This window comes from Cavia porcellus, unplaced genomic scaffold (assembly GCF_034190915.1).
Source record: "Cavia porcellus strain 051 isolate PalLab524CR breed Dunkin Hartley unplaced genomic scaffold, mCavPor4.1 scaffold_7, whole genome shotgun sequence".
Lineage (NCBI taxonomy): Eukaryota > Metazoa > Chordata > Mammalia > Rodentia > Caviidae > Cavia > Cavia porcellus.
The window spans coordinates 97274709-97417024 of NW_026947490.1; the positions used below are offsets into that span (position 1 = coordinate 97274709).

General features: G+C 43.5%; 5 protein-coding genes across 23 annotated transcripts; 1 reads left to right on the plus strand and 4 right to left on the minus strand.

The window, feature by feature from the left end:
* Window positions 1-6764: 6764 nt before the first annotated feature.
* Window positions 6765-22718, minus strand: Cd164 (CD164 molecule). Its single transcript, XM_003466040.5, has 6 exons — window positions 22432-22718; window positions 20278-20364; window positions 18198-18272; window positions 16758-16796; window positions 10446-10496; window positions 6765-9301 (listed from the first exon to the last, which is right to left on the minus strand). Exons 1-6 carry the CDS (start codon window positions 22619-22621, stop codon window positions 9135-9137), a joined length of 609 nt encoding a protein of 202 aa, XP_003466088.2. The 5' UTR covers window positions 22622-22718; the 3' UTR covers window positions 6765-9134.
* A 3406-nt stretch (window positions 22719-26124) lies between these two features.
* Window positions 26125-54768, minus strand: Ppil6 (peptidylprolyl isomerase like 6). 9 transcript variants are annotated; one of them, XM_023563458.2, is made up of 9 exons: window positions 54574-54768; window positions 51229-51324; window positions 47837-48025; window positions 43988-44050; window positions 43738-43885; window positions 37548-37604; window positions 35366-35448; window positions 33034-33169; window positions 26125-27748 (listed from the first exon to the last, which is right to left on the minus strand). In XM_023563458.2, the coding sequence occupies exons 1-8, from the start codon at window positions 54706-54708 to the stop codon at window positions 33056-33058; spliced, it is 885 nt and encodes a 294-aa protein (XP_023419226.2). In that variant the 5' UTR covers window positions 54709-54768; the 3' UTR covers window positions 26125-27748; window positions 33034-33055. The 9 variants fall into 9 exon arrangements, with proteins under 9 accessions (XP_023419226.2, XP_023419228.2, XP_013003981.2 ...); XM_013148527.3 differs by lacking the exon at window positions 26125-27748 and adding an exon at window positions 27856-28168 and having other exon boundaries at window positions 54574-54766; XM_023563460.2 differs by lacking the exon at window positions 35366-35448 and having other exon boundaries at window positions 54574-54763.
* A 67-nt stretch (window positions 54769-54835) lies between these two features.
* On the plus strand, window positions 54836-57834 carry Smpd2 (sphingomyelin phosphodiesterase 2). The gene is made up of 10 exons (XM_003466041.5): window positions 54836-55245; window positions 55457-55553; window positions 55662-55738; window positions 56040-56133; window positions 56253-56342; window positions 56547-56629; window positions 56728-56860; window positions 56938-57042; window positions 57190-57343; window positions 57432-57834. The coding sequence occupies exons 1-10, from the start codon at window positions 55175-55177 to the stop codon at window positions 57818-57820; spliced, it is 1293 nt and encodes a 430-aa protein (XP_003466089.3). The 5' UTR covers window positions 54836-55174; the 3' UTR covers window positions 57821-57834.
* Window positions 57835-57936: 102 nt separating this feature from the next.
* Mical1 (microtubule associated monooxygenase, calponin and LIM domain containing 1) lies at window positions 57937-66786 on the minus strand. Of its 4 annotated transcripts, none has more exons than XM_023563457.2 (24): window positions 66477-66786; window positions 66184-66391; window positions 65843-65947; window positions 65428-65532; window positions 65167-65322; window positions 64501-64601; window positions 63602-63859; window positions 63284-63399; window positions 62976-63102; window positions 62732-62813; window positions 62090-62237; window positions 61560-61750; window positions 61348-61436; window positions 61168-61209; window positions 60930-61013; window positions 60685-60850; window positions 60317-60393; window positions 59780-60056; window positions 59577-59665; window positions 59194-59307; window positions 58977-59070; window positions 58664-58763; window positions 58498-58571; window positions 57937-58205 (listed from the first exon to the last, which is right to left on the minus strand). In XM_023563457.2, the coding sequence occupies exons 1-24, from the start codon at window positions 66732-66734 to the stop codon at window positions 58078-58080; spliced, it is 3189 nt and encodes a 1062-aa protein (XP_023419225.2). In that variant the 5' UTR covers window positions 66735-66786; the 3' UTR covers window positions 57937-58077. The 4 variants fall into 4 exon arrangements, 2 of the variants coding, with proteins under 2 accessions (XP_023419225.2, XP_013003974.2); XM_013148520.3 differs by having other exon boundaries at window positions 59762-60056; window positions 66477-66734; XR_010048996.1 differs by lacking the exons at window positions 57937-58205; window positions 58498-58571 and having other exon boundaries at window positions 58673-58763; window positions 59570-59665.
* Window positions 66787-76111: 9325 nt separating this feature from the next.
* Zbtb24 (zinc finger and BTB domain containing 24) lies at window positions 76112-90282 on the minus strand. 8 transcript variants are annotated; one of them, XM_023563462.2, is made up of 8 exons: window positions 90151-90278; window positions 88397-89379; window positions 85788-85955; window positions 85213-85296; window positions 84480-84563; window positions 81448-81495; window positions 79344-79425; window positions 76112-78165 (listed from the first exon to the last, which is right to left on the minus strand). In XM_023563462.2, exons 2-8 carry the CDS (start codon window positions 89349-89351, stop codon window positions 77496-77498), a joined length of 2091 nt encoding a protein of 696 aa, XP_023419230.1. In that variant the 5' UTR covers window positions 89352-89379; window positions 90151-90278; the 3' UTR covers window positions 76112-77495. The 8 variants fall into 8 exon arrangements, with proteins under 8 accessions (XP_023419230.1, XP_013003976.1, XP_063110063.1 ...); XM_013148522.2 differs by having other exon boundaries at window positions 76112-78219; window positions 90151-90276; XM_063253993.1 differs by lacking the exon at window positions 90151-90278 and adding an exon at window positions 89480-89583 and having other exon boundaries at window positions 76112-78219.
* Window positions 90283-142316: the final 52034 nt, after the last annotated feature.

The window sequence follows — 142316 nt, forward strand, 5'->3', positions numbered from 1 at the left end:
TATTTTGTCCAGCAACTAGAAAGCTAGTATGAAAAGCTGGTAACAGGAGAGCTGTCACTGCTATCACTGTCCCTGACTACAGGGTTTAGAAGCCTTTGGAGCTCGCTTATGGGAGGCCTTTGGAAGAGTGGTCTGGAGAAGTCGTAAAATACTGTACACACAACTTGATGGGTGATTCTGGTCAAAGTTTAGAAGACCAGCATGCTGACAGGAATATGGATAACAAAGGCAGTCTCAGGAGGTTTCATTTGGGAACAAAGATATCATTGGCAGCTGAACTAGAGGGAATGTGTGTCACATTCTGACAGAAAACTTGTCTACATGGTGCCCACGTCCTGAGACTTCTCAGGACACTGGGACTGGGGGTGGTGTATTAATCTAGTAGAGGAAATCTCAAAACAGCCCAATATACAGGCTGTGGCATGGTTACTGCTGGATGCTTTTAGCCAGATTTATAGAGAATTGGGGCTAAAAGACCGAGCAAAAAAAATTTGGAAAACTTACGTTTTGGCCCAGAAGGAATCATGCATAAAGTGGGGGCTAAAGGATGGTAAGGCTGCCAAAAAGATTAGCACCATTAAGAAGAAAACAAATACTTTGTACAGGGACGGAAATACATTTTGAGGGGATCTTAGGTATCATCACACCCCACCCATGTCAGACTGAACGGTACAAAAGTATCAGTCTTTCACTTTAGAAGAGTATTCCTGGGACCCATGCTTGAGAAGGGTCTCCTGGGTTATTGGTTTCCCGAGACACAGTTTTGTCCTGTCCAGCCACTGCAGTCATGGGCTAAGGAGGCCTGGCTAGGGCCTAACTGCAGACTTTGGAATCATCTGTATGATGCTAGTTTTACTGGCATGCAAACTTCAAGGAATTGTGGGGTCAGGAAGTTTTCATGCAGCCTTCAGAGACCTGGGAGACCAGGTTAGCAGGCCCTATGAGGGCAGTGTGTAACAGTGTGCAAATTAAGTCAAAGGTGCAGTGAAGACTCAAGGTAGGAAATACCATGAATGTGGAATGCCTACCAAGGAAAGCTGCAGCCCAAGAGAAAAGCATGCTCAAGAGGGTCTATTAGGGGCTGGAACCACCCAGGCCCTGTAGAACTCTCGTCAAGTGCCCCAGATGTCAGATACGGAATTTTAGAATTCAACGTTTGCCCTGCTGGGTTTTGGTCTTGCTAATGGTCCAATTCTATTCTGTCTCATTGTATCCTTTGGAATGGAAATGTTTACCCTGTGCCATCGTTATCTTCTGATTATATTACATTATTTTTCCAGAGGTTCACAACTAAGAAAGTTTGCCTGTCTCAAAAGAGATGCGGGCTTCTGATAAATGATAGAACTATTGAGACTTTGAGGAAATGATTATTTTGTTTCTGGTTTTGCACAGGATAGCTGTACAATGTTAGGTAGAATTATGAATTTGACAGTCTATTTGGAGATTAAATATGTGCGAGAAGTTCTGTTTGGCTAAGAAGTTGACAAGAGGTGGATTGTGACTTTTAATCCTGTTTGTCAATTTTGGATTGGATTAATAAATGCTTAGATTAGTAAACCATGCTTCAAGCTGTGTTTGGGTGGGTCACGCGGGCATGATCATGGGTACTGTATAGTGTCCCCAACCCACTGCACTCTGGCTGCTCCTGGCTCTGCACGTGCACCACTATGAACTGAGCAGCCTCTTTGTCACCCTCTTCCACCATGATGTTGCCGCCCTGGAGCCTGTGGTCCACAGACTGAATCTCCTGAAATCAGAAGCTAAATTAAACATTTCATTCTTTAAATTGTACTAGACATTGTGTCCAGTAAACAAAAAAGCTAAAACACAATAACATCACACAGGCTGGCAACCAAGACTGTTGCATATGGGCTTTGGGGATATTTAAAATGTAAGTCATGACAGAGTCCATCTCTAAGTCCTAACTGTTCCAGCATTCCTCTCCAAAGTCCAAATTCAAAGTCTCTTCCAAGCCTCAAGCCAATTCAGTTGTAAGCCCCTACAAAAATCAAAAAGAAAATTACATACTTCTAATATACAATGGTAGGACAAGCACAGGGCAAATATTTCCATTCCAAAATGGAGAACAGCGGCATAGGAAGGAAGGATTAAGCGGGGCATGGTGGCGCACTCCTGTAATCCCAGCATTCGTGAGGCTGAGGCAGGAGGATTGTTGCAAGTTTGAGACCAACCCGGGCTACAAAGTGGGCCCAAGGCCAACCTGAACTGCACAGGAGACCTTGTCTCAAAAAAACAAAACAAAAGGACTGAACATAAGCAAGATCAAAGCCCAACGGGGCACACATTAACTCCTAAGCCCCCATGCCTTGCATCCAGTGACAGAACATGAACTCTTAAGGGCTTGGTTAGCACTGTCCTCACGGCTCTGCTGGCTGCAGCCTACAGGGCCGTCTTGGGCTGGCTCTGACCACCGCCTGCAGCCTCCATTGAAAGATCCCGGCATCTCTAACTTTCTTGAATTTCCACTGCAGTCTTTGCCTTCACTTACACAGCTTCCATTATAGATAGCTGTCAGGGGCTACTTGCAGGGACTCTAAACCTGCCACACACTGCCTGGCACCCCAGGTTTGCTTTGAAGTCTCAGCACAACCCTCCATCACCCCTTAACTCTTGCTTTCTGCCTGGCTACAAAACCAGCCTCATGTAAACAATACCCAGATTGGATGCCAGCATGATCTGTACTGGAGCCTGATTAAACCACAGATGCAATAGTCTGAAAGCCTTGATGGCCAAACACAAAGGACTGATTTCTAGGGAAGTAATTCTCTAATTAGTCCTGTGCTAGCAGGGCGCCCTGGGGTTCTCTTCCCAAATGTTAAGTTTTTGAAGCAAGTTTATACTTTTATATCTATGAGTCTACAAGAGTCACGGTCTTATTAATGATTCCTGAGATACCTTCTATTCCTAATGCCCCATTGCAAAGTAGATGGTTCTTTCTCATGCCCTTGACCTCTCTAGTAACTGCACCGTGTGGCAACACCTTTAAATGTGCTCCTCCTCTTGCCAAACTGTTTTTCCTCTGCTCTTGGTTCTCATAGTAATGGAGCTGTAACACCCAGTAACACCCACGTGACTGCCTGAATGTTGTGCTGCCTTGACATTTTCTCTGCCAGATAAACTAGCCCATCACCTTTAAGCTCAGCCTCCCACAAAGCCTCACGCACAGGCAAAATGTAGTCAGATTTCTTTGCCACACTATAAAAAGGCTGTGCCTTCAATTGAATTCCCTGTTACTTATTTCCCTGTGAAACCTCACAAAAAATAACCTTTACTGCCTTTATAGTTAGCACTCTGGTCCTTGGCCCGACCAGAACTGCCCATTTAGCTCCTTACAGCATCCTAGATTTTCTCTAACCGGCTTCTCCAAACTCCTCCTGCACACCAGACCTGAAGGCTCATCCACATCACCTCAGGCAGGCATGGCAACAGCCCCATTTCTCAGTACCAACTTTGTTTGGCAGCATCGTATTACTCCAGCAAAATACCTGAGCTAATCAAGGTTTAATCCAGGAGGAAGAGGTTCATTCTGGCTCGGTTTCAAATATCTAAGTCCATACTCAGCTGGCTTCATCGCCTTGGGGGCTCTGGTGAGGCAACACTCCATGGCAGAAGCGCTCGGCAGGGCAAGCTCTACACCCCCACGGCAGCCAAAAGATGAGGGCTGGGTGTCCCCGTGTCGCTTTCAGGGACGTGCCTCCCAAGACTGCAGTATGTCAGACCCACCTCTTCAGTTCCGCCACCTCACAACAGCATGAGCTGGGGACCAAGCTTTTAAAGCAATATGCAAACCCAGGAACTAATTCAGTACACACACGAACACTAACTCTGAAAGGTCTCCTAGGAGGAAAGGAGGGAGCAAGGGAGAGTAGGGTGGGCTGGCAGCATTCACAATAGCTAAGGAACAGAGACATTTCCAAACGAAGAGAATACGGTACAGATATAATGGACTATTCAGACATACAGAATGAAATTCTGTCATTTGCAACATGGCTTAGGAGACCATAAAGTTCCAGCAAGTCTGAAGGACGCATGTGGAATCTGAAAGTGGATCTCAGAAGTTGCAAGCAGACTGGTGGTTATCAAGAGGCTGGGGAGAGTGAGGGGCGTAAGGAGGCAAGAAGAAAGCTACTGTCCTGCAGAAGTTGTTCTGGGGCTCCCTCGCACAGCAGGGTGACTATGGGTAGCAATTACAGTGGCACCTCAGTCCACAAACATTGCTGTTTGCAAACAATTTGGCTCACAAACAGAAGGGCTTCCCAACATTTTGTTTTTGTTTGCAAACTCTGCATTGGGTGACAAATACGACCAAGACCACATTTCAAACACAAACTTGGCCATCTTTTCCAAAATCAAAGAATAAATTAAGTTCGTGAACTGAAGTACTACTGCATATTCTGCTCATTTCAAAAAGAATTGAGTGTTCTTGGTATAAATGACAACTATTTAAATAGACTGTTTGATTTAAACATTACAAAACATATACAATCTGCTGAAATGTGAGTCATTAACACGTAAATTTTTTTGTTAAAAAATTATAGATAGGCATGGGGTTGCACGCCTGTAATCTCAATACTCGGGACGCTGAGGCAGGAGGATTGCAGAGTTTAAGGCCAGCCTGAACTGCAAAGTAAAACTTTGTTCAAAAGGATTTTTTTTAAAAAAGCCTAAAATAAAGAAAATATGCACAACTGCTGAATGGATGCTGTATAAAAATCCTTTTTACATATTGTATAAAAGTACATAGCTATGAGCATACAAATTGTTTGAAGAGGCTTGAAGAGCAAGCCAGTTTCTGAGATTATTTCTAAAAGGCAGAAGAGGCAGGAAGTGAAAGAGACTAGGAATGTATAAAAACATGCACCTTGTCTGCAACATTTTTAAAAAGGAAGGTTAAGATGCACTGATGTATTGCTCAAATAACTGAAAACCGAGACATTAGAATTCCTGTTGAACTTTTTCTTCTGGTCAAGATGAAGTGAGGCTACTTTTACTCTGAAGCAACTAAAAAAGACAAAATATATAAAGAGATTCTTCAACACATGGCAAAGAACAAGAAATACTGTCCCCGCTCCCTTCTTTGAATTTCAGGTCATGATGAAAGGGAACCCAGTTCATCATCCAAGGGGCACCGCACCCAGAAGGCCTTATACCTTAGCCCTAAAACAAATGTTACTCTCCCCTCACTGAGGGTCAACGTCCCAAAGGATAGTCTTCATGTAATTATGAACAATGTTCAAGAGTATTTATAAAAATTCAAAAACATCCAGCACCCACCAAAGCAATTTATATCTGGTACCCAATAAAAAAATTATCAGGTGTGCAAAGAAACAAGGAAAATACGATCTATTCTGGACCGAAATAAATCAACCAGCAGAAACTTATCCAGATGCTAGTTTTAGCAGATAGGAGCATTAAAAATTTTTTTCCTAAGCTATAAAATGATTCCGTATGTAAGGACAAAAATGGAAGACTCAGCAAATGAACATAAATGACATTTGAAATGAAACAGCATTTACTGGAAGACAGTGGATCAATCCCATAAGCTGTCTAAATGAAATATTCAGCAGGGCAAAGGGGACAGTCACCCACCCCATCACCACAAACTGAAAATTGGCTAGAAAGTTTCCAAATGTGATGAAAAGGACAGATCCAAGTAGCTCAATGAGCCCCAAGCACAAAAAATAAGGAAAACACTACATCATAATCAATTTCCTTAAAATCAGTAATTAATAGAAAAACCAGAAACAAAGACATGTCTGGTACAGAAGAGCAAAGTCAAAGACAACAGCATGTACGTCACAGCACACAACAGAAGCAAGACGACAATGGATCAGTACCCTTCAAACACTGAAACCAGAAGTCAGTCTAGAACTACAGCCAATGAAAACCTTTCTAAATCCAAGTGCATACCAATGTCTGTAAGGAACAATGGGTTTTGCATTTTAAGACAAATTAGGCAGAGAGAAAACACCTACACATGGAAAAAGAACTCATCAATAGCTGTACCAACAAGCCAACAGTAAACCTTTCTAACTAAAATTGGTAGTGAGAATGCAAGTCCTCCAGAAGGGAAAGTATCAGTAATAATGAGCACACTGAGTAATGTACGGTTAAGGATGGTATACAGGTAAATATACAGGACATCTTATCTGAACAACCTATCTTGTACCCTAATCTTATCACGGTAATTGTCTCTACAATGCTTTAGGACGAAAGCTTGTTACCTTTATACAATGCATACAAACCCCACATAAGGCCAGTGTGAAACGCAAGTGGGCAAGCCATTTAGTTCGCCAGCATCAGGGAGCAGTTTAATGTACCATGTAATTTTACCCAGAACGTGGCCCCAAGACCCAGATTTCATTTACTAGCTCATAGCTTTGTAGTAGATGTGGGTTCCAAGTAATCTAAACAGAGATCCAGTTTTTTCTCATGTATTCCGAATTAAAAATGCAGAAAGTCATATGTAAGATTTTAGAAATATAAAAACAAACAGTATTCTTATAAATTCCCAACGATTTGAGCTTGACTTGTGTCATCAATTTGCAGGTCCCTCCCATCCTCCCTCCAGCTGTCACTAAGTGGGCTGCTCCTCAGTGATTAATTCATACTACTGGCTGTCTTAAGAGAAGCACTAACAGTAGATGCTCCACCCCCCAAATACACCACTGACATAATTCCAGTAGAAGGTTAAAATTCACAATTAAAATACAAGACACTTCAGTCAATAAAGAATAGGCTAATTCAATAAACATGTAGATTTATTTTAAATCAGCTTGGTACATGATACAGATTGGTTTTAAATGAACTGAAATAGAAATTCCTAAATACAGCAGTGTCTGCCTGTGCATTAAGTATCTGTAAGGTAAAGTAAGGTATCTGACAGAACTCTTACCAGCATGAACAAATCAGATGAAAAATCTGAAAAGGTTTCTACATACCTTCTGGATTAAGAAAACCCAAAAATTATTGGCTCAAGATATTACATTGCTAAAAGGAAGGAAAAAATAAGGCTGTGAATTCTGTCGCAAGAGCTCCTCTGCAAACTTGCAAAATCTAACTTCATATAGTTTTGTTGTTAGAGAAGTGCTCAAAATTATAGAAACTTCCAATTATTCCCACAAAATTTCTTACATGTGTTGGCATTAATGTGTGGCAACCAATGCCTATCCAGGTGAGTGATGATTACAGCCCTGCAGCTCACTTTCGTCACCTTGTGAGGATGGAAATTCTGTATTTTCAAATGAAATCTTACAGCACTCACTAAATACTAACAGCCATGGCACCATAAAAAATTTTGTGAAGTACCTTAAATATCACTACTAATGGAAACACAAAGTTGTGAGGTAAGCCTATTTTCCAAAGTATCTTTGAAGCCAGAGATTTAAACAATTAAGGCACTTGAAAACATTAGGTATATGTACAAAGTGCACGTAAAACAAACTTGAGTTGTACCAGCAAGTGACAAAGAAACAGCAACTCTTCATTTTGAGAACCTTTAATATAATCACCTAAATACAAGGAGTTTCGGTTTAAGAAATGAACCAAAGCACTGTGTCAATCCCTACTCTAAAACACGGAAAAGCAACTGCTCAACTCAGCTACTATAGGCTAAGGAGAAAAATAAAATAATGATCAAAAAACCAAAAGCCTATTTTAAACTAAGGCCTCTGAATCCAATGTGTCCAAGGCAAGGGAGGAATAAACATCCTACAACTAAGGAAACTGGGGCTTTATGAGACTAACAGAAATGAAAGTAGCCCTGCCTGTTTCATGGGAACTGAAGTCAAGGAAAGGAAGTGAGAAAGGACAAGTGCGGTCTACACAGGTCAGTCTTCAGGAACTACAGTAACCAGGTCACAAGCGCAGGGCTTTGTGTGTGTGTGTTTGTAGAAAGGGTTTCATTTTGTAGTTCAGGCTGGCCCCGAACTCACAGAGATCTTTCTGTCTCAGTCTCCCAAGCGCTGGGATTTCAGATGTGCGCAACCATGCCTGGCTTAAAACCTATAGGTTTCATGAAATTACACAAGTCATATTTGCTCTGAAAACTTAAGTGATTGTCTCATTTAAAGATAAATCATTCCAAAACTTACTTCCTTTATAGCCTCATAAAAGTTATTTTCTAAGGAAGCTTGGAAGAAATCTTTCCAAGGTACAGTAACATTAGGGTATCTTTTTTGAGTATAAAGATACCTAATTAGTTTCATCTCTCTTCATCCCTAAGAAAAATGTTGGGAGGTTCAAAATACGAAGGCTTTCAACTCTGTAGCTTAACTTTCTCAGCTATGAAAAAAGATGTTTTAAATTAAATATTAACAGTATGGCATCTAGAGGCAGGTTCACTACTGCTCATTTGACAGTACATCCTCAGAACAAGTCATAAACAGTTTACATTACAGCCTACCTTCAATTCGTCTTTTAAGGCACTGTTCTTTATGTTCTCAATGATATAAGGTGCTTTTACAAATATGAACAACCTGCTACACACTAATGGTTGTATCCTTTCCATTCATTAAAGTCTGGAATGTAATTCCCTATTGTGGCAACTTATTTCTAATGTAGAAAAAAATAACATTGAGCACAAAATTTTATTCTAAGGATACAGTTTAGTACTACTAAATAGGTTAATTCCACTTCTGAAATGCTAGTCAAAAATCTACCCTACTGATGCTTGTTTGGCACACTTCTCAATTCTGGCCACTAGGTAACATCTTGAGTTAGTATGAAAATAATGCAGCTTTCAGGCTTTATGATGACTAAATTTAATCCGCCAAGAGTCAAGAGGTTGTCTGCAAAGGACATTTTCCATCACTTACAGAAAGTTATATTTGGCATGTCAAGAAAAGAAACATAATCCCACAGCAGCAGCCATTTAAAATAAAACAAGATAGCCCCAAGGATTCATGCAGAATATTTTATAAATATTCTTTTGAGCAAAATGGTTTAACTGACTTCTCTTCAGAGATGATGCTCCAAAATACCCTAATGTATCCTTTGTAAATTTAAAGTTCCTGGAATAGCATCTTCCACGTGGGACTTCTTGAAAGATAGGATTTTGGTTTCGGTGAGTTACACAAATGAACTGCCAGTCCTTGTTAATTTAGTATGTCCATTTACAGAGTATGGTAATTTCGTTCTTTAGATTTGCAGAATTTATAAAGAAAGAAAATTACAGCCTGAACACCCAAGACAAGGACAATTCCTCCAATGAAACTGGCTGCATCAAAGGTAGACTTCCGCACAGGTCCTAAGGTTGGAGCCAAAGTGGTATTTGCTGCACCTGGTATGATAAAAGGAACAATCCTTAATAAGTCTTGTGATCCTGTATTGCAACTTCAAGACCCACTTGACTTCTATTTTCCCATATGTCAAAGTACTTAAGCATCAAGCCTTTACAGCTAGAATTTATTCACTTAAGAAAGATAACCATTTATCATTCTTCACCTTGCCCAGTGATATGAACTGATCAATGAGGCCAAAACATTTCAAATATTGAGACCATACAGAAAAAGATTTTTCTCATATAAAAATTGTGTTCTAGAAACTTATCAAGCATGTTCAAAATATCTAGTAAGTTTGTTTAACTGTTAATGTACTAAAAATTCATGGTATTAGCCAGATGTGGTGGTGCACACCTGTAACTCAAGCACTCAGAAGGCTGAGGCAGGAGAATCACTGCAAGCTGGAGACCAACCTGGGCTACAAAGTGAGCTCAAGGCCTGCCAGAACAGCATAGCAAGACCCTGTCTCAAAAAGAAAAACAAAACAAAACAAAACATGACATTGAGTTTTACTAGATACTATACAAACAGTCATAATTTTTTAACTTACAAAGCACAGTAAGTCCCTAACTTAACAAACGTTCAAGTTGCAAACTCTCATAGGTGTAGCGTACACGAATCATTTTGTCAAATACGACAGTTCATTAAGTCAGGGACTTACTATAACTTGAAATGCCTATAATTTATAACTTTAACAAGAAAAGTAACTCATAATTAAAGACAACTTAAGTAGCACTATCAATTACTTTTGCATATGAAAAAGTATTACCAAGTCATAAGGAAAAAGAACATGAATTTCTTTCCAAGGAGTAAAAAGTTACTAAAAAAAGCATCAATTTAATAAAAAGAACTTAATAGAAGTATTACATTTTTTCTTAGTAAAATATCAAATAATGACAAACTTCAAAATTAATTATAAGCAGTCTCTCAGTGGTAGACTGTTTATTGTTTGCCTGGCATGTGCTAGTTCAATCCCTAGCTATCACCATTGTAAATAGCTTACTACTCTGATCCCCTACGTATCAAAAATGAGTTTCAGTTTACAATCATTCATGAATAAAATTGGAACCTCATCAAGAAACAGTAAAAGTCAACAATGTACACACATCCCTACATGCTATTAATTTAAAAAGTCTCAATTACCTGTTGTGGTAACTGTGGTGGAGGAAGGGGAAGGCGGAGTTGTGGTTTTAGCTGGAATTAAAAAGGAAAATGTATTTAAAAACCTCAGTCTGTAACTTTCCAATTATCTAACATTGTCTTTTAAAAGTAAGGCTACCAACTTCAATGTGTTTTCAATATTTCAAAGAACAGTATCTATACATCCAAGAATATTGGCCTTTGAATGTATTTTTAAATATTTGGCAACCATAAAATAGTATTTAAGATCTGACTATAAAAATCTATCCAGGCCAGGGATACAGCTCAGTGGCACAGTGTCTGCTTGCCACGTATGAGGTCCTGAGTCTGATTCCTGGTTAATCAACCCCCAAAATTTATGTATATATTCAGATAGTTTGAAAAAAAAAAAGGGCAGAGAAAGGTAAGAATGGTAAGTTCTTTTACAAATAAGCTTACTTCTAAGACAAAAACCATTCAAGTCATATGAGAATCAATTACAACATAGTATTCTCATGTGGGTACCAGATCCATCTGTCTTCTACACTTCAGAACTTGTAAATGTTCCTTTAAGGGGCAGTCAGTAAGTATTTCAGTCTTTGAGTACCGTGCAATGCCAAAGCAGTCAAAGACAAATACATTTTACACAAATAAGTGGGAACAGTGTATTAGGAACCTAAGGGTCGGCTCTAGTGTACCAGTCTAAGGTCAGAATACTATCTGCTGACCTCGGCAAGAAGTAGAACCATGTCTTCCTGTGAACCAGACTCTGCCATGGGGATTGGAAAGACCCTCAGCAAGAAGCAGAAGCTCGCCTTCCCAGGAGCTGGCGGGCGTCCGGGTGGGGAAACCAGAAGAGCATCAGGAGAGCACACATGCCCTCCACACAGCCGGAGTGAGCAACTGGCTGACGCGGGGGCCTCCGGGTTAAGCCGACAGCAACTGGAGTAAAAGGGACAGCCAGATACTGACTGGGCAGGCCTGGGCTGGTGGTCAGGCATCTACTTGGGAGGGCGGTAGTGTGCAAGGACTACAGGAGACAGAGGCTCAAGTTCCTCATCACGCTGCAGGAAATAATTAGGTCATGCTTCAAGGTGCTGGGGCTCCACTACAAAGGTGTGCTGCCTACCAAAGTGGGTGGCTACGAATGATCTGGGGAAAAAGCTTGCATTCTTATAAAAAAAACTGTTACAGTTTTAACACTGTTTCAGAAAACAAGATCTGATGGCCTGAAAGAATCTGACAAGTATTTACCTCTGCTTAAACTATATAACTGGAATAGAAGGCTTTTTGCAATGTTCTTATCTATGTAATTCTTATCTTTGTAAATCTTGCCCTTTGTCTTCGATGAAAAAGTCTGTAAATACCTGAACTCTTTTTGGCACCAGCATTCTACTGTTTGGCACAGAGAGGTAAGGCAGTACCAGGGACTGAATTCATGGCCTTCTCACTGAACTACAAACATCCCAAACTCACTTTTAAGTTTTTATTTTGATAGGGTCTAAATCCCTATAAATTGGCTCAGCCAGTGTGAATCTGTGATCTTCCTGCTTCAACCTAAGTAGCTGGGACTACCGGCTACTGCACCCACCATGATTTCCCATTAGTATTTCTGAGTCTCAGAGCTTTATGACTACTTGTTAGCGACTTAAAACAATCAAAAATAAAACTTCAAACATGCGTCATCCAAATTCTACTAATACAGGAGGTTCTGTGCTACAACAGCAATTATACACCTAAAGCTGGCTGTAAGGCAAAGAATGTCACTACAAGTAGAGCTATCAAGACTAGGGCTCACTTACAGGCAGACAGACAGCTCTTATTCTAACGTTACCAGGATCCTAGGAGGCTAAGGCATTCTTATTTTTACAGAACCATGAATACACAGGGAGCTTACTGCTACTTATGAAAGATCTGCTCAGACTCCTACTAGGGTTGACACTACCAACAGGACACCGATGTTTCACACTTGTAGCTTCTCCATCTTGTGTGGAGCAATGCTGCACGAACTTCATTCATCTTGCTCCTCACTGAACAGTGCTCATTCCTCTAAGCTATAAACTCCTCATTCCCACCTCCGGACTGAAACATACGATTCCTACAGTAGAGTAGTACCATCATTTTAATGCTCATTACTTAAAGTTTCTGTTATTTGTATTAAGTGCATATTCAGTGTGGGCAAAAAACCTAAAAAACTATACACATTAAACATATCAAGTTATTTTTTAATCTTAAAACACTACCAATTTTTAAACATTATGAAGAAAAATTCTGCAACTTTGGTATTTGAGACTCACTATATACTCTCACAGCAAGGTAAAAACTAATTGTTTTTGTAGCCAGGCATGATGGTGTATGCCCATAATCCAGGCACTCAGGGAGGCTGAAGCTATGATCACCAAACTCAAGGACAGCCTGAACAACTTTGTGAGATCTTGTCTCAAATTAAAAAAATAAAAAAGATCTCGAAGTATAGCTCAGTGTGAACGTGCTGGGTTCAATTTCTAGTAATGCAAAGAACAATTATTTTTGCAATCAAGCAAAACAACGTAATTTTGAGAATAGTACTATTTTGAAAATAACACAATAATTAAGGAGTACACATCTATCCACATTGAAGGTTCTTTTCATTAAGAAAAACTCTAAACTGTTGTTGGTACTTGTTTCCTTAACTGTCCCTTTTTCACTTCCTTCTTCCACAAAAGTACTGCGCACAAGACATGGAAAGCAACACCTAAGGTTTCTCTCTCAACTTCTGAATTCCAGTTAATTGATGCATATCCTCCTCCTCCTCCTCTTTTTTTTTTTTTTTTTTTTTTTTATAAGACAGTGGCCAGGCACATTAGGCTGGCCCTCAACTCGCAGCAGTCCTGCTTTAGCCTGCCAAGTGCTGGGACTACACGTGTTGATACATATTCCACAGGCAAAGTGTAGCCTCGTTTCATTTTACAGAAACACAGATTAAGCAATGGAGATGCGAGGCCAGGGATAGAACTCTGACACAGCACTGTGCCTCAAAAGCATGAGGCTTGAGTTTGACTCCTGGTACAAAACAAAACACTGAAGACTCATAGCTAAGTATACTAGCACGTTCCTGTCTTCTCACTACTCTGGAGGCTGAGGCAGAAGGCTAAGAGATGAAAAGCAAAGCAAATTAAAAATGGTTTTAGGCTATGCATCCTCCAATTTCTGCTTACGTTCCATCTTTGGGAAATCAAGTTTTTCTCCCAACACCTCTACTTCACCAATCTTTAATATCCTCCTTAGGCAATGATTCCCAATGAAGGCTAAAAGTTTATAAGCACATTACTGTGCATAACGATACAAAACGGACTGAACCCTAGGAGCACTGAGCCCAGGCCTTTTAATTACTGAGATTCTGTCAGAGAATCTAAGTAGCCCGGGCTTATCTCAAAAGTAAAATCTCTGGCCTCAGCCTCTAGAATAACTGGCCCACAGGCTGTGCCACCATGTGTTTTCAAATTCTGTACTTTGTAGCACTTACAGACTTCTGTGGCTATTTCCACTGTGATGTAAGTTATCAAGATGGAACGCTCAAGAAAGAGCGAGGGCCTGCTGTATGTTGGTACGTATAAGTTCAAGTCCAACCTGGTCAACTCAACAACTGAGGGACACTCTTAGTGGGCCAGCACCAACACAACAATGCCCAACTCCTTTAAGCCTAACTGCATGCATCTATAGCTCTTTCTATTTGTGCTCCAGGGGCTGGGAATTCAGCTCAGTGGTATAAGCGACTGCCTTGCAAGCGTGCGCTCGTGAGTTCCATCCTTAGAACGGATTTAAAAAAAAAAAAAAAAAGGCAATTATCTGTGCTCTGCAATTATCCTAATAGGTATCTCATCTCCATTTCTCTAGTCTTCAAATCTACTCTCCATGTCCAGAAAAAGTCATTTTTATAAACATATGAGTCTGATTGCATGACCTACAAGACTTCTGTGTATACTCACTCTGTTTACTGTTCCTATAGGAGACAAAACGCTGGTTTACTTTTGTCTACATCTTAATCATCTAGCCTAGCACTTGTCCTGGAACAGATGCGCTTCATATATGTAAAAATCTAAGTATTTAACTCTTGTTAAAGAATTAGCAGATTGAGCAGGTGACGGAAAACCTTCCAGTTGTTGATGGAAACAAACATCACAAATCGTTCTGAAAATCACTCCTCACCTTTAGTCACGTCTCCTCTAACCTAAAATTATCTGAATATCCTATCAGCAGTAACAAATATTACCCCACTGTTCAAACAAGGGAATAATGGGTAAACAGTGTGTACCACAATCTTACAATAAGAAAGGAAGTATCTAAAGGTATAATTTCATAAAAAGTACATATCTAGAAATACATATTCAGATCTAGAAATACATATATATGGGAGAGGGGGAGAGCCAAAAACCAGAAAGAAATTAATCACTGAAAATATTCTGAACACCTAGATGACAGAAATTATAATTTCCTTTATGGGCCTATATTTCCTGGAATTCCTACATCCATAAAACACAGTTTATGAGGGCCAGGGATACAGCTCAGTGGCCTAGTGCCTGCCTGGCAAGCTAGAGGTCTTGAGTTTAATTCCTGATACCAAAAAAGGGAACAAAATAGTTTATGAACTCAATGCACAAAGTTGCAGCAAATCTGCTGATATTCAATGACTATGAAATATCGGGGTTATGTGTCAATGCCACATACAATATATACTTAAGTAATTATTGTAGCCCTAATTTTTTTTTTTAATCGGTACTGGGGATTGAACTCATGACCACCTGCTTGCAAGGCAGGTGCTTATGCTGCTGAGCTAAATCCCCAGCCCCCAAGACTAATTTTCTAGAGATCTTTAAAATTATACTAACTCTTAGGTATTAAATAAAAAGAAAGCTTTAAAATCCTGAAAGACAGTACTTTCCAGAATCAATAACTGGGATCACGTCTTATTAAAAAGTTTCTGCATGTCAAAAGAAATCTCTAGCACAGTGAAAAGAAAACTCATAAACTGGGAAAAAAAAATCTTAGTGAACTGTCCCTCAGACAAAGGACTTCTGTCTAAAATATATAAAGAATTAAAAAAAATCAGACCCTTGAAATTCAAAACCCAGTCCAATAATGAGCATCTGAGATGAATACACAGTTCTCAGATGACGAAATACAAATGGCAGATAAATACATGAAAAAAATGTTCATCATCATTAGTCCTTAGAATGCAAATTATAACACTGAGATTCCATTTCACCCCAGAAAGAATGGCCAGGATCAAGAAAACTACCAACAACAAATGCTGGAGAGGCTGTGGGGAAACAGGAATTCTCCTGCACTGTTGGTGGGAGTGTAGACTTGTATAACCACCGTGGAGGTCAGTCTGGAGATTCCTCAAAAAGCTGGGATTGGAAGTCCCATTTGATCCAGCTATTCTGCTTCTAGGCATATTCTCAGAAGAACTGAAAATATCATACCACAGTGATATGTGCGCACCTATGTTTATAGCAGCACAGTTTGTAACAGCCAGATCTTGGAAACAACCTAAGTGTCCATCAACTGAGGAATAGATAAAAAAGCTGTGGTATTTTTATACAATGGAGTAATACTCAGCTATAAGGAATGATCACATTGAGATATAAATGGACACAGCTTGAGACCACACTCATCAGTGAAATAAGTCAAAATCACATGTATAAATAGAGTATAGTCTCCCTAGTGTAAGAAATGGTAAAAGTACGTAAGATTTTATGGTAATCATGATTTTCCACTACATTGCTTTGAAGCCTTTATAATGTTTTCATTCATTAGCTGGAATGGTTTTATTCTGTTTTGTTTGATTTTATTATCTGTGATGTTATGAACAGCTATTTTGAAGAAAACAAGACATTATGATAGCCACTGCTGATTTAATATCATCTTGCTTTTAAGTCCTACCATGCTTTTGTTCTTCTGTTTCCACTGGTTCTATCATGTTATATCTTATTGGATTTTAATATGTGTGATGGTATAAACAAAGTTTTTATGGAAAATGAGATAATATGGTAGCCATTGTTCATTTTCGGTTATTTGGTTCTGAATGCCCTGTAATACTTTCATTCTCTTGAATGGTTTTACACTATTTTGTTATGTTTGATACTATTGTATGTGAAGGTATGCTCAACTATTTCAAAGAAAGACATTATGGTAGCTACTGTTAATATCAGGTTGTCTTGTGGTGAAGTACTGTGTTGCTTACATTGTTCTGTTTTGATCTGTTTTGTTCTGTCCTCTTTTGTCTTAATCTCTTTAAAATAAAAAATTTTTTAAAAAATGCTAAAAGATAAAAGAATCATCATCTTGAATTACCTGTTGCATTGGTTGGCCCTGGAGCAGCAGTAGTGGGCACTATTAAAAACAAAATACACAACAAAGCAGTATAAAATATCACCATCTATAACACTATTTCACAATCTGCAATCATGAGTAAGTACTACTTTCATGACATTTACAATGTAAGAGAAGGACAGTTGCCCCACCAAATACCAGTTTCCCTGCTTCTTTACAAATGGATCCACCAAATTCCAGTGACACTTCTCTTCTCCAGGGAAGGGCTATTTTGTTTTGTTTAGGCAAGGCATTTTTAGCCTCACTGGCAGCTAAGTAGTCACGTGTAACTTCTACCACACATCTTTAAGATAGCTGTGAGCCTCCATTTTTCTGTTCCTACTACTAGGAAAAAAATCAATGTGTTGGCTAAAACATGAGCACCCTCCTCAGAGAGGAAGGTCGAAGCAATTTTTGAGAAATGATAAATGAAAACCTAAAGGTTTGAACCTGTAATGGTTGTAGAGTTACGCCGCTATACCTTTAATTGTACTCTAGCCCAGATTTCTTCACATGAGAAAGAAGTAAATTTATTCACTGCTTCAAAGTAGCTGTAATTTGGGGATTATGTTTTTTATAGCCAAATTCTAACTGGTATATCATCAAAGCAGTGCTACTACCTTTCAATTTTTCTTTAAATAATATTTTAATTTTGTCTCCAAGACATTCATGAAAACAAGCTCTGACAGTTACTAGTTTTTATTAATACTCATTAAAATTACTATTTAAAATGTTTGCTCATCTAAAATCAATGTGGTTTATTATGTATTCTACATACCATAAACTAAAATCTCTAGTTACAAAGTTCATGTTAGGATGTGGAAACCCTTACCAAAACTGAATAGTCAAGTTATAGGTAGTCTGTAAAGGTTACTGATAATCTACAAACTACTTTTACTGTATTCAATTATTATCTGTGTCAAATTAGGAGTCTGACCTTTTCATCTATTATCTCATTAGAAAAATCAATGTTTCAACCAGAAGCTTTAATGATTACGGCAGAGTAATCAAGTCCCCCAAATTAAGTTCCCTAAATTAAAGTAAAAAAGTAGATAAACAGTCGTTTAGCCATAACACAACTGAGGCTAGAGACTAAAACATCACCAAATCATAACGAGAATTTGTCAGAACAAGGTTGTCTAGGCCTGCAACATACAAGTACAGGCCTAAGCACCAGTGTGTTCCTCGAAAGTCAGGAGATGCAAGTATTTACACTTAGAGCACTCCACAGTGTAGTTAAAACACTAGACTAAGTTTCAACATAACACTGTTTATCAATATGAATGTTATTCATACCCAAATTTCTAACAAGATTAGAATTACAGCAATGTTTCAAAGAAAACACTGAAACACAGCTTTGAGGCACTGGTTTTTCTCAGCCCTCTGTGGCTGTTTTCCCCAGCCACCAACATGGAGACTTACCAGAACACAAGGCAGTGTTGTTCACCACGCTACAATTGCTAACCGTTGAATTATCAGAACAGTAGCTCTTACTCGCTATGGAAAACAAGAAACAAACACCAATCACTCGTTTGTATTATCTCTGAATTTGCTGGAACATTTTCTAAAACAGAATCAACTCCAACATAAATTCTTTGTTTTTTGAGATAGGGGCTCACTATGTAACACAGATAGGCCTTGCACTCATGGGACCCTCCTGCCTCAATCTCCTGCGTGCTAGGCTTACAGGTGTGCACTACCACACCTGGCTCAACATAAATTCTTTAGAAGTCCACAAATACAGGTATTCTTCTTTTCCCATTGTCTTGGAGATATCAGATGTCACTCCTCAAATTTTATCCTTCTACTAATAAATCCATTTACCATTTTAGTGTATGTGCTGCCGAAGCAAGCACCAAAAACCAAGTACCAAACAAACCTGAAATAAAATTAAGGTGTCGTAATACCAAGAAAGGCAGCCAGAAATCTATACAAGAAGGTGAGAGTTGCCAAGAAGTGATCAAGATCTTTTCATAAAGGCTTAGTAAACATAGGTGCCCTACAGTGGTTAGGTTACACACGCCTAATCTTCTGCTTCAGGCTTGTGCACTTCATAAAACAGCTCTCCTAGATGGCAAACTAGGAGCAAGCCTGGGGAGAGGCTGGATGTGGTAGTACACACCTATAATCCCAGCACTCTGGGAGGCTGAAGCACAGGGTTACCAATTTGTTCCTGGCCCAGGCCTGGAGTTCAATCTCCTTATACCACTCTCTACGTCTCCCCACAAAAATGTAAGGAAGAACATTCCTCAACTAATCTTAAAACATAGAACATCCAACCTTCAAAACTTGCCAGTTCTTTTATACTACCATATACAGTGAGAATGTGCACCCTATAAATTCCATTTTATGATAAAAAAATAACTTTTTACTGGAGAACATTTTGTTTTGTTTTTTGGTATCAGGGATCGAACTCATGACCTCACGCTTGCCAGGCAAGGCAGGCGCTTATGCCACTGAGCTAAATCTTGGGCCCTAAAAAAATGACTTTTTAAACAAAATGTTAATAAACCCTAAGTTAAAACTTATGTTTTAAAGCGCCTTTTTGAATCTGGGTGTGGTGGCAAAGATCTGTAATTCCAACACTCAGGAAGCTGAGGCAGAATGATCCTTTCAAGTTTGAGACCAGTTTGGGCTACAAAATGAGCTAGCTCAAGGTCAGCCTGAACTGCGTAATAAGATCCTGTCTCAAAAAGACAAATAAATAGCCTTTTAATTTTCTGCAATATAATTTCTAGAACTGTTCAAATTTTCACTGGGGAATAAATTAAACATGCAACTTTTTCTTTATTTTAAAAACCTAAATAAAAGACTTTTGGTGATAAAAAATACAAACACCTTACACAGAAACGAGTAACTTGATGGGATAATCTCATGATTTTAACCATAATCTTTCTTATTCATGCCCTGATGTACCTTCATCTAACTCTTTATCCCTCAATGGTTTAAAACGGAAAAGCACAAGGCCGGGGACTTAGCTCAGCAGCACAAGTGCTTGCCTGGCAAGCTTGAGGTTGTGAGTTCCATACCGGGTAGCCCCCAAAAAACTTAAAAGCACACACAACAGTCAACTTTCTCCCTTCTATTCCTCCACTATATCTGAGTATCCAACAAAATTTCATAAGGTCTCTTTAATACTATAGTTCACTTTGTGAGACAAAAGATAATTAAAATCTGAGTTTTCAAAGGAAAATCACATACTCTTTCACAGCTAATTCAGTATATTAACACAACTTAAACCTTACGAAGATTTACAATCTCTCTTCTCTGAATACTAAGTGAACTTTGATCACTAAGTCTAAGAAATCAAATGAGACTGGATTTACTGGGTAGTGTTAAATGACAAACACTATGACGTACTAGATTTGCAAAAAATATCGCACAGTATCCTAAATAAGCTGCAGAATTGTCAAATGTTCATGAAACCCTGTTAGGTGTTTTCCAAAAACATCACAAGGCAGTTTTGCACACTCAAAATTACAGCAAGCCCAAAATGTCTTACCTTCTTTACAGTCTATCCAATAGCAAGTAGTATTAGCAATACTTGAATTAAAACAGGAAAAACAGCTTTTGTGGTGTTCACAGGTTTCTGGGGAGAAAATGTATGAGATCTATGAATTGGTATCTCATCTGAGTTTAATTACCTCTTTAATAATAAACACATATAGTATCAAAATTAGTAATTCAGAGAAATGACAAAACTTTACAAACTGATTTATTAAGAAACTAATCAGCTATGATCAAGACTACTATCAGGAGAACATTACCCATCAACTGAGACACAAGAATTTTTAAGGCTAAAAGAAATTTTTTTAAAATTAAAGATTAAACTTAAACTGATTGTAGCACCCTGAAAATGAGTTAATATCCCGGAGATTCATTTTCTCCACAACTGGAACCATCTAAAAGGGACACATTTACACATACACATGGGAAGTTTAATAAATAAGCTTGCAAGGTGTTTGCAAATAGTTTACCTAGACCACATGGTCCATAAACAACAACTCAAAACTGGATACTTCTAATATTGTCAATTATTTTCCTCTTGCCTAAAAAAGTTCGGGAGAAATGTTTTACTTCAATAATTTTATTATTAGGATTTACTGAAAACGGGAATGTCTGATACCCTAGGACAGAAAGGGTGTTCACAAAGTGGAAATAATTCTTCAGATCGTACCGCTACCCATTTAATGTCTTTGACACTAGATGAAGGAGGAGAGTGAATGCTATTTACAATGAACTGAACTTGCTAAGTACTTCTCAGACCGCAGCTTATTTAACTACGATTTCCAGAATATACAAATTATCTCCTTTGCATCCCCTTCAAGTACCCAAAGGCAATTATGTGTGTATTTCCAAGCCTCTCTTAAAACAAACCACATACTACAATTCTGAGGAAACTGCGAAATAAGCAGAAGACAAAAACAAAACAAACAAAACTGCTCTATCATCTTAACATGGCGTGGTCGGCATTCCCAGTAATACATTACAACTTACATTCCTCATTGAAAAATATTTACACTTTACTATACCTTTGTGAATCTAACCAAAAATACTAAGTTTATCAAGTATTTTATTTCATTAAAGTTTACAAAATACTAACTAGGGAAGACAGTTCGGTCAGCGCGAGAAAAAAGCCACCGCAAGCCCATACATTTCAGCAATCCTTCAGTTAGGAAATCAAGCTACTTCTTACGCACTCTTAATCAACTTGAGCAATCATACTAACTAAACAGCTAGTATTTCTTCGCTTTATTGCTTCAAGTCTGTCGTCTCTCTTTCGAGTTGCCACAGCATATGCCAACTTCAGGCTTAAAGATTTGAGAAGATCCGAAAAACTTCAGACCTTAACCAACCCCACTCTACTGCACGTCTAACAGAAAGTGTGTTCTTTGATCGCGTTTTTGAAAATCAACAGAGCTGGGTCCCAGCTCCACAGCCTACTGAACACACGGCCTCGACCTGTATCTCCGTCTCTCCCTCTGTCTCCTGGTTTCACCCCCCATCTTGCAGTTTCGCTCTAAGTACTGGAAGATGCACGCGATTAGCGCTGGAAGTTCGGGCGTGGGTACTTTTCTTTCCGCGCACACAGAGAGCAACGTAAAGTTTTCGCTAATCTCAAGTTCAAATCTCAGAAAGATCCCTGCACATCTGCAAAGTCAACATGATGAAATTGCAGGCGACTCCACGCTCAGATCGCGCCCAAGACGCGGGCGCTGCTCCCCCCCCTCCTCCTAAGTTTCTCTTTCCCCCTTCTGCCACTTCCGGGGAGGCCCGGGCCGCGGGGCCACCGGCCCGGGAGGGGAAAGTTCGGTTTCCGCGCCAACTTCGGAGCGCGTCCCTCGTCCCGTCTCTCGGCCCGACGCTGCCACCGCGGAAGGGAACTCCATCGCCACTCGCCAACCTGCAGCGAGCCACCATCTCCCAGGCGCTTGTGAAAGGCGCCCCGGCGCGCAGCGCCACGGGGCGAAAGCGGCCCGAGGCCACCAGGGCTCGCCCTCCCCTCCCCGCCCGGCGCTCCGCGCTGGCCGCGCCGCCATGTTTCAAGAGTCGCCGCCGCCGCCACTCGCCCGGCGGGGCCCGGCCGGTGCGTCCCGGAGGGAGAGGACGGCGGGGGTGGCGCGCGAACGCGAGGGGCCTGTTGGGCCGCGCCTACCTAGCGCAGGGGTGGTGGTCGGCAGAGCGGTCGTCGCGGTCGTTGGGATTACACTGATGGGCTTAGAACTCGAGTTCGCTGGCTCGCTTGGGATCTCGGTGACGTTGGGGCTCACGGAGAGCGCAAGCTGCAGGCACGCCACGGCCAGGCAGGTGGCGGCCCAAAGGAACTGGCGGGAGACCCCCGACATCGTGTCCGCACCGCTGGCGTCCAGGCGAAAGCTGCGGCGCACAACGCTCGGTCAGAGCCTCCGCCCCCTGCGGCGCCGCCTCCCGACTCCGCTGCCCCGCGGGAGCGCGCAGGGGTCACGTGAGGCCGGTCCGGGGCGTGCCAGGCGAGGGTTGGGAGAGGCGGGCGCGGACGAGACCACCGTAGTTCTTTGGGGGGAGCAGGGGCATCCAGAGGGAAACAGGGCGACAGTACGATAGAGAGAACGCGTTCCTTGCGGTGCAGATGGTTTTGTGGCCTTCATATTGCCACACATGATGTGAAGCAATTGTCCTCTTCATTTTTGCGTTAGAGTTGTTCACCCTCGGCTTGATTGGTACGGTCCACATGACGGCGCTGGCGGGGTCCGCAGGAGCCCCCTGCCGGGCGGTCACTCAACGAACCCACGTGACCTACGAGGCCGCGCCTCCAAGGTCGGGCGGAAGTTGCTTGACCGCCGGGCAGCAGCGAGAGTGAGTTAAGTTTGTCCCTCGTTTCCTGATTCCCAGAGTGCCTAAGTCTGTCTTCAGGAGGAGCCGCGGGGTCCTCCTGGAAGATCGGTTTTGTGGGACTCGGGGCAGTGGAACCCGGACCACGCGGCTGGGGAGTTTCTGTTGTGCCGCCCGCCCAGTGCGACTGCTTTGTGGGCCGAGGGCCGACTCGTACTTTCCCGGCCTCCCTCATCTCAACTGTCCTTTCAAACGGCGGCGGGCTCCGTCTCATTCCCCTGCTGTAGTCAGAACCGAAGGTCGTTTCCCGTCCATCTCCCGTTTCCCCCCGCTCGCGGACGTGGAAGTCGAGACTTAGGCAATGGACCGGACCTAGTTAGGAGCTTGCCTCCGGTCGGAGCTGGGCTTAGTGTCAGGTGTTGGGCGCGGCTCAGACTTTTAGCAAGAGTGAGCGCCATCTGATGCCAGTCTCGCAGAACGCTTGATGTGCGTCTATCGGATGGTAAAAAAAAATTAAGATTTTAAAAGCTGTGTTCCTTTCGACTCTTTAATTTTTATGAGTAATTTTAATTATACTTTAATACGAGTATTTTGTAAGGTCTTTTGCTGTGCCACAAACACAAAGAACTAAGCACTTTATAATTTTTTTGCCTAAGAAAGTTTTCATTACTGCCCTAAATCAGTGTGACCCTTCTATGGCTCTATGAACATTTTTACTATTAAGCTATACCATGTAGGGGTTTGGTCAGATGTAAACAAGAAGGGTGGGTTTTGACTGAACGTAAGGTTGGAAACCAATCTTCAAATAGATGAGGTTCCACCAGATGTTTGATAAACCATGTTCAGCACCTAACCACCTGACACCCAGGCTACATGAAGGCATTAGTCAATTTTAGTCTTTCAAGATTGACTATGATAGAAATTCTGTTTTTTGTTTGTTTGTTTTGTTTGCATTCCCCCAATGAATTATCTTGCTTCTACCCTAGGACAAACACAACCCCAGCAGAGACCATTCCTTAATAACTTTTACTCTGGTCCTCAGGTTTTCCATAATCTAGGTGAGGGGACATCTCACTGTTTGTTTTAGTACTATAAAACTGTTGGCTCCTTACATTCTACATAATGTCTACAGGACTCTATCAAGGAAGCATTCCAAAGTCATTTTCACCATTTAAAGTATTGTCATAGTTCACTGAGATTTTAGGCTGGCAATTCTTGCTTGTCCTGTACATTATAATTTACCAGCAAGCCTGACTTCTACCTAGTAGAAGCCAGAACCACCCTCTCACTCAGGTGAGCAAACCCAAAATATCTCTTGATGGTAAGTGTCTCCTGAAATTAAACCAGCCTCAAGCAAGAACCATTGCCCAACAGGCCTCAGTTTGCAAGTTCAGCTACCACTTAAATTACTTGCACAGATATGTCTGCAATTAGATTATTGATTGGATATGGGAGCCACTTTCTCAGTAAGTATTTTTCTTGTAAGCAACAAGACAGTGCTTGGTTCTGTGCATCTACCAGCAGCATGAGCTCCCTCTACTATTTTTTTTTTTTTTTTTTTTTTTTTTTTTTTTTGCTTTTTATTGGTACCGGGGATCGAACTCACGACTGCCTGCTTGCAAGGCAGGCACTTATGCCGCTGAGCTAAATCCCCAGCCCCAAGCTCCCTCTACTTTTTAAATAGAAAATTACAACAGATTCCTTCCTCTGGACACCTTCACCCAAACAGACAAACAGGAATCTGCTGGAAGCTATAACCAGTACTGAATAGTCTATGAATCAGAAGTTTGATTCTATTATTTGATAGCAAAGAATTGAACTAGCTGATGTTAGAGGATTCACTGGATTCTGTACATGCTGAAGATTAAAATTGGACCCATATCTTTCACTAGGCACTAAACTAAATTTGGAATGGGTCCAAGATCTAAATAGTAAACCAGAAACATTAAAACTGCTGCAAGATAGAATAGGCAAAACTCTTGAAGACATTGATGTAGGCAAAAGCTTCATGAATAAAACCCTGATCATCCAGCAACTATCAAAAAGAATCAGCTAGGATCTCATCTTACCAAAAAGCTTTTGCACAGCAAGAGAAACCAACAGAGTGAATCTCTGAAAAAATATTTGCCGGCTATTCTCAAAGGAATACTATCAAGAACATGTAAAAGATCTCAAAAAAAATCAGCTCTCCCAAATTTAAAGACCCAATCTAAAAATGGGATCTGAGATGAATATATATTTCTCAAAGAAACACGAACAGCAAATGTGTGAAAATGGTCATCATCACTGGTCATTGAAAGGTGCAAATTAAAGCTACACTGAGATTCCATCTCACCCCAGAAAGAATGGCTATTACCAAGAAATCAAGAAATAATATATGGGGGCTGGGGATTTAGCTCAGCATAAGGACCTGCCTTGCAAGCAGGCAGTTGTGAGTTCAATCCCCGGTACCAATAAAAAAGAAAAGAAATAATATATGCTGGAGGGGCTGTGAGGAAAAAGGAACCCTTCACTGTTGGTGGGAGTATAGATTGGTGCATGGAGATTCCTCAAAAAACTAGGATTGGAGTTCTGTTTGACCCAGCTAGTCCCCATCTGGGTATCTTCTCAGAAGAATTAAAATCATCACACCACAGTGATATATGTGCACCCATGTTTAAACAGCACAGTGTAATAGTTAAATATTGGAAACAACCTAAATGCCCATCAACCAAAGAATGGATAAAGATGTATTTTTATACAATGGAGTACTACTCAGACATGAAGGAGACAGGTAAATGAATGCAACTAGAGATCATACTCATAAGTGAAATCAGACTCACATGTGTAAACATCATATTGTTTCCTAGTGTAAGAAACTGAAAAAAGTAAACAAGATCCAAAATGTACAATACATATTGTAAAGGGAAGAAACTGCTCAAAAGGAAAGAACAGTTGGGATGGGGGAAAGGAGAAAAGATGGAAAGGAAAAGAAAAAAATATATGTGATAGCTAAGATAATCATACTACTATTATGTTAATTCATTGAAAAGAACAGTTTGTGCTTACATTACTTATCAATTTTAATGCACACTTGAGACCATACTTGTAAGTGAATAAATCAGACAAGCATGTGTAAACATCATATTGTCTCACTAGTGTGAGAAGCTGAAAGAAACATGGATATTTGTATGTATCTGTATATAAAAATAGTTAAGACAGTTACACTACTGATTTCTCTGTGTTCACTCAAGAGAAAGATTTGTGCTGGTATTGTTGGGACAGTTGAATGCAGATATCTTCTGCTCTGGATAAATGATTTGAGGATGACAATGTACAACGTACATACCATTGTTGCCCCAACTGACATGTTTTGAAATTTTTCCTTTTCTTTTTTTCTTTGAAATAAAAGAGATTTTAAAAAATTTTTCTTTCATGCCCTTATCTTGTAGTCTGAGCAACTACTTTGAAGATAACAAAACACAATATATCAATCATTGCTAAACTCCTATTATCTTGTTTTGAAATTCTCTATCATTGTTTTTATTGGTTTTTCTATTTTAAAAAATTGGACTAAAGAGAGATCATCCTTGAAAGGCAAAACAACTTTTGCTCAGGGTGAGCAGAGTACAATGGCTCTGGGAGAAGAAGGCCACATGGGTGGAGGGGTGGCAGGAGCTGAATGAGTTTACCAATAGGAGACTCAAGCACCTGGCTGACAGCTCCGAGGGGACTGGAACTGCACACAGACCTTCTGGCTTACAGTGGACTACTGCTATGCACGTAAACACTGGGAAGCCAAGTATAGTGGCTCATGTCTGTAATCCCAGCATGCAGGGTCTGAAGCACTGTGGCAGGAAGAGCAGGAGTTCGAGGCCAGTGTGGGCTACACAGTGAGTTCAATGCCAGCCTGAATTACGTAGTATAACTCTGTCTCTAAAAACCAACCCCAACACCATGGAGAAGAGCATGAAATGAACACACAATCCCTGTCTCACACCTAGAGATTCCCACAGCTACAGACTCTGACTCAGGAGGTCAAATGCAGACGGCTCAGCCCTCTGTATTTTACAAGCTCCCCAAGCCATGTGTGGGTTGGAGAACCCTACATTAGGCAGCAGCTGATAAAGTGGATCTCTGATGATGTCACATGGGTTAACCACCATGGAGATTGAAACCCACACCCTTGATTTTTATGTGGTTGGTGTGTCCCAGAGAAAAATGGACTATATCATAGAAAAACATTCAAAGTATAAGTACCCTTGTTGATACTATACATAAACAATGGAACATTACACTGAACTTTTCTTTTCTTGCATTACTGCTACTTGGTTAATTTCTTATGGTAGAAACAAGAACATTATTATGTGTGTTTTAGGATTCAAAGACTATTAGAAACTAAGAACATTTTTGTGGCTGTAACAAAATAGCCACCAATAAGTCACACACATAGCAAAGAGTGTATTTATCTCTTGTAGTAAGAAGTCCAAAAGCAGAGAGGTGTGGATGTTAAGGGTCTCCCAGCTCAGGAGAGAGCAGCTGGTGGCTCAGCAGTTCTCTTGGCCTTTCTGTCGTGGTTACAAAGTGACCGATGCAGCTCCAGCCAGCCTGCATTCAAGGCCAGTGGAGGGGAAGGGACGGGTGTTCTGCTCCCCTCACTGCTGTCTTATGGCTCTTTATGGCTGCAAAAGAGTCAGGGAAGTTGAGTATTCTGCTTTTACATCTTCTGTGGTTGAGGGAGGAAAGGAAAAAGGGGAGGGGTCGGGTTCAAATGAGACAAACTACAGTGTCAGCCATAGTCTTCTTTTATGAGAAAAAAAAAACATGGAAAAGATAAACAAGACATCAACAAAAACTACAAGAACAAAAACCCAAAACAACAATAATATAGGCTATCAATTTAAATGTTGTCAAGCACTTGTTTAATTAATCTAGAAGCACCGATCAGATGCAAAGTAGTAAGTCACCAGAGAAAATATTGACATGAAAATCAGGCATAGAGATCTCCACTGTCAGTAATGCTACATGTTTGTACTGGTCTTTCATTCTCTGTTGGGACTAATTCTAGTTGTTTAAGAACTTCTGTGCCTTCAATCAATTGCCTACATAGAAGAAAAAGCAAAAAAAAAAAAAATACGGTCAGTCATCAATTTCCATGTTTACCTTCCATTTCCAAATAGCCGAGGTTAGTACTTCCATACCCAGTTAATGTCAGTCCCAGGTCCTAGGTGCCTCTGGATGTGACCACCTTATCTCACGTGCACCTAGCCCCACCGTGTGGGCTGCAGAAGTCTGCCGCCTGGAGGCTGCCTCTGCAGTAGCTCCTGGCTGGGCTGGCTTCCTCACAACCGCTCTGGCACCTAACCCTTCCCTTGTCACTGCAGTGTGATGGGGCATTTAGAAATACATGATCTTACATCAGATCCCTGCTCTAAGGATGGAATAAAAATTTCCACCATGGCCTGTGAGCGTCAGCATGGCTCCTGCTGCCCCTCGGGGTGTCTTGCACTTGCTTCCAGTTGCTCTCTGCTCCAAACAGGCTGGCTTTCAGGACATCGTGAGCCCTGTGCTCCCTCCTTCCACAGCTGTCCCCATCCCCTACGCTCACCCCTTGGCCTGGTCACCCAGGGGCCTTTCTTCAGCTCTCAGTTCAGTCCGCATTTTCTCAGGGACGTTTTCCAGGTCTCTCTACAAGTAAACTTTCCTCTCACCTTCAGAGCAGTTCCCAGTGAAACTACATTTACTTGTGTGCTGCTTGATTAACTTGTGATTCTCCCGTAAGGACAACGATGGTGCTTTTGCTGATAGGTCAGTGCCTAAGCACAAGGCCTGCCACGCACCAGCTCCTGACAGACAGCCACAGAGGGTGTGACGGAGGCTCACAGCCATGCTAGTCTGGACCTCTGGGGACACCTGCCGGCCATGAGTGGGAACTCTCTGAGGCGTGAAAGTAGACTGTTGATGGTTCTATGTTGGCATGGGGCAGCAAGATGGGCCTTGATGTAGGTCGAACCTATGCCTTCTGCCAGTGCTTGGCTCAGGGGTGTGGCTTGTGCCAACACTTACTATATTCTAGCTTTTTCTTTTCTTTTTTTTTTGGTACTAGGGACTGAACTCACCACTCAGGCTTGCCAGGCAGCAGCTTAATCTGCTGAGCTAAATCCCCAGCCCTCCTCTAGCCTTTTCTTAGTTTGCCTCTGGGGTCTACACTGCCATTTCAACCAGCGCTATAGACAGGATGCCATGGTTTGAATGTCCCAGCCCCGACAGCTAACTCGTGGCAAAATGTAACTGCCACTGTGATGGTAGTAAGAGATGAGCAGGCCTCTTACAAGGTGCTTCATCAGGCAGAGCCCCCATGAACGATTAATGCCATTTTTTAAAGGAGTAAGTTAGTTACCTCTAGAGTGGGCTCCTGATAAAATACTAAGTCCAGCCCCTCCTGTCCTCTTACTGGTTCTTGCTCTCATGCATTTTCTCCCATGCTCTTTCTGGCCATGTGACACTTCCCGCCACATTCTGACACAGCAGGAAGGCCTTCATCAGATACCAGTACTATGCTCTTGGATTCCACAGCCGCTAGAACCATGAACCAAGTAAACCTGTACTGTTTATAAATTAACCAGTCTGTAGTGTTCTCTTATGGCAATAGGAAATAGACTAAGACATGGGGGCTGGGGATTTAGCTCAGCGGCATAAGCACCTGCCATGCAAGCAGGCGGTCGTGAGTTCGATCCTTGGTACCATTAAAAGAAACGAAAAGAAAAGAAAGGTGCCTTAACCTTTCTTGCACCAGGGACAAGTTTTGTGGAAGATAGGTTTCCTGCAGAGCAGAGCAGGAGTGCAGACAGGGATGGTGTTAGATGGATGATGATGATCACAGTGATGGTTTCTGGGTTACATTCTGATAAATAATACACAACCTAGATCCCTCACATGTGCAGTTCACAGTAGGGTTTGTGCTGAGAATTTAATGCCCTCACTAATCTGATGGGAGCCAGGGCTCAGGTGATGATGCAAGCAACAAAGATGAAATTTTGTTCATCGTTCTGCTGTTCAACTTCTGTTTGTGGCTTGGTTCCCACCAGTTCATGGCCTAGGGATTGCGGAACCCCGGACTAAAACGTGTGGGGCATGAAGTCTGTTCTCGAAATAGGTTTCACAAATACTGAATAAGTACTCACTATGTGTACTCATCCACTGTGACAGGGGTTAGGGTATAAGATCAGTGAGACCCAGTTCCTGATTCGTGTTTTTCACACTGTCAGAGGAAAACCAAGAAAATATCTACTTTTGGTAATTAGAAAGGTTTCTGACCTAAGCCTGGAACAGGATTTCAGTCAGCTGGAGAGGAGCAGAAAGGAACAAGATGAACAAAGCCTAGAGACTATACCAGAAGTGGTATTATTATGATCTGGCTACTAACTGCTATCAATCTGAGACACAACCTATCCAGCCTGAACTTCTGATCTTTTTTCTCCAATGATCCTCCTTTCATTGTCTTTCTTAGTGAATATTAACCATCCACTCACTTCCGAAGTCCTAAGGGTTATTACGGACTTGTGCTGGCCAGTATAGCAGCCACTAGCCATATGCAACTATTTACATTTACTTAGAATCACATAAAATATGGTTCCTTCATTGTACAAGTCACATTTCAAGAGTTCAGTGGCCATGGGTGGCCAGGGGCTATCATACTGGACAGTAGAGATTATATGACACTTGCACCAGAATGGAAAATTCTACCGGACAGCACTGACCTGGACTCCTGTCATGCACTCGCTCCCAGCATCTACCCCTGTGAATCTAACTTCTCAACACCACTTGGATTTACCCACTCATCCTGGGGCGCCACTACTGCCAGAGCCCTAGATCAGTACTTCAGTTATGGGCTGTTCTGACCCAGAGCTTCTTAATTAAACTCTGTTTTTTTGCTTTGCTTAGTCATTCTTCATTTATGTTAAACATATTTTTTTCCAAGTGAGATGCTGGTTGTGTTGCCCACAATATAAAGTTCTTTTGTGGCTCTCCATGAGCTTTGGGAGAGGTACTGTGGAGCGGCAGGGTGCCTCTGGCTGCACCTCCCGTCTCCACTCTCCCAAAGCACCAAGCTCTAGGGAGGTCCGAGGCCCAAAGAGGACTCGCAGACATTTCTGTAACTTTTTTTTTTTTCCTGGTACCAGGGATCAAACCCACGACTCACAACTGCGTGCTTTCAAGGCAGGCACTTATACCGCTGAGCTAAATCTCCAGCCCATGTGGGCCTTTCTGCAAGCATTCCTTTATTCTTCCTAAAACAATTTGGCTACATGTGACTTTCACCCTTCTCTGGGTTAAGCTCAACTTCTTAGGAAGTTTAAATGGATCCCCTCCCACCTGAAGTCTGTCTTAAAATGAAATTAATTTCCCCAACATATATTCACTTCTACCTTGTGTATGCTAATGGATATCTTCTAAGAAAGATCTTGCAAGGAGTTTTAAAATCCTTTTTCCGTGAGGCCATGGGCAAAAGACCATGCTCTACCAAAGGGTATTCCCTGAAGCATCCATCTGCAGTGACAGGTTCATCTGCCAGAAAAAGGCAGCTTAGAAAAAGGAAATTCTGTGTCTCTCTAGACCTTGTAGCCATGTCTGAGCTTCCAGAAGCTGAGATGACAGGGTAGCCCATGAGGTGGACCCTGAAGGAGTTATACCTGGTTTAACTGGGTTGGCTATTACCTTATTATCTTTCTGTACTTCCCTTAGCGTTCTGTAATGCTCTATGTATTTCAGCTGAGCTGAAATTGTGGCTTGGAGATTTAAGTACTCAGAGATCATACTTGGGCCAGAGCAATTAAAGGGATGCAGTGCCTCCCTCAGACCAGAATGGTGATGACAACCAAAATTAAATATTTTCCCCAATGAGAATCAGAGTGGAATCATGGAAAATAAAACCAGGCACTCTTTTACTTCCCTGTCATCCTGTAAAGATCTAAGTTGCTTTTACTAAAGAAAGTGCTGGTGTTGTATTACCTTGACCCCAAACAATCCCAGTGCACACTTTACAGACCTCATACAGCTAAGGGCTATCACACACTTGCTCTTTTGTTTTTTAAATGTCTTCCCTAATGTACACACATCTAGGCACATGCCTAGAATCTCAGCTACTCAGGAGACTGAGGCAGGAGGACTTCAAGTTAGTGAAATCCTGTCTCAAAATAAAAAATAAAAAGGGCTGAGGTTGCAGTTTACTAGTAGAGCACATGAAGCATGAGGCCCTGGATCCAGGCCTCCCCAGCCCCCAATTCCCTCATGAGGTGAAGCGTGACTATCCCAACCGAGTGGTTGAAATAATCAAATAGTTATTAGAAAAATCTAACGCTTTATATTACTTCAAGGGAGTTCTACCTCATATTCACTTCAGGAATTAAAAAATATGAAACACTGTGGAGTGGTGAAAAGTGTATCCATCACCAATCTCATGGGCTCATACCTGCAAATATTTGGCTAATCATATTCTCAAAATAATCATCAGCCAACTTTCTGTATTTAAAATTGTTCAGTAAAAGAAAGTTCTGTGTTGACACTGATAGCTTTCATCAGTCCCTTCACAGTGTTCATGGAGAATTACTTCTCACTTCTGCATATAAAGACACATTACAAAGCACTGTGGTATGACTTGGAGTAATTCAGAATCGGCAGTATTTTGGGGGCTACTGACAGATAAAAGGAACAGATGGAGGCCTTAACAAAGAGATCACCATCGTGGCTGTGTCTAAATGGTGCTGTGGTTTTATGGACAGTAAATTTCGTACAGAGTATTTGTAAATATAAGCATATTTATATGCCCATATTTGTACCACATTTTTTACTGTCTCATAGGCTGCTCAGAGACTGTGTGCAATGCTCATCTAAACCTTTTTGAACATGTTGTGAATATTACACACACACACACACACACACACATATATATTTACAAAGTACGTACCCAAATGCCACGTATTTCCTGTCTAAATAGGGAGCTGCTTGCAGTGTAATATAGAATTGTGACCCGTTGCTATGACGGCCTTTGTTGACCATTCCAAGAACTCCTCTCCTATTATGAGGAACTGAAAAGTTTTCATCTAGAAAAGACAATAATCAGTAGATCAATAAAATATTTCTATTACCTCCATTGATTTTTAACAGTGAGGAAGAAACAAGACTTCAGTAATAGACATGATCACACATATCAGGACACTTCAAATTGTAAATATCCTATTTTCTCATATTACTTGCAAACATTCACATGGACTGTTATAAGATATGCTGCAAAATCTTAGAGCTATTTGAGCATTTAGTTCTAGTTTATCTTTATCATAGCTAAAAATAAGTGCTAAAAAGTAATGTAAAAAGTACATACTCAGTTTACCAAGAAATGTCAGAAAGCCTTCTCAGGCTATGTTGGCAGCAGGATCTCATTCAAACTACCAATGCCATTATTAAAGACACTTCTTTTGAATCTTAAATATATACCAATATTTTATTAAATAAAGGCTATTTTAAGAAAACAATAAAACTTGGAGAAATCTTTGCTAGGTCTGCCCCTGGTACCTTCCATTTAACTCTGACGGTCCTGCCAAGGTGTGGCCCTGCACACTGATGATGATGAAATTAATTTATGCTTATTATTACAATCTTCAGACACATTTTACTCTCAAACCTCAGGATTGGCCAAGATTTTGTGGTGTTTTCTTTTAGTGTAAAGTTAACAAATAAAAAGAATTGTACAGTGGTGATCGAGCTACCATTTTCTAGAAATATCATTTCTGGTTTTTCTTCCAAGTTCAATGCACAGGAAGAAGTGATAGGTTAGAAATTCAGGAAGAGTTTTTACTCAGTAACTTCATAACGCTCTAAGAGTAACTGAGAAATATGAATATGAACTGTAAATGAGATTTTATTAATCTGTACTTGCTAACTGCTCCTATCACTTTGAGTTTCCAAACAAAGCAAATTTAACCATGAAGCCATCCTGGAGGTAGTTAATTCTAGTAGTTTTTTTTTTTTTTTTAAACTGGGACTCAAACACAGGACCTCATGCTTGCCAGAGAGAACCAATGCACTTGACTGTGTCTCTGGCTAGCTTGTTAAATGCCATGCTGAATAAGGACCTCTGAAACACTGTAACAATGCAACTTACACATTTTTTATATCACTGAGTCTACATAATTACATCAGTATGCTGCAGTCAATTCAGTGTGATGTAGAAATAAACCCATTTAGGGAATGGAAATCTGCCCAATGCAAAGATTCCCACAATTTTTGAAAAATACTATTTATCATTGCTGTTAGATATTACAATTGGTTTTTTCTTAAATTCTTTAAGCAACAGAAAATGTATAGCATTATACCATTTTTACCAAAAATTCTGTGATTATAGGAGAACTTGAAGAGTTATTGTAGGAGCTAGGGAGTTAGCTCAGCGGCATGAGCGCCTGCCTTGCAAGTGTGTGGTCGTGAGTTTGATCCCTGGTACCAATTAAAAAAAAAAGTTATTGTAATATCTACCATAAACACAATCTGGGAGGAAAGTCTATGTACAGAATAGATTTTGTGTGTGTGTATGTTTGTTACTGGTGACTGAGGTTTCTGCACTGAGCCCATTTTATTTTTTGAGACAGAGTCTCACTAAGTTACTACACTGCCCAGGCTGGACTCGAACTTTCAATCCGTTTGCCTCAGTCTCCCAGTGTACTAGGGTTACAGGGAGGCTGTAAATAGATTTTACACACTTGGCTAAAACAGATTTTCTTAACAAGGGCTACAGTCCACTGGCTGGCTAAAGAGGCCTCTTCTTCAGGACCCAGTATAACTCTTTACAGGGCAATCTGAAAAAGGATATAGCTCAGTGTGGTGACATACACCTGTAGCCCCAGCGCTTAGGAGGCTGAGGTAGGAGGATTCCTGCAAGTTTAAGGCCAGTCTGGGCCACATAGCGAGATTCTGTCTCAAAGACAAAAAGAAACAAACAAAAACCACGGATACAATCAACTCTTCTTTCTTACCATCTCTTTATAGCTCACTCTGAGCTCTCAACTTCAAAAGCCATACATTTAAAAAACATTACTCATTGATATAAAGTTCCCTGGTTTTTATCACATCATTGCTAAATGAAGTTGCTTTCCTTCCCATGACAAAAACGAAGAAACAAACAAAAAACTGGGCCCTGGGGCATTCAGGGCACCGTTGAGGAGCCCAAGCCTCCTCAGATCCTTCCCATGCAGGGGGATGTCCATCCTCTGACAAGGGGTGAGACCACTGTGAGTAGAAAGTCTGACCTGAGCCTGTTGGCCTCGGCGTGTTTCTGCCAGAGAGACAGCAGGAGTGGGAGTCGGCAGACATGACCACAGATGACATCTGCCTACACAAAAAGTGGAACTATTTATTTGGGGCTTTAAAAATTTTGATTCACAATAAAGCAAAACAGCTTTTCCTCAAGTTAAAATAACCAGTTTATTTATTTATTTATTTATTTATTTTTTGTCTTTTTGAGACAGGGTCTCTCTATGCAGTTTAGGCTGGCCTTGAGCTTGCTTTGTAGCTCAGGCTGGTTTCGAATTCGCAATGATCCTCCTGCCTCAGCCTCCCGAGTGCTGGGATTATGGGTTTGAGTCACCATACCCAGCTAATTAACCAGTTTACATACTGTAATTAGGTCATTTATTATTTAGTTCACTTTAATTCATTGAGTTAAGCTTAATTAGAATAAGCTTAGTGATTGTTGTTATCAAGCCCTAAATTTAATTAATCTGAGACAGGGTCTTGCTATGTAGCCCGGACTAGCCTCAAATTTACAGTAATCCTCCTGCCTCAGCCTCTCAAGTGCTAGAACTACAAGTGTGTGCCACCAACCCTGGCTTAAAAATCCTAAATTTTAATTCAATCCCTTTTTTCTCACTCAAAATAGTAATTCCTTAGGCTTTTACAGAACCATACATACACATGCTTCCTTACAGAGTTTTATCATGCAGTTATGCATCCCTCAGCACTAGAGTCTGGCCTTTCCCACATTAAAAGACAAGCCAGGCTGGGGAACAGCTTGCATGTGAAGCCCTGGCTTCGATCCTCCTTACCTGACTGGTGCTCCAGCCCTTAGGGGTGCATCCCTGCCACAGCAGGCACAGAATAGCTATTGTCTCCATTCTTGTAAAATGAATAAACGTTAATGCAGCTGATGCCTATACCAGTGATTGCACCACGGTTGGCAAAACACATGCTACTGTTTATTTATTTGTTAATTGCTATGTTTTTATTCTTTTTTTTTTTTTTTTGCACCAGAATCAAACTCAGAAAGAACCTTGTGGTTTGCCAGGCAGGCACTGTGCCACTGAGCTATATAGCCTTACCCTGAATTGGAATGCTTTAATAGAGATGCTTGTCATCATGGTTTATGTTGGTGGCCCCAGGCCTCATGCGTTTGCATTATGCGTTTGTGATTGGTTCAATGCTTAGAGCAGCTTGGATTGATGGTGTCAGTGCTACACCCACAAGGGGTGGAGCCAGGATACAATGTAATGGCAGGAAGGTGTCTCTCTCTCTCTCTCTTGTCGGTGTCGGCCTTGCTGTTTGCAGACACCATGAATATACAGCCCCGCCATGCCCGCCTGCCTTGGAGCCAACTGAGTATGGACTGAAACCTCCAAAAACTGTAAGAAATAAACCTTTCCTTTCCCAATTTTGGTCATCAGGTATGTTGTCTCAGCAACGAGTAAAAAGTAACTAAGACACTTGTCGTGTGTAATTTGGGATAATTCATGTAGGAAAGGCAGATCAGTGCTTGATTCTTGCTCTGCATGTGTCAGGTATAAGGTAATGACTTGGTTTCCCTATCATTTCCTCAAAGATAGCCAATTAGGCTTTATGTTTTATTTTTTGGTACTGGGAATCAAACTCAAGACCTCATGTTTCCCACAGAAAGTGCTGTGCCACAGAGCTATACCCCTGGCCCTGGCTTCATTTTATAATATCATTATGAATTTACAGATTTAAAATGTTGGTTGAGCTCTGATCAAATGAAATTCTAATCCCCCCCCCCCAGTCTCTTCAAGGTAAGGTCTTGCTATGCAGTTCAGGCTGGACTTGAGCTTACTGCATAGCCCAGGCTGGTCTCAAACTTGCACCAATCCTCCTGCCTCAGCTTCTTGAGTACTGGGATTACAGGTGTGCGTCACCACACCTCACTACTTTGTTGGGTTTTGTTATGTGTGGTGGTGCTGGGGATTGAATTTAGGGCATTGTATATACAAGGCAAGAGCTCTACCAATAAGCCACATCCCCAGCCCCTTCTTTTTGAATGAACCCATGTTCTAGATTGGACCAGGGTGCCTTTCCCCATTTTTAACTTCCACTTTTACTAAACATTTACCCCCAACACCATCTTATTGGAATGCAAAATACCCACTTCTCTTAAAACTCGAATAATCAACTAATACAGGACTGACAAAATTTAAAGATCCATACCTTCAAATGTTGGTCCATAAATAGACTCCCCATCATTTCCTTTTCCAGCTACTATATCTGAGAAATAACAAACAAAATTCGGGTCCAGCAAAGGTGAGAGTAGCAGAATCATGGGGGGAAAGATGCTTTAAATTATGATGCTATGTGTAACAATGACTAAAGTCAGTCACTTATTTGCTTAATATCTACACCATGGAAATATTACTATTTCAGTTGTATTGTATAAAAGTTTTACTTTCATAATTCCGTTTTGTCCTCATAATAACTCTTTTCTTTTGGTACTCATGACCTCATGCTTGCCAAGAAGGCACTTGTGTCACTGAGCTAAACCCCTGGCCTCCTCATAGTAACTCTTATAGGTAGCTTCAATTATATTGCAAACTTCTGAAATACTGAAATATTAAACTATTTTCTAGCTACTATTTTAGGTCACAATTTATTGGGGGAGGGTTGCTTGTTTCATTCTGTGTGTGTTTGTTGTTCTGAGACAGGGTCTCAGCAGTGTAGCCCAGACTGGCCATGATCTCATACTGATCCTCCTGCCTCCGCCTCCCAAGTGCAAGGACTACAAGTATACACCACCACACCTGGCTTTTCTTTTCTGATCCAGTGTGCTAAGCTATGTTTTTAAATTGGCGAGCGGAGGTCAATTAAATCACTGACGTTATCACTGAAAGGTACTGACATACTTCTGTCATTGTGTTCTTTTTCCGTTTTTTGTTTAACTACTCACCTTGCTTGATGCATCATTTGATCTGATTTTTTGGTTTTGTTGTCTCTATCTAAAATACTCTGGGGTATTTTCTTTGGAGTGCTGGTTTGGAGTTCATGTAACTCTTAAAAGTATTCATTTTTGTGTAAAGTCCTTATTTGTCAATCAACTTTGAGAAATAGTCTGGGTTGGAAGTTGTTTTCTTTTAGGATTTGAAATACTTTACTCCAAGCTCTCCATGCCTTTAAACTTGGTGTTGAGACTATTTTACTTAAATGATTATGTTTTGACCTGTGCTATGTCCTCTTTTATCTCAGTCTTTATTATTTACTTTTTTATTTTTATCTTTTTTGTTTGTTTTGTTTTTTGTCTTTTTTCTTTTTATCGGTACTGGGGATCGAACTCATGACTGCCTGCCTGCAAGGCAGGCACTTATGCTGCTGAGCTAAACCTCCAGCCCCTATTTTTATCTTTTTAATTAAGGAAAAAATTAAAAAAGCAGGATATATTATAGTAACCCACTTCTATTTCCTATTAACTTGATTTGAAACCCTGTATTGCTCTCACCATCTTGTTTTGACTGATTTTCCTCTATTGTTTTGCTTGATAGTACCAAGTTTGAAAGTATAGGCAACAACTGTGAAGACAATAAGATTCATTATGATGCCCATTCTGGTTTGACTATTATCTTCCTTTGAAGTCCTGCAATGTCTCCAATGTTTTGGTCTTGCCGGTTTTGTTCTTTACTGTTTTGTTCAATTTTATTATAACTGATGATATAGGCAATTCTTTTTAAGATAGCAAGAGGCATTATGGGAACCAATGTTGATCACCTTGTATTTTGTTTTTACAGTATGTTATTATGTCCATCCTTTTGATTTGACTGACTCTGTTTCGTTATGTCACATTTGGTGTTATTCTTTTCAAAAAAAGTAATAAGAACTGTGGGAGTAAAGAAACCCAAAATGTGTAATTGTCATTGAACAAAAGAGAGGAAAAGAAAGTGCTCTAAAGGATATAACTGCATGTATATTTAAGTGTATTAGATAACCATATTACTGAGTTTTGTTGGATCATTGAACAGAACTGTTTGCAGTCTCACTGTATGAATGTCCACTTTATATGCTTTAATTTTGTAACTTGAACAACTATTTCTAAGATGACAATATGTAATCTATTAACTAGTGATGTCCTGGTACTTTTTCTGAAATTCTGTATAACTTGCACCCTTTGTTTTTTTTTTTCCTCCTTAAATAAAATTTAAAAAAAAAAAACTTGGTGTTGAGAAATCTGCTGTAATCCTTATAGATTTTTGCTTTCTTCTGACAGTTTTTTTTTTTTTTTTTAGGTTTTTGTCTTTTTAAGACAGGGCTTTACTCTGCAGCCCAGGCTGGCTTTAAACAGAGATCCTGTCTGTCTCCCTAATGCTGGGATTACAGGCATGCACCACCATGCCCTCTAACAACTTTTAAGATTTTGTGTTTTTATTGAACACGCAGAATTTTAACTATGATGCATTGTGAGAAGCTTCCTTTTCTTCAGTGATTTGGCATCCTGCAAGCTGCACTTACCTGTAGGTTGAGTTCTTCCCCCATTCGTGGCCATTTCTGTAAACTTCAGCTATTTCTGTAAATGGGTTTTTTATTCCACGTGTGCAATCTTCTAGTTGACGGGTTTTCCCTGGTGTGGTCTTCCCAGTCAACATGGCGCTGCACAGCGCCTCCCTTCAGCACTGACTTCCGCATTCTCTGGCAAACCCCAATCGAAGTGCTTCTTTCACACGCACGCCAAGGCTCCCCCAATCAGCTGTCAACACGTCATCCTGCCCGCCCCCTCAGCTCCACCCCGTTTTCTCTCCCTTGGAGGGTAGGTGCTCGCATCTCTCTGCCAGTCCTCCCGTGCCCACAATAAAGGCTCTCTTCTTTCTTTCTCGGTTTGCCCTCCTTTTCTTTCTCGCCTTTGAGGACCAAACACAAATCTCTAACTACACTTAGTCTTAGAATCCTCTTTTTAGACTTCTTACGTTTCGTAGGTGCTGGGAGAATTTTTCTCGCTCTATCATTTTTGATTTTTTTTTTCAATGGTACCAGGGATCGAACTCACGACCGCCTGCTTGCAAGGCAGGTTCTTACACTGCTGAGCTAAATCCCCAGCCCTCTCCTATCATTTTTAAGGCGTCTCTGAGTGATTCATCACGTATTTCTTTTGTCCTCAACTTCAGACGCCTATCCTCACACTGGTGGTTTCTGCCTTTTATGAATTACATGGAATTCTTTATCTTTGGGATTTCTGTGTGGAACATTTTAGTGGTGTTGTTTACCAGTTATTGGTTTGAACCCTGTCACCCTGCTGTGGCTCCCTAGAAGACTTCAGAGTCCCTCTTCTGTAACTTTATACTTTCTTTTCTTTTCCTTTTTTTTTTTCTTTTTCTGTTTTTTGAGACAGGGTCTCACTATGTAATTGAGGCTGGCTCTGAACTCACTACGTAGCCTAGGCTGGCCTCAAACTCACCATGAGCCTTCTGCTTTGGTCTGCAAAGTGCTGGCATTACAGGTGTGTGTCACCACACCCAGCTGAACTTTTAAGATTAAAAGAATGTATGCTTCCTGTTCAACTATCTCTTCATTTATTTATTCATCCATGCTTTCAACAAATGTTCATCAAGCACCTGCTATATGCCAGGCACTGTCAAGAACATAGGATGCAACACTGAAAAAAAGAAAAACCTCTACCCTCACGAAATTCATATTCTAGTGAAGAGAAAAACAATAAACAAGTTATCATATACCATTGTATCCATGTGATAGTATGTCTTACACATATACAAGAGCAATTCCAAAGGTGAAAAGCAGTATAGCTAGAAATAAAGCAAGGTAAAGGGTTAAGTGAGTATCAAGGCCTACTGAGGAGAGGAACATGGGGCAAAAAGGGGCAGTTTCAAACAGGAAGCCAGGCAGGGCCTGGCAGAGATGCGCTTTTTTTTTTTCTTTCTTTTTTGGTCTGTTTGAGATAAGGTTTACTCTGCAGTTCAGGCTAGCCTTGAACTCACGTTGTAGGCCAGGCTGGATTTGAACTCACAGTGATCCTCCTGCCTCAGCCTCCCAAGTGCTGGGATTACAGGCATGAGCCACCACACCTGGCCCTGACATGCGCTTTGGACAAAAATTAGACCGGTTGGTGGATACCTAGCACGTGACAAAAGCCTCCTGGCCCATATATACTTGACGTGTGTAGTGAAGAGCTGGGAGGCCCACATGTGGGCAAGTGAACAAGCGGGAGGAGGCAGAAGCGACAGGGGGCGGCATGGACAGTGTGGGGCTGGGTGGTCCTAAGGAGAAGCAACGTGTCTGGGAGCATCCCACGCTGTGTACAGAACAACACTCGGCTCCCGTGCTCCAGAGCAGACGGAAATCTCAAGGCAAAGGACAGCGTCCAGAGGATGGCGCTGAAGGCAAGCACGTCACCGAATCCTTACACATCTGTGTACGGTTACAGCCGTGCTTCCTTCAGGGTGAAGAAACTGACTCAGCGATGCCGTGTGGCACAGCCAACCTGTATGTGTCAGAGTTTGGGTTTGACTCTAACATAATCTCACTTTTTCCATGCTGCCCTTAACACTGTTCCCTCGCCGTCTGAAATATGATTCAAAAATCTGTGCACTTTACTATTATTTTACCACAAAGAAATAGACAAATAAGATGACTGCCTTTTTCCAAGCACTGCTCTGGGAGAATTTAATGAGAACCAAAACAGAAAAGAATGTAGCAGCTGAGATCTTGATCATGCGTCATTAGGACTCAGAATTAGAAGGCTCTGGGTCAGGTGTGGTGGTGCCTGCCTTGTGATCCCAGCACTTGGGAGGCTGAGCAGGAGGACTGCCATGAGCTGGAAGGTCAGCCTGGGCCACATAATGAGACACCATCTCAGAAAAACAAAAATAAAAAAGCTCAGATATTGGCCTCCTTGAGGATTGTTATAAACTAACAAAAAAATTCCTCAGTGGGTGATAAAATTGGTTTAGCAATGTTATAAAAAACTTCAAAAAATTCCAAAATATTGTATGTTTATCAATACAGGAAGATAAATATCATATATTAAGTGGAAAAACAATGAGGTTGGATAACAGAATTTGTGAACTGATCTCATTTTGGAATGACTCAGGGTCAAACAGTGGTTCCCCATACAAGATGCCTGGAAGGCATCTGCATTTTCTACCTCATCAGCCTCAGAATATTCCAGATCATGCTAAAAAATTAAAAATCAATTTATGTTTCTGTATATGACATCAAGTTCAAGCAAATCTACCACACTAAACCAATTACTTTTAAATTGCTACCTGATTGTTCCCTATGGAATATCTCCTGGCAGCTCTCCAAAATTTAATTTTGTTATGTTAATCAGACACTTTGTCTGCATAGCCAAAGGACTGACCTGAAAAGAAAACAAAACAAAGACCAAAATCCTTCAGATAATACTTTTCTCTAGTAATAATACAGCATCTCTGGTGAGAGATGTTGTCTTGCCTTCCCTTGGGGCTGGAGAGATGTTGTCTATTCTATTTTCAAATTTCCATCCATGGTATGTTTCTCAAAAGTGCTGCATTTCCAGATAATTTTATGTATTTAGTTGAACATTCAAAATTACTTTTTGATTTAAAACATGTCACTTTACACTCATGTCAACTTTTAATTTGGAATGCTCTTGGTAACTTAAATGTATTTGTTTAGCTAATTAGTTGTAGTACTGGGAAATGGATCTAGGGCCTTTGCATTGAGCCACATCCCAGCTCATTTTTTTTTTTAATTGTGAGATGGGGTTTAACTAAGTTTCTAACTTGCCCAGGCTGGATTCAAATTTTTGATACTCCTGCCTCCGACTCCTAATGTGCTGGGATTATAGGCTTGTGCCACTATGTCTGGCTAAATATATTTACTTTAATAAGGAGGGATTTTAAAAAATGAATATAGGAGCCGGGCATGGTGGCTCACGCCTGTAATCCCAGCACTTGGGAGGCTGAGGGAGGAGGATCATCAGGTGTTGCTGAGACCAGCCTACGCTACAAAATGAGCTCAAGGCCAACCTGGACTGCATAGTGAGACCCTGTCTCAAAAAGACAAAAAAGAAAAAAAAAAAAAAAAGAAAGGAATATAAATAAACCAGACATCCTGACACACACTTGCATTCAGAAAGCTGAGCAGGAGGGTTGCAAGGTTGAGGCCAGCCTGGACAATGTAGCAGAGTCACAAGACCTTATTTCAAAATAAAAAAATAAAAGCGGGCTGGGGATTTAGCTCAGTGCAAGGGGTCTGTAGTAAAAGAAAGTATGAATACCTTAATTGTTATCTGGCCATATAAAATACTCTATATATTAAGTATTAGGAATATATAATTCAATGTTAATTTTATAAAAGTAGACAAATGAAAATTTTGACATTGATTTCATGTTGCAATTAAGTTTATTTAAAATTTTAAACTCACCTCCTCCTTGTATCCAGCCATTCTGTACTACTCGATGAAGAATCGACCCTTTGTAATGCAGCGTTGTGCCTCTTTGGGAAATTCCCGCTTTTCCTGTACACAAGGTCTGAAAATTTTTACATGTTTTGGGACATTTATCACAGTATAGCTACAAAATAAAGACGAAAGATTTCCAAGATTAAATCTTAATATTTCAACAGTTATAGAGGACTCCTAACTGATTAAAAGAAAAATGGTATCAAAATCTTACCTCAAAAATCAATCTTCCAATTGGAAACAAATCAATACTAATGTCCAAGAACACAAAATCATGCTAATAAAATTAGGGAGAAAAAGATAAGACAGGTCAATATCTCACAGGAAACTGTTATTTATGTATTTCAAATCCATTTTATTTCAAAGAGAAAAAAAATAATAAAAATTCATGCCAATCAGGGACAACTTTTAGAAGTGACCAAAAACAGGGCACATATTCTGTTTTTGGTTGATTAGATTTGAACAGAATTACCAATGAATAATGTAATAGCAAAATTAAATGAATGATTTAAGTTTATTTTACCAAGTCTCTACAACCTACATTACATTACGACTTTGTTTCCATTGTGCAGTCTTACAATCCTTCAGCAGTAAAGCTCTGAAGGGTGCTAATTTCCCACGCCTGGCCTGGATGCCCACCACCCACAAGCACAGGGTGGGCAGGGGCGTGGCTGCTTCCTCTTGGGGAAACGGACTGAGAATTCTTTACATCTCCTGCCTTTACCGAGTAGTTCTGGGAAAGGACCCATTGTGATGCCGTGGCTTTGGTTATTACGTGTCCGGGAATTTTGGAGACGGCACTGACCAGTTAGCCACGGACAGGCGTCCTCTGCTCTCAAAGGCCACCACGGCTACCGGCAGTGCAGGGCCAGCAGCAGGGACCAGGAGGACGCTGGGCTCCGGGCACCCTTCAAAACCCCCTCACCTGCACCCTGTGCCCAGCTCGTACTTTCACTGCTGCCCTTTTTAACCCTGCCTCGGTCTACAAAGTGGCACCGAGTGTGAAAACACTGGCTTTCATCACACTGGCACTGAACGCACTTCTAATCCTGGACACCATTCCCAAGTGTCAAAAGCCACTTGATTTAATGAGGTCCATCACTGGCCCTGCCCTCCTCCTTCAGAGTCTGGGAAACATAATCTCATTTTTAATAATTATATTGTTTTATATTACTCTAACCTTCCTTTAAGTCAAAGGATTAAAATACTATCTGACACCTGGTAAGGACGTATTATAATCGATCTGTTTGAGGATCTCAGCTTCTATACTACAAATTCTTAACAAAGAATATTAAAACAGAACAATAATAGGAAGCAGAATATAGTAAACCTCACAGGCATAAGAAGAAAAGGGGGTGCTCCCGGAAAGTGTGATTGACTGAGGAAACAAGTAATGAACTTTACCTGTGCCTCAACAGATTATCCCTGAGTCAGCCGGGGCAGACAGTCCTGGAAGTGCTGACCAAGAGCGATCAAGCGAAAGCACCACAGGCTGACCTCGCTGTCACTAACAGCAGACCCACAGCCATACTAAGCGAGCACATGGCTCTGTCCTGCAAGCCAACGAGCCCCTGGGTTGGACCTGGAAAGGTCCACGCTCTCTCTGGAATCTAAGTCCTGCGTCCTCACTGCCCCCACCAGCTCATCCGGCTTCCCCTTCCCTCGCCGCACCACCACAGCAGCTTAGCCGGGGCCTGCTGTGGCACTGCTCTAAATTCTTTTCCCAAAAACAATAAAGCGGATTATGTCATAAGCTTTCCCAAAGACTCTTGATTTGCTTCTGGATAAAATCTCTTTGGCTCAGAGTGAGCAATAAATCAGAATCTGGTCTCAGCCTTCCTCAGCTCCCTCCTCCTTTTTTTTCTTTTTTTTTTGGGGGGGGTCTTTTTTGAGTGAGCGTCTCTATGCAGTTCAGGCAGGTCTTGAGCTTAACTTTGTAGCCCAGGCTGGTCTCAAACTTGGAATGATCCCTGTGTTAAGATTACACACGTGGACACCACACCTGGTTTGCCTCCTCCCTTCTTACCATTTGAATACACCCCCTTTTGTAATCTCTCACAGGACCACACCCCCCCCCCCATTCTCCAGAACCTAGAGGGGCCAGATTCTCCCTCTCTTTCTCCTGGGACAGCAGGTTGTAGGGATGTCACGCAGGCTCGCCAGAGCGGTGCCCTTACCCAGGCCCTCGGAGATCCAGGCAGGGAGGCAGACCCATGAGGAGAACTGACAAGCCAATGTGGACCCTGGGCTAGCAGGACGTCGTGCCACACATTCCTGTGGCCTCAGCCTGGACCTGTTTCCCCACTATCCGGCCTCCCTTGGTGCCCGCCTGTTCCAGAGCTGGCTCTCCAGGCTTCCTGTCAATCACAAACATCCCGTGTCACTTCAGTACCCACCTTCTCTCCTTCAGAACTGGTGGCGCTGATTCCCCATTTTCACAGACTGTTTCCTACGAATTCCAGCCTCCTTGCTGACCCCTGGCACTCACATATACTATGCACTTTGAGACTCCTGTCCCTTTGTCAATCGGCTGTGGACATTCAATTCTCCCTCACTCTCCTGAGTTTCTTGCATTTTCAAAATGCACTGTTCATTCAAAGGAGCATTCACAGAGCACCTACTAAATTTTATTTCTGTCCTTTGCCTTTGCAAAGATCCCAGTGCTGGGTCATTCTATAGACACAGACACAGGTTACCATGAGCACACAACAACTTCTAGCAGGTGACAGTTGTAGCTACAAGGTATCTCAGCAACATACAAAATATTTTTTCTTTTTAAAAAGTAAAACAGAAAAAAAGGATAGATATGATACAGAATTTCAAAAAATAAGAAATTAACACTAGTTAATATGTTGCATGTTATCTTAAACTAGTTGTTCAGGTTACAAGATCTAGGCAGAAAAAATGATCAAACAGTCAAACATGACAGCACAGACTGTTCTTTTTGATGAACTAACAGAGATCAGTAGTATGTTTATCTGTCTTGCATACATACACATACATACATTTGTATATGTTTACCTAGATACATACCATCTTTTCCCTTTTTCTTTTTCTTCTCCTTTCCCCTGGCCCAGTTGCTCTGTCCTTTCATTCACAGAACACTTTTGTTTCTATTGCCATACTAACCTGGTGACTGGCTCAGAATCTGGCCTCAGCTTTTCTTTTTTTTTTTGTCTTTTTCCTTTTTATCGGTACTGGGGATCGAACTCGTGACTGCCTGCTTGCAAGGCAGGCGCTTATGCCGCTGAGCTAAATCCCCAGCCCCCTCAGCTTTTCTTTACAGCCCTTTCTAGTTTTCTCCCCGCCTCTTACCACCTGAATACCCTAGGCCTCACATTTCTTACTGTCTTCTGCCACTGACAATTCCCCTGGCATGTCCTGGCCACTCTCACCATCTACCACACAAGCTTTCAAATGTCCCCTTTCCTCTCAGCCATGCTTTCCTCTTATATATTAGCAATCTGGTTTTCAACAAATTTATTAAAATAAAAAAAATCCACTATTGATTTAAAATTTTCCTACTAGCCTGGGCTCAGCTTGCTATGGGAGGATGTCTTTCTATAGTTTGTAGACTTTAGTTTAGATTTTTAGTTGTTTTGTGATGGGATCTCAGGTTTGCCTGAGTAGCTGAGGCTACACCAAGGCATCTTTATTGTTTAATATTTTATTTCATTTTATTCTATTTTATTTATTTCTTTGTTCTTCAGAGCCAGGATCGTATGTAGTGCAGGCTGGCCTCAAACTCTTGGTAAACTTCCTGCCTCTGCCTCCAAATGCTGGGCTTATGGGCATGTGCCAACATGCCTGGTTCAGTCTTTATATTTTAAAATAAATAATTCATACACACAAATCTCTGACAGAGAGTAGAAATATTTGAACAATGATATTCTCCCTATAAAAATACATACCTGCTTTACATACTACTGTGCTATTCTTTGAGGGCTTACAACCTAATCTCCTACCTTTTCTATCTCTTTTGTTAGGGCATAGAAAATTAATAAGGAATCAGTAGAAATGATCAAAGTTTCCACTGTTACTCTTTAAAATCAGTGTAACTTACCTTGGTGTCTCGTAGGAATTTAGCGGAATAATCCAAAGTCAGGGCTTGGTACAGTGCCGGAGGCTTCACATCCACAACATCCCACACCGTCTGGGCCCATCTTTGCAGATCAAACGCATCCCCCAGGAACTGGTCGTTGAGAAAACACATCACATACGAAGAATATTCCCAGATTTCACCCTTGAGCTCCTATAAAGGAAAGGACCAAAACAAAACAAAACAAAAAACCAAAAAACAATGAAAAAAAAGCAACAATTTGCTAAACTCCTATATAACAGGTTGGAATCAACACTAATTTATCAACTTAATTTGTCAACTCTAGCCTTGAATATTTTTAAAATGTGTGTGTGTGTTACCATCTTTTAGAATTCTGCTGTGAAAGAGAACTTATGATTATTTTAGAGAATTTAATGCCACTGAAATCCCAGAATGATCTAAAAAGCAATCTTAAAAAAGTTACAATCATAGTAGAGATAATACTGTTAATAAAAATCACTTTTTGCATAGCATAATTGCATTAACTTGCAAAGAAAAAACAGTTCCTGTCTTTATTTAGGAAGTGAATTTTATTGCATGTATACTTTGAAGGGTCAGGGATTTTGGATAAGAAATGGTTTTCTTTTCTTTTTTTTAATTGGTACCGGGGATCAAACTCACGACCATGAGCTTGCAAAGCAGGCGCTTATGCCACTGAGCTAAATCCCCAGCCCCCAAGAAATGGTTTTCAATGCAAGGATTATGTGTTTGGGGGTCACATTGAGGACATCTTCCCAAGGGCCAGCAGGGATTTCTGGAACAGTCAGGGACACTGAGGAAGAAAACTCATCTTCAACACTTTAAGTCCCTCCAAAAACAAGGTTAGTATTTTCATTCATGCCAGGCTGATAGTCAGCCTCCTAAATTCTCCAGTGTGGTCACGGACTGAGGTCCCCACTGAGGAGATTCAGTTTATTTCTTTATTTTTTTAAACATAGCAGCAGGGCTAGAGTGAGCCCCTCCCCCCCTTTTCTCAAACCTATTTGATTTCAAAGCGAAAGAAATCCCAAAATTTCAAAACACATCAATCAGCAACAACAATGATACATACATTGTGCACTGTGATCCCCAGATCATTTACCTAGAGCACAAGACCTCTGCATTCAGTTGTCTGAATAATACCAGCACGGATCTTGGAGACTCAGTTTATTGCTACTCACTGCGAGCCATGGCAAACCATGGAAAAGCAGTGCAGCCGTTCTCCGGTCTCAGCAGGCAGTCAGGACTTTCTTATTATGGGATGGAGCTAAGAATTTGCATTTCTAGCCAGGTGAGGTGGTACATGCCTGTTATCCCCCAGCACTCAGGAGGCTGAGGCATGAGGATCTCAGTGAGTTGGAGGTCAGCCTGGACTACATAGAGAATTCAGGGCCAATGTGATATACAAAGCAAAACCCGGTCTCAAAAAACCAACCAACCAACCATAAACCATTGATAAATCCTAACATGCTAACATTCCATAATGGTCAAATTTATCAATGTTATATTTCACAGATCCAAAGCCCAAAAAGGAAAATAATCTAATTGTGGACTCTTTAGTCAGCCTGATGGGAGAAATGGGAAGAGGCTGAAGACATAATGCCTTGTCTTTCTGTTCTGTACACAAGGGCACCTTCCCTCCTGCCGCAAGCAAACAGCCTGGATCGGAAGGTTTCTGGGGCCTTCCATCACTAAGACCTATGAGGTTTTCCCTCTTGGAAGTAGAAAGTTCTTCCTAAATATCCAAAAGCCCTTCCCTCAGAGTGGATTACATTCTGAAGAAGCCAAGGCCAGCTGGACCCAATTAATGAACATCTCACTGAGATGTAAGACAAAAGCTTACACCCAAGAAAGACCAAAACAATGACCTGAAAAATAAGTGAAGGTTAAGGTGACACATATTCAGAGGATGTGTGAGAGATCAAAGATAAAGATGGACAATGCGTGGTAAGCAGCAGCAGTAATTCAGTAGAAGGATTCATGCAGGAGCCCTGAAAGGCAGGAGCAAGTGCTCCAGATATTACCAGGTGTCCCAGCTCACAGGGAGGGCCAGAATCTAAAGAGGGCAGCGGGGATACACAGGAGCCGTTCCAACCCACAGGCCACGCTAACAAGGGTTTTCTGCAGGCAGAGAGCATGGGACCGGTAGGGAGTTACCATAAGCTTGATGGCAACAGTTTTAAATGTATTGTTTGATGTTAAGTGTCCTAGTTTGGCTAGGACTGTTGTAGATTTAGCCATTAGAATAGTGGCTGGCATAAAACGAGCACCATATGTAAGTGTTTTCTACAGTTCTTTTAAATTCCAATGGAAATCTTTTTTTTTTTTTTTTTTTTTTTTTGGCTTTTTTCATTTTTTTTACCGGTACCAGGGATCGAACTCACGACTGCCTGCTTTCGAGGCAGGTGCTTATGCCGCTGAGCTAAATCCCCAGCCCCTCCAATGGAAATCTTTTATGGCTAATTTTTAAATAGGAGACTTAGCAAATGGTATTTTTCCCTCAGTCTCGCACCTCTCATGTGACTGAGTGAAGCGGTTTCATAAAGCAACACCATATATATGTACGTGTGTTATTTAATCACAGGATCATCACACATCCTTGTGCAATCAACACAGAGGAACAGAAACCATTCTGATCAAGGAAATGAAATTTTCATCATTCACTGGAAAGATGAGACTGGGTGGAAGAATCAGGACTGAGACTAGGTCAGGACAAGCAGATGTACCACTTCGCACATGCCCTGGCCTGAGTTCCTGCAGGGCTGTAACTTCCTCTTCGTCACATGCTCTGGGCAGTGGTACCATCTGACCAGGTGATGGCTGGCAACAAACCTATCTACCATCCCTGGATAATTCTGTGGCACAGACCTCTGGGGGGTTCCTGAAGGCGTCGTTAGAGGGCAGAATAGGGAGCAGGAAGCATCAACTGGGACAAGCTGACCTGAAGGAGCAGGCGACTGTCATTAGAGCTCCTGGAGGAGCAGCCTACACAAAGTCCTCGTGATCTCTGAACTCTGTGCCTGCCACCTACACTTCCCAGAGGAAAGGCCAGGTCACAGTTACAAGAGTGCAAGGGTGTCACAGGATGCATAAGTGTGAGGCAGGGATAGAGAGAGAACCTCTGCAGGGGCAGAGTGTGAAACTTACCTGTACCACATGTTTTCCAAAAGAAAACTGTGTAAGTAACTTGCGATTGAAAAAAAAAAAAAACAAAAAACACCAGCCTGGTCAAATAACTGAAATAATTTAGGAAAAGTATGTAACTGAAGACAAATGAAATCTAGTTCCATTAAAATCATTCTTTCCATCTTCCAAAAAACAATGCATAGATAAAGAATTCAGGCAGAATTTTGCTTGGCATCAGTAACCCACTTTACCCGTTTTTTCTCCTGTAGATATTGATCCCACGCAAATTCTTGAAGAGGAACTATCACAGAATCTTCGAATTTTGATGGATAAGTATTCTTCAGACTCTAGGTTTCAAAACAGAATAGTTTAGAGTAAGTTCTTTTTTAACGTCAAAATCATTTCCCCAATTTTTATGGGGTTTCCAGAGAGCTTTATGCAACACATAGGGCATGTAGTCTAAGATGCCACCTTCCTGTTCCCAGAGACTCCTGTGGCCCGCACCAGGCTCTGGATTATTTGTCTCCAAGCTCTGGAGAGCAAGGACTGCCTAAGCTTTCCTTTAGCCCCACACACCACTACATCTGGTACATGGCGGACACTTATACATAGCGACTGAAACAAGTTACTGTCAATAGTCTTGTGATGTGCTATGTTCTTTTAGGACTTGCTTTTCCCTAAATTAAATTCTTGCTAAACTTCAGCGTATTTAGATACCTCACTTGTAATGAGAATAAGTAAATGCTATTGCTTTAATTCACTAATTTAAGGAGAATGACCAAAAGCATATTGTATACTTCTTAGGAAGAAGAGAAGTAAATAGTAAACAAATAAGTTTAGAGTTAAGGTTTGGCATTGAGTTTTTTGATTGAATGTAATGTAACATTGTTTCACCTGAATCCCAGAAAATTCTTCCTTGTTAGCAATTCCTGTCCAAAAGATAAATAAGCAGAGTTTGTTTTAGGATATTATTTTCATTTTGCTTTTCCTCCACAAAGGAAGAGGAGGCGGCTGAAACAGTAACAGTTGGGCTTGTTTTCTGAATGGATAAACGAAATGAATGGCCCAAAATGGAAAGGCCACCCGCCAGACCTGGTATTTGCTCTGCCAAGGGGAGGGTAAGAGGTGGGATGAGGCTCTGTCACCATCTGACCCAACACAGGACAAAGGAGCCAGGATGTGGAGGTGCCCTGCTTTAGGGTCAGGGGTGCAGGTGAACAGGGCAAGAGAAATCGGCCCATTTTCTTAAGACTATTGCACCCCAGAACATCGCATGCTGTTTCTCCTGTTCTCGTGTGCTCAGTTCTGCATGGTGGCTGCTATTTGTGAGGAACTGTCCAGAAAAATTAATAAGCCTAGCAGTTTTCAAATGAAGCACTACAGATTTTCTCAAAACTTAGTATTTGTTCCAGAACGAACTAAGGTATATCCAAATTAAAATACATGTAATAGGGCTGGAGATATAGCTCAGTGGCACAGTGCCTGCCTGGAAAGTGCGAGGTTGTGAGCTTGATTCACAATACCAAATAAATAATAAATAGAATACATGTAATATGTACTTATGCTTACTGTTTAAAAATCTAAATCTCTGTCAGTGAATTGGGCATCAGAAGTTTCTCACAAATGATCATGTTGGGAATACAGTCAAATAGTCTCTATTAAGAGAACAAACTGAATTTGCATGTGTGGTCATATTAGAACAGAGCAATAGTAAGGAAAACTATATTATTAATATATTAAAGATAAAGTTTTCTTACCCTGCTGTCTTCTGCAGCAGAAGTTGGGAAACTGTGGTCAGTGCATTTGGCTGTTCTTGTAAGGTCTGAAAGCCAAGATTAATTTCTAGATTTTCTGTTTTGTTTTTGTGGTGCTGGGGATCAAGTTCAGGGTGTTGTACATGCCAGACAAGTGATCTTTCACTGAGCTACAGCCTCAGACCTTTTAGATTTTTCTTAAATCGTTGAAAAAAAAAATCAAAAGGTGAATATTTCATGTAATGTGAAGAGTATATACAAATCAAAAGTTAGTGTCCAGAAAATAGTTTTATTGGGACACCACCATTCATGGACATGGTTGTGGCTGACTGTGCAACACAAGGACAAAGCTGAGTGGCAGGGACTGAGATCCTACAGCCCAGATTACCAGCCCTTCACAGAAAATAACCCATTACCAATAATGACCCTGCAGTGTGGGGCAGGCACAAAAAAATGTGCCTTCAGAAAGGGAGCCAAGAAAAACAAGGACAAATTTATTAAGTACAACTTTGGTAATAAATCATTTCTGATCTTATCTGTCCAATCAACACAGTCTGTGATTTCTACTTGTTTTGATGATCCCTCTTTTTTTTTTTTTTTTGGTATTGGGGATTGAACTCACTGCCTCATGCTCGCCGGGCAAGTACTTGTGCTGCTGAGCTAAATCCTCAGCCCTCCACAAATCATTTGCATGGACCTCTGAACACTTGTTCAATCTTGATACAAATTTTATCTGTTTTTTAAATTATTATTTTTTAAAAAATTATTTTTGTTTGATACAATTAAAAACTTTTCTTTCATTGTGTGGACTCTGGAACAGGGTTTTCCGAAGATGAAATCTATTTGGGAACATTTTGTTGCGCAGGATCCAGCTGAACACTCTGGGAGATTGAAACACAAATCAAGCATGACTGCAGAGAAGCCTGACCTCCCAAGCATTCCTGCAGAACACCCCAAAGATCAGCTGAATCATACCTTTCAACGCTTCTTACATTGTTACAGTTCTCCAGCATGCAGGCTGAAGGTGTGCTGCATTGCAGACCCTGCCAAATTCTTGTTTCAAGTTTTTTTATATCGTTCAGCATATTTACAAAAAAAATGTGGATCTCCCAAGCACTCGTGGGCTATTGAGAAATCCGTGAAACAGCTGATTTTGTTCAACTGCAGTGACTACTAAAGAAATTTTAAAGGAAAGAACCTTCTCGAATACATAGTTGGGGAAGGAATTTGTAAAAATCATCCTGTTACATAGTAACATTATCCTTTTTTTTTTTTTTTTAAAGACAGTATGTAGCTCAGGCTGGCTCTGAACTTGCTGTGTAGCTCAGGCTGGCTGGCTCGCTCCTGCCTCAGGTATGTGCTACCACACCTGGCTTTCCTAACTTCTTAAAATCTGTAATTCAATTTTAAAGATTAAGGCAGAGTTGGGTGTGATGATGCACGCCTGTAATCCCAGCTCTCGGAGGGTGAGGTAGGCGGACTGTCGAGGAAGAGAGAGTTCCAGTCCAACCTGAACCTCATCACGAGACCCTGTCTGAAAAACCAAATAATAATGATGAGAATGGTAAGAGGATGTTGTTGATGATGAGGACTGAAATAGCTGGACACACGGGTGGGAATCACCATTTTTCTTGGATGGCTCTGAGCGTTTCCTTGCTCTGATCTCCCTTATAGCGAGCTCCTTTCCACACCAAACCTTGTCCCGACCTGCACTTCCTCCCACACGTTCCTCCTCCGCGGGATCCGGCGTGCCCGCATCACCAGAGAGCACCAGAGAACACAGGCCCAGCTGCCCTAGCCGGGGCCCACGAGGACACGCCACCTGGGCCGGCTCCGCGTTACCTCAGCCGTGCTCTTGGCGACCTGAAAGCTGGAGCTCTTGAACAGCCCCACCACCTTCACCCGCAGCGGCTGCTCGGGCGCCGACGGCGAGCTGCACGCGGCAGGCAGGGGCGGGGGCCGCGGAGCGCAGGCCATGGCGGCGCTCGGGGACGCACGCGAGCGCAAACACCGCGCGTCACCACGGCAACCGCGCGGCCCCGCCCCCAGCGCCCACAGAGGCGGGGCGGGGCGGGGCGGGGCGGGGCCTCTCCCGGCGCTCGCCTGTTGCTGGGAGCCGGGCCGGGGACCCGCGCGGCGGCCGGGAGCGCGCTCCGGGGCGAAGGGACCGAGCGCGGCCGCTGAGACGCCCTCTCGGGACCCCAGCGGCCTCGCGCGCGGCCCTCGCCGACCCGCGGAGCCGGAACCTCGCGGCAGCTCTCCTTTCCGGGTTGGCGACCGGCCAGGGCCGGGCCGGCGAGCGGGCTGGGGGCCGGTGACCCGGAGCAGCCCCGGGCCGGAGCCGCTGCGGCGGGGGCGGCGCGGAGCCGGCTCGGCCACCTGTGCGCGCCGCGGGCCACCTGTGCGCGCCTCCTCCTCCGTCTCGGCGTGGCTGGCGACACCGATGGTGGCGTCCCCTGGCGCCATGAAGCCCAACTTTTCTCTGCGACTGAGAGTCTTCAACCTCAACTGCTGGTGAGTGCGCCCGCCGGCACGGCCTGAGAGCTTCTACCTTCGCACCTGCACATCCAGAGGGGAAGCTGGCCTTCCCCCCAAGCCAGGCCACAGCCCTAACCGTCCTGTGATCTTGGGGTGCAGGGTTAACCCTAACCGCCCAGCCTACTGCGGCCGCGGCTCTGGTGGTGCGAGCAGTCACCTCCCCTGATCCTGCCCTTCTTTTCCTTAGGGACATTCCCTACTTGAGCAAGCACCGGGCCGACCGCATTAAGCGTCTGGGAGACTTTCTGAACATGGAGAGCTTCGACCTGGCCCTTTTGGAGGAGGTGGGGTTGGTTGTACGGCCAGGGTGGGGATCCCAGACGGGGGGGGGGGGCAACAGAGGAGGAGGTCCCTCCGGAAAGACCAGGTGGGCATTGGCACGCTTCCCTCAGGTGTGGAGTGAGCAGGACTTCCAGGGCCTGAGGCAGAAGCTGGCTGTGCCCTACCCAGCTGCACACTACTTCAGGAGGTGAGAAGTCTGCAGGCCTGAGCATGTTCCCAACCAAAGAGGCTCTTGGTCCCACCTGCCCGCCCCGTTCTGCCGGTGCCCTTTCCCTCTCCTTGGGTTTGGGAGCAGGAAGGCTGAACCAGAAGGTCCTAGCTAATCAGCCCTTCTCAGCCTATTAGTTGGTGGCCCCTTTTTCCTTGCAAAGGCTACCCAGCAGTTGAAAGAGAAAAGTAGCTGATCTCAGCTGGGAGACAAGAGAGGAGGGATGGTTGCGGATTTCCCTCCTTGGCTGTTCTGGTTATTAACAGGCCTTGGTTTTCAGCGGAATCATTGGCAGTGGGCTGTGTGTCTTCTCCAAGCACCCAATCCAGGAAATCAGCCAGCACGTCTACACCCTCAATGGATACCCCTACATGGTAAACCTCCCCTCTTCTACCCTTGCTAATCCAAGGCAGAAGAGGCAGCCCTCCTGGGGTTGTAGGGACTGGGTGGGAAGGTGGCAGTTCTTTGAGTTGTTGCCTCCTCCTGCCTGCAGATCCATCACAGTGACTGGTTCTGTGGGAAGGCTGTCGGGCTGCTGGTGCTCCATCTCAGTGGACTGGTGCTGAATGTCTATGTGACCCATGTGAGTGAAGCCAGCTGTGTCCCAGGGATGGCATTCCTCCAGCCCTGCTGCATGAGGGTGAGGTGTAGGGGCAGGGTTTCCTAAGGTAGCAGCAGACAAGATCTACGTATTCTGTCCCGAACACCATGCCAAGTGACTGCCTGACTTGGGCAAGCCCCTGGGACCCTTAGTCCTCCCTGCCCTAACCTCATCTATTTCACTCAGCTGCATGCCGAATACAGTCGACAGAAGGACGTCTACCTAACACATCGTGTGGCCCAAGCTTGGGAACTGGCCCAGTTCATCCAGTGTGTGAGCCTGGGCTTGGCAGGGGAAGCGGGATGGGGCCTTACACAGTAGAGGTGCTGAAGGAAGATGGCCTTTCTCACCAACATGGCCCCCCCAGCCACACATCAAAGAAGGCAGATGTGGTTCTGTTGTGTGGTGACCTCAACATGCACCCGAAAGACCTGGGCTGCCGCCTGCTGAAGGAGTACACGGGCCTGCTCGATGCCTATCTCAAGGCCCAAGACTTCCAGGTGAGAACCTGCCTGTACCTCTAGATTCTCCCATCCTGTAGCCCCCACATCCTAACGCTAGCCGGCCATCGCCCTAGGGTCCTGAAGACGGCTACACCATGGTAAAGCAGAACTGCTATGTCAGGCAGCAAGACCTGAGCCCATTTCCCTTTGGCATCCGGATTGATTATGTGCTTTACAAGGTCAGCCTCCTGCTCCCAGCACACCTTCACCTGCTGTCTCCTTGTCCCCCCCTCCGCCGACTCCTTCTTCACTGATGACTGAGACTGTCTGGAGGAGCTGCACTGGCTCTCCAGGGTAAGCTCCTGTCTAGTGCTTCTTTTCCCTAGGCGGTTCCTGGGCTCTACATCTCCTGTAAGACTCTCAAGACCACTACTGGCCATCACCCCCACCATGGCACCCCGCTATCGGATCATGAGGCCCTCATGGCAACTCTGTGTGTGAGACATGGCCCCCCTCAGCAGAGCCCCAGCCCTCCTCACGGTGAGTGCCCTTTTCCCTGGCTCTTCTGTACCTCAAGGCAGCCCCTCTACTCTGACGGACGTCTCACCCACCACCCTGCCTTGTCTAGGCCCAGTGGAGAAGTCGTTGCTGACCAGAGTGCTGAGAGAAGCCCGGATGGAGCTGGGCCTGGGTATCGCCCGAGCTCGCTGGTGGACCACCTTTGCTGGCTATGCGACTGGCCTGGGGCTGCTTGCCCTGGTGTTACTGTGTGTGCTAGCTGTAGGGGAAGGGCCCAGTGAAGTAGCCATGCTGCTCTGGAGCCCCAGTGTAGGACTGGCGCTAGGGGCAGGTGCAGTCTTCCTCTTCCACATGCACGAAACCAAAGGCTTATGTAGCATCCAGGCTGAGCTCCAGCATGCCCTGGAAAAGGCCAAGGAGACCCAGGACCTGGGCCCAGAGCCCCAGTTAGCCCCACTCCCGGGACAGCAGGAGGGGGACAGAGACGAGGAACAATAAAACTTGACACTTCAGTGGTCTGCATTCTTCCTTGTTGAGCCAGTGGTGGCAGCCAGAGTTTAGCGTGGCTGTTGCAGTGGTCATCCCAGCGCCCACTTCATGCAGCCTAAACGCTGTTTGTGGCAGAAGTACTTTTATTGTGAACAGAGGCCCCCTTTGAGGCAGCCCAATGAGTTGGGGTGGCAGTGTCCTGGCACGAGCCCAGCCTGCAGGGAGAAGGCGAGCAGCCCGGCCTCTTCCAGCCAGGGCCCTGTGGCTCAGGCCAGCTCACTGAGCCTGCACTCCTCCCGGAAGCGGATGAGGGCATCCCGCTGGTTCACGACCTCCACCAGCTTCCTCAGGATCTCGTCCTCAGCCTGACGGTCCTCCGCTGTCTTCAGGGTTTCTGAAGTGAGGAAGCAACGCTTAGAGAACAGGAGGGTGGCCAGGGAGGCGGGAGAGGCTCAGCCATATCCCAGCTTGTGTGATTTCATACCCAGGCTTTGTCCCTTGCCCGAGGTATTACAGGATTTGTCCATACCATGGTTTTCTAGCATTAGTGAGCAGCAGGCACCTTGCTAAAGCCTAACTGGGCAGCTTTGATTAGACTAAAAGGAGAATGAGAGCTGTGGAGTCCACCCTGTGGCCCTCTCCTAGCTTGCTGGGTCAGTATCCAAAGTCACAGGCATCCCACCTACCTTCCCGGTTCATGTAACCTCGCAGCTCGTGGTCCAGCTGCCACTGCTTCTCCTCTAGGTCCAGTTCCTGTACCCTGTGGAGGTCAGAGATGGAAGAGGCCCTGCTGTAAAGGGTGCCCACATGGCTGGGGCCTTCCGTGTGCCCGTCACCATCCCCGTGCCTTACGTAATCGTGAGCTCAGCCTCCTCGGCCACCAGGCTGTTTTTCTTCTGAACCAGCTGTAGCAGCTGTTCTAACCAGAGTTTCTTTTGCTGTTCTGGGGAAGCTGACAGGGAGGAAGAGGGAGGGGGAAGGTCACAGGAGTGTCCTGGGGGACATGCTTGGGAAAGGAGGGGATTTTGGATGTATCAGAGCTGTGTAGCATGGCCATGGGCCCTGCTGGGGGTCAGAGCTTGCAAGACTCAAGGGATTGCTGTGGGCTGAACAGAGTGTCAGAAGACAGAGTGTCCCAGCTTGTCCCCTTCCTGTCTTCACTCACTGCTCTGGCTCCTCAAGGCCAATTCCAGCTTCACACCCTCAGCCTCCAGCTCCCGCAGAGCAGCCTCAATTTCATTTAGTCGCCGCTGGATAGTCTGAGGGTATAAGACAGGAGGCCCTGGGGTCTGGACCACTTGAGAACGGAGCCCTGGAGCTCTGATCCCAGGCTCTGAAATAAGACCCCTGCCCCAAGCACACCTGACATTCCAAAGCCTCACCTGAGCCTTGCAGAACCTCTTCATCTCCTCCTCCTTAGCATGGCGCAGCAGAGTCCGACGCCACGTTGGGTATTTGTCCATGGTGCCTGCATTCTTGGCCATCGTCTGCAGGGCCTGTGGGAGGGTTGGGCCAGTTAGGGGTAGGACCCCTGGCAACAAGAGTGGGGCGAGCTCTGTGTGGAGGGACAGAAAAGAACCTAAGCTGGAAATGGGGTAAGTTTAGGTAGAAAAGGTGGAGGCTCAAAAGCATAAAAGTCAATTCAGGGTGAGAACCTGCCCAGAGTAAGGTGTAGGCTGAAGTTTCTCCCTTGGTGGGGGTGGACAGTATCTGATGGATACATGCTGGCCAGGGCAGTGAAGGTGGCCAGGTTCCTACCAGTCACCTGCTCCAAGTCTGGGTCCAAAGGCTCATCATCATCATCCTCCTCTTCATTGTCAGAGGAACTCTCTTCCTCTTCCATGGCCTCAAAAACTGAGCAGATGAGAGAAGACACAGCCTGGTACCCCGTGATCTGCCCCCCTACTCCCCGGTATTCCCAGGAGTCCTCCTACCCCATCGGCGGCACACCTGTGGAAGAGTAGTTACCAGGCAGACTCCGGGCTGGCATACCCCAGCCCACAAAGCTGCCCTCCAGGGCCTCTCGTGCCAAGGCTGAGCAGCTTCGAGGGGGCTTGGGTGGCGGCTCCATTTCTGGGCTGGGGTTAATGTCGAGAGAGGAGAGCCGCTGGCGTTCTGGGCTGGAGAGACGGATCAGCCGACGGGCAGGCTGCCTGGGGCATGGGATGGGACTGGCCTCCTCCTGAGGGGCTGTGGGAGTCAAGGGGCCTGGTGGCACGCTATTTGCATCTGGGGTGGGGAGTTCCTGGAAAAGCCACCACATGGTCTAGTTAGGGACCTGCCCGAAGTGAGGCCGACGGCCACCTCTTTGGAGCCAATATGGGCTCTGGCTTTGATTCACTTAGCACCTAGTGGACACTGTCCCAGGCAGTGTTCTGGATACTAGGCTACAGCAATAAGTAAAGCCAGACAAATAGCCCAGCTTCAGGCAGTTTACTAGTCTAGAGGAGTACCGAGCTTTCATTTAGCCCAGCACACACACACACACACACACAGAGTCCTTACAGGACTGGTGGAGCCTCCATCCATGATATCCTTTTTGTGGTCAGTCCCAGGCAGGTGCTGGAGGCAGTAGAAATGCCCTGAGGAAGGTGGAGGGGGCGGGGGCATCTGTTACGGCAATGGATACCTAGACAGTTTCATGGGGAAGGCAGGCCACAGGACGATCACTAACAAGTACGTTTCTAGCAGTCCTGGGTCCTTAGAAACTCTCATCTGGGGTTGGGAGGGAATAACACCCAAAATTCAGCAAGTGCCAGCTTGAGCCTGTCTGCACCGTACGCCCAGCACCCTCTCTCTCTCCTCTCCCAAGCTCCTTGTCCCCAGCAGAGCCATGCCCAGAGTTCCTCAAGCAGTCTCCCAGGCCTGCTCACCATCTGGGTGCTGCCCGTAGCCACCTGGCCACAGTGTGGCCTCACAGGCATGGCAGCGGAAGCAGCTCCGGTGGAAGAAGTGCCCGTCTACGCAGAAGCGCTCCAGGATGTAGAGGTGCTCCCCACAAAGGGCACACAGGCCCCTGGCATCAGCCTGCACAGATTCCTAGGACACAAGGCCAGCTGCAGCTCTTTCAAAGGCCTCTTTTCCTTGCCCTCCTAGGTCTCTAACAAGCAGCACTTACCTCCTGCTGTTGGGGTGGGGGTACCAGGGGACCCCTGGACTCTGGTGCAGGCGGCTCCTCAGTCCTTGGGGTGTCAGCCTCTACCTAAGGAGGTAAGTGTGCAGCAGGCAGGATCAGTGGAGCAGAGGAAACAACAGGAAGGGCAGGAGAAGGGACTGAGGGTGGCAGAGCGTGGCTGCATCTGGGGTGGAGGGCAAGGTGGGGAGCAGGACGCAGGATGGGAGCCATCCACACTTACCTCCAAGCGAGGCTTCTTGCCGCCAGCATCCCCGCTGTTCTCCTGCAACAAGTCCTACAGCTGTGAGCTTGAGATGCTGAGCCTTGGCCTCCCCTCCCCCATGCCGATGTCCTCCAGCATCCCTCCGGGGACCTCACTGGGCCTTCCGTCCCCCCAGCCCCAACACTCCCCAGACTGCACCTTGGCCCGGGTGCGTTGCAGCGTCCTCTGGAGTTTGCCAAGGAATAACACCGCACTGGAAGTCCCAGGAGAGCCCTGGTTGACTGGACCTGCGGGCCGGCTCTGGGTGTCAGGGTAGAGGGGCCATTCTCCAGCCCAGGCAGCCCTACAGAGGGTGCCCCCTCCCTTCTCTTGTCCCCCGTACCCATCCTACCCCCTTTCCCCCAGGTCACCTGGGCTGTTGGGGGTGTTCTTGAAGGCACTGTGAAAGTGGCTGAGGTAGGCGATAAGGCCCAGGGGGTCACTGCCCGCCACCACGGCTTGTGCGGACACCACGGGTGTGATGCCCAGCTCATGTTCAGCTGCCCTCAGTGCCCAGGTGGTCGCTTCCAGAGCCCCCATATCCTGCACCTCTGAGGGTCCCCTGTGGGGTGTGACAGAGACACCAATGGGAGGTAAGAACTTTGGTTCACCGAGTGAGGAGAAGGGCAGGGAGCGAGGGCCAGCAGGATGGACCTGGGCAGTGGTTTACTTGCCAACAACAGGCCCTTCTGGCCTCGGGAGCCCTGACCCTCTCACGGTCCTCCCCTCTGAATGCATCAGATTCTGTCAAGACTTGGGGCAAGCAGTCCAGTGAGGGTGTGTTCCCCATAGAGGTGAAGACAGGTGGGCAGAGGGGTGGGGCTGGGACTCTGGGCGTGCTAGAAGTCCCTGCCAAGGTGTAAAGGGAAAGGCAGGGGCCCCGTGCCGCCCCCTGACTCACAGCAGGCTGGGCTGCAGCCGGTGCACCAGGGCACACAAGGCTCGCCCATCAGCCCAGGAGGAAGACAAGTCGGTGACGTGGACTCCTGGGTACCCAGCCGTCTTTTCCTGGCACCAATGTAGCAGCTCCTCTTGGGTACCTGCTGACCCTGGGAAGGAAGGCTGATCTGTGCCAAGACCCCCTCTGCGCCCCCCTGGCCTGGAGCCTCACTGTGGGACCCATGCACGTGTCCGGGGCATCGCCTAATGCTCACAGAAGCATCCCCTTCATCCCCACTGTTACTATAAAAGTTCCTTTTGGCACAAAGTGCGAGAATGAATACAATGGAAGAATTAAGTCACAGTTACACAGCAGCAAAAGGCTGTGAACTGGGGGTACCAGAGGCCCTGAAGCTCAGGTAAGGCAGTTTGGGGTTTGCAAGGCCGAGAGACGTTGGCAGGACAGCTGCCGCTCAGCACCACTGCTGACGCAGTGCTTGGTAATATACTGAAGTATTTCCCTAAGGCTGGTGCTGCTTCCAGCACTGCCCTTCCACTCCTCCAGGGCCCCAGCCACCCTACCAAACACACTGTCCCAGTGGGCTGGGTGTCTTGAGGCTGCAGCACTCAGACTGGACATCCCTTAGGAGGAAGGCCTGCTCACCAGTGGTCGGATTCCCTCTGTTAGGCTTGTCATTCTTCTTTGGCACAGGTCCCTTGGCCACCACATCATACAGGTCTCGCACCTAAGACAGCCCTCTCAGGTCTCAAGACAGCTGACCACATACCCTGTGCCCGTGGGGGAGGGATCTTCCTAGGGTAGGACTGACCCTGCACCCCGGGGCTGTGACTGGGCAGGAAAGGGCTGGCCCAGGAGAAGCCCAGGGAGGGCACAGGGGAGGTCTGACCTGGTTGGGGGTTACAGCCTTGAGGTTCAGGTTGGGGTAGCGGCTGGCTGGGTCCAGCCCATACTGGGCCACGTTGCGGTGCATGTTTTCCGGGGACGTCTGTGATAGAAGCTGGTACAGACTCTCACTGAGGGGTGTGGGTGAGGGGCAGCGGCAGGAATAAGAGGGTACCCGTCAGCTCCCAACCCTCAATAACTGCCAGCCCTTTCCGGTATTTTCTTTTTACCCATCACCTGTCCCCCAATACCTCCGGCTCCTCTCCCCACATTCCACCCTGCCAGCACTACTCTCCCCAGCTCAGGCCTCACCGCTCAGCCAGCACCTCTAGGGGCTCAGTGCCCTCTGCCCACCGCTTCACCATCCAGGCTGCATCAAAGGCTGCCAAGAAGCCCCGGGCTACTCCAGTGCCCAGCGGCCAGAAGGGCTGTGGGATCAGAGGAACAGGAAATAGCTCAGTGAGAATCCAGTGGCAGCTTTCCAAAGTCACGGGAGGGTGAGGGAAAGCAGCCTAACCCAGCAGCTTTCACCTGCACCAAGCAGCCTGGAGCTCCTCCCTCGACAAGCAGGCCCTGCCCACCGCCATCAGGTTTCCTGCCCCAGCCATGGCACAGGCCGTGGGGCCTCACCTCCACCAAGCAGTCCCCGACCAGGCCGAGCAGCAGGCGCGCACCATGCTTCTCTTGCACACGAGCGGAACATTCTGCCCGCAGCATGCTTGTGAAGTCGAAGGCAGAGATGTCAGGCCGCCCACGGGCGTCCTGGGCAAACTCTAGCTTCCCCAGCTTGCCGTTGGTGGCGAAGTCAGCAGCTGCCCGAACAAAGCGCTGCAGAGCCTCAGGTACCACATTGGCGCTGCTCAGCAGCTGCTCAGTCTCCAGACGGTCCTACGTGGCCAACAGATTAGAACCTTGGCTGTAGAAGGTACATCTATTGGGCCAGGAATTTAGCTCAGCGGCATAAGCACCTGCCTGGCAAGCGCAAGGTCATGAGTTCGATCCCTAGTACGCACCAAGAAAAAAAAATGCACCTACTAAAGCTCAGAGAAGGGAAGGAGTGGACCAGACCTCACCTGATCAACTGCTGAAGTAAGACTAGACTCAGCTGCCTCTGTGACTGGGGGAGGGGGTTCTAGGCTCTGCCCTGCCCATGACCATCGCATACCTGACCTGGCACGACCTGTCAGAGCCTCAGCTTGTGTATCATTTAGAGACAACCAGGTACTTGCAAAAATAAGGGAAAATGCAAAATAAGTCCTCACAGCACTTAGCACGTGCTAGGCGCCCAACTAATTTATTAACTCGGCATTTATACATGTTGGGCACTTCAGAGTACGCAGTGTTCTAGGTGATGGGAATTAGCAAGAGACAAAGATCCCTGTTCCTGTGGAGCGTTCATTTATAGTGCTTTGGCTGGTGTAAGAAAATGATTCACACTGGCATGCAAATCTCAGGGGAGCAGGGCTGGCAGGAGTGGATGGGATGGGGTTGCTCCATGCCCAGGGGAGACTGTCAGGTCCAGCCCCCACCTGGCGGAGCACTCCGAGCCTCAGCAGGCACTGTTTCTTAGCTGTCATCACAAAGTAGTGGGTGTCATCCTTGTAGTAGACAATGTTCTCCAGATCAATTCCTGGGGAGACAGCAGGGGAGAAATGTCGCATGCAGCTGCACAATCTACAAACTCTCCCACCATGGCTGGGATCTCAGAGCTGGGACCCCAGCTTAGGCTGCAGTGCTAAGCCACACACAGAGCCCCAAGAGTCCGGGTGGCACAAGGGACCATCTGTCCAAGGCCCAGGAGGCCCGATGACTTAGAGCAAACAGGGAAATGCAGAGTGGGTGGCAGCTGGGCGCCTTGTACCACATGGGTATGTTGCAGTAGGAAGCCAAACTAAGCATAGGATCCTTTTGAAGCACGACTTCTGTTTTCAGTTGACATTTTTGTATTAAAGCATAAAGGAGTACAAAGCAAAATGCTCAGGTACTCTGTGAGATTTCCAGGATTTTACGCTGGATGGGCAAGCAGGGCTGTGGATGCTCGGTCCCTGGTGGGGATGGGTCTTTTCCCCTTGCTTGCCAGACCACAAAGATGGCCAAGTGTGGGATTCCTTGGATGAAGGGCAGGTCTAGGAGGGAGAGATAGGAACTAGCCCATAGTTAAGCCAGGAGAAGAGCCAGCCAGCAAGCGGGCTGACCTGTGGCTTTGAGCAGGCTCTGGAAGAATTTCTGGTTGTAGATCCGGGCCACACCACTGATCTCAGGCACCTGTGTCTCCTCTGCCGTCCGCCGATTCACGAAGTTGGCTGTGATACCAATGGCCAATTTGCCCCGCATTTCTCGAACTGTGAAGCCTAGTGGTGGGGATACGTGGGAATGGCAGAAGGACCAGGAGTATCACTTCCTGGGCCCTCAAAGGGCCCAAAATGGTGGCATTTATGATGGAAGGGATCACTTACCTTCAGGAACAAATTTGCTTCCTGCAGCCGAGATAAGGACATCGAATTCATAGTTGGCCAGTTGGTCTGGGGGCTTGGGTTGGAGCTGGGCACGCCAGCCACTGCCTGCAGCACAGGATACGAGAGGCACAAAGGTGTAGAACTGGGAGGGCTTTGACTTTGTCAGGTCAAGCTAGTGAAATGATTTAAAATGAACGTGTGAAGGACTCTGGTTTACAGGCAGTACACCTCACTGTCGATCACACCATACCCTCCCGGCAGCCAAGTCAGGCCAGCAAGGAAAGAAATGCTATTAGCATTCTGCACATTCTAGCCAAGGCTGAGATAGGGACTTAGCTGACTCCTGCCCTGCCCCTTTTATCCACTGACCAAGGCCTCCTTGGTGGGAGAGACTCACAGGAACAGAGTTACTTACCTTTTCTGAGAGGAGGCTGGAGGCCAGTGAAAGTGACACCCCAGTGAATTTCCACCCCCAGCAGCAACGCCACTTTGAGTAGAAGCAGCTGCAGTTGCCGTATGCCTGAAAAGGAGAAGACATTCAGAAGGGGGCACCTGGGGCGGCATGGCTTCCCTCACTACCAGTGTGGGCCTGGCCAAGGGCACTCAGTGGCCACGCAGAGGGCGGGTCTGGGTATTCACGGCCGCGTGGCAAAGCGAACCCTGTCCTCTCTGTCGATCAGCAGCCCCAGCAGGTCCACTGGCCTGCCGCTAGGCCCAGCGCACCCCCATCCCTCCAGACCGCCACACAGGACTCACTGATGTGGTCCAAGGTGCCAGTGCAGAAGCGCCCGTAGAACTTTTTGGCGCCCAGTGCCCGCAGGTCATGGATGGTGAAGGGCCAGAGGTGAAGCACGTTGTGACGAGAGAACTTGGTGCGCTTTTCCACCAGCACCACTCGGGCGCCCAGCAGGGCCAGCTCCACTGCAGCCCGCAGCCCACAGGGTCCAGCGCCCACTACCAGGCACTGCAAAGGCACAGGACAGGGCAGGCATGGCATTTGTGTGACTCCCCTCAACACACACTCTCCTTCCCAGGTGCTGGGTATCTACCTTGGTGCTGGTGCAGGCCTGGCCCTGCTGGTACACAGGCTGGCTGGCTCGCTTGTCCAACTTGGCCCACAGCGACTTGGCACTCCAGTAGTTGAGCTGGGCCTTGATCTTGTGGTACTGGGGCAGCCCACACCCGGGCTCTACGCCCAGAGCCCCGCACAGCTCCCGAAAGCTGCTCAGCACATCCTGGCACAGCTGGGCCTGCAGGAAGCTCTCGAAGTGGGCGTGTGCTGGATTGGGAGAGCTGGAAGAAGCCATGGAGCCTCCCCTGGGTCTCCTGGGGAGCGGAGCAGCTGAGCAGAGCCCCGGGCTACCGGAAAGAAAGAGAGGAAAGAAGGGAGGAGCCTGAGAGCAGAGGCAGAGAAAGGGCGGGCAGTGGGGGAGGGGCGGCAGGCTGCTTTCTCCCAGCCCACTCTCCTGCTGGGATCCGCTGCAGAGGCAGCAGCTATCTATAGTCCAGTGCAAGTGAAATTTGCCAAATTTGGAAATGAAAAATTAGTCCCGGCCACAGGGACACTATGGAGGGACGGCCTCCAGCTAACCCTCCGTGTGCGAGGACCCCCAGGGCCCAAGGGGCAGACAGGGACAGACCTGAGAGCGCACCGTGGGCGCAGATACGGTTCCACCGCACCCGTCTCACCCGGCGCTTCCCTCCGTCGCTGCCACTTGGTGGCCTCAGTACCACGCTGTTTGTGGAATGTGTCGCAAGCCAAGGACAAAGTTTTCCTGCCCGGCCCTCGCGCCTGCCCCTGGACAGAGGAGACCGCCTCTGCCTGACGGTGAGTGTCCACTTCCCCACCTCCACTCCCTCCGCAGGCAGCCGTCTGACAGCCGAGACTGCGTGTGACACAGGGCGAGGCTATTTCTGACTGCGGGCAGAACACTTCCGCTGTGACCCAGCCGCCGCTCGGGGGGCCCGCAGGAGCGGGGAGCCCGCGGGGTTCCGCCTACCCCGGCCGCCCTGCCCCTTTCTCCGGGCGCCAGCCTGGGCGCGCTCTCCCAGGAATCTCGAGAGACAGGGCTTCCCTTGTCCCCTCTCCCCCTCCGCCCACACGCAGCTAGCGGGGTGTTGGGGGGGGGGACCCGAGGCCGTGGGAGAATGGGCAGCCCGCGGAGCAGTCGGGAGGGGGCGCTGCTGGGGGCTGATCTGCATCCTCCGCGGTCTCCTGTGCGGTCAGCCGGCGACGCTGAGGCGAGAGCGGGCGAAAGGCCAAGGCTTCTTTCGGGAAGGGGGTGCCAGGACTAAACTCCCCACGAAGGGTGGGAGAAGGGCGACCCTGCCTGGAAACGCTGGGACACTGAATGTGCGGCCCAAAGGGATGGAGCGGCCCAAAGGGATGGAGCGCAGGACGGTCGAGCTCGGCGGCGGGGACTCGAGGGGCTCAGGGGGGCCGAGCGAGGTCCCCGAGCGCCGGCGACGCTTTCCTCGGGAGCGCCCACCCCGTCCCGGCGCTGCGCAGCTTACCTGGGGCCGGGCTGGAGCCGGGGGCCTCTCCTCCCTGCTAGCCCGGGCGCGGCGAGGGGCGCGGGGCGGGGCACAGGGCGTTGGGCGCAGGGCGTAGGGCGCAGGAGGTGGCGCGAAAGCGGGGCTCCCCGGCGGGCTAGGCCGGAGCGCGCGGAGTGTAGATGAGGGCGCCCCTCCGAAGCTGTGTCCACGCCTCTTTAGCGTGACACTACCGCGCTGTCCCACTCGGGACAGCCCCGGCCCGCAGGGCGGTGGCTGAGGGCGTGGCGCCGGGAGTGCTCAGCTGTGCTGGGCGGCGGGAGAGCCAGTGCGGGCCCCGGGCCTCGGAGCCTGGGGCTCCGGGCGGGGCGCGCAGTGCCTTGTTGCTCACCCGTGGTCGGTGCAGTTCCGGCCCCCTTCCTCCGCGGGCGGGGCGAGGATCCCCAGCCCCTTGCCGTGCCAGCTCCGCAACCGGCCTCCGAGCCCCGAACGAGGGCGCCCTCGGCCCCGCCGAGGAGTTTGTTGAAGCTGGCGGGTCCAGGATGGCGCCGGGACGTCTGTGTGCCCGTGCACACGGGCAGATCCAAAACACGGGCGCCCCACGACGGATCCCATAGTGAAATCAGCCTTCCCTGCGACAGGCAGCAGCCTTGTCCAGGCCGAGGACAAAGTCCTCGGATTAAAGTCCTGGGAACCCAGCAATCCGTGGCTTCCAGCTGTGCAAAAGGGGCCAGTAGTGTTCCACTACTAAGAAAGCAGGAATGGGGTGGCGGTGCAGGTCTCCAGCATTCAGGAATGCCTTAAAATGAGAACTCCCGGGCCGGAGGTTTAGCTCAGCGGCGTAACTGCCTGCTGGGCAAACGCGAGGTCAAGAGTTCGATCCTCAGTACCACAGAAAAAGACCAAAATGAGGACTCCTGAAACTGGCGGTGCTGCAAAGACCCTTGGGATTTACTTCATTATATTCTGGATCCGAAGTCATTCAGTTAGTTAATAAAACATCAGTTCTTATTTACTGAACACCATACTGTGAATATTGCCATAATCTGTGTCTACATCTACCGAGCAAGAAACTGAAGGTCACAGAGTCTCCGTGAGCTGCACTAATTACACACCGAGTGGCAGAGCGCGGGGCAGCCCTGCCTGAGTCAGGGCTCGGCCACACCACGCGATCCAACATGATGGCTGAGAGGCTGGCATTCTGAGAAGGTGCTCTTTGTTTAGAGCAAGAGACCACCCTCACATAACTGAGGAATAAATGGGTCAGAAAAGGCTGGCGGCAGGATCCCGGTCCTTTCCCGGCTCTTTATTCACATGGTTGGGAGGCCTGAGACTAGGTGAGCCTGAACTGCTCCTAGGCAGAGCTGGAGAAGCAGGCAGGGCAGGAAAGGAGGAGGAAAGGTCAGCTCTCTGCCGGGGAAGGCCAGGCGATTCATTGGGTCAGGATCAGCAAACTAGGGCAGCTCCCAGCTGGACCCATTCTAGCTCCTGAGTGTGACACATCATCTGGCTTGAAGTTATTTTATTAACTGTCAGACACACCCATGTTTGAACACATAGTATAAAAAATGCTCTCAGGTCCACTATAAATGGCCTACCAGGCTTTTAGAATCAGCTCATTTCCCCGTGTGGGCAGATAGCAGCTGACTGTGTTTGCAAAGGGGAACAGGGTCTGGCTCACTCTGACCTTCAGTTGCAAATGAGGTTCTGCAGCTCTCTTAACTCTTACTGAAGTGTACAGTTTGACTTCACCAAGGTCACAGAATAGTAATATGGTAAAAATCCTACTAACTGGGAGTGTTTTTGCTTATGCTAATCAAGGGCTTACCCTGGAGCTTCAAGCTGTAGGGCTCCTTGGAGCTGGAATCCAGAAGGTCTGGTTGGATTCCAGCCTTGCTTTGCACTAGGTCTTGCGTGACCTTGTCAAATCACAAACTGTATTTCAGGAGTTCACGATTCAATTTCATCATTCCATTTCCACTACCAAAATGCTAATATTCAGTGTTGTTGGCCATAAATGTCAGATTGGAAGACCCAAACCAAGTTTTACTTACAAGAGTTCAGAGAAAACAAGACTATTGTTTTTTTTTTTTTTCTTTTTCCTTTTTATCGGTACCAGGGATCGAACTCACGACCACACACTTGCAAGGCAGGCACTTATGCCGCTGAGCTAACCCCCAGCCCCAACAAGACTGTTATTAAAGACAAAGTGCATTTTATTGCTATCTACAGGCATTTCTCTTTAGAGTTTTTGGTATGATCCACATCGTGTAGAACTAAAAACACTGGCACAATTGCACTGGCCAGTTCATAATGGATAAGTGGATCTCTTAAAAGCCAGCTTTAAGAGATTCCTGTTCTAATGTTTTTGCCAATAATCATGCTAGTGGCCTACACTGCAAACCTAAGACAGGCTTCCTTTTCCTGTCCTATGTCATCCTGTCTCTGTGCAATGCCATCCTTACCTAGCATCTCATCTCTTGGCCTTGGAGCCAGAAACTAGATTGCTAACATTGCAGGTGACATGTCTAAGCCACCCAGTGTGGCCCTGCACCAGTACATTGGTGCCTTCAAACAATGTGTCATGGTGGTTCTGGTCCAGCACAGACTGGCCCAGGGAGACACAGCTCCTGATGTACATATAACTTTACAAAGGTATAGACAGTGCTTGGAAGGTTATGACAGAGTGGCTTGCTAGAGATTAAAGGGTCAGAGCAGGAGTCCCCAATTCCCAGATGACTAGTCCTGAGTCAGTGGGGCAGACAACTTCAAGGCTGAGAAGCTGCCTGGTCCTGAGCCTCAGGCAGGAAAGAGGTGGGTGTGCCTACCCTGTAACAGCCAGGAAGCCAGTGTGGTCAGAATGAGAATGGGGAAGAGGAAGCTGGGTTGGGGACCTTACTTTCCATGCATTTGGGAACTTCAGAGTACCACCAGATGCCATATGCCCTAATAAATGATGCCAAACTACCCATCTAGCAAGGAATCCTGTTTGGTGCTAAGGGGACAATGGTGAGCTCCAGTGGACAGACCTCAGCTGGGTGGAGAAAGGGCTTGGGACAGATCAGTCAGGACCTTCGGCAGGAGTCCAGGCAGGACATGCAGGGTCCACCGCTGGTGGGAGAAAGGGGTGGCCTCAGGAGTACCTGAACTTGGGGATAGGTTTCCGGGGGGGGGGGGGCATGAGGTCAGCCCGTCCAGAATGCCTCCAGCTCTCTCTCTCGGCTTAGCTTGGGATGAATCACACACACATTACAGCCCTACATCCTCTTCTTTGCTCCCACCTCACCCCGCAGTTGTTGCTGTTTATTACATCTTCCCGAGTCAGAGCGTGATCTGAGACTCCAAGCCAACACCAGGGACTCTGCACAGACTAAACCTGAGGTTCAGGTCAGTTTACTTTCTCACACTTTGTTATTAGGAAGAATTTATCCAAAAGCTTAAGCCTAACAGAAGCTATCTATGGATTTTTAAAATGCAGTTTTGAGGAGATATGAAGATTATATTCATGCGCCAACCCCGCACGATGAGTGAGTTTGGTATGTACTGCAAACATATACTAATAACATTTTTTAAAATGCAGTTTTGTTTTTAACTCTAATTTAGCCTGTAGGACCTTCAGTACAACTTTTAACAAGATAAAAACAATTATGAGTGGACTAAAGCCAAGAGCCCAACTAGTCTTCTGGAAACTCATCTTCAAATTCACCTTTAGGGAGAAGGATGGGATCCGGTACCAAACTCAGGACATCGCACTTGCCAGGCAGGTGGCACTGAACTTTATTCCCAAGCCACGTTATGGATATTAAGAATTCAAAGGTGGGAGGCTGAAGCAGAAGACCCAACCCTGTATCAATCACAAAATGCACAAAAACTTTAATACTTGTAAATCTGCCCTGAACTTAAAAATTTTGTTTTACTGAGCCCTTGAAAAAAAGAGGTCACTTACATAAGCCCAGCTAAGGCACTTTCATCTTGGTAAACCCTGGTTACACTCAGGCAATCTGTGGTGCCATAAGCACTAGTGAAATGGCCCACTTCTGGAGACTGTCATGTATGCCGACTCTTCAGACACAGGTGCTCAACTCTAGTCTGAAGTCATCAGCTGGAAGCAGCAGTGAGCTAACCCAGGCTTGTGCCTCAGTTCTGGCTCTGCCACTTACATCACTGCTAGCAACAGATATCATCTGTGTGGGCCTCAATGTTCTCATCTTTAAAATGGGCACAAACATCATAATACTACCTACCTCATAGGGATGTCAGGAAAATTAAGACCTGCTTCAATGAGTAACAGGACTGTGCTGGCCCTGGCTGCCCTGTGACTCCAGATGCTGACTGTTCTGAGCTGAATCACCTCCTCTTTCACCAGCCATGTTGAAGCCCTAAGCACCTCAGCATGGGGTTGTATTTGGAGACTTTTAAACAAGTAATTAAGTTACAAATAAAGTCATCCTTACAAAATGAGGCCACAAGCAGGCCAGAAGGGTGTGTAGCGCACAGGTGGAAGACAGCTGGCTATCAAGCCCAGCAGAGGCCCCAGGAAAAGCCACCACTGCTGACACTGCTGTCACATTTCTAACTCACAAAAATGTGAGAAAAGAAATTTCTCACACTTACACTGTCTTGCCTGTGTTACTGTTACGGCCATCCAAGCCAACTACTACACTACGCCAGACCTAGGAGACCTCTGGCCACAGGCTCAACACCTTGCGTGCCATCAGGACAGGCAGCTCTGAGAATCACTGAGATAAAATGCACAGTTAATACACAGCTTCTTTCCTGGCCTGAAGACTCCAGGTGAGCAGGCGTGGTGCACGCCTATAACCTCAGCTGCTCAGGAAGCCGAGGCAGGAAGGCTAGAAATGTGAGACTTGCCTGGGCAACTGAAGACCTTATTTATTCAAAAAAAGAAAAAAAAAAAAAAAAAAAAAAAAGGCCTCCATGTGTAGCGATTCCATACCCTAATTTATGAAAACCAGAATGTAGGGCCAGGGATTTAGGTCAGTGCCACAAGTGCCTGCCTGGCAAGTCCAAGGTCCCGAGTCGAGTGCCGGTACCAAAAAAAAAAAAAGAGACTAGAATGCATGCATGTATATGAGAATCTCCTTTTATTCCTCAGCATCAATGAACCTGTTGCTGACAACACAAAAACTATAGAAAACACACTTTAGATGTAAAATAGGCAAGCATATGCCTGTAATCCCAGTACCTGGGAGGCTGAGGCAGTTCTGGGCTCCCTGTACTATCTAGCAAGACATTGTCTCAAAAACAAAACAGAAGGCTGGGGGTTTAGCCAAGTAGCGTAAGTTGTGAATTCCATCACTGGCACCAAAAAAAAAAAAAAAAAAACCACCCAAAAAAGATGTAAAACAAAGATACTTTCAAGATATTTTGGGAAAGCACATGAATAATTTGTTTTTATGATAGGAGCTTTAGTCTTTCCATGGCCAAGCTAAGGGAAGTCCAAACATTCGCCTTTAAAGCAATTGCATCTTAATAGCTCAAAAGCATGCTCTATTTCCTATAAAATAACTTTGTACTTTTGTGCTTACTAAAAGAATTTTTCCAAACGTGGTGATGCACACCTATAATCCCAGCACTCGGGAGCTGAGGACAGCCACAAATGGGAGGCCAGCCTGGGCCTGTCTCAAAAACAGAAACAGAGTTTTCAGGACTACATTGCACAGAATGAATTGGGAAGCACTGCACTAGCCTGAGGATTTCTTGAGGACCTAATGAAAAGCATTTTTATGTTCATTTCCTTTGGGAATAAAAGTACCTGAACTTTAAAAGGAGGGGTCCCATTCAAGGGCACCAGGGGAGGCTAGCATGGCACAGCTGCTGCTTGCTCGCCTAGCTCTAATGACCAGTCAGATCCAGTGATGGCTGTGAGCACAGCCAGACCCAGAGATGGAGGGGAAGCCACTTAGCCACCTGTGCCACCCACACCTGTGACGTGGCAGTGCAGCCCAGCAACTGGATTTTACCTTTAATTAATTTAAAAATGAAAAACGGATACTTTTACTCACTGAAAAAATTTAAACCTGAGCTGTGACATAACCTGTATTTTGAAGTGTAAGCTGTATGAAATCTAACAATAAATTTGAGATGTGCAATAAGTGTAAAATACACATCAAATTTTGAAGACATCATATGAAAAAGACAAACTACCACTGATGTATTTGTACTACATGTTGATATATTTGGGAAACACTGTACTAGATTAAATAAACTTTTTTTCTTTTGGTATCAGAAACTAACTCAGGACCTTGTGCTTACCAGGCAAGCACTTGGCAGCTGAGCTATATTCCTGGCCTTTAAATAAACTTCTTAAAATTAATTTCACCTTCTTTTTACATTTTTAAATGTAGCCAGTGGAAAATTAAAATTACCAATGTGATTCATTTTGCTATTTCTTAGTTCAGCAGAAGACTGTTACAAACATGCTTAAACTTATCCCACAGCCGTATAGGTCAGGTACGGTGACAAATGCCTACAGCCCCAGCCGCCGCAGAGGCTAAGGCAGGAGGATGACCTGAGGCCAGGAGTTAGACTACTGTTTGGGCAATACAGAGAGACACCAGTCACAGACAGGAGTCAAGTGTGGGGATGCACACCTGTGAGCCCAGCACTGGCTCACATGTGTGCTGAAGCAGGAGGACTGCCACAGTTCTAAGGCCAGCCGGGGCGGCTACACAGTGAGTTCAAAACCAGTCTTGAATGCATAGTGAGCCCCTGCCTCAAAAAACAAAAAACCAAACTCTGCAATAAATAAAAAGAACGACAGGAAGAAAAGGAAAAGAAAAAAGAAAGAAAAGGCAGGCAGGCAGAAAGGAAAAAAAATAACACTAGAGGAGAAGGGAGCTGTAGCTCAGCAGTAAAACCTTGACTCATCTCTAGCATCAAAATGAATAGCCGTACAGCCACGCTTTCTGGGTAATTCCTAACTAAGGCGAGTAAAATTCACTTACACTACACGTTTCCTGGGGAGAACATGTGGACCAGGAGGCTTTGAACAGCTAGTAAGAACTTCAATTTTAAGCACATTAGGGGCTAAGAACATGCCTAGTATGTGTGAGGTCCTGGGTTTGATCCCCAGCACTGCAAAAAAACAATTCATTAAAAAAAAAAAAAAGACTAACATTAAATAGTTTAAGTAAATAACCTGAGTAATATTAAGGTGTAATAGTAAAATTTACACCTTTGTTCCAGTCAGGCCTGATTTAATATTACTTTGGTTGATACATGTGCGATATCTATTATTTTAGAAATTCTGTGAATTACATACAGTAAAATACAACTGGGCAAATACACAACATATAAATACAAAAATAGTTTCATCTTCTCAATTCTCTATTACTTTGACTGTCAGAAGAACTTACTGGATTCAGGGGGAAATAAACGATCTTTTTTTTTTTTTTTTTTGTCTTTTTCCTTTTTAGCGGTACTGGGGATTGAACTCATGACTGCCTGCTTACAAGGCAGGCGCTTATGCCGCTGAACTAAACCTCCAGCCCAAAATAAATGATCTTTAAAACAAGAAAACAACTGACATGAAGATTGTATTACTTTTAAATCTGCTTCCCAGCACCCCTCTGTTAACTGTCATACACTGCAAACCTTCTTCCTCAAAAGATCCCTACCAGTTTACAAGAGAAAAGCAGTCAAAGATTCCAATTAAATACAGTGAAATGGATAACCTTACCCAAATCTAGTATTTTGACATTTTAAAAATTGCATGGTTATAGACACACGCTGATTACTAAGTCTCTGAGGCTTAATTTTTAATCTTAAAAAAATATTTACTTTAAAAAATGTATCCATTTTGTGGAATTTAACCATCAAGCATAAAAACACAGTGTAAGTCTTCACATACAAGACACAGAGCAGTATCTTCAGGGATCAATTACGATTCAGTAGAGCATATTTAACACTTGACATCAAATACAATTTTTTTTCGTCTTTTTGGACAAGATTTCACTATCTAGTTCAGGATAGCCTCAAACTCAGCAATCCTCTTGCCTCAGCCTCCCCCGTGCTGGGATTACAGACGTGCACCACCATGCCCTGCCTCACTGAATATAAATTTATGTCCTAAAATAATTAAGACGTCTTCATAAAATTCGTCTCATAAAATTCAAGTATCATTTCTGACAAAATTCAGAGTTTATCTGGGATGAATGTTACAATCCAATTTCTTTCTTTTTTTTTTTTTGGTGGTACTGGGAATTGAACTCAACCTTGAGCTTGCTAGGCAGATGCTTACGCCACTGAGCTAAATCCAAGGTCAACATTTTTGTAGTTTAACACTAAATGAAAAATTTTAAAGCCTGCTATTAGAATAGAGAAATTTACAGGAAACCTGAATTCATAATTATTTTATAAAGCATACTTTTGCCTTTCCTGTTACAAGATGTTTGAATTATGAATATAGCTTTATCTGAATTTGAATGTCTTCAAATGAGACACTGTGGTGCTGTACAAAGATTAAATGTCAAATTACTCTGTCCTAGGGGACTGGAAGGTATTAAAAAGACAAATTCCCAGTTATACTCTATACACCGTGTCAGCCTGAGAAGTCCAGAAGCTTAACCAAGTGACTCAGCAGTTCTGCATCCCTAAGGTGGAGGACCAACCCTAGGATATCTTACACTGTGTCAATTTGAGAGGGTCAGAAGTTTAACAAAGTGATGGGGGTGGGGGACAGGACCCCTAGTTTGTAACGTTCTCAGCCAGTGCAAGAGGAGGGCAGGCAGATGGTATCAGCACTACACCCACCCCAGGGGGGCAGCCTGCATATAATAATAGGTAAATGAGGAGCTCCAGTCTTCGCCTTCAGCTTGGACATCCTCTGGCTTCTGGCACAGATCGTTCAGCTTCTGCCTGGGACTCTTCAGCCTTCCGTCATAGATTCTTCAGTGTTCCATCACAGACCCATCAGCCTCCTGATACGGACTTGCACAGGACACTGCAGTAAGCTCCAGCCCTTGGGCCGGACCCTTCGGCCTCCAGCGTGCAGACACCTTCTGCACGCTCCCCTCATGACTTTGTGGCTGACCACTGTGAGCCAATCTTATAATGTGTGTATCTTGTGTTATATCTGTTTCTCTAATAAACCCTATCTGATACATTCCCTAAACTCAGCTCTGCCTTCCCTGCACCGCAGTGCCGCACGCATTGTACTGCTCTACCCAATGCAACCTACATGACGACTTCTGTCCTAAAAAATAAAAAAACATACCTAGGTCAGTAAGACCACACCTATGGCCATGAACATTAAATGCTTACAGAAAAGTCTGAATCAATGACCCCAAAGAAAAACTGTCCAGTCTTTGAGAGACTTAGTAGATGAAAATGAAGAGCATTCATTGATATGGAAGTACAGAACATATATTGGTGCTGTGGGTCAGACCAGCACAGCCCTGCCCTAGCTATGCGGACACAGTGAGTTACCGCTGTCTTCTGGCAGCGTATTTCTCCAGAGCTCTGTAATCCAACATGTCAGACAGGGCACGCTGACCACCTGGTTAGAGCTGGCTTCTGGGTCGGGCTCAGGGAGCAGGCACCATCTGTGCAGGTCAGCTCTGCTCCTGGCTAAGTGGTGAGGGTCGGGCCACATGGTGAGCAGGGGATGGCAGCTCGGGGTCCTGCGCCAGCTCCAGGTGCTGAGCAGGGTCTGAAGCACTTGCTGCTAGGTGGAGCCCCCCAGTTTGCTCTTGATGGGCGTGAAGATGTTCCAGGGTTTCCTTAGACAGTGTGATGACATGCACTGGCTCTGTCTCGGAGGGCTCCATCTGGCTTTCGATCATATTGAGGCTCTGAATGTGTTCAGTTTGCTCCTGCTGAGCTGAAAGAATTAAATTCTGCAGTTGCTCTGGTTGCTGCGTGAGCAAAGTGAGATTAGAAGCTTGGTCTGTGGTCATGTTCTGGGAACCCTCAGTGGCCACGATGCTGATACCCTGGCTAGGGCCCGGCATAAAATTGATGTTGTGTACAGAATCGGTCACAAGAAGCTGAATCTCCTGCTCTCCAGAGGCAGAGAGCTGGTAGGGCTGTAGCTGAAGAATATTCCGGACCTCTTCGGGGTTACCACTGCTGGAAACGCTGCTGGCTTCCGGTGTATGCTTCTCTTTGCTGTGGATTTTCAGGTGAGCCTTCAAGTTGTCTAGGCGAGCGAACTGCAAGTTACACTCAGAGCACGAGAAAGGCTTTTTGCCTGTGTGGAGAATGCAATGCCTCCTCTTGGCGCTGGAATCAGAAAAAGACTTGCCACATATGCTGCAGGAATATGGCTTCTCTCCTCTACAAGAAAATACACGTTTTACTTTAAACATAGAAATCAGACATGCTGGTGCATACCGGTAACCCCCAAATCGTTTTTAGGCTGAGGCAGAAAGATCAAAAGTCTCAGCACAGTCTGAACAACCTGGCAATGTAGCAAGACTGTTTTGGAGTAAGACAAAAAAAGAGGGCTTCAAAAACCTTGGGTTCAACGCCCAGTACTGCAAAAACAAACAGAAACTAGAAATATCTATTTATTTACCTCCGTTTATCTGGGGAGAAGCAACCAAGGAGTACGTGCTAAACACAAACTAGACTGAACCGGGAGCCACAGAGTCTCGGGTTCTCCTAACTTACAGACTTACAGTGAGTCAGACTGCCACAGGTTTGCTTTCTACTTTTTTCCTTTTTGAGTCTCTACTCTTAAAAAATAAAAAAGGGTTAAAAAATAAAATATAAAAAAGAGTAGGAGTGGTGTTTGAGGAAGGACGGCAGTTGGAGTTCAACTAGATGAGATAAAATTTTATGATTCCATGGAATATATTTCAGATAAGAAAGTACATACTTACACACTACACATACAGTTTTCCCCACCCAAGTACCGCGGGTGAGACAACCATCTGCTTGCCAGGCAGGTGCTTGTGCTGCTGAGCTAAATCCTGATAGAGTACTTGTTTTAGTTTTGCTTTAGGGTTTTTTTTTTCCTGGTACCAGCTTGCAGTTGCTTATGCCTCTTGCTTATCTCTGGCCTTTACGTTAGTTCTTACTTTATGGGGTCCAGGCTGGCCTTTAGCTTGACATGTAGCTCAGGCTAGCTGTAAACTAGTGACTCTCTTGCCTCAGCCTCCGCATGCTGGAATTAGTGGCATCTGTCACCTTAATGGCTATTTTTGACTGAAGATTTAAGCTTTGGGCTAGCCCCCAACACAAAATGAAAATTCAAAAAATGAAATCAACGACATACATCCTTACTGGCCAGAATCAGTTTTGTTAATTCTATGTAAGGAATTTTATTACTTATAGATAAACAACCTAGGTAATTATAGCAGAGTAACAATTTAGGTAAAAATAGTATACAGGTTAACACACGGAACACCCACAGTTAAAGGCAGCTTCCACAGCACTGCAATGTCTGCAGAACTTACCGATGAATTCTGATGTGAGTCTGAAGAGAACTCTTCGCTGTGAAAGATTTGCCACAAATTTCACAAGTAAACGGCTTTTCACCTAAAAAAAGAAAAGCATTTGGAAATATACATTTGGAAACAAGCAAATCAGGCAGCCACTCTGCACCTCCCACAGTGTGGGGAGCCCGGGGAAGGCAGAGAAGCAGGTGTGGGTGCCTCCCTGCCACTCTGTGTCTGCTATCAACTGGGGACCGAACCCGGGACCTCTGGGCTGAGCCACATCCCCGACCCTTTTTTTTTTTAGACTCGGTCTTGCTGAGTAACTCATTCAGCTGCCCAGGCTGTGCTTAAGTGATGATCCTCTTCCCTCAGCCTTCCATAGCGCGTGGACTGTAAGCACGCATCACTGTGCCGGGTTCCCCTAAACTGTTAGAGACTAACAGAAGGCAGCATCTATATGAAGCGAACAAAGGAGCTCAACACGTTGCCTTCTGCATTTTCCATGCTCAGGTGTCACAGTGGCCTCTGCATTCTGCTTTACCACCTGGCGAGGTGGGAGCCAAAAGGACTCCCACACCCTGGGAAGACTGATGCAATTATTCACATTTATCTTCAGATATATCCGATAAACCCAGAATCTTGGCCCCCTCTCAAGGTTGCTGCCAGGCGGCTCCCTTGCCGTGTCTCTCAGCTTCTGCTCACATGCTGCAGTCTCCCAGTGAGACTGTCATCTCCACCACTGGGAATCCACTCCAGGGTTACCAATACCACTCCATTCACAAAGGCACCGCCCCTCTACACGGTTCCATCAGCTGCTTCTTTTTCTTCTTTTTGAGACACATCCCTCACATGCAGTGGATCAGCTTAATTTTTTTTTGAGACAGGGTTCTGCTATGCAGACTCAAACTTGTGATAATCCTTCTGCCTCAGCCTCTCCAGTGTTGGGATTATAGGCATGTACCACTGTGCCCACCATAATCCAGTTAAATTTCTATTTTCTTTTCTTGAGCCCTGAGCAGTGAACACAGGGCCTCACATGTACTATGCTGTCCATCACGGTGCTGTGTTCCCCAACCTCCAAAACTTAGGGCATGTGGGTGAGGGGGGCACATTCCAACTATTCCAACCCCGTGGTTTTTTATTTGTTCCCAAATTCAAGTCTGCAACCTTCAACTGAATTACCTGTTTTTCTTTAAGTTTATTCAGTTCTGAAACACACACAGACAATCAACAAAGTGCAGAGGTAAGAAACAGAAAATCGAAGGTACAACAGGCCTCAAAAAAGGAGGTGTGGCCTACTTGAGAGACAAGTAAAGTAGAGCTGTGCTCTGCTGAGTGTTGACAGGGACAGCAACACCACCAGTGGTGGCAGGAGGGTGGAGTACGCAGCGGCAGGACCGAGCTGGACTGGAGAGGAAACTGCACGGCACTGCCATGAACGGCACACCCAAAGCCTGTATTGGAAGTGTCCACACACTACCGCCTTGGAGGGGCTGGGGATTTGCTATGAGCCGTGGTGGAAATCTATAATGAGGCCACACCTCTGAGAGCTATAAACTCCAGGCAGAGGATGCAGTGCAGGGCAACTTGGGGGTTTCCAGCAGCAAGATGACCCCTAAAGGTATAAGAAAGCAAGCCTGGGATGGAGGGGACAGTGGGCTGAGGCCAGCGCTCCCTGCAACAGTGCACACACGAGGTGATGAGGCCCGGACCAGAGGTGGCAGGAGGCAAATGGATCAAGGGTGGGATGACAGGACCACAGTGGCAAGGAGACCAGCACACAGTCCATCACAGGAGAAGGACAGAGGTTCCCCCAGGGTGTGGCCACAGAGGACTGTGCCATCTGGCTTGTCCTGGGGTCTCTCAGTCCACTCTCCACACTACTGTCCCAGATGCTTTGAAAATCTGGGCCCGTGCTCCTGCTTATTTAGCAATGCAGCGAGTGGCAGGCTTGTGCCCTCCACTGGCTTAACCCAGAGTGGCTGTCTTGGTGATAGTAGCAGCAGGCAAGCAGCTTGCACATGAGAGCACCAGGGCACGCTGCTGTTGTGTCAAGCCACATCACCATTGTAAAAGGCTGTGCGAGGGGCCAAGGATATAGCTCGGTGGCACAACTGCCTACCTGCCAAGCACAAGGTCCTGAATTCGATTCCCAGTACCAAAAACCAATCTGAAATAAACAAAAATGAAAAATCTCCTAAAATACAAACCAACAAAAATGCTGGGTGTGGTAGTGCATGCCTACAATCCCAGCACTGGGGAGGCTGAGGCAGGCAGACTGTTGCAAGTTCGCAATCATCCTGGACTACAAAGTGAGCTCAAGGCCAGTCTAAATTGCATAGTGAGACAGTTCCAAAAAGACACTCACACACACACAAAAAAGGATCATGAATATCCCCATGAGTTTGAGGCCAACCTGGGCTACATAGTGAGTTAAAGGTCAGCCTACAATATTTAATAAAACCTGTCTCAAAAACACACAACGATAGTAACAATAAAAACTAAAAGGCTGTCTATGTCCCATCATGTCTACTGGCCAAAACGTACCAATCAATCTCTTACCAAGGGACACTTTAGCAGTTTCTATTATAATCAGTCCTGCCTGTGATGAATAGCCTTCTACAAACATTTTTCCCCAAATGGAAAGACAGTTGAGAAACTATCAGTTTCTTCTCATGAAGTTTCCACATTACATTCCCACCAACAGTACATAGCAATGTCCATTTCCTCACATCTGCCAATCTAATGGACAAAAATCCTGCACACTCTTTTGATGACCAACACTGCTGCCCTGGTTTTATAGATGACGACCTGCCATTCCTATGCTGTGTTCTGTGGAGTGTGTTTCATGTCTCCTGCCTGGTTTCCTGTTGGGGTACCCTTTTTCTTATTTGGGATATTAGTACGCTGTCATATACAGCAACTATCCCCTCCCACCCTAGACGAAAAATCTCCTTCACTTCAGCCTTCTCTTGCCGGAAGGGGCCACTAAGGGGCGCCTCCCAGGCTCTCCTGCCAGGGCTGGCCTGAGGTCTTTACAAGACACAAATCAAAACCTTCTCTCCCTGCCTTCGTGGTGCTCCCCCGCTGTCCCGTGGCTGTCACCTCTTCTGGGCCTCGTTCCCTCAAGCTTTCCACTCTGCTCCGACCTGGGCCACCTCTTCTGGCTTCCTGTGTCAGCCAGCATGTGCTCTGGCTTCCTGATCAGGTCTGTCCTCTAAGTGCTTTCCCAGACCTTCTGGGGAACAAGACCCCCCACCCTCTCTTTGGCTCCATCCTGAAATTCTTGGCATGTGGACTCCGTAAGGAAGATGGTGAGGGGCCCTAGACCCCAGAAAGATGAGGACAAACAAGATGAGTGGATCCTCTCCCTGGGGAGTCCGCCATACTGTCACACACCATTTATGGGTAAATGCGTTTCCAGCTCTCCCAGCACGTCCTGGACTCCACATTCCAGCAGTCCACTGCCTACTCCGTATCTGCACCTGTTGCCAAACAGCCCTGGACCAACTGGACCAACTGGCCAACTGACCACCATCTAACTCTTAATTTGTTCCTAGGTTTCCCTCCTTCCAGTTGCTTCTCACCTCACATCTGATCGTGAGCAAACCATGCCAGCTTCCTCAGAATCTGTTCCCCCACTACTGCACGGTGCCAAGCCCTTCGGGGCAGCAGCCTGACACATCTCTACTCCAGCTTGCCTCACCCCAGCCCACTCAGGAGTGGGAGTGATCCTACAGCAGTCTCATGACGTCCCTCCACTTCACTCAGAAAACCCGAGTGGCTTTAAGTATTCAAGTCTGCACCCACTTGAAAATTACAGAGGGTGCATCTTTTTGTTGTTGTTTTTTTGATCCCAGGGATTGACCTCGCATTTGCCAAGCAGGCACTTCCACCGCTGAGCTAAACAGGGCTTCGCTACGTAGTTAAAGTGAACTCACTCTGTAGCCCAGGCTGGTCTCAAACTCTTGGTGATCATTCTGCCTCAGCTTCTTGGGATTCTGGGTGTGTGCCACCATGGTAAGAAGGGTGCTTCTGAGGCTCTACCCAGGCCATGGAGTCAGAATCCCTTGGGCTGGGACCCAGCTTTCTGGGTAGAGTCTGTGTCTGGTGAGGACTGAGCTGGGTGTGGTGCACACGCCTGTAATCCCAGCACCGGGGAGGCTGTGCCAGGATCACCAGGAGTTTGAGGCCAGCCTTAGACACCGAGTAAGTTCAAGGCTATGAACTCACATAGCGAGACCCCGTCTGAGAAAGCCTAAAAGAAAAAATAAGAATAAAGCGAGAACCTCTGCCTGACACGCATTCCAGCTGGCACGAAGTCCCCGATATCGCCTTCTCCTACTGTCGACTGCCAGCGCCTCTCCTCTGCTGTGGCCTCGGCTGCCTCCTGGTGCTTCTGCAGTACGCCCGAATGCACCCCACCTGCAGTGCTCTCACCTGCATATCTGCAGTGACTGGCTGTTCCCCTACCACACTGATCTGCATCCACACTGCCACACTTTGTCACTGTCCCAGAACGGTCCGATATGGAAAAGCAGCCCCTTCCCACACTGTTTCCCTACCTGTGTTTCATTGTAAAACCACTTTTACATAAACTTTTATAGATTAGCAAAATCATTAATCTACAATGGGAAGTTTTTCTTACAAATTACCATACTTGTAACATCTACCCCTTAGCACAAGGTGCAAAAGCACGTAAGTGAAAAAACGTAACGTGCTCTAACCAGTTGTGTCTTCGTTGGCCCTGTGACTGATTTTTCCGAGGTGCTGCTGCTCTGAGGGAAGCGCAGGGAATTCTCAGTGCCTCCGGCACCTTGTGCCTTCACACTTTTACTCTGTCATCTTCAGTGCTGAGGTAAAGGAAAAGCGAAGTACAAAACCAGACTCACTGATGCCACTGTTCTGTGGCATTAAATGAATTTTCATACATGAACAGCGGTAGTGACCTATTTTGGTAGTCTACAGAGAGATGTAACGGCCCCACAGAGCAGTGCTGACCATATTCTTCCCTGGGCTGTCCAATGACCTACTTGTAAAATCTGAACCCTATTTACAGTAAACATTCCCCTGCATAGGCTGGGCAGGGACTCAGCACCGCCCCGTGCAGCAAACATCAAGCGTGCCAGGGCAGGTGGCTGGGCGGTGTGTTACCTGTGTGGGTTCGGAGGTGTTTCTTTAGCTGAGAGACATCCATGAATTTGCGATGGCAGTGGTTACATTCCGGTAATGAGTGGCCTTGTCGCAATAATAAAAAAAGTGTCAGTGCATATATGCTCTCCCTGCATTTCTTCAGTGATTTGTGTTAAAGCACTTCCCTGAAAAATAATCACTTTAAATATGGTACTTTAACAACAACACAATTCTTTCACCAACTTGGTAACAGTTACTATTTCCTAATGTAGTCAGCTCACTGCCTCCCCCAAGAGAGTCGGGACCTCCCAGTCCTCACAGACGGAACCCTTTCCCAAAGCACGGGTGTGAGTAGCTGGCGATCCCTCCCGCCTTCATTCTTCATTCATCTGGCAGGAAGGAGAAAAGGACATGGGGTTGACCAGGCTGGAGAAAAGCCTGAACTGGTCACTATGGGGATGGGGCCTCTGTCTAGGCACCACTGCCAGTCAATCTGACAAAGTCCTCTTGGACAAGTGGCGCTTTTTAAACATACCAGTTCTGCAGATTTTCTACGTGTAGCACCAAAACTATGGTACAAAAATTTAGTCATGATACTGCAGAGCATGAAGACCTCTAATTTACATGACTTTAGAGAATCTGTTCTCAAAATACCCATTTATCATCTACAGTATGAATCTAATACTTTAGAAATAGTTTATATTTGCATTTTTCCCTGCAATCCAAACTTCCTCTCACTTCATGAATATTGTACCTGTATGAACTCGGTAATGGCTTTTTAGTTGTCTTTTCTGGCTGAAATATTTTCCACACTGATCACAGGTAAAAGATTTCTGTCCTGCCAAATAAAAAATAAAACACTTAAACCATGCAAAAAAACTGCAGAGATCTAGAATAGTCACTAAGGAGGTAAATAACAGAGTGAGCCCAGACTACCATGTTCTACAAAGGATAAAGTGACTACGGACAACCTTGAAAGCCTTCAGTGAGAAGCAAAAGCCATGTAAGGCGACAGGACTGATGGGAAGCAGGGTAGAACTGGAGAATTCAAGTCTCCCTCAGAAGTACTCAATTAAAACAGCTGCAAACTCTGGTAGTCAAACCAAGACCCTCTGCACACTGAACGCCCAGGGGCAGTTCATTCGTGTCAGGTGAAAGCTCAGTGCTGTGTAAAACTCGGAACTGAGTTCCGACAGAGGCACAGACCTGTCTTGCCACAACACCATGTAGAAAATGACAGATCCAGAAATGGCACTTAGTGCCCAGAAACACCCGCCCTGCAGAGTGGGGATCTGGTGACAGGTGGCCCTGTGGTGCCAGGTTAGCTACCTGAGTGCAGGCTCATGTGCTCCAGCAGCGAGTGCTTGGTGGTCAGAGCCTTGTTACACACAGTGCAGGTGTACGGCCGCTCGCCCGTGTGCATCCTGGTGTGGACCTGTAAGGAGTGCTTCTGGGCAAAGCCTTTTCCACACTCATTACACTTGAAGGGCCGCTCCCCTAGAATGAGAAGTCCAGAAGCAGGCGTAAACACAAACAGAAATAGTAAAAAGAGAGCTTATCTTAAAGGGTTGACAGCCAAAGATCAAGGACTAGGAGAGAGAATATCAGCAATAAAAATTTGGGTGTTGACACTGATTAATTCAAAGCCAGCAGAGAGGAACAATGAGATACAACCTAATTTCTCAGGCCAAACCTCTAAAAGGCTCAGGAATTGGCAGCAGCCATGACCTCTGAAAACACAGAAGAACAGTTTGTTTCAAAAGTAGTGAGACCTCCAACACAGTCCCCTATCCCACACTGCTGAGGGCCTGGCGCTCTCCCAACAGAAGATGGAGATTATTCTCAAGGAGCATAGAAGGGTCTTTGGATTTGGGGTTGCCAAGCACAGGTGAGCAGGCCTCTTACAGGAAGACACAGTCTAAGTCTACATTTGGGAGAACTTCCATTCCACTCAGACACTGGCAGAGAGGCCCGCTGCCTTCATAAAATCACTGAGTTTGATGTCAGCCTGGACTACACAGTAAGATCCTGTTTCCCAAAAAACCATCAGCATTCAAGGAAAATCTTTCATAGAGAGATAGGAAGAGAAAAAGAGATACCAAGAGAGATAAGAAGACAAAAACTAATGTGCAGAAGACAGACTGCCCAGGATGAAGAAGTAACTGTTAGCATTCATATTTTTATGCCAGGCATGGTGGGCACATCTATAATCCCAGCACTTGGGAGGCAGAGGCAGGAGGATCCTGTGAGTTTGAGGCCAGCCTGCACTACATAGTGAGACCCTGTCTCAAACAAACAAAAAAGAAACAAAACAAAAGGAGCTGGACATAGTGGCACACACCCGCAACTCCAGCCTGTCAGCCTAGAGGCAAGAGGCTCATGAGCCTGGGGAATTGAGCAACCAACAAAAACAAAACAAAACAAGAAAAGATAAAAGCAGAACTCTGTCAGAAAGTACAACGAACAATGGAAAACATGAATGAAAAGATAAGGAAATCAGAGTCTGTGAGGACTCTAAGACACGATAAGGAATTGCAGTCTGTGAGGTTCACCATCCAAATGGCAGTTCTGGAAAGGAAGAACAGAAAACAGATAGGAATTTCACCTATGAAATAAGCAAATTTTCTAGAACTGATCAACTGGAGATTCCAATCTGTTGGATCAAATGGAAGAAAATGGACTACATGACTTAAAATATAGCCAGAGCAATAAGGTAAAAGAAAGACAGATAGACAGACAGAGACAAGACATGAAAAAAGGAAGACAAATTATTTCTGTCTGTAAATAATATGATTCAATACATAGAAAATTCTAAAGACACCAACAAAAGACTTTAGAAGTAATAAACTAATTCAGTAATACAGTAGGACACAAAATCAATCAACATACAAAAATGAGAAGTATTTCTATACATCAATAATGAACTTACTGAGAAAGAAATAAAGAAAGTAATTCTATTCACATCACCTCCAACAAACTTGTCTAAGGATGTGAAAGATCTCTATAATGCAAAGTACCAACTTCTGGGTTGTGGATGCAGCTCAGCGGCAGGATGTACAATGCCTGGTTCAATCCCCAGGACTTCAAATAAACACCCCAAAACAAAAACGAAGAAAGAAAAAGAAAAAGAAAGTTACCAAGCACTGAAGAAGGAAACTGAAGAAACCCTAGAAGGTGAAATGATCTTCCATGTTTATGAACTAAGAGAATTAATATTGGTAAAATGGCCATCAATAGAGCCAATGCAATTCCCACCAAAATACCAACATCATTTTTCACAGAACTAGAAAAACAATCCTAAAATTCATATGGAAGCACAAAAGACTTCCAAGTAGACAAAACAATCCTGAACTGGAGGCACTACAGTACTGAATTTCAAAACATAATACAGAGCTACAGTAACAAAACACTAGCCACAATTCAAGCACTCAAAACGCACATGTGGCTGACGGCCACTGAGCTGGACAATGTGGACAGAGAACATTTCCATCTTCCATCTTCCATCGTCACAAGAGTCTCCTGGGCCAGAGGGACCAAAGAAGAAAAGACTTGCAGCTAGAGGGCTGAATTACAAAGCTATCCCGGAAAGCTAGGCAAAACAATACTGTGGTTAAAATGAGGAGTGTTCAACAATCAGAAAGCAGAATAAACCAAGCTGAAGACTGTTAACCAGACAAGACTAAAGCCTCTGACTGCTGGGTTCAAATCCCAGCTCTACTGCAGAATGGGTACACCTGGGCAAATTACTTCAGCTCTCCAGGACTGGGCTTCTTCATCTGTACAATGACATGATACTACCATCTACCCTGTACGGTTGTCCCAAGAATGGAATGCATAACATGTTCAAAAGTTACGTCCCATAGGAGCTGCACAGTAATGAAAGCTATTATCATCACTATTCCAAAACACACTGCAGTAAGTTTTGAAAGCGTAATTACCCGTGTGACTCCTCTGATGGATTGCTAAAAAGTGACTGTACTTAAACACTTTGCCACAGTCTTTACAATGGGCCTCGGGACCACTGGGGCGTTTTCTCTTTCCACACACCTTCTTGGCTGAACCCTGTTCTTCGTCATCCCCAGTAAGTTTGTAATCTTTCAGTTTGACGGACCTGCGGATCCTCCGCTTGCTGTGCCGACTCTGGCTGTCCTGCCCATCCTGGATCTTGGGATCACAGTTCTCATCTTTCTCAGCTGGTGTCACCTCCACTCCACCAGCCTCACGAGCAGGCTCAGTGTCTTCTTTTGCTTTTGCTGGAATCTGTTCAGTTAGCTCATTGTCTCCTTCTTTAACCACGAAGTTCTGTCCATTCTGAACTGAATGGTTCACTCTTAGCTGTATTTCCTCCTCTGCAGCCAGTTCTGATTTTCCTTCTTGCAAACTATTGACTTTTCTTGGTCTTCCCCGTTTCCGCTTTGGAGGATCGTTTTTCTTATTAGAAATAACCACCATGGAAGCACCAGCACTGTTCAAAGTCGCTGCCTTTGGGGAGCTATGATTATTCTGGAAGTCTGTGTAAGCTTTTACTAGGTCATAGACTTTTAAGAATTGAGCAGTAGCCAGGACTTGTTCTGTGCTTTTCTCACTAGCATGGAGATAACCTGTGTAAATAAATTCCAGCAGGATACCAAAAATGTCTGCAACCATGCCTTCCAGCATATAAATGGACTGTCCAATCTCTCCCTCTTCTGCAAACATCATTGAGAAATACTCACTACTGGCGGCAAGTAAGGCTTTGTGGGCCCGGAAATGTACATTCTCCACAATTAAAGTAATGTCACAGAGAAAGCCCTTCTTTCTTTGATCCTCGAAGCTGGCTAGGACAGTGTCACTGTGAGTATCTGAGTGTACAACAAGCTGCCCTCCAGGAACCTCTGGTGATGCTTCTGCCATTTTCTTCACATGCCAAGAAGGCTTAACTCTGAAATAAGAAAAGGATGTTTAAACAGGACTAAGCACTGTTTAACAAGGTTACTCCCAGCCTACATGAACTTGCAATTTCCTTCAAATTGCTATATTACCTTCGTCTGTTTAGAAATTGAGGTGTAGGTTCTCAGTCTTACTGCACAGTACATAGCTGGACTAATTCCCAGTATCTGAATAACCTCTCTGGGTGCGGTTTCTCCTGTGGAAGTAAGGAATGGAATCAATCCACCACCTGCAAAGTCCTTCCTGCACTAACTTTTAGGGCTACACAATTACTGACGGGGAACTACAATGCCTCGATCTCACACGTTATTATTTCATCTGTAAGAACAAATATTTTATTTATTTCTCCAGAGACAAATTCTTGCTATGTAGTGCTGGCTGGCCTTGTAGCCCTGTGAACTCACGGCGATCCTCCTGCCTGTCACCCGAGTGCTGGCATTACGAGAGCGTGCCACCACGTCTCACAAGAACAAATATTTTAAAAGGCAAAGAGAACGTACAAACTCCAACTGAATCTGGGAAAGCATAACATAAGCCGCGCGAGGTTTCACACTGAAGGGCGGCGTCGCAGGGCCGGGCGGGCACCAGACAGCGGGTGTGAAGCCCCGGGCGCTCCATTCCCTCAGCGGGCAGCCGGGGAGCGGCCCGCGGGAGGCCCCACCTCAGCCCGGGTCTGCAGGCCGCCGGGGAAGGGCACGTCCGGGGAGAGGTCGGCGCGGCCCAGGGACCCGAGCCCACGGACGCCGTCGCGCTGCAGACCTACCTCTCGGCGGCATGCGGCGGGGTACGGAGAGCGGGCACCCGGGCCTAGCGGACGGCCCCACAGCACCAGCCCGCAGCTGCGGCTCCGGCGCCGCGACTGCCAACCCGGAAGCGCGACGGCGCGAGCAGCCTGCGCGCGGACGCCAGGCCACGTGGCCCGCGGAGGGGGCCTAGCGCGCGGCAGGCGGTGGTGATTGGCGGGGCGGGGCCGGGGCGGGGCTTGGGCGGGAAGGGGCGGGGCCCAAGGTCGGGTGTTTGCCCAAGAGTAAAGGGGCGGGGCCCAAGGTCGGGTGTTTGCCCAAGAGTCCCAAGAAAAGGTTTTTTTGCCACAAAATGAAGGCGCGGGACTGCGTTGGCAGTGTAACCTGCCCGTGAGGGGATTTTTGCGTCATATTAGGCCGTTACTTCCTTATGGGTTTCATAGTTTTAGTTCTCCCCAGACGCTCAGTGTGGTGCTGAGGTCTCACCCGCGTAGTGACCTGATGAAATCCTCTACCTTGATCTTCCTCATCACCAGAACTTCGAGGAGTAGTCAAGATCATAAAGGAATGATGAGCAGGTTTTACTCTGGTACCGAATATATAGAATTTATTTACTGAGAATACAAAGAGTTACATAAAGAATTGATGAAACATAATTTTTAAAACGACAGTGAATCAGAAAGCAAAGGAAATAATTCACAAAAGAGAAAATAGGGCTGGTGACTAGCACATAGACTAATGTTTAATCTCACTGTTAATTCAGATGAAAGTAACAAGGCTCTGCTTTGCACTCATTAAGGAAAACAAAACAAAAACTAAGAAGGTATACCAAATTATAGTAAAAAAGTGAAATAAAATTGGTGCTTTTGGGGACTCCTGACAATCACGTGGAAAGTAATTTGGGTAATATGAACTGTGAATTCATGACCTTTGACCCAGAAGTTTTATGTCCTAGAATTTTTATCAGGCCAATAATCACAAAAATGGGGGAAGGGTTAATCACAGTACTTTTTAAAACTTGTAAGGCATGTTTTAAAAAAAGGCAGGGATTCTTTACAGTGGTTATATTAATTATTCATCTTAGGGACTGTCCAACAGGAACTACCTGTCTTCCTTGTGTGGAATTAAATACCCTTTTAGTGACAGTGACGAGCCAAGCTGAGGCACAGGTTGGCTCCAGGACTACTACACTTCAGCCTCTTCCCATGCATGGACCTGGGGCAGTAGTATGGGTGGGGCGGGGCCTGCAAATTCCCTGAGCCCCAGTTAGCACCCTGGGCTGACCAGCCACTCCAGGGGAGATGGCAAGGGTTCTTGGACACCCAATCAGAATATACATTCATAAGGTCTGAGACAGTAGTTAACGGCTTATTCAAACTAACATGCAAACATAACCTGGAAACAGGAAGGGATTTCCACAAAAGGACTTTAAATGCTTTAAATGATACATGATCTCCTTTCTTATAGAAGAAACATCACCTTCCCCGCTTAGTGACACAAAGCCCTTGCCATTGCTTGCTAAAGAAAGTGCAAGCTGCTCCCCTGAGAAGGCAAGCAAGCATGACAGGTGAGTGTAAGTCCTTTGTGGGGTAGACCTGGGAAGATCTACCCTTCCAAGGGTAGGCTCCAAGGACTTTTCCTCAAAGGCTTTCCGTAATATTTTTTGTACTCTAATGTGCACACATGTGCTGGGGCTCACAAAGCACTCTGAGCAACGACACACTTTCAAAACACTGACACAATTCTTTCAGATTCCACAATGTACTAGGTCGTGGAAAAAGTAACAGCAAATCTCTGGATCAAGTCTGATCAGGGTCTGAATTTTTTTTTGTCTTTTCTCCTTTTTATCAGTACCGGGGATTGAACTCACGACCACCTGCTTGCAAGGCAGGTGCTTATGCTGCTGAGCTAAACCCCTAGTCCCCAAGGGTCTGAGTCTTGTCTCTACTACTTTGTGATCTTGGGTGAACAGCTCTTCTCATGTGCATAAATGCAATGTGTAGGAGTAGATGAGATTATACCTGTCAGGTCAATAGCACACTGTCTTGCACATGGCAAACAGCCTGGAAATGGTTAGCAGTCTATACTTACTCTAAACAAGATTCTGTGTATAACTAACTGTATTTGATGTCAGTGTCAGGAATCTGCAATTTCTAGAGCTATAAATTACAGTACTTTGGGGAATTTAATTTCCATACCCCATCCATGGCTCCTACCTGATGCACTCTGTTGCAAAGATTTACTCAATAGAAGAAACCATGTAGGGAGAGGTAGAAGGCATGCTTTGAGGAATTCTCCTCTGCCACATGCGTCTTTCTTGTCACCCTACCTGGGAGCCAGCCAACTGTGGACTGAAATCTCTACAAACTGAGCCAAAATAAATCTTTTCTCCTTGGAGTTGTGAGTATTGGGTATTATGTCTCAGCCATGAAAACATAATGCGGACCCTGGGAGCCAGGGCAGACTTTCACTTAGTGAATCTGGTCCTGACATCCTTTCTTTTTTCTTTTCTTTTTTTCATATTCCCTCTTTATCTTCTTCCAAAAATACACAGGGATAGCTAGGAATATAGCTCAGTGGCATAGTGCCTGCCTGGAAAGTGAGAAGTCCTGAATTTCATTTCTGGTAAAAAACAAAACAAAACAAACAAAAACAAGGAAAATCTTACAGACATGTGGTACATTTAAAATGATTATGAGTGCCCAATGTCTGCCCCCAAAAACATTACCTTTAGGTTATATTTTATAAACTTGAGACTGATTTAAAATAGAAGATGTAAAATGAATTGATTCTTCTGTATATTTTTTCCAAATAGAAGTTAAAGAGTAAAAAGATATGGCCTCAAACTTGGTTTTATATTATAGGAAGAAAATAAATGAAGAACCCGTTGAACAATCTATAGCTTTTTTCACTTTTCTCTCATGGGTTGTGTCATGGTTTATGTCTGTGGCCCCCAGGCCTCATGAGTTTACATTGTGTATTTGTGATTGGTTCATTGTCTAGTGCTTGGATTGATGATGTCAGTGCTCCACCCACAAAGGGGTGGAGCTAGGATGTGATGTAATGGCGGGAAGAAGGCATGTCTTGCTCTTTGAGGGTTCCTGCTTGCTGTTTGCAGCTGCTGTGGACTGCGGCCCTGCCATGCCCACCTGCCTTGGAGCCAACTGAGTATGGACTGAAACCTTCAAAAACTATAAAAATAAACCTTTCCTTTCCCAACTTAGTGTACCAGGTATTTTGTCTCAGCAATGAGTAAAAAGTAACTAAGACAGGTTGTAAGCATGTGGTGTTATCTAACAAAAGAAAGCACTCGGAGTAGCTTAGAATATTAAGGAAAATATTGTTATAATACTGTTATGACTGATACAAGAAAGAACAAGAAGTGGCAATTAATACCTCCTTGGGAAATTTTTAATTAGTCTATTTATAGTCACAAACTTAAAACAAAGAATATTCACATGACTATAATTCAGCTAGGCGAATGCATCTAAAGCAATGTGTTGTTTTGTGTCACACGTTTTTTCTGTCTGCTGTGTTTTTAATGGTAATTGAAGTGCCTGCAGCTGCTTCATTTAAAAATTTTGAGCTCATATGAATTTTCTTTTTTAATTTTAATTTTAAGTTTAGGCTTTATAGTCTTCTGATTATTAGGGCTTTCTATAAAAACCAATTATAGAATATTCAAGGATTTCCAAACTCACACTAGAGGGTAAAAATTTCTAGGCTCAAGGCTCATATAAATTTACAAATAAGGACCTTAAGTTTGGTAAAGTTTGTAAGATTTAGGCAAATATGTAATGATTCTGTGTGTTTACTCTCAGATATGTGTTGTCCTCTAAAAGTTCTATTTAAATTGGTTTATAGATAAATAAACACTCATATGAAGCCCAGTGCTTTTGGTTTGCATGGCTACACAGTGGACTAGTTTAAACCGAGTTTTAAAAATTAAGGATTATTTAAATGTTGACTTGTGTATCAGTCGGTGCTCACTAGAGAAACAGATTTTACACAGGATATATAAATATATGAGAATCTACACAACTGGCTTATCATGGCAGCCTGCAGCCAGACGAGGAAGAGTGCGGAGGGGGTCTGCACGCTGGAGACTGAAAGTTCAGCCGAAGGTCTAGAGCTCACTGCAGTGTTCCAGGAGGTCACGGGCCTGTGACAGAAGCCAGGAAAGGACATCCAGGGTGAAGCTCTTCTGAAGAAGCAGAACCAGCCTTCCTTCTTCATTTCCCTGTTGTATCACTCAGGCGATTTGCCCACTGGCTGCCGTCACTTACACCCAGTGAATCCCGGCAGATTTTCAGTAAATCACCTCCTATACACCCCAACTATGCTGATCCAATTTAGTTGGGCATTTCTTACCTAGGTTGACATGAGCAGTTAACTAGCACAGCTTGTTATAAAATGTTTTCAGGGTTCAGGTTGTAATTCGTTAAATAAACAGCTATTATCTTAAGTTGTAGGACACCCAATATATGATTGAGAATATATACATATATATATCTAAAAATAAAATGTAGTGAGTCTCACCTTTTAATATTGCTTACAGAGTTAAAATTACTTAAGTTTAATGCATGCTATGTAACTAGTAAGTGTGGTCTTTTGTACAAACCTTAGAGATTTTTGGTACGTCTTTAAATTGGTCCTGCCATTTAAAATTTGATCTCTGAATAAAACTAAATAAAACTTGACCTCTGCATCGTGTTGGCTTTGACTAAAACAAAACAAACACTTTGTTATTATATAAATGCAATACATTCATGTGTTGGGTAATAAATCTATTTGTGGCCTTTAACACTGTTTTCTAAACTTGTAAGAACTCTAAGGATATCCTTTAATTCCTGTCAGTGCAGTTACACCAAGTAAACAACTTGTTTAAGGCATCTAAATTTTTCCTCAAGAATAAAAACTAAGTTAATATGTGTAAAGGATTTCTGTATAGCTGTGGTGCTAATTATCACTAACCTCTTTATATTCTGAAATATACAAGCTCTCAAAATACACAGTTTACGAGAACAACTTACCATAATAGTATTTTCATACAAAATTGTTTATTTTTTATTTTTATTTTTATTTTTGTGGTATTGGGGATTGAACTCATAGTCTTGTGCTTGCCAGGCAGGTGCTTATACACTGAGCTAAATCCCCAGCCCCAAATTAACTTTTAATTGTTTAACTTTTGATAAACTTTTCCAGGTTTATGTTTATTGATGACTGTATAACTATACTGTGATAGTTAGATGTGCCTAAATATTACACAATTGAGGCAGTGTCACTCTCAAGGTTATGGATGACAGACTAGAGGTTTGTCACCTATAAGGTATTTCTGTAAACAAGTACCTCCTACTTAGGCACTTTGTTTTTTTACGAAGCAAATTTAGGTGGGAATTTATGTCATTTAATATTCTGTAATTGGATAAAGGTAACCTGTTGGTAAGTTATTTATACTAAAATGAAAATTTAATTGCATTTTTAGAGGTAATAAGAACCTAATGATTCTAGTGTAATTATACCATCAGAACTGTTATGCTAAAATGCTGTTTGCTCTTGATTTAAAAGTTTTCTTTTAAAACTTCAAAACCAGCATTTGTTACATTATACAGAAATATGACTTCTAAAGACACCCTACACAGTGACGATGGGAGGCCGTATCTTACATACATATAAGATAGGACACTGACTTGTAATTTTAATGCTGACCTTGATAAATAAGAGGTACGTGTTCTTTAGTCATACTTTATATCCGCAGTGCCCAGCATCCAGCCAGAATTATAATAAAGATTAAGACACCCTGCCTCTGCTCCACATCTGGTGTAACTGACCTTCTGGGTGTTCAACAACTTCAGGTTGGGGATGAAAGTTGAGAAACGTAACTGGGCTGGGAGGAGAGTCAGTACTTTGGCTCTGGCCCTCTTAGGTCAGACAGGACCAGGGCATTCTGGAACCTTTCACAAACAATCCTACAACTTTGATAAGTCTCCCAACCTTCCCAGCAGGGAGTTTGTTGGACCCCAGAGAACAGGAATCAACCAGTTCATGGTGCTAAAAGGAAGGTACAGAAGAAGAAAATGTTCCCCATGCTTCCAAGAGAGTCCACATGGTTCAAGCAAAGACCGTAACCCATCCTGGCAAATAACAACCAGTAGAGGAGAAACCAGAGAAGCAGAGAGACGCCTCATGTAGCCCCAAAGGAGCCCTGGAGTCGCCTCACACGACCTTGGCAAATCTATTTATGTATACCGTTTATGTATACACAGTAGATTAATTTATTTTTTTATTGATGGAACATGCCCACTTTTATTATTTTTTCTTGTCTCTTCCTTTCTCCTACCCTCTCCCTTGTTCCCTTTCTTATTTGAACATTTTATTTCCATTTCCCAATATTTTGATTAACACATCTTCCTTTAATGTGATCTTAACACTCGGCATAACAGTCTGTCTTTGTGTGTGTGTATATATATGCATATACATATATGTTTATCATTACTGTTCACTATTGTTTTCATATGTATTATGAATAGTTTTCCCTCCCTCCGGGACCAAGCTCATGATTTTGCACGCTCCAGGCAAATCCTCGGTCCCTGTTTTAATATATATTAGTAGTAATTAAACAAAAAACTGGACTAGATATAAAAAGGGGCTCCAAATACTGCAGCAGCTCCTGGGACGGGTTTGAGCTGCACTTAACAACATTTTAGCTTCAACCCAGAGAAGTCAAGATTCCAGGTCCACTATGCCTTCCAAAGGTGTGTCTTTCAGCCTCTCTTGGCACATTGTCATTATGTCATTTTAAAGTACTTTCAAATACCCCGTGGGTGGAAGATTTAGCTTCGTGTATAACTGTGCCTATAAAACCAAAATGGTAGTATGAATAATCTAACTGCTACATTTTATTACTTTTATGGTATGAACTAACTTTACATGTTTATATTATCTGGAGGTCTTCAGGTCTACAGAACAGGGGCCAGATCCAAGTTCTCAGCCCCATAATAAAAAAATTTTATGGTGCAATTATCATAAAAACATAGACACCTTTACTAAGTGTACTATTATAATTAAAATAGGAGGACATTAGAAAACAGAAAAGAGTCTATAATGCTCTTAAACTCCACTTGTTCTCTGGTCAAAACTTCTGAACAAGCAGAGTTGAGGCCTCTGAACAGGCAGAGAGTAAGACTCCTTGGCTAAAATGCACCTCAACTCCTGCAGGGAGCACTGCCAGGCAGGCATCTGAATGATCTCTCACCGAGGGGCTTCTCTTTGTCCGTTGCACCATCATTCAGGGGTACAAAACACACACACAGGAAGTCAGAGACAGAAATTCATAGTCAAAACCCACAGTTTCTGACTGCAGGAAAAAGGGATTTTATGGAGTTAAAAATGAAACCAAACCACTCCTTGCATCTTAAATGGGGGGATGGGGAGGCAGACCACTTTTCCTAATAATTTTGCCCTGGCAAGATTGGGGATCTAGCTCAGTGGCACAGCACCTGCCTCACTGGCTGACACAGTTGCTGCCAGCACCTATAACTTCACTCCCTACTCTTGACTCATCTAGTTCCAGTCAGTTGACTGGTTCCAGCTAGTCACTGCTTGCATTCAATCACAGAGGCCCTCTTTCCAGAGACTTCTGCTTGCATGCCTATCCTGGTCAGATGGCATCATCTATCGCCCACCTGAGATGACTGTCAACATTTCCTTCTGAGTTCCACGTTATAACTAGAAAAATTGGACTGTTGGCCCTGGATGAATGAGTTGCCATGGCCTGGTCAAATGTTACCTCACCTAGAAACAACCCTGTCAAGCACCGCTCAAAGACATCAAAAGGGGGTGAAAAGCTCATCAACACTATTACCCAGAAACCTGATAAAAGAAAAACACCCCATATCTGTAAGAAAATTTAGTCTGACAGACAACTATACCCCCTGGCTATGAGTATAAGGACTATGGACGCTAAGAAAGAAATGTCCATTCATATTAAAAAAATAAAAACTCTCAAAAGCTTCAACCTGGATCAGATGACAGCACTTCATTGGGTGATGGGCTCAGATTAAACCAGACTGGATTCTCTTGTACAGCAGACCTCCTGGGATCCCATAGTACCATCATTAGGGTCACTAGAACTCTTGCCTTTTCTGCCAGGCACAGACTTGCAGCCCGAAGGGACATCTCCTGTGTACCTCAGTCCCCGTACTGCTTCTGGGAAGAGACCTTGTCTTGATTACTTTTCTCTTGTTGCTGAGACAAAATACCTGACACCCAGAGTTAAGGAAGCAAAATTTTATTTAGTTCACAATTTGTGAATGTTTCAGCCCATAATCAGCTGGCTTCAAGGTAGGGTTGCATCACAGAGAGTAAATACTTCACGGCAGCAAAAGCAACAAGAGGAAAAAGGAAGGAGTGAGACAGCGAGTCTCTTTCTCTCTCTCATATGATATGCAAGCTACTGGCCCCAGGGTGGGTGTAGCACTTACACCCACACTCCCAGCATTGGACCATGAGTCAATCGCAGACTCTAGATGCCCACTCCCATGACTGCATGAGGCTTTGAGGGGACATCTAGACACAAACAGTCACAGACCTCTTCTTCAAGTTAGAAGTGACCATGTCTTCTGCATGAAGCCAGCCAGCCTCTCCCTTGCTTAACCCTGTACTTTCAACTCTGACTGTTCCCCAAGAAGACAATGACACCTGCATCAGCCTGAGACAGATAACTGCAATCCTGAAGTTCTAAAAGCTCTCCTTCTGGAGGAATGAACTAAGGACTCATCTCCATGCTTGATCATCAACCATGCAGCCTCACCGTGATCCCCCACTGCTGTCAGACATCACAGGAAGCACAAACAAGCATCTAGCCACACATCAACCTGATACAGTGTTAGTCACCTTGGACAGGATCTCTGTGCCATCAGCAACACAGCCGTCACCTTACATTCTGCGGTTCCCAACCTATACACCCTTTTTGTACTGTTACTCAATTGCCACAAGGGCTTGGGAACTCTCTCTTTTTCAGGGAGACTGACAACAGATTTGTCCACTCTGAAACAGCGTGTTTCTCTATCCATTTCAGTTCCACCGTTCTGTCACTGATCTCTGGGCCCTGCGACCAGGCCATTGACCATCTGCCTCTGATTGTGAAACTTCATCCTGGAGTAACCCCCACCTGCATCAAACAGTATCCCATGCCATAGGAGATTCAGCTAGAAATTCATACATCCAGAGGTTTCAAAACTGCAAAATGTTTATAGACTGTCAAACTGCTAAAATAAACCTCTCCTGCCTATAAAGCCAGTTCAAGATCTCTAAGCTGCTAATGCTGCTGTGATTGCCCTCTATATACGTTACCAACCACAGCCTGCTGGTACACCTGCCTGGACCTAAAGAGTACCTTTTTATGCTTTTGGTTGGCCCCTGTCAGCCCATCCTTCTTCACGAAGACCCAAAGATTAACTGGACTCAAAGATTAACTGACCTGAACTCAAACTGCTAGAGGTTCAAAAACTTGTTTCTTCTTTAAAGAACACTTTTGGGGGCTAACACAGGAGGATCACTGTGAGTTGGAGGCCAATCTGGGCTACAAAGTGAGTTCCAGGCCAACATGAACCGCATAGTGAAACCATCTCAAAAAGACAAAAACAAACAAACAAACACTTCTGATTTATGACACTTCCAGACTGCCTGCTAGAAAGGCACAAAAGCTCTTCTAAAATAGCTGGCAGAAACTGGTTGCAAGAAAGAAATGTCACAAATTTGTTAGAGCTGCTGGTTTCTATAAGAAGCGGAGTCCTTGAGTTCACAAAAACAATAATGCTTATTCAAGCTGTCAGTCCCTGGGAGTGCCCAGTGGCCTCTAAAGGCTGTCTCTTTCCTTTCCTCTGTGCTCTAACAGGCACTGTCCTTCTGATCAAGAAAACTGATGAGCTTACTTTAGATCATGACCTAACTGTCTGGGTGACACATGCTGTACTAGAATTAACTGTTCTGAAAGATGCTGCACACATCCTATTTACAGACAGAAGTAGCTAGATACGTGTGGTCACCTTGGACAAAACTATTTAGGCCAAAAGTCTCCTGCAGGGATGCTCTCTACTGGAAACAGCTTCCTGGATGATCCAGAGCCCTAAGTCCCCTCTGGGGATTGAACTGACTGAAATATCAAGCCCAGTCACCTGACCTGCCCCTGCCATATATTCTAGAAGCTCAAGCTTCTGTGCTGGCACCTGTACCCCTGCAGCCAGCTCAGGGTTCAGCACCTGTGTCACTGGCCCTGACCTCCCAGTTCCTACCCATACTGAGAAGTCAATAAAAGTTTGTAGGGTTCTGCTGTAAAAAATCATCCTTAGATATGGGCCTAGCCTTGATCACTGGCAGTGACAATGGGTCTGCATTTGTTGCAGAATAACTAAAAAGCTAGATTAAATAAAAACTATAACACACAGGACACAAAGCTCTAGAAAAGTTAAAAAACAACTTGCAACCAGTTAAAGCCATACCTAATCCCCTTGATTTCTGTGTCTTTTCAGGCTGCTTACCCCAGTCCTTGCTCTCTGTCTCCTGCTAGCTGTGTTTCTTTGCCTTAAACTCTGTGAACAGTTAACCCAAGAAAATAGAACAATCAATCAAGCACTTCATCAAGACTTGGTGAGTGTCCAATGAACACTACGTCAGATTAACTCCTTCAGTCCCTTGTCAGAGTCAATTTAGGGGTAGACCCTACAACAAGGGAAACAAACCACAATCTCCTGGTGGAAAAACTTTCCGTCTTGGGGAGTGACGCTAGGGCCCATCCTAGAATCACTGACAACCTTAATGATACTGCTTCTAGTTGGGTCTTACTTCAGGAGGTCACATGTAACATGTCCAGCAAAGATTTGCCAGGGAAACTAAAAGAGGGGGAAAATGTAGGAGAAAATGCCTCCCCCACAACCAGTATACTTCAGTTGTCCAGTTTCCTGGTCCAGTTACATCTCCTCTGTCTCTTAGAAACACCTGGTCACTGTGATGGATCGCTGGCCACTATGATGCACATTGTATAAATCAGTCTCCAATTGGTGAGCCTTTCTGCCTCTGTTCTTCTGATTGCTTATTCAGTATAATCCCTAGATCACCAGAGATCAGGGATTGATATTCTGCGAATGATCTCGATCAGTGCCCACTGACATAAATAAATCTGCCTCTAAATCCTGAATGTTGTTTCAGTGTTTCTGTTTCCCATTTGCAATGTCACTCTCTGATGCAAAAAGTGTTTGTTGAGCACTTCCTGTGTGACAGGGACTAGTGAGTGAAGTTACCGCCTGGCTTGTCTCGCTGTCATCACAGTCACAGGCTCCAGTAACTGTGCTCCTGGTCCCAATTTTCTGCCTGCCCACTCTTGCAGTTTGATGAATTTCAAAATAAGGCATTTTCTTTCCTTTTCCTCTTCTTTTCTTTCCTTATTGGGAATTAGGAGAAAACTTACATTTAGTTTTTCCTGAGAGTTTGTTTTATCAAGTGCCGCCTCAGTGTTGCTGTAAATTCTAAGGAGTCAGTTTTAGAGCAACCAGATAATTCATATGACTTTGCCAATCTGATGTGGCAGAGCTGTCTAATTCTTCTAGGCCTGAAATCATGCTGGTAGTCACAGCAATTGGGAGGCTGAGACAGGAGGATTGCAGTAAGTTTGAGGCCAGCTACATAGTAGATTCAAGTTCAGCCTGAACTATATATGGAGACCCTGTCTTAAAAAAAATTAAAACAATTTTAATTACATGGTATTCTACAAGTAATACGCATTTTAAAATTCTAAACAATAGAGTAAAAAGTAAAAGTTACTCTTAATGCCTCTGTCCTCTCAGTCCAAGCCCATTCCTGACAGATTGGGTTTATAACTGTTATGGTTTGTGTCTGGATGTCCTCCCAAAGCCTCATGTGGTCATGCAGGCAGACTTCTGGAGTTTGTGACGGATTCATGGTCCAGTGGTGGTATTACGGGTGTGAGTGCTATTCTCGCCTGGTGTAGGTGACCTGCATACAATGTAAGAAAAAGAAAGAGGCTTGTTCTTGCCCTCTGCCTTTTTGCTCTTGTGCTTTTGCTGTGTTCTGCCACCATGAACTGTTGCCCTGTGCCGTGCCACCCTGCCTTGGAGTCAGCAGACTATGGACTGAAACCTCCACAAACTGTGAGCTAAATAAACCTTTCCTTCCTTCGTTTTGGGTGTCTGGTATTTTGTCTCAGCTGCAAGAGAAAGTTACCAAGGCGATAAACTTTCCAGTCTTTTAAAAATATATATATCTTCTTTGTGTGTAATGTGCTTATGTCACTATATCATAAACATTATTTGGCACCTTGCTCATCAATTACTTATCATCTTTGATATCTTTCCATATCAATTTATGCGATTTACCTAATTTTTTTCAATTGAGGCACAGTAATCCACTGTAGAAATGTACACATTGGTTAGTCATTTATCTATTGATGAATATTTTTGGTTTAGTTCTGAGATATTATAAACAACATATCATAAATAATATTTATACATTGTCTTAGTTGTTTTTTTGGTGCTAAGACATAATATTCAACAACTGCAAATTAAAGGAGAAAAAGTTTAGTTTGGCTCACGGTTTGTAGAGGTTTCAGTATCTAGTCTGGCTCCAACAGAGAGAAGCATGGCAGAGAGACATGGCAGAGGCATAACTCCTCGAGTCTTGGCATCCTGGAAAGAGAGAGAGTGAAAGGGGCAGCCAGTGAGGGAGACAAACCTCTCTAGGCCATTGCCCTCAGTGGTCCAACCAGACCCCAGCTCCTAACAGCAGGTCAGCTGTAAGCCCCCATAATCCAATCCCCTTCCCAAAGCCCTACTTTGGGTACGTAAGGTTTTGAGAGACATCCAGATATAAATCATCACAAATATACATACATAATTTATACATGTATATGAGAATATGTGTGTGGATGTTGAATTTGTTAATGGGCATGTGTACATAAATTTGGATACATACACGTAAACACATATACTTTTGCTACAAATGTTCCAAAGAAAGATGTCAGGAAGTACAAATAGTTGGTTGATATGAACTACGGAAGAAAAGAAATATTTATCTGAAAAAGCCTGGGTTTACCCCTAAAGAGTCTATAAGTATTTTATAAAGAGCCTAAGTTCTTTCAGTGAACAAATTTAAAAGTGTTCTCCCAATATTCCACTGGCAAATAAAACAATATAAGATGTTATAGAAAATAAAATTGGTTTCTATACGTCTTAGTGATGAGTAAAAATTTTGGTGAATTATGGCCAGAAATGTCTTAAATTTACTAGAAAATAATGAAATATAAGCGATAGTTTGTTTGGTTGTTTAATAGGGTAGTATGACCTTTTCTGAGATACCCTCATCTAGACTAATCTCGCTGTCTGTAACCTTTGGAGTCCTTTCATTGCCTGAGGCCAGGAATCACCAGCAGAGTCTCAGCACTGTTCCTAAACGTGGGAAACAGTTGGATGGAAAACGCCATCACTACTCGATGTGCAAGTTGCCAAATAATGTGTATAGTATAGTGGCATAATCACGTTACATGCAAAAAAGATGTGTACATGTGATTATATAGAGAAAAGTCCAAAGATGGTGGAACTCAGCCCGGCAGGAGGGTTGCTTGGGCTGAGAGGATGGAGGTAGCAAGTGTGACTTCTATGTTTTACTCTATCATTTGGAATTTTAGGCTGTGAACAGGAGTACAGATTTTTCCAGATGGTAAGATCTATGACTCAACAGAGTCAAGAAAGGGAAATTGGGCATCTCCACGCTACTTCTGAGTCCCATAAGAAAGGACATCTGGTCTTTCACTAGATTTGGTGTCTGAAGAGATCCAAGTGCCAGGTGGAGAATCTCTTGAGTATCTTTGTACATCTTGCATAGTATGAGGAGAAATTTCTAGGATAGTATTGCTTATTACAAAGTCACTTTGAAATTTACCAAATTTCACCATTATAAAACTCTTGTCCCCTAAGATTCTCCATTACGGTATTTGAATGTGAATCTCATTCTGTTTTCCTTCATTGCATCATGAGTATCGTCGGGTGCTGACCTGACCTGGCTCCGGTGATGTCCTGCCGTGCTCTTAGCCTTGTGAACCATCTCCCTCTGTAATTGGGCTGAACCTAAAAATCTGTTTCTAATAAAGAGAACATAGCAAAAGTGATATGATGCCACTTAAAAAATTAGTTTACTGTTTGAGTTGAATTGTATCTATTCAAAAGGGACAAATCTCTAATATCTACGAAAGTAATCTTATTTAGCAATGGATAGACAGATGTAGGACACAGAGACACAGAGAGGAAAGCTACATGCAAGGACACAGAGACAGATACACAGAATCCCATGTGCTGACACAGGCAGAGATTACATTGTCAGCAACATTGGAAACTAACTGAAAGGCACGGACAGATCCTTCCCAGAGTCTTTGGAGAAAGTACGACCTTGCAACACCCTGATTTTGCACTTCTGGACTCCTGAACTTTGACACAATACCTTTGTGTCATTTAAGGTATTGTGTCACAATACCTTTGTGTCATTCTCAATTTGTGGTGTTTTATCACAGTTTCCCTAAGACACTAACACATTTACAAAAGGCTATGACTTCTGTCTTACTGGCATTTTCCATGTCCCTTCAGCTTCTTCCATTAATAAAGCAAGCTGGCATATTGGAGAAGTCTACATGGAAAAAAATCAGCAAGGAACTGAGGTCCTCAGTCCAGTAATCTTTAAAGAATGAATTGTGTCACCAACCTATGAGTGCTTGTGGTAGTGGATCCCTTCCCAGTGAGGCCTGTGGAAGAGGCCATAACTCTGGCCAGTGCCTTGATTGTATTCTTGTGAGAAAATATGTTTATCAGTTTTCAGTTGCTGTGATAAAATACCTTAGAGAAACCAATTTAAAGGAAAAACAGTTTGTTTGGGCTCACAGTTTCGAGGCTTCAGCTTGTTTGCTCTCAGGCCTGTGGAAGGGACCTTATGGCAGAGGGGCATGGAGAACAAAGCTACTCAGCTCTTGGTGACAAGGAAGCAAGAAGAAAGGAAAGGGTTAAGGTATCAGTGTTTCCCTGAGGGACACACCCAGTGATCTATTTCCCGCAGCCAAGCCTGAACCACTAGAATTTCCCTCACAGCCCAACAATGCCATCAGCTGGAGACCGTGCCATTGACAGATGAGATTTTGGGGTTATTTAAGATCCAAACCATACTAGAGACCCTGATTATAGCCTTGAGAGAATCTGTAATCAAAGCTGCACCTTGACTCCTGATCCATAAACCTATGTGCTGCTAAGTTTTGAAATAACTTGTTATGGAGCAATATGTAATGACTATTATTATCATTACTTTTGGTATATGCATTGTGTATTTTTTAATTTTAAAGATAGTAAAATCCAGCAAAACAAAACAAATCCAATCAAAGCAATGCAGCAACATTGGTACAGAACTTCAAGACAAGTCAGTAGGAAACAGTAGCTACCATAGTGTATCTTTTTATCTTCAAAATAGTTGTCCATTCCATTAGGTATAGCACAATCAAACTATAGTACAATAGCATACAGTGATATTACAGCATGCAATATCGTATGTTATGGTATAAAAATGAAGTGTCTCCCGAAGAATCCGTGTACCAAAGGCTCGATCCCCAGTGGAGCAATATTTAGGGGTGGGGCCTGCAGAGGTGACTGGGTCCCAGGGTGCTGCCTTCATCCATGGGGAATCTGCTGGGGAGTTCATGGCCGAGGGGCTGTCAGAGGCAGGTCCTGTAGGAGGGAGAGGGTCACTGGGGCGTGCCTCTGGAGGGTGTATCCTGGCTTCAGCGCCTTTCTGCTCTCTGGCTCTTCCTTGTGCTGGCTGCTTCCTGGCTGCCATGAGGTGAGTGTCTGTCCCCTGCTGGGCACCTTCTGCCTTGACATTTCTGGCTAGGAGCCAGCCAACCAACCACAGGCTGCAAACTCAAGCTGTGACCTACAACAAACCATTCCTCTTCTCAGAACTTCATTAATCTCAACAGGTTTAGTGATAAGGTAATTTAGAATCTCATGAGTTAAAGTCTTGGAAGACATCAGTTACACTTGAAATCATTAGTTATTATCTAAAATTCAAACTTAATTGGGTGTCCTTTTTTTTTGAAAATTAAACCCAAGGGTGTATCTCCAGCCTTTTCATTTTCTATTCCAAGACAGGCTCTTGCTAAGTTGTACAGGCTGGCTTCACACTTGTGATCCTCCTGCCTCAGTCTCCTGAGTAGCTGGGATTACAGCTGTGTACCCCACACCTATCCTGTCCTGCATTTTTATTTGCTAAGTCTGGCCAGCTCTACTCCTGAGAGTACTTTCTGATGAAGCTTCTGCAGAGAACTTTTCATCTGCCGAAGTCTGTTGATAAATTCTGGGAGAAGTGGCACCTCCCTGGGAGGTAAGGTCAAGCTGGCATGCAGGTGGACAACCAGGAGGGGTCTGTCTGCCCTAAGTCTGTGGCATGTCCTCTCTGGTGCTGTCCAACAAAGTCTCTAGTCATAAACCTCACGATGCAGAGAACTGCAAATGATTATAGTCAGGCTGTTGTAACCGAGAATGTATGAGGGTTCAATGCTTCTTTTTTCTTGACTAAGTTGAAGCTTTAGTTCCTGTCTTGTGAAGGGTCACTTGAGGGCCGTCAGTATTAGGGAAGTCTGGTGTGTATCAGAATCATTATCCTGAGATTAAGGTAAAACAAACCTGTGACTCCATCAGGGTGGCCTTCACCAAGGTTTGTCCTATGTGGCCCTATACACCAGGGAGAAGGGAACTCAGTGTGGACACATCCTTTCTTATCCCAAAAAGCCTTCTCTGCATGAAAAGTCTGGCACTCCAAAATCTTCTGTCCATACTAAATTTAGGGCAACTGTTTGAAGCCTTGACACGGGGCCAATGGCAAGGATAGAGCAGATACTTCTAACATACAACAACCTTGAGCAACTCAGGGGATTGCAGATCAGTGTCTAGGGTCTTCACCTTCACCGGGGAGAGCTTTTGCTACTGGCTGAGGTCGGGGGCTGTGTTGCAGGAGCACAGTGATGCAGGGGAGAGTAAACTGCAGGGCAGCCTAAGAACCCTTGTCTGAATCTGGCATTAATCGGGGGCCCATTGCTATCTGTGTAGGTAGCCAGGCTAGAGAGAGAGACAGCATGCCTCTGGAGCCCGTCCCACTGGAGGAGCAGGAGAGGGATGCACTTCACGTGTCACACTGACCTCCTCTGTGGGGTGCACGGGCCTCACACTGCTGCAGGGCATGCGAGTATTCAAGCCAAGGTTTACCTTGATAGAAAATTAGAGTACATAACCATGTAGGTGGGATTTAGTGCTTCACGTAGAACTGAAAGCAAACCAACAGCATTTGATTGATTCTGAAAATGAAATCCAAAAGGCAGGGCTGCTAACTTTGATTAGGGAACCCTCTTCACCATAGTTAGACAGTGACGTGGGAAATGCAGTTCTGTGCCAAGGAACAGACACCATTCTAAGGAGAATGTTTCTAACATTAAGGCCAAATATTATTTTCCTTCTTATTCAAAATCATGCCAAATGAGGCAGAAGATTAGGGTGAGTCTAGGGAACGCTGGCTAGGGAAGTAGGCATGACCTATTGATTACAAGATGCTGGAACACAAGCACAGAACAGTTCCGGAGCCCTGCATGTGGACCTCTCCCAAGAACTTGAGCAGGTTTTCAATAGAATGTTCTATAAACCTGATGTCAGCCTGCGTGTGGGATTGCGGCCTCTCAGATCTGTATGTAGAAGTTCTCACGGGGCTCCTTGAGATGTGGGTAACAGACACAGACCCAGACACCAAGAGAACTCACTCTGGGAGCTTTCTCACCATAGCCTGCCCGGAGTCCTGCAGGGTGTACTTTTATCTTGCTTTTTCTTCTTTTATTTTGCCCTGTTCACTCTGAAGAGCCAGTTTCTCCCTCATTTTTCACTTTTACTTCTTCAAATCAAGTTCCTCATTTTTTGTTTTGTTTTATTTTTGGTACTGGGGACCTCACACTTGCCAGACAAGCGCTTGCTGAGCCACTGAGCTAAATCCCCAGCCCTTCATCACCTTTTTTTTTTCTTTTTGGTTTTGTTCAATTCTTTGTTCCAGGTGAGAAAAACCTGGAATCCAACTCCAGGAGAGGTGAGCAACCCAAGACCTGTCAACATTCATTTGTGACTCACTAGTAGGATGGGACTGTCTTAGTTACTTTTTTATGTGCTGAGACAAAATACCCAGCACCCAGAGTTAAAGTGAGAAAGGTTTGTTGTAGCTCACAGTTTGTGGAGGTTTCGGTTCATAGTTGGCTGACTCCAAAGCACGGTGGCATGCTGAGGGCTATTTTAGAGAAGAAGCAGTTCATGTTTGGCACACGGCAGCAGGTGATAGGTGATAAGCAGCAGCCCTCTTGCTGTCCTTTATGTCCTATCCACATCACACACTGGGTGGGGCAGCCTTCATCTGAGCATCACAGCGCGAATCAATCCCAGTGTCACATCCTTGATCTCAGCATCACACACCCCAGATCCAGCCACTCTGGAAGCCCCACCTATGACCACATGAGGCTTTGAGACTTTGGTGGGGGGACATCTAGATACAAGCCATGAAGCGGACTACCTGGCAACACTATGTTTTAATTTGTCCTGTATTTGAACAATGCTTTTGTTGTCTCTCTCTTTACTCTCATATTTCTAGTTTTTGTTTGGTTTCTTCTCATTGTTGTTTGTTTTGTGGGCAAAAGAACCATTAATCACCACATTTATTGCTGCTTTTTTAATGTTTCTTTTTTTTTTTATCAGTACTGGGGATCAAACTCATGACCGCCTGCTTGCAAGGCAGGTGCTTATGCCGCTGAGCTAAATTCCCAGTCCTGGCTGCTTTTTTTTTTTTTTTAAAGGAAGACTATATGAAAAGTATTTGAAATATAATTTTCCAACATCTTAAATGTTTGAAAATATTTTCATTTCATTCTCATACATTGCGAAGTTTGGCTGGGTTTAGAATTCCAGCCTGAAAATCATTTTGACTTAGAATTTTGAAGGTATCATCCGTGTTATCTATCACCTAGTATTGTTAGTGAGACATCGGACACAAATCTTACCCTAATGTTATCATAATTTTATTCTTTTGTAGGTCTCTCATCTTCATTTTACAGTTAAGAGCTGTCTTTGCAGTGGCCAGTCTCAAATTGCATGAGGTCATGTGGGATGTGTGAATCGGTTCATTCATTTTGCTTGGCATTATGAATGAAAGATTAAGTGTGTTGATTCAGAGAAACAGCAGCTCTCTGCACGTGAGCAGCGCTGATACTTGAATCTGAGATGTGAGGTCAGGAAGAGGCAGAAGTCTGGGACTTGCACTAAATAATGGAAAGCACTAACCAAGATCCTGTGGCACATAGAATCTTCTAGATAATTTAGCTCCTTAAAACTTATTTACATTTTTTTTTCTTTAAGCAAGTTTCTCATAGTTTTATACAAAAGGCTGGCAAGGTTGACTTTAAACAATATTTTTTTCAATTTTTCCCTCTTAGATTTTCTAGATAACAAAATTATATATAGTGAATTTTACTTTTGCTTTTTGACATGCAGGTGATTATTATTATTATTATTATTATTATTATTATTATTATTATTTGAAGTGCTAGGAATTGAACCAGGGACCCCAGGTATACCAGGCTCTACTCCTAAGCTACAGGCCAGGTCCTGTACATTCTTTATTTTTCTCACCATGTGGTTTTGGTTACTACTTTATTATAATGTTGATTTGTATTTTTAAAATTTAAAAAAATTTTTGCTTGTTTTGAGACAGGGTCTCACTTTATAGGCCAGGTTGGCTTATACTCTCAGTGATCCTCCTGCCTCAGCCTTCCAGGTGCTGGTCCTACAGGCATAGGCCACCATGCCTAGCTACAATGTTGATTTTAAAAAGGAGGCCAATACACTAACAATCTGCACAGCAGACCAAGTAAAGGACCCGCAGTCTAATTCTTCCCGGTGGGAAATGTTTGATTTTTCTTTAAATGGCAATTTGATGTTCTGTCAAGGAAAGATTGTGCTTTGCCCTTCACGTCTTGCATCCCTCTGTCCTATGTTAGGAGATGGACATTCGCAGCTTCTGGTCTCAGAGATTGCTTCCGTTATGAAGTAGAGTCACTTAACCTCTGATTATCATAAACTGTGGGGAAAATTCCCCACCACCTTCTCGCCTCGCTCTCCGCTCCCTGTTTACTCTCTTTCCATCCTCACACCTCCTTTAACTGTCCCCAAAGTGACCAAAACCACATTATGAAGAGCAGTCCGAATCTGAAGGAAGCAGTTGGGCTAAGTGTGACTCTTTTGAGTTTGTACATTTGTGTCAGTTAAAATAGGGGTGGTTCAGATCACTGGAAGTTTAACAGAAGGTCTCCTGTCTTTCTGCTGAAGCAACCAGAAAGCAATCCCCTTACAGCAGGGCCACGTGATGGCAAAAGTAAGCCCTGAGACAGACAACCAGGAGGGAAGTGATGTCAAATTTAGTGTTTAAACTTGTGCAAGTGTCTGGTTAACCAGTGAACCAGGCACACACACTAACCCAAGAAGAGTCTCAGCTCAGGTGCCACCCGTTGCAAGTGTAGCAGTTTGCATGCTTAGTCTTGTCAAATTAATTGCCTGCTAAAACAAAAACTCAGTTCTCTTTGGAGGCATACAGCAGATTTCAGAATCCCTACGTGTACTACTTACAGTTCTAGGATATAATACAAAATTACTCAAAATATGATCACAAAACTCTGATGCATTCTCATGAAGAAAGATAATAGCCAAACACCCATCCCAGGTGTTAAAATTACCAAACAAGAATTTTAAAGCAGTTACAGTTACCAAAATCAGTGAGGAAAGGCAAAGTATCCTTCTACTAAATTAAAACATAGAAAATCTCAGGAAGTAAGTTGAAAATATAAAAATAGGCCAATTAGAAATTTTAGAACTAAAAATTATCTAATTTAAAGAAAAGAGAGAAAAAAGATGAAAATGTTAACAGAGTCCCAGGACATGTGTTTTGTTTGTTTTGTTTTGTTTTTGGTATCAGGAATTAAACTCATGACCTCACACTTTCCAGATAGGAGCTTATGATGCTGAGCTAAACCCCCAGCCCAGTCCCAGGACATGTGGAACAATAAGATAGGTTTAATCAATTTTTAATTGGTGTTTCAGAAAGTGAAGACACAGAGCAACTGTAGCAGCAAAGAGTATCTGATGAAGTAATGTTCAAAGTTTCCTCAAGTTTAGTGAAAGATATAAACTTATAGATGAGAAACGTTTGGTAAACCCCAAACTAAATAAAATACAAAGGAAGTTGCTGTACTTGAAGAAAATAGCTTCATTATTTTGTGTATTATAGCAAACCTGCAACGTGGCTTACTAAATGTGTTTTTACCCTTTTTCCCTAACTGATATGTTAAGTGACCTAATTGATACGTTGAGCAATACTCTCCTCTGTAAAGAATTGCAAGATACTCACCTAATTGATATGTTGACCATTGTTGCCCTCTACAAACTACAGAAGTTGTGCTAAAACAAGCTAACAAGGGTTGTTAATCACTGTTAGGCGCCTCTATTCTTTGCTAAAGAGCTAAAGAAAACTAGAATGGCCCACTAATTTACACTTGTTTGAAGTAACTTGCTTGTGTGCAGAGTGATTTGTGTATGAGTTTAACCCTTTACCTGACCTTGATTCCCTTCCCAGAAAGAAAACAAAAAAAACAAAAAAACATAACCGCCGTTTTCTGTTCTGTATGGCACCTTATTGCCTCCCTCTCCCCTTACCTATCTATCTAGGCTAGGCCATAAAGAATTTGGGTTTCTGGTGACCTCTTCCCGACCCAGTGATGATCTGTCATAAAATGAGCCTGCCCCAATTTTAAGAACTGTTTAGCTTCAAAGAAATTACTGGGAAATACTATGGCCCAAACCCCAATCGGTGCTTTCCTTTTGTTCTGTATGCATCAAATGAGTTAGATATCAGATCTTTGTAAAACTTAAGTTTCAGCTTCTTGTAACTCTTGACCCCTTCGCACCCACTAGTGAAAATGAGCTGTCCTGGGATAATTAACTGTCCACTTTCTTCTCCAAATATTGCTGCAGATGTGCCACTCCGAGATAATGTCAGTCTGTAGGATGGGAGTAATTTGAAAAACACCAGGAACTCCCGAGATTGTCAGAGCTAAGTGGACAGCAATACAGTTTCCAGATTTGGGTCAACAAGTTTGATGGCTCTGCAGGTTTCTTTGTTTGCCCCCCCTTTTCCTCCAGCCTCTTTTTAAAGTCCTCCCTTCAGTCTCTGGGACACAGTCTCCAAATTGGCTCCCGGAGACTTGTCACCAGGCCTGGAAATAAAGCCTTTGCTACCTAAATTTTCGGTCTCTTGCTTCCTTGGGTTTTATACTGGGGCCCGAGTTTAACAGAAGTCATATGCAGGTATGTCCATAATCAAACTGTTGAAAAGCAAAAATACAGAGAAAGGTCTTGAAAACAGCCAGAGAAAAAACAGTGCAGGCAAACAATACATAGTCACATGCAGATATCAGAGGAAAGAACATGAGAAATGAAAGTGCCTAAGTGTAAAAGTGGGTCTATTTCCTTTTTAATTAAAAACACTTATTAGTATTAGGGCAAAAATGTATTGCCTTTTCTAGTGTGGCTTATAACGTACTTAGTCATAAAACACATGATGACTGGAGTGTAAGGGGTGCTGCCAGGCTAACTGGGTGGGACGGGCACCTTGGTTACTTTTCTCTCATTGCTGAGATGGGAAATACTCAACATCCAAGTTAAAGGGGGAGAGCTTTGTTTAGCTCACAGTTTGTAGAGGTTTCAGTACATAATGGGTTGACTCCCAGGCAGGATGATGCATGGCTGCAAAGACAGAAGAACCATCAAGGGACGGAGACAAACCTCTTTCTGTCCCTTACATTGTATTCAGTCTACTGAGATTAGGGTAGCGCCACACCGATCAGCAGGCTGATCCAGCAATCACCCATCCTTAATCTCAGAATTGCTTTATGGATCAGTCACACACTGTAGACTCAGCCACCTCTGAGAAAACCCTATGAGGACGTGAGGCTTTGGGAGGACATCTAGACACAAACCATAGCAGTGGGGCAGATGGACCTACATGGTTACAAGGCTGGAGGAAATGTTGACTCTTGAAGGAACGCGAAACACTATGTATGTGTAATTCTAGAATGACCAGTAAAGAACAACAACAACAACATAATTAAAAATCCAATAGATAATTAAAATGGACTGCTAAAATATATACACAGAATCCAAAGATGTCTGGAAAGGGCAAATAGGGAAATACAAAACAGAGATGATCAACAAAAAAACAAATTTGTGGTTTCAGAGAATCAGGATTAGGTTTGGGGTAGGTAGGTGGTTATGCAGGTGATTATAGCTGGAATTCTTCTGATTAGGAAACAGATGGAAGAAAAATCAGTAAGTAGAAGAAAAGGCTTAGCAGAGCTTTACGGGTTTCCAGATCCAGATGCGTGTGCCTCAGCTCTGGAGTTTGAGCCACCGTCTGAGCCCACTGGTTTCTGATGTCTGCAGTTATGTGTCCTGGTCTACATCTGTGCACTCTTTGGGCCTTGCCTTGGGCTTTTCCTCAGCACTCAGGATGTGCATTTCCACTACTCTGGCGAGGTCCAACAAGTTTTCATTCCCTGCGGCCTCTTCCTAGCTCTCTTGGCCCAGTGGAGATGACCACGAGATAGATGACTCAGTGCCAGTGGACGGGAGACATCGGGGAGTCCCGGGAGTCAGAGTAGAAGCAAGACCGGGATTGGTCTACAAACCCTCTTTAGTTACAGCCGAGACAGGAAGCCCACAAGGTGGAGACATTTTCCTGCAGCTGAGTGCAAGCAGTCACTGCGTGTGGAAGTGATTTGGTACAACGTTTCATTTGCTGCTACAAAGTTAGACAGTAAAGGCAGTGCTTTTGATTTAGAGCAAGAGGACAAAGCTGGGAATCAGTGATTCTGCATTTGTGTATCTACCATATTACACCTACATTTTCAAAAATTAATATCATAGGAACATAATATTTTATATGCTTTTACAATTATTCACTGCAATGCATTTTTTCCCCCATACAGTGTCTTGCTGTGTGGTGCAGGCTGGCCTTCACCTCAATTATGTAGCTTAGGCTGGCCTTGAATTTATGGCAATCCTCCTCCCTCAGCCTCCTGAGTGCTGGGGTTACAGGCATTTACTACCATACCCCGTCATTGGAATAAATTTTAATGGTCACATAATATTTAGCTGTTTTAATTAGGCTTTTAAAACTTTACAATTCTTCATATCATATCTATTTAGATATATATTTTAATTGTATACCACAGGGTCAGATGTGGGCAGCCTAACTTTCTTATTTTATTTTATTTTTTGTTTTTTTGTTTTATTGGGATAACTATAGTTGTTCCTTCAATCACATATATCAAAATAAAATGAAATACAGAACTTTATAGAACTTATCAAAATAGAATATTGAATAGAGCAGTACCATTAATCAGAATAAAGCAAAACAGTAATAAAAATATTTGTTTTCGAAAAGATGGTAGAAGGAAATCCCCCTTATTAGCTATGGTCAACCTCCCAGGAGACGCTCAGATTTCTGGTTCCCATTTGCTAACGGGGGGACAGGAAAAGGGGGGTAGGGGAAGTGGGGTGTTTGACTCTAAGCCATGCACCAGTAGGCTCACTATTGCTTAGCAGGGAGGCAGGCTGGTTGCTTGGTTTCCCAGCGTCCTAAGTTCCAGCATGGTGGGGATCTCAGGAGACAGTGGTGGTTCTCCCCTGGAAGGGCTGCAGTCTGCCACACCACAGCTGCTTACCAGGGAGGGGAGCTGCTTGCTTGGTTTCCCAGGGTCTTCATTTTTTTGTCTTTTTGAAACAGGGTCTCTTTTATGCAGTTCAGGCTGGCCTTGAGCTCACTTTGTAGCCCAGGCTGGTCTTGAACTTGCAATGATCCTCCTGCCTCAGCCTCCCGAGTGCTGGGATTACAGGCATGAGCCACCACACGTGGTGAGCCTAACTTTCTTGCAGTTATTCATCTAATAAGAAAACTAAAAAAATTTTAAAGTTAATAATCCCACTCACTCATTTTAGTCAGCAACTGACTAGGTGAAAGACAGGCCCCAGAAACCAAGGCGGAGCCCTGGAACTGGCCAGCTATCTACATTCTCCGATTCAGTTTTCTTTCCAAAGCAAGATAATAGAAGTTCCTACCTGTATGATTATTCTAAGAATCAAGTCAGTCAATTTGAGTAAAAGACAGTTGCACAGTACTCAGTACAAGGAAGAAGCCACTAATGTATGTGTGTGCTGTAATCATATTGGAAACATTTAATGTCTTCTGGTGGGCTGGTGACTGTGAATTATGAATTGAGTCTACGGTCGCCCAAGGCAATCTTGTCCTGCCCTTTGGGCCAGAATGGAACCTGGAAACTCCTTGCCCTTTTCTGATCACAACTGGAAGCCCAGGGCTAAGGACTGCTGTGCTCACAGGGCAAGAGGAGACCTGCTAGGGAATGATAAGGCCCTGCCTGGGGAAGCTACTGCTTCCTTACACCCCTTCATCCTTGCAGGAATGCTTTGTTCTTACCAGGCCCTGTAGGCAGCATTACAGTTCCCAGCGACACTGCCCTTCACCCACTGTCCTTGACACAGAGGAATCAGTAAATACCGCGATTCTGGCTGTCTCTTGGCCTTGTGTTCCCCGTGCACACTGTTGCATCACCACTTTGTGTTCTGTCTCTGTCTGTTTTCTCTCGCTGTGCACTGTAACACTTGGCAAAAGATTGGGGCCCCCCACAGGGGTCTCCGGTATTGGTGAATATCAAGGAAATCGGGGTGCATCTTAAACTCTGGTGAACCGGAGAGCTGTGCCGTCTGGATCAGGGTTGTTCCTGGCATTTAGTAAAGGGCTCACACTATGGATGGATATTAAATGGCCTAGAAACTGTGATTATTAAAAGACTTCAGGACCTCATTATACTTGGTCTTGGAGAACTCTCAGTTACAGCTGTGCACTTAGATTCATCTGAGGAACACACAAAATGCCATTGCCTGGGTTCCGGCCTCAAACTTTGTCAAATTCTGATTTGTTTTGAAATGGGACATTGACATCAATATATTTAAAAAAACTCCACAAATGTTTTTAATGAGGTGCCTAGTGAGGATCACTAGTTTACATGAATGTAAAAAAAAATTTATTTTTTTTTGGTACCAGGAATCAAACTCATGACCTCGTGCATGCCATGCAGGTGCTGTGCTGTGGAGCTATATTCCTGGCCCCAAAAGAGAAAATTCTTAAATTTATGTTGTTTTACATTTTTATTTTTAAGAATAAAACAAATAGCCAGGCATGGTGGTGCACATCTGTCATCCCAGGACTCAGGAGGCTGAGGCAGGAGGATCACTGCCAGTTCAAAGCCAGCTTGGGCTCTATAGTAAGTTCAAGGCCAGCCTAAAAAACATAGTGAGAGCCTGTATAAAAAAAATTAAAAAATAAAGAATTAAGGAAATAACAATCAATAAATGCATAATACTATATAAATTAAGATTCCATCTTGTTTCTTTTAGCTACCATGCAGACAGAATTACTTCAAGAATTTTCGGGCAGTGGTTAATTTTCTACTAGACTTGATTTGACTGTTACTTCTTATTCTGTAAGTTGTATATCTGTAAAGACAAAAATTACAAAATAAAACAAGCTCTAAAAGTAAAAAAAAAAAAAAAACAACACAAAACTGTAGCCAGGTATGGTGGTACATGCCTGTAATGCCAGCATTTGGGAGGCTGAGGAAGGAGGATTTCAGGAGCCCAGCAGTTTGAGATCAGTCTGCCCAACACTGAGACTCCATCCCAAAAGTGGACTAAGTAATCGCAGAACAAAGGCAAAAACACCACCATGTTAATAAGTAATACTGTATTACATAACTCATTAGGGCAGAACTGGTATTTTCTCCGAGGCCATTTTTTATAACTGTTGCTTGTAAATGTTTTAAAATTTGAGCTCGTTTCTTTGTACTAGTGTTATTATGTTACAAATAATATCTCCTGTAGCTAGTCTGTCCAGTTTACCTCATATACCTACAAGGCTTAATTGATTTTAATCACATGGTACTATTTCTTCGACCTAGAGGATGGGGCAACCAAGCAGCCTCTAAAGCAATTGTGAGGAGATCTGAACGTCATAATGACAGACAGAAAATATTGTGATAATTAACTTGGCAACTCTTTCTGAAGTGAGATTAAATTAGAATGAAACTTTTCTTGAGTCCTTTCATTACCTTAGGCTTTCAGAATGAATAAGGTATGACAAATTGCTACTAACCAGGAAATAGGATCTAATTTTATTGTCTAAAAATAACATCCTTAATATGCCTCCTTGGAAGCTAAATGATTCAGAAAACAGCAAAAGAAAAAACTGCCAAAAAGCTGGAAACATTTTGTTCCATTTAAAAATCTAGACCAACCAATCATGGTGGTTTATGTCTGTAATACCAGTACTTGGAAGGCTGAGGCAGGAGGATCTTGTAATTTCAAGGCCAACCTGAGCTACATAGTGAGTTCAAGACTACCCTGGACTACATAGTGAGACCCTGTCTTAAAAAAACCTATCCAGGGCTGGGAATTTAGCTCAGTGGCATAAGCACCTGCCTGGCAAGCATGAAGTCATGAGTTCGATCCCTGGTACCATCAAGGAAAAAAAAAAAAAAACCTAACCAACCAAACAAGAAGACCTAATAAACAAACAAGCAAACAATTGAGATCTGTTAAATTTTTAAAAGTCTAAATCACTGTAGTTTTTAAAAAAATTCACAGAGTATCAGTTTCTTCTTGGCTAAACTAAAAATGTAGGTAGAAAGTATTTTTGAAATGTTTGAAAATGTGTCACACTACCTACCAGGTTACCTCGGAGCTGTACCTGGTTCGTTTACAGTGGCTCATTTGAGAAGAAATAGTTTACAGTCTTGGTTACTTTTCTCTCATTGCTGAGACAAAACACCCGACAACCAAACTTAGGAAACAAAAGGGTTATTTAGCTTACAGTTTGTGGAGGTTTCAGTGCATAATCAGCTGGCTCCAAGGCACAGTGGCATGGCACAGGGGCAACAGTTCTGAGGATAACAAGTGTCTTTTCCTACCTTATATTGTACCTAGGCCACCACCCCCTCCAGGGCGGGTGTAGGATTCACAAAATCTCCTTGCCCTCCTCCTCTCAGTATGAGAATGTTTACAAAGTAAGAATTTGGCTCCCTGCTGAGTCTCTTAAACTTCTAAACTGCTCAAGTTGACACAATGTATCAACCATAACACTTAACTACCTCCACAAATGAATTAGAATTAAGAACTGTCTGGGGCTGGGGGTTTAGCACAGTGCACCCCCCTGGCAAGCCTGAGATTGTGAGTTATATTCTATTTCCCGGACCAGAAAAAAAAAAGGAAACTTTCTTTTTTGTAGCTCTTGATATAAGCCATCTAAGAGATACACAAAAATTTACTATTAGACATAATTATAGATCAGTGTTTTGAGATTTCCACTGGCACTAAGGCAGATTTTTAGGCTATTTGATAAGAAAACCCAGAGAACACAATAGTGGAAAAACTTCAGTCTAGTTTGACATATCAAATAACACAGTTTTAAATAAATGCCATATGGCAGTGGTCATGGTTTATGTGGGTGGCTCCCAGGCCTCATGCATTTGCATTTGATTGGTTCATTGTCTAGCACTTGGATTGGTGGTGTCAGTGCTACACCCGCCCAGGGGTGGAGCCAGCATACAATGTAATGGCAGGAAGAAGTCGTGTCTCTCTTGCTGGTTTCCCCTTGCTGTTTGCAGCTATCATCAACTGTGGTCCCGCCATGCCACCCTGCCTTGGAGCCAACTGAGTATGGACTGAAACCTCCAAAAACTGTAAGAAATAAACCTTTCCTTTCCCATCTTTGGGCATCAGGTATTTTGTCTCAGCAAGAAGTAAAAAGTAACTAAGACAGCAGTCTTGTCAAGAAAAGCTTTTCAATTTTTATTGCAGCCAAGTAAAACCCAGTATTTCAGATTCTAGATGAGCTGTAAGATTTGTATTTTACATTGGAGAAGATGACTTTGAAATGAATTATTTTTAGGAGCTCTGGAGATCAAACCCAGGGCCTTGTGCTCTTCTATTGAGCTACATCCTAGCTCTTTATTTTTTTGTTTTGGTTTTCTGAGTCTTGCTATGTTTTCCAGGCTGGCCTTGAGCTTACTTATGTAGCTCAGACTGGTCTCACACTTGCAGTGATCCTCCTACCTCAGCCTCCAAGTGCTTGAGTTACAGGTACGTATCCTATATTCCCAGCCCTTTAAGTGACTTTTATAGGGCACTTTTTAGTCTTCTTAAAAACTTCATAGAGTTTTAGACTACTTTGATGGTATTTCCCCAAGGTAACACCAATAGGTACATTATCTTTCTGCAGAAAGATCAATAGGATTATTTGCTTCTTTATGTTTTCTTCCTCTATTTTGATGCTGCAAGTTCTTCAAGGAATCAAGGAATGGTGGTTCATACCTGTACTCCCAGCACTTGGGAAGCTGAGGCAAGAGGATCATTGTGAGGTTGAGGCCAGCCTGGGCTTCAAAGTGAGTTCAAGGCCACCCTGAACTGCATAGTGAAACTGTGTCTCAAAAAGACAAAACAAAACAACCCAAAACAAAATAAAACTCCAAATTCTTCAGTGGAGGAGGGATCTAGGAGAGGGGAAGGGCATGTAAAAAGACGTATTATACCCATGTTCCAATCCACAATAAAGGTAAATGTTATAAACTGCATGTATGTACTAATACAAATTTAAACATTTTTCTATGAAATTTTATATATTAAAGTTTTGAATTCTTTAATATACTGTAGGTACTATGATTTTCCAGTTCATTTCCTCTCTTTGTTTTGGCACTGGGAATTGAACTGAGAACTTTGCACTTGCCAGGCTGGCATTGCTCCTCTGAGCTATACCCCTGGCCCTGTTGCCTCTTAATTTGAATGGATTTTTAATCTGTGTTTTTCAAAAGTTTTACATTTAAGGAGACTGATGCTTAATGGTCTTATTGACATTAAAAGCATCTTCTAGGCATTTATGATTTCTAGCATCGCACCAACAGAGAACTTTTTGAGGATGCACGACTTGGTCCTCAACTTTGCAGAGACTACCTTTGCATTTCCCTCACAAGAGTATCATTTTCTAATGCTCCAACTCTTATTCCAGTTGTGCATCCTTCTTACTCAGTGTTGTCACTTGAGGAATACTCAGGACAGGAAGAAAGAGAGAATTCATACCTTCATAATTATGGCTATTTGGAGTTCTATATGCTTCACTAATCCTAATGTCAGTTTCCATTCTCTTATTTGGGAAATTTTCAGCTTTTCTGTAAATAGCCTCTTGATATCATTTGTGTTGTCCCCTTCTTTTTCATTTATCCCTATTGATCTTACGTTGTTTTTCTTTTCATCATCTTGCAACTGTTGAATTGTTATTATGTGATTCCTTGTTATTTTTAAAAGATCTTTCTTTTGCTGTTCACTAGCTGCGAGGTCTGAAATTCTATCTTCGCTTTCGTTGAGGCAGTTTTGCAGACTTTCAATGGAATTTTTGATTTCCTGTACATCTCTTTGAATCTGCTTCATGTATTCTGTTTGTTTCTTAGACTGTTGATTTCATCTTTTTTGCATTGTTCCTCTATTTTTTAACTGTGTCTTCTTTAGATGAGTTCAGCATTTATTTCATTATTTTTTATCATTTCTTCTTTTACCTAGGAGATTATTTCTGATTTGGGTTCTTTTATAGCTTCCCAGAGTTGCTTTTTTATTTCAGTTGAGATCATTTCAGGCATATGGCATATATTTTCTTCTATGTACATGGCTCCTAGGCTTTCTTGGGATGGGCTGGAGGTTTGAGATTGCATTTTGGTCTTTCGTCTTGTCATTTTTCTATATTTCTGTGTTTCCAGCAATGTTCCAAAGCTTCCCCCAGGCGTGTTGGACTCCTGGGACCGAATGGAGTTGCTGATGTGGCCCAGTCAGGCCCGTAGGACCTCCTGTGTCACCTCCAGTGTTCCAGGAAGCTGGGTGGGCTCCTGACCGCTGGGGATGAAGATCTAAAGCTCTCCCTGAGCCAGTGCCAGCGGCTGGAACTCATCTCACAGGGCCTCAGATCCTTGGATTGAAAGAAGGTTGCTGGGTGTAGTCCAGTCAGGCCCATGAAACCCTACATAATTTTTTTCAACCAATGCGAAGCATGTGGACATAATTTATTCCTAAGGAGCTATGCTCAAAGACTAGTGACAGAAGTAGGGAGTAAGAAAAGCCTGGCTAAGAAGAGAATTAAATATGTTCACATTTGGGATATAAATGATCATTTGTCTTTAAATATACAACAGCACAAAACAAATCATTTTAGTTTCTGCATCATAGGAGAAGAGGCAATCTCTGTTCTGTAAATTTGTTATCATAGTTCTGCTTAGCATCCTGTCTGCTCAAATATCCTAGTTCAACAAATGTTTGTTGACTAAATCTCTGAAACGAGTGATTTTATTTGGCAAAGTCTGCCTTGCATTTTGAATATGAAAAATAAGCTTCTCACATAATTGCAATTTCACTAGTCATGTTATAAAATAGTAATTATTTTAATTAAAACTCTCATAATTACAATATACTATGGTCCTATCATGTTCACATATAATTGATTTTGCATGAGGTAACCACAGAAAGCAACATAGGGCTAATAATTTTTTAGTTATCAGCTTAACTAAATAATTCCCTTTAGAATAAAATGTGCATCTTAAGTATGTAGTTGTTCTGGTAAACTCATAAATTATGGATTAAAAGTATTTTATGCAAAACAAAATTCTTAACATGAATTTCCCAGCCCCCAATCCACAACTGAATTCTACCAGGGACTTGAAAAACGCATTTCATTTGTTACCTGTCAGCAACAGAATTTTATAAGAGTAAAGATTGTAGGAAATAGCTTTTGGGAAGGAAGCCTTTTTCCAATATCTTCCTACAAGGTGCAAGAGGAGAATCAAAACAGTGTGAATTTAAAGTCTTAAGCAGGGGGGCTGGGTATTTAGCTCAGCGGCATAAGTACCTGCCTTGTAAGCAGGTAGTCATGAGTTCGATCCCTGGTACCAGTAAAAATACAAAAAAAAAAAAAAGTCTTAAGCAGGGATAAAGATGTGGAAGCCATTTAAATGAGCCAAAACATATATAGTGTTCTCATTTTTAGTATTATATCTTGTTCTTAGCTCCAAAGCATGAACTGTTTCATTATAAACATTTTAATAACATTTTTTATGTTTTTCAAATAATTCTCATGATTTTGAACCAGATGTTAAAGAATTTTAGCTGTCACCTGCATCTCAGGTACATATGCCTAAGTGGAAAAGAAGAGATTTTAATTATCTTTTGATCAGTGATGATTGAATTTGTAGGACATATTCATCCTTATTTACGCTTAGGTGCCATTTTAGGGTGAAAAGGAGGGAAGGGAAGATTAGAGACTTAAAATGTTCTTTAAGAGAGACTGAACATGATGAGGGCCTTCATTTGGTGAAATAAAACTTTACAGTGGCTTGGATGTTAGCTGGGCACGGTGGTGCAGAGCTGTGATTCCAGCACTTGGGAGGCTAAGGCAGGAGAACTCTGTGAGTTTGAGGTCAGTTTGGCCAACACCGTGAGTTCAAGACCAGCCTGCACTACATAGCAAGACACTGTCTCAAAAAATTATATTAAATATCTACTAGATACTTAAGTAATTTCTATTTTGCTCCCCAACAAATAGGGAAGAGTAGGGGAAGAATGGCAGAGTTTTAAAGACAAAATAGAGAAACTAGTCAAGGATTTAGCTCAGTGGCGTAGGCGCATACCTGACAAGTGCAGGTTGTGAGTTCAATCCCTGGAACCCCCAGACCCCACCCGGAAAAAAGAGAAACTGGTGTTTCTCTGAATACCTGAGTTTGGGTTTCATCCATTCGTTTATACTTTCATTTACTAAACATTTATTAAGTATCTGACGTATTTCAAGCACTGTGCTTTGGAGCTCCAGGGAACGAAGTCATTTAATGCTCATCCTGCAAAACAGTGTAAAGAAGAGAATATATAACGTCAGGTGGTAGTTTGCACTAGGAAGAAAAATAAAGTGGAGAGTAACAGGAGGATATTCTATTCAATATCAGGTGGTCATGAGAGGGCTCTCTGATGGGGTGGATTTGAGTTGAACCCAAAAGGAAGGGACAGTGCCAAATCAGTTTCTAGAGAAAGAACATTTCGAGGCAGAGGGAAGAGTACTTGTAAATATCCTCAGCCCATACCTGGCACGTGGTCACTGTTCTGTATCATATTTAATATTATAATTAGTCATTCTTTCCATCAATATGTGCATATACATATTTTATACAATTTGGGTCACATTTTATAAGCCATTTTTATAACCTGTTTTAAATATTGTTTTAATGGTCAAATAATATATTAATTTTCTTGAATATGCTGTTACTTAATCATTATGCTATAGCTAGGCAAGAACACTATTTCAAGTTTTTCCAGTTATAAATCATGTAATTAACAGTTTTGTAGATGAACCTTTATACTGCTAAGATTTCCCCTAGAAGAGCTCCTAAAATTAAAGTCACTGTACCAAAGATTTTACAACTCAAAGTTGCTTACTATCCTTTAATATGTTTTTGGTTAAGAGCAGGATATATTTATTGAGAAAAAGAAAGCTTCTATCCGAGGGAGAGACCGAGGGGTCCCAAGCGGCTCCCTGTCCTCTAATCATCCTGCCGCTCTCTTTCCAGCAGTGGATGTTGCCTCCTGCATGACTTCACTGGTTCAGTCACTCTAACCCTAACCACTTACCGCCTGGAAAGCGCTGTTACAGACCCTGGAGTTGTGGTCAGGCTTCGTAGGGTTTGCACTTAGCGGGGTAACTCAGACGTAATTAAAAATGCAGCTTTAGGAAGTAATAATTGCTCTGAGGAAAATAAAGCAGGTTGACTTGCTTTATCTCATGTTGGAGCCATTAGCCACATGGGCTATTTAGCAGTGAATGTTTGGTGAAGGCAAATTGGAACATGCTCTAAGTGTCAAATATTAACAATATTTTAAGGACATGGGATGTATGAAAACAACCTGTAGAAGGATTTAGAATTTTTATGCTGGTTTTATGTTCAAATAAAACTTCAGGTACGTTGGATTCAACAAAATGTGCTATGAAATTATTTTCACTTGTGTCTTCTCGTGTTTTGTAACGCATTTGAAATCACGTGGGGCTTCCACGTTTCTCTTGCGAGGCTCTGGGTTAGAGTCCCTTGCTGATGGCCTCTGAGGATGTGACGTGAGAGGAGACCAGGCTGAGGAGAAGGAGCTGTGCTGAGAAGCGGCCCTGGGAGCAGGGTTGTAGGCATCTTTAATGAAAGATTAAGGGCCAGGGCTTGCAGGTGGACTGAGTTCAGCACAGCTGAAGAGAAGCTAGATGGCTAAGGTGGCTGGAGTGTAGTGGGTAGGATTTTAAAATAAAAAGAGTGGGCGGTGAAGCAAAAAATATTTCAAATACAATGCAGGCCACTGTTGTGGAAATAATCAGCTCATGTCCTTGGACTGAACTCAGCTTCTGAGACCCCTTTGCTGTGTGTGACCCAGCCAGGTCCAAAAGTCAGATGAGGCCAATTCCTACTCACTCAGGTCAGTAACCAACAACTGCATAAACAACTTTAGCTATCCCCAAATCTCAGCAATCTCCCTGAAGGACCGCAAGAGCTTTGTAAAATTTCTCTTGGCTTCCACTGTCCTCTCTATACTATTACATTAAAGAAGCGTGACCCATTAACATTTTGTATACATGCATTTTTTCCATTACCTTTAGATTAAAATGCAAAAACCTTCAGTGGTTTATAAGGCTTTGGACCCTGCCTCTCTGATCTCACCCTCGGCTTCTCCGTTCCTGCCCACTGGCTGGTGGATGTGGGCTGGCATTTCCATATGGCAAGAACTGGCTGAGCTAGACTTGAGAGCATCTGGGCGCTGAGATCGGGCGCCCTCTAGCAGCCCAACGAACTTTTCTGCAATCCGGAAAATGTTCTATGTATGTGGTGTCCAGTTAGAAAGATGGACATATTTGGCCACTGAGCATTTAGTGAAATGCAGGGAGTATTACTCGAGGAAGTAATTTTTATTTGATTATGTAATTTAAATCCGTTTGAATTTAGCCACTTGGGACCAGTGGCTATCACACTGGACAGGGGAGGTCTTCCCAATTATATCCTATTGTAATTCTAAATAGAGTACAGTTATTCAAGTATTATAATCCTTTTTCCAATCTTCCTCATAATCCAAAAAGTTAATCCAAGCAAGTTAATTCCAATCTACCACCACCAATGCAACCCACAGTGAGAGTAAAGACACCAAGACATATTCCAAGTTAAGGGCAGCCAAGGGGTCCTAAATCCAATCCCCGTGAGGATGTACGGACAAAGACCCTGATCCAAGGCTTCTCCTAGAATTTATTATCTTGTGAAGAAGGAGAGTGGCTTCAGGGTGAGGGACAGTGAGAATGGCAGGAATTATGTAACTTGAGCTGGCTGGCCAGGTGGGGAGAAAAGCATCCCTGTAAAATGCAGAGATAAAGACCAATTTGCATAATTCAATTAAAGTAGTAACTGAATTATTTTTGGAGGCTGTTGCTTTGGTTTCTGATCCTTGTAAACTTTTATGCCCTGGGGAGTCATAGCCTCTTTACCTTGAGGCTCATTCCTAAGTTGACATTTCTGGAGCTGATTGACTCTAACATCTCTGTACTTGTATGTTTTAGAGGAGGCACAATGGGAGGAAACAGGAGACTGTCTGATGGCTTTAGAGATTACAGATACCAGTACATGGCTGGCCTTATGTGCAATGCTTAGAACCCACTGGAGAGAGGAGGAAATACCATGGCCAGCTCTGTGCAGATCAGAATGAGGAAATCAGTCTCGATATAATCAAAGTTGCAGCAATCGTTCTGCATTTAAGTGGGGTTCACTCCAGTGGTCTCCCACGATATCCCTGACTGATATCACTGATTGACATAACTGATCTGGCCCCTGGAACTGAGTTTGGTCCCTGTGTCTCATCATATAAGTGCTTACATTAGCTTTAAGATGGTGTCCTTTATTCGTGCTAAAGTTATATGCTTTTGTTCCTTTCTGCTATGAAGTTTGCCTTATAAAAATCTAGAATAGATGCTGATTATTGTCTAATACCTTATTTTCACAAATGAGGCTTTTTTTTTTTTTTTTTTTTACTAGTACCGGGGATCGAACTCATGACTGCCTGCTTGCAAGGCAGGTTCTTATGCTGCTGAGCTAAATCCCCAGCCCCTACATGAGACTGTTTTATGGTTGTTTCTTATTTTTTGCCGTGCTGAGAATCAAATCTCGGACCTTGTGGGCATGCTAGGCAAGTGCTTTACTACTGGGTTACATTTTAAGCCTTATTTTATGGCTATACACAAGCTTTATTATGTTAACATTTTTAAAATGAAAGAAACATGTCAAAGATTTTATTCAATCAATTAGTGAGGCAATCAGCAAGATGGTACAGCAAAAGTATAATCACAGAGATAAGTTGAATATAAGGCTGCTTAACGCTCTAAGTGGCAATACAATTCTTTTTTGGGTTATTTTTTCTATGGACAAATGACTGCAATGTACAATACATATCTATATGTTAGTATTTGACCACACAGAATCTAAGCCCCCATAGAAATTGTCAATCATAGGCACATTTTACAAGAGGATTGTAATCCTCAGAATAGGCTTACATGAATGACCAATGACTTGCAAGACGACCTACAACATGATATGCTTGGCCAAGTGCCTAGTTTGGGGCTGTCCATTATTCACTTAGGAATTAGAGAGGAAGCTTTTAGGATAGCTTTTCCATCACTGAGGCATAATCCCTGACGTCCACAACCTAAAGGAGGAAAGTTTTATTTAACTCATGCTTTAAGAGATTCAGTACATGGTTGACAGGGTCTAAGGCAGAAGGATGAAATAGGGCAAATCTGTTATCTTCTGTCAACAAGCAGTGCAGGAGAACAGTGTTGGAAAAGAATGGGTGAGGTAGCAAAACCACCTCCCGCCCCAGGTCACCCATACACACCCTCAAATACGCACTTCCTAATCCGATGAAATTGACAAATTAGGATTAATTATCACAATTCACCCCTTGTCAACTTCATTCCCAAACATATCTCCTTAAACCATACTTAATAGTCAAAAACAGACAATAGCAAGTTCATATTCTAACGTAATACCGCTATCCCAGACATAATCAGAAATACAATAATCCCTTTGCTTTACAATCTACTATGCTTTTCCTAATCTGGTGATATTGACAAATCAGGACTAATTGGCGCAGATGTCCAGGCATTGATTTTTACCTTTGTCTTTTGTATGAGTATGTGATTCTCAAAAGATAATTTTGGTTAAAGACTAACACAGTATGATGTGTTGCTATAGCTGAAAATGTTGCCCCCTGTCAGTATGTATCAGTTTCTCAGTGGCCCAGGTAACAGTTCCTGTTGTAGGACCAGTTGCTCCTGTCTCTTAGAAACAGCTGGTGACTGTGATGCACACTGTAAGAACCGACTGCCAATTGACAAGCCAGGCTGCCTCTGTCCTTCATGCTTGCTTGTCTCACATAAGCCCTGGATCACCAGAGATCAGAGCCTGGTATTCTGGGAATGATCCCCATCAGTGCCTGTGGGCACAAATAAATCTGCCTCCAAATCCTGGGTGTTGTTTCAGTGTTTCTGCTTGCCGCTGCACCATAAAGGAAAATGTTGTAATTATAGATTGGGTAGGTCCTTTTTAGTGATCGATGCTTTAGATATAAAAAGAACCCTGATACAGAAAATAAATTAATGTTCTACTGTGCATGATCCCTGGCAGAATACACCTCCTCTCAGGGATTTTGGATTCTTTAATTTCATTAATTGCTGGATTCAGCCAAGAAGTTTATATCCTTGGTTCAAAAGTCCTTCACTTCCAAGGTCACATGTACCTTTTACCAGGTTTCTGGCTAAATTCAAATATCAGAATGAGAATCTGCTGGGAACTTGAGCAGAGACTTTCGAAGTGTTTCAGTATGATGATAGGTCCTAGAAAAGAAATCCGTTGAGAATACTGTGGGAAGGATGAGGGAAGGCTGGGAAGAAAGGAGGCGACGTCTTGTCTCTGTTACTGTTTTTAAATAAGGCAGCTGTACATATCTAGAAAGTGGCCACGCAAACAAAAAGTGCAAATGTGGTTCTCGGACTCAAGGAATCATTTACACCACTCTCTGTCAGCTCCCAGGACATGCTCCCATGTACAGGGAGTGCTGGGGACAGAAGAATGCACTGCATGACACCAGGGAGTGTAATCAGTCAGAGCTAGAGTGTGAGAAGCTCTACAAGGCAAATAACCAGTTTTTCAACAAAGAAAATATCAAAACATAGAAGTAAGGGAAATTTATATTAAAATACTGCATATACATCGCATAGTCCTTTGCACTATGTGAAACCTTGGTTGGATCATGCTTCAAAAAAAAAAATAAATAAATAGCATATGCCTGTAAGTCCAGCACTGAGGAAGCAGGCGCCAGAGAATGGCCATGAGGTCAGCTGCCGGCCTGGGACACATAGTGAGCTCAAGGCCAGTCTGAATTACATAATGAGGCTCCATCTCAAAAAACAAAAACAAAACAAACAAAAAAGTCACCCAAAACCATAATAACCCCAAATAAGCAAAACACAACAACAAACAAAAGCAAAACCAAAACCAAAACAGTAATAAGACAAAACAAAACCAAAAAGGTCTACGATGCAGTTAGTGAAAACTCACCACATACTGGTTAATGAATTATTATTCGTTTTTTAGGTATAATAATGGTAATGTGACAATAGATTCAATTATCCCTATCTTCAAGAGTTACGTACTGAAAATTTATAAATGAACTAACTAATAGCTTCAAAATAAAATAGTTTGGGAAAGGAGGCAGATACACAGATGCAAGATTAGTTAAAGAGTTTTTATTGTTGAAACTGAATGATGGATGTGCATGTGTGCATGTTTGTGTGTGTGTGTGTGTGCGTGTGTGTGAGAGCTTAGTATAAATCTCTGTTGATATTTCTGTTTGAACTCTTTCCTAGTAAGAATTTAAATGCTTATGGGGGCTGGGGATTTAGCTTAGCGGCATGAGCACCTGCCTTGCAAGCAGGTGGTTGTGAATTCAGTCCCCGGTACCGATAAAAAAAATGTTTATGAACTGTGAATGCACAATGAAGTCTTTTTTAAAAAATGTTTTTCCCTTTCTCTTATGGCAATACTTTAAATTTCACGCCATCTTTTTGTAGCCATTACCACTATAAATGTTTAAAGGAGTAATTATTTGTATACCTAATTACTTATATGCCCACCTATACCTTTTAGTTTCAATTACTATGTTTTTGAAGGTCAATTATTGACTAATTTGGAATTCTGTGGTTTTCCTTTTTGCTACTTGTTTAATCTCTTGCAGTCTGGGTGTGTTTTCCAAGTTCATCATCTTCCTCACTGATGAGCACATAGATACCGACATATAGTATAATGATTAATTGTATTTATTTATGCTATAATTTATTCATATTTACATTACAAATGTATTTGCAGTACACATAATATAAAATATAGGAATCATAGGAATCATATAGGATCTATGTGTGATACACGGGGATCTGCTCTCTGTTGGGGCTCAGTTATGCACACACATGTCACCTTTGTAGCGGTGCTTCTCAAAGATGTAGTTTGCCTTTGCAAGTTGGCTTTGCTGTTTCCATTTATTGATTTGCTTTGGCACATGTGGTTTTTGCTTTATTGCATTTTATTTTTATCCCTGTATTTTTCTTCTGGAACCAAGAATCAAATATTCCTATATTTTTAAAGTTACAATGTTCTTTCTTAACATTGGTAAGAATACAAAAACAGCTTTTTAAATTTTTCTTCCTTCCTTTAATAAATTTATTTTAGGTGGAAAATTTTCTTCTATTCCTTTATCTTCTCATCCTTTGCAAATGTCTCAGTTTGTTCTTTTTTAGTCATCCTGAGCTTCCATGATCTTAAGAAATTATAGATCCTTGAACACAACTGTTTGCAGTCTCACTGTTTGAATGTCTACTTTGTGTGCTTTGATACTGTGACTTGAGCAACTATCTCTGAGATGATAATGTGTAATCTATTAACTGGTGATTTCTTACTGTTTTTTTTTGTAGTCTATATTACTTGTACCCTTACACCACTTTGTTTTGTTTTGTTTTTTTCTCTTTTTCCTTTTAAATAAAATTAAAAAAAAAGATATGTATAACTGCATGTATGTTTAAGTGTATAGGATTGATAACCATATTTCTAAGTTTTTGTTGGATAGTTGAACAGAACTGGTTGCAATCTCACTGTTTGAATCCCCACTTTATATGCTTCACTTTAGTATCTTGAGTAACTATTTGTAAGAAGACAATCTGTAATCATCAACTAGTGATTGCCTATTGTTTATTTTTTCTTTGAAATTATGTATTATTTCTACCCATTTTCTGTTTTTAGTCTTTCTTTAAATAAAAAAAATTTTTAAAAAGACAAAAAAAAAAAAAAGACCAAAAAAAAAAAAAAAGAAATTATAGATCCAAAGTCTTTGCTTAGCATGCATTGGAGTAGAGGGAGACCTCTTAAAATCAGAGAGCAGACTGGATGAACAGTCTGCAGCCTGTCCACATGTGGAGCTGAAGGACATTTGGTGTCTTCCCAGGACCCATTCCTACCTTAGATCTCTAGGTTAAAGAACTCACACTGCACGACGTCCACAGCCATAGCAGGCAGCGTGGAGCAAAGCAGAGCACAGGAGAGCGAGAGGATACAGCAAGAGCCAGAGCCCTCTGTGTCTTTATGGTACAATTCTTATTTGTTGTCTCATGTTGACATTCTTCCATAGGACCATAACCAGCACAAGCATGTTAGTTGTGCTAAGTCATGGTTACACAACTGTGTCCCACTGTGACCCTGTGATAGACAAGTGGGGCCATGTCCTCAGGTGTTCTTAGATGCCCTGAGCTTTTTGTTTTTGGTACTGGGGATCGAACTCACGACCTTGCCCTTGCCAGGCAGGTGCAGTGCCACTGAGCTCGATCCTAGGCCCACCCCCGAGCTTTGAAGCAGTCTGAGTGGTTCCCCACACAGGCCTCACACTGTGTCACGAGTGTAGAGTCTTTAATTATATTTTGCTGACATCTTCACTTTATTTGATTCAGACCAAAAGGTGAAAATTATTCAGTATACTACATTTGCAAGTATTTTCAGTTCTTGGGCGAGAGTCATACAAACATATGATTTTGCCATTGAAATAATTTTGTTTTTTTACTTTTTGTAAAATGTGCAAGTAAATGTCCCTAGTTAGAAACAGAAACAAAGTACAGAACTTTCAGCTCACTAATAAGCTGAAAGACTAACTGAGGGGTCTGTGTTCCTTCTAAGGCACAGCTTTTCTGCTCAGAAATCATCAGGGGCTCTTATTCTATGAAATGTGTACCCGTATCTGTTAGACTGGCACTCAAAGTCATGTTTGATTTGTCCTCTACTTCTCTGTGTCTTGCTTCTAATTTAATATTGATCCAACCAACATTTATAGAGGATCATTTGTGAGTTTTTTTGTGCTTTATTCTGCAGTTCAGTGATATGGCACCTCATTCCTTGCATCTATCATGTTTTCTGCTGTACTCTTATAAAACCTCACCATTTTTCAGAGTGCTGCTAGGGACAGCGTAGGTGCTGGGAGAAAGGGTCTGATGGACTCCGCTGGGATTGCACATCTGGCCCTGAAGAACCGCCTCGGCCAGGGAGGGTGGAGCAGCGGTGACATGGCTGTGGGACCACCTGTTCTTTACACAGAAGGCTGGGCAGGGCAGCCTTACTGAAGAATGTGTTGCACTGAACCCCTAAGCCCATTTCCTTACTGGTTACATAGATGCTTCTTTTTTAAAAAATATTTTTGACAAATAAAGATATAAGCAAAAAAGGATTCGAGTTATACTCACAAAGTTCAGAAAAAGGCTTAAAATCGCTGGCAGCAAATACATTTGAGGAATTAAAAATAAGCTATAGCAATGAGAATAATAGCTAGGACTTCTACAGTAATTCTTTTAGCTTTGTGAGACTGGGTCTCGGGGCTGGGGATTTAGCTCAGTGGCATAAGTGCCTGCCTTGCAAGCGCATGGTCGTGAGTTCCATCCCTGGTACCGATTAAAAAAAAAAAAAAAAAAGACTGGGTCTCACTATGTAAATCAGGCTGGCCTTAAACAGATCATGAATCCCAAGGTAACTTCAAACTCAGGACAATCTTCCTGCCTCAGCCTCCTGAGTGCTGGGATTACACAAATGTGCCATCATACCCAGCTACTTAAAAATTACTTCTATGCCACAGATTGGCAATATTCAAAGTTCTCTACATATATTTCATTAGTTAACCCTCATAAAACCTCCTAGAAGTCAATAACATTACCAATGTTAGTACTACTGCTCCTATTATTGTGGTGAAGAAAAATTGAGGCAGAAAGAGTTTGGTGTAGTGCTACTTTCATTATACTTTAGTATGACTCTACCTGGTGTCAGGAAAAGAGCTTAGAACTGAAATGAGACAAATTACATAAGGACACTGAGATTAAATGATTAGAACTTTTAATATTAATTTGATTCAGTAGTTTGTTTTCCATGAATCAGATAACGTAGAAAATTGGGCTTGAGTTTGAATACCTTTGCTATTTTGTTTTTATCTTTTTTATGAAACTTTCTAAAATATACAAAGTAAACTGCTGGGTTTAACTCATACGGGACTGGGCCAGACTGTGTGACTGTAAACGAGAATAAATATTTAATATTTCACAGTTTCAGTGGGTCGCACGACCTTACAGTCAGAAAGTCACCTGGGGTGCAGATGTTAAGGCTTAAATGGGCCAAAGGGCTTATTCCAAGATGGCTCACTCGTGTGCAAAGTGAAGTCGTTGTTGAACAAAAGACTTTGGCTCTTTTCTCGGTGGACATTTCCATAACTCCTGGAGTGTACGTGTGATGTGGTAACTGGCTCCATAAGGAGAGGAATCCCTGAGAAGTGAGAAGGTCGCAGTGTCTTTTGGGACCTACTTCAGAAGTCACACAGCTTTAGAAGCCACCTGCTGTCATTTCTACAGTACTCCGTCAGTTACGTCGGCAGCCCTGTTGGATGCAAGAGCCTGTACAAGGGCGTGACCATCAGGACAGCGGATGGGGAGGAAGCCCTGGAAGCTGCTGCCTTTTCCCGTACATCAATGTTTGGTATCGTTTGTTGAAAGCACTGCTTTTTCTCTGCTGGATTTTGTTGGTACCATTATGAATAATTAGTTGATTCAGCCAGTGGAAATCTATTCTTATTGCTATTTCATTTCACTGATAACTTTGTTTTCTCATGTCATTGCCCCCTTTTGGATGATTATAGTTTTACAGTCTTAAAATCAGACTCACTCTTTCTTCCAAGTTGTCATGGCTGTTTTAGAGCCTTTGTTTTTCCCTGACTCTTATAATAAACTTGTTAGTTTTTATTAAAAAGCCAGTTGTGGTTGTGTATTGGAATTTGCAGATTTAATAATTCAACTTTTGAACAACTGAGATCATGTTATTCAGAATGAGGAAAACGTATTGCTTCTGAATCTGGATATTTTTTTATTTTTGCCTTATGACACATGCTAGGACAAAGTTGCATAAAGTGAACAGAGCAGATGTGGTTCTTGATCTTCGGGGGAAAATTGTCTTTCACTGTCAAATGTAATGTTAGCTATTGGTTTTCACAGATGCTTTAATAAGGTTGAAGAAGATTCATTTCTATTCCTAGTTTGCTAAGGTTTTTAAAAATCATGAATAGATGTTGAATTTTGTCAATATCTCTTTCACCCCACATCTAAGTGTACCTTTTCCTTTATTTGTTCTCCCATCCAAGTACTAACCAGGCCCGACCCTGCTTAGCTTCCGAGATCAGACGAGATCGGGCGCGTTCAGGGTGGTATGGCCGTAGACTTCCTTTATTTGTTTACAGTGGCAGATTACATTAATTCATTTTCAGATGTTAAACCTGAAATTTCGGGACTATATCCTACCTAAGTTATTGTTTTTATACCTTGATAGAGTCTATGTGTCAATATCCTGTTAAGAATTTCTTTGTATTTACAATATTTATCTATCATTTTCTTTAAAATCTTTTTCTCACTTTGATACCAGTACCACTAACCTCCTCAAATGAGTCAAGAGATGTTCTGTTTTCTTAAAGTGCTCATGTAGGATTGATTTTTTAATGTTTGCTAAAATTCACTAGTGAAATGTTCATGGTAGGAGCTGCTTTGTGAGATGAATTTTGATAATGAACCAATTTATATAATAGACATAGGGCTAAACAGATGATCAGTGGATGTTCAATCAGTTTTGATAAATTGTATATTTGAAGAAATTTGTCCATTTATCTCAGTTGTTGCATTTATTGGCATCAGATTATTCAAAATTATTTCTGTGTCTATTCTTCTGACATTCACAGTAAAATTCTCTGTTTCATTCCTAACATTGGTATTTTGTGCTCTTATTCATTATCTTTGAGTCATCTCGTGGGAACAAATGAATTTTGAAAGAGCCAAATAATCAAATTCTTACTGTTTTTTCTGTTTAATCCATTTTTATGATTTTTTAAAAATTGGTACCGGGGATTAAACTCACGACTGCCTGCTTGCAAAGCAGTTACTTATGCCACTGAGCTAAATCCCCAGCCCTGTTTAATCCATTTTTTTCTCTTAGACTTATTATTTACTTCCCTTTATTTATTTATTTTAAAGAGAATAAAATCAAACAAAATAAAATAAAGCTATTCAGAGCAGAACAATGAAAATGATATCTTCTTCAAAACAAGACACTAGAAAATCAACAATGGCTACTTTGATATCACTTGTTTTCTTCAAAATAGCTGTGCATACCATTTGACATAGTATAATCAAACAAAATAAAACATAATAAAGCCAATCAGAACAAAACAGTGGAAGTGATATAGGATTTCAGAACAGGATAATAGGAAATCAACAATGGCTACCATAAGGCCTCTGGTTATCTTCAAAATTGCTGCCCATGCCACCAGAAATAATAAAATCAAACAAAACAACAGAATGAAACCAATCAAAACAGAACACTGGGTAAAACAAAACAATAAAACAGAACAAAACAAAACAGTGAGGACAATATATGATTTCAAAAACAAGACAGAAGGAAATCTCCCATATTTGCTATTTGGCGTATTGTTACCATCTTAATAGATGCTCAGACGACCAACTTTATGCCTGCAAAGTCAATGCAACAATATAAGCATTAAGCTGTTTTGTATCTCAGTTACTATCAACCCAGCCTGTCCTCTGAATCAGTCCCTGCTTATAGGGTTCGGAGGGTGTGTTCTTGTCTCCTACCCTGCGTACCAGCTGGCTCACGGGAAGGGCAAATTGTCTTCTTCTTCCCGTTTCTCCTCCCAGGACCAGCATGGCTTCCACCAACTCATGGGAAAGGCGAATTGGCTTGTTCCTCCTCCCAGGCCCTGCATGGCTTGTTTCAGCTCACAGGAAGGGTAAGCTGGCTTCTTTCCCCTTATTTATTTTGAATCAATCAATATTGTAATCTGTTTGGGTTTGATTTGACAAAATTCCATAAACATTTATTCACAGTTCTGCAGACTGGGAAGTTCAAGATGAAAGCATGAACAAGTTCAGTGTCTGGTAAGGGCCTGCAGTGTCCCCATGTGGGTGAGGGGCAGATACCTCTCACCAGCCTTTTTTAAACTAAGGGGACTTTTCTTATTCAGGAGGGCTCCACCTTTATGACCTAGTCACCCTGGAAGGCCCCACTTCTTAATACTATTGCACTGGTGATCAGTTTCAATAAGAATTTTAAGGGATGCTAATATTTATTTTCTTACATAAAGTTTATACCATTTATTTGGGGAAAACCCAGAAAATTCCAAAACAAAATTCTGTACGTGAGTGTGGTGCTGCACACCTGTCATCCCAGCACTCAGGAGGCTGAGGCAGGAGGACTGTTGTGAGTTTGAGACCAGCCTGGGTTACAAAGTGAGGTCAAGCCAGCACACACTGCATAGGGAGACTGTGTCTCAAACTAACAAAACAAAATTCGGTACATACTACCTTAATACTTAAGTGATGTCTTGATTTAAAATACATCATGATTCATGCACAGAATACTCCCACTGCTTGGCCCGTATGGCAACAGTGCCTGCAGCCAGGGAACAGTCTTTGAAGTGTATATACAATACACTTTACTATGAAGTTTTTGTATTCTTTGAAAAGTGCTCAACTCTTCCGTGAGAATTCAAGCAAAAGGTTGTATTCCCCAAATCCACTACTCTGAATTTAACAGACAGAATATTATAAAAGTCAGAGATTTAGGAGTATAAATCTTTACATGCTATCCTCTCATTTTTGGAGTAAAAAATGCTTTCAAAAATTTCCTCTTATGAAAATGTTTTCAGTTTTCACTAGCTAAAGTAGTGTATGGCTTTAAAGCTGTTTAAAAGAAGTTTAAGAGGTCCAATTTTCCCCCAAATAAGCTCCATATTAAGCACCTACTATTGGTAAACTAGATCTATGATTTCTCATAAAATTATTTTGATGAATTTATACATTTAACATACTTTTTGTGCCTTGAGACAGAATCTTGTTATGTTGCCGAGGTTGGTCTCAAACTCTTGGGCTCGTGTGCTCTTCCTGCCTCGGCCTCCCAGGTTAGCTACGACTATAGATGATAGGGAAGTGGCAGCAGCCCAGCTCTGAGATATTCTTTCGCAGTGGTGAGTACTGGGGCTTGAACTCAGGGAGCACTGAGCTACATCCCCCACCACTTTTTCTTTTGAGACAGGTCTCGCTAAGTTGCATGTAGGCTGGGCTCAAGCCCGCAATCATCCTTCCTCAGACTTTGGATGAAATACTCTTTTTTTTGAGACGGGATCTTGCTGTGTAGTTCAGTGTGGTCTTGAGCCTACTGTGTGACCCAGGTTGCTTTCCAGCTCGAGGGGATCCTCCTACCTTAATCTCCTGAATGCAGAGACCACAGAGGTGTGTCGCCATGCCTGGCTTGGAGCAGATTATTCTTACGAGTTATTTGTCTGGCTATAAAGCTAAGCTGTGCTGTCTAAAAGAGGCTTTTTTCATTCAGAGTAAAGAAAAACAGCATTTGTAGTTGCATAATTCATAGAAACAGGCTATGGAGGAGAAACAGGCTAAAAAGTTCTTCTGCTCCCAATTAGCATAGCGTCTTATGTTAAGATTTGGAAACTAAAGAATCCATAAACGAATCATGTGAAGTCTGTGACATACTAAAGAAGATAAAACAACTCATTTGAAGCCCAGTCAGCAGATTTTCCAGTCATATTGTTATTCTCATCACTGGACAAATGTTAGGTTTGCATGATTCCTAGAGCAAACAGCTCATTAAATTAACACTGAAAATTCAAAGTGTGTACACTAACATCCAGACCATAGCCATCAGTTGATCTTTTCTAGCTTCATAAAGTAGATCACACACATTTGGCTTGGTCATCTTGCCTGTTTCTGGGATAAAATGTCTGCCACCCAGTTTAAAAGAGGAGAGGTTTATTTTGGCTTGCAGTTTAAACACTTCAGGCTGTGCTCAGGAGGTGTACACAACCAGAAACAGCCTGGTGGTGGGTCCTGGGTGGAAGAGCTGCAGCCGAGCAGCAGAGAGAAAAGGAGACCCTGGGAAGGGAGAGAGACCCTTCCAGGTCACAGCCAAGGGACTCCTTCCTGCCAGATGCCACTTTCCAGCAGGCCCTGTGCAGCACCTCTGTAATTCGGTCACCTTCCTATAGCCCGGCCTCTGAGTGCATGAGGCCTTGGGGGACATCCAGACATAACCATGAGAACACTCAGTAAAAAGGGCAAAACAAAAGTTCTGCTTGTTAGCCAAAGGATTCCATTTTTTCCAAGTTGTTATAAAGGAAAATATTGTCCGAAGTCATTACTGACAAGTATTGAACAAAAGGGGCGTTCTTGTTTTGCTTGGCAAGAGTGCATGGTTATGAAGGATTTTGGAGGCACAGAAAGAAACAAAGGACACAGCGAACGAGATGGCTGCTTCTCATCCGGAGTCTTCCTCTAGGAGGATAACTGAGTGCACCTGCTCCTAAGGTGCATTGCAGGCTGTTGTTGCTACCTGTGTTTAGACGCAGACTTTGAAAAGTACTGTTTGGACAGGAAAGGGAAGGTGGGGTGGACGATGGCAGGCAGGAGGAATGGTTCTGGTCCGTGAAGGGTCCGCCTCCTTCCAAATTGTTTTCTCTGGCACCCAGCAAGTTCACGCTGCCCGTTGGCTCCTGAGGCCTGCTGTGGGCTGTGCATGCCCTGCGCTGCAGGCCTAATTCTGCTCTCACTAAGCATACTGCTTAGTGCGGCTAAGAGCTGCTCACAGACAATTTAGCCACCTGAAGTTTTCCTGGGTGAAATTTCAGTTTACCTGAGGTGGACTTCAATTTATAGGTACCCTTGATTAATAGGAGAAGCCCAAGGGTCTTAGTATCACAAGAATCACATAACAATCACATTGATGCTTTAGGAGATGGTTTCAAAATTGGTAGCTGAACCAGGGCTGTGTCTCCTGTGTATTGTTTTGTAGGGGCGAAAGGTGTTAGGATAATCTGAGTCTCTAGCCCAAAATTGTTAGTTTGTAAACATGTATGTATTTTTGGGTTTGTTGTAATAGTGTTTAAGGAAACTTCCCCACTATCACACAAAATAGAATAAAATAAGTACCACATCATGAGGAATACACTTTACTTAATTAGTCTTTATTTGTGTAATTATGGAGCAAGACAAAACATTACACAGATAGTTGACTGAGGAACAGGAGCAGGAGACCAAAGTATATACAGTGTGAGAGAAACACAGTGATTCTAGTGGCTTTAAAGGTCTGCTTGGAGGTGGTAAACTTCATGTTTGTTTCCACAAGGCATTTACATTTTCCTGAGGCTCTCATAGGTGGAGTGCACATCACTTTAGATACTGGGATTCACTTCTCCTTTCTGGACTATGTCACCAATGTTTGGGATTGCTGGACTAAGAAAGGTTGCAGGCAGACTTTAAAAAATACAGGTAAGCTGAACGTTCAGGTGAAGTTTAACATTACTTGGCTGGGTGTGGTGATGCATGCTTGTAATCGCAATACTCAGGAGGCTGAGGCAGGAGGACCGTTAAGTTTGAGACCAGCCTGGGCTACAAAGTCAGCTCAAAACCAGTCTGAATTGCATAGAGAGAACCTGTCTCAACAAAACAAAACAAAACAAAACAAACCAAAACAAACCACAAAGAAACAAAACAGCAAAAAAACACAACCCACCAAAAAAACCCCAAACCAAACCAAACCAAACCAAACCAAACCAAACCAAACCAAAACAACAACAAAAACATTAATCAAAGCTGTCATACGACCTAAATATTTTTCCTTTTGAATAAGACAGCTTTTTCTCTCTCAGATGAAAAGTGAACAATTAATTAGCCTGTTATTATAAAAAGAGACAATTATTATATTAGCTACTAAATTTCTTGTTGAATGGATTACCTGTTGTAGTCCATTTGGATCTCATGTATATAGTTCAGACACACATTCATCTTTATATCAAGTTACCGCTGTTAATGCTGCATACTAAACTTTAAAATTTTTCTTGAACAGAGAGAGTTAAATTTCAGAAGAGAGCCAGCTTGACCATCTTCTATCTTAATAAGTATTTTAATATGGTATAAAAATTCTCCTGCTCAGTCCCTGCCAAGCCCCATCCCCAGTGCATAAACTCACACACAATGTTGACGTCATGTGCCCAGATTTGCATGGTGTAAAACCCTAATTCTCCCAGATATATAATTCTCTTTTCAACACATTCACACTCCGTAGGCACTTTAGAGGGGTGGTGGTGAACCTGTGGCATGCGTGCTGCCGTGGGCTGTTTATATTATTGAAAGGTTCGCCATCGCTGTCTTAGAGGTGTCATGTTCTTGAAGCAGATCCCAAATCCAGATGATGTGGAGGATCCAAGGCTCCCCCTGGCCAGCAGCACAGATGCATCCTGGCACCTCCCTCCCCCCAACTTCTCTTTGATAATTCCCTGCTTCTCGATTTGCTCCCTCATTTGGGTGAAGCGCCTCCTTCTGCTGCTTCATGAAAAAGGACTCACGGATCCCTAATGCTTTTGGACCTGTGCACACCTATAAATGTCCTTACGCCACTTTCACGTTTGATTGATAAATTTAATATTGAATTAAAAATCAATTTTTTTTGGTTTCTTTCTCTTTAGAAGTTTACACTACCTTTAGGGCTACATTACTTTTATCTCTTTTGATATTCCAGAGGTGTCATGGCCACAAAGTCCCATTCTTTCTGGAGGTTCTGTGATTATAAACTGCATTGCCTCTTGATGTCACCACGGCTTTAGGATTCAGCTTTCTTGGTGTGCTTTCCAATTTCAAGTTATTATTCGCTATTATTATCAGCAGTATTTTTTCTTTTTTTGTCTTTTTCCTTTTTATTGGTACCAGGGATCAAACTCACGACTGCCTGCTTGCAAGGCAGGCGCTTATGCCGCTGAGCTAAATCCCCAGCCCCTATCAGCAGTATTTTTGCTGACATCCGCTTTAGGCCCCCCTTTACTCTTGGGCATAGACTTACCACGGAAATAGAGGTGCTCACCGTCCCGTCTTTATTCAGAATGCAGCCCCTTTGTCCTTCGGTCCCCTTTGCCGTGGACATTCCCCTCCCCATCACCAAGACTGTCCCAGCCAGGCTGTCACAAGCTCTCGTTGCCAGATGCAGCACCTCTCTGTGTCCTCACTCTGCGGGAGACACTTGCAGCCGCAGATGATGTGAAAGTGCCTGCTCCTGCCTTTGCCACATTAAGGCACCCCACACCCCAGCAGGTCCGCTTGGCTCCTGTTGGCTTCTCCATAACCAGCCTCTAGATAATAAAAGCTACTCAGTCTAGTGTTTTGGAGATAAGTGAGAGCCTTATCTCTCGCTTCACTCTCCCTAGTGAGTTAAGCCAGTTCCCTGCCTCGAAATCCAATATATGTGTTGACGACACCACTGAGGTACCCTGTATCTGTTTTATTTGGGGGGACGGAAAATGCTGCAGAAGCCAACTTCCTCTTTCCACCAGAGGGCAGCACAGACTGTGACTCTGCTCCAGGCTGGCCCACCGGAGGCCGCTGTTCTCTGCGCAAAGCAGGTGTGGGTTCTTGGATCTCTTAGACCATTTTAGAAGAGTGGGTGGTTCTATTGTGTCTCATTTTTTTCTCCACACTCAGATCTGTTTCTCCATTCTGTGTATTTTAGCTTTTTTCCGCTCTGATTTGTGGAGTCTTTGGAAGGACTGATTGAGAGCTAAACCTTTTTCTGCAAACTTCGAAGGCCGTTTGCCCACCAGCATGTCAGGATTTATGTCTGTCTATTTGTCATGCATTAGCAAATCACAATCTTATTGCAACTAATCTTCATCTTTCTTCGGACCTATAAAAATTCTAGACATTTAATTTGGGGATTTTTCCTTCCTTAACACTGTGCTGCCTGACTGATGGTTGACTCCCAAACACCGCCTTCCTGTGTCCTTACCCCAGAATAAAAGAGTTAATACTAATGTCATAGAAAATTACTCAACAAACTAGAAAGGTATGCTGTGGTAGGTGATGGTTCTTTCCCTTAACATTTGCACAATTCCTAGCAGACTAGGAGTTAAAAACCACAGAGGTTATTAGAGTTAACTAGGACACTTGGCATGCTTGCAATTAGCCAAAAAAGGAACGCAAACCCCAAGCAGATTTAGAGGAGGCTTCTGAAGGGAGGTGGGAGCTTTGGAGTGAGCAGAGAGGTGCTCAGTGCAGACTGCTGCGGTGGAAAGGGAGGCTGTTACTTGCCTTGGCTCAGTACGCAGATGGAACAGACTCGCTGACATCTTCAAGAGCAAGGAGCGAACAGGAG

What these genes read in the sequence shown, in the direction of transcription:
- Zbtb24 (XM_013148522.2), bottom strand. Translation starts at nt 89,351, where the DNA reads ATGGCAGAAGCATCACCAGAGGTTCCTGGAGGGCAGCTTGTTGTACAC. An exon ending in GCACATGAGCCTGCACTCAG is followed by an intron (nt 85,297 to 85,787) that starts GTAGCTAACCTG and finishes TTTATTTGGCAG; the next exon opens with GACAGAAATCTTTTACCTGT. An exon ending in ACTCACATCAGAATTCATCG is followed by an intron (nt 78,220 to 79,343) that starts GTAAGTTCTGCA and finishes ATTTTCTTGTAG; the next exon opens with AGGAGAGAAGCCATATTCCT.
- Ppil6 (XM_003466017.5), bottom strand. Translation starts at nt 54,708, where the DNA reads ATGGCCTGCGCTCCGCGGCCCCCGCCCCTGCCTGCCGCGTGCAGCTCG. An exon ending in TGGCTGGATACAAGGAGGAG is followed by an intron (nt 37,605 to 43,737) that starts GTGAGTTTAAAA and finishes GTTATTTCTCAG; the next exon opens with ATATAGTAGCTGGAAAAGGA. An exon ending in AGGAAATACGTGGCATTTGG is followed by an intron (nt 28,169 to 33,033) that starts GTACGTACTTTG and finishes TCTTCTATGTAG; the next exon opens with GCAATTGATTGAAGGCACAG.
- Mical1 (XM_013148520.3), bottom strand. Translation starts at nt 66,734, where the DNA reads ATGGCTTCTTCCAGCTCTCCCAATCCAGCACACGCCCACTTCGAGAGC. An exon ending in TGGCACCTTGGACCACATCA is followed by an intron (nt 65,948 to 66,183) that starts GTGAGTCCTGTG and finishes TCTCCTTTTCAG; the next exon opens with GCATACGGCAACTGCAGCTG. An exon ending in AGAGGTTCTGCAAGGCTCAG is followed by an intron (nt 59,071 to 59,193) that starts GTGAGGCTTTGG and finishes TTATACCCTCAG; the next exon opens with ACTATCCAGCGGCGACTAAA.
- Smpd2 (XM_003466041.5), top strand. Translation starts at nt 55,175, where the DNA reads ATGGTGGCGTCCCCTGGCGCCATGAAGCCCAACTTTTCTCTGCGACTG. An exon ending in GAACTGGCCCAGTTCATCCA is followed by an intron (nt 56,630 to 56,727) that starts GTGTGTGAGCCT and finishes TGGCCCCCCCAG; the next exon opens with CCACACATCAAAGAAGGCAG. An exon ending in TTGATTATGTGCTTTACAAG is followed by an intron (nt 57,043 to 57,189) that starts GTCAGCCTCCTG and finishes TCTTTTCCCTAG; the next exon opens with GCGGTTCCTGGGCTCTACAT.
- Cd164 (XM_003466040.5), bottom strand. Translation starts at nt 22,621, where the DNA reads ATGTCGGGGGTCTCCCGCCAGTTCCTTTGGGCCGCCACCTGCCTGGCC. An exon ending in CAACACTGCCTTGTGTTCTG is followed by an intron (nt 16,797 to 18,197) that starts GTAAGTCTCCAT and finishes TGTTTTTAATAG; the next exon opens with TGCCCACTACTGCTGCTCCA. An exon ending in AGGGCCAACCAATGCAACAG is followed by an intron (nt 10,497 to 16,757) that starts GTAATTCAAGAT and finishes TTTTAATTCCAG; the next exon opens with CTAAAACCACAACTCCGCCT.